General features: G+C 46.0%; 2 protein-coding genes and 1 pseudogene across 7 annotated transcripts; 1 reads left to right on the top strand and 2 right to left on the bottom strand.

Moving 5' to 3' along the window:
* The window catches only part of LOC142766359 (CCR4-NOT transcription complex subunit 7 pseudogene), a 1,214-nt pseudogene extending 931 nt beyond the window's left edge, over positions 1–283 (bottom strand).
* A 41,672-nt stretch (positions 284–41,955) lies between these two features.
* Atg4a (Autophagy-related 4a) lies at positions 41,956–99,321 on the top strand. 6 transcript variants are annotated; one of them, XM_037430054.2, is made up of 13 exons: positions 41,956–42,105; positions 43,208–43,306; positions 46,440–46,511; positions 52,697–52,795; positions 58,021–58,119; positions 61,592–61,664; positions 61,942–62,021; positions 66,574–66,740; positions 69,578–69,656; positions 82,585–82,724; positions 84,570–84,626; positions 85,014–85,128; positions 99,091–99,321. In XM_037430054.2, exons 1-13 carry the CDS (start codon positions 42,087–42,089, stop codon positions 99,153–99,155), a joined length of 1,164 nt encoding a protein of 387 aa, XP_037285951.2. In that variant the 5' UTR covers positions 41,956–42,086; the 3' UTR covers positions 99,156–99,321. The 6 variants fall into 6 exon arrangements, with proteins under 6 accessions (XP_037285951.2, XP_075744943.1, XP_075744935.1 ...); XM_075888828.1 differs by lacking the exon at positions 41,956–42,105 and adding an exon at positions 42,109–42,221; XM_075888820.1 differs by lacking the exon at positions 41,956–42,105 and adding an exon at positions 42,164–42,227.
* A 23,943-nt stretch (positions 99,322–123,264) lies between these two features.
* LOC119178532 (FMRFamide-activated amiloride-sensitive sodium channel) lies at positions 123,265–133,015 on the bottom strand. Its single transcript, XM_075867989.1, has 7 exons — positions 132,440–133,015; positions 131,221–131,375; positions 128,424–128,533; positions 127,821–127,981; positions 127,077–127,184; positions 124,578–124,695; positions 123,265–123,341 (listed from the first exon to the last, which is right to left on the bottom strand). Exons 1-7 carry the CDS (start codon positions 133,013–133,015, stop codon positions 123,265–123,267), a joined length of 1,305 nt encoding a protein of 434 aa, XP_075724104.1.
* Positions 133,016–144,179: the final 11,164 nt, after the last annotated feature.

The following is a 144,179-nucleotide window of genomic DNA, read 5'->3' as shown; positions in this document are numbered from 1 at the left end:
CCACATTGCAACGCATCATTTGGTATTGATAGTCGGTGAGGCTTCGGAATGTTCCAACGGGCTGCGTTACGACGCCAGGGAACTCGGTATCCATTGCGATGTACTTGTATTTTTGTACCAGGCGCCTGATGGTGTAGAACTCTTCCACGAGGTTGGAGGCCCAAACATCGCGGATTTCGCAGACCCTGTCGCCTATGGACAAGGCGCTTGGGCTGGAATCATCGGAGCTGCTGCTGCTGCTGCTGAAGCTCAACTTACTTAACGCTTCACTGACACCAGACATGGTTCATGCGCACGGGGACTTCCAACCTTTGCTGCAACGAGCAAGATGCTAATGGCGATTCTTTTTCCGTTAACCTTCGCGAACGTGACATTTTAGAAACTAAACGCAGGGTAATTCGCGCGTTAACTAAATAAGACTTCGTTTTTTTATTTTATCTGTCAAATTTTCTGCACTTTCGCTGGATGTCCTTGCTGACTGTTGTAGTAAAATGAAAAACAAAATACTTTAACATCACTTTCGTTTTGAACTGCGTGGTTAGTATTAGTGGCGCTACTGAACGGGTGGTTTCGTTTTTTCAGTTAGTTAAACAATGACTCTATTGGAACCTATTGAAAGCAGTTGGAGAACGTGTTTATTTTTCAATTTCTTATTTTGAATGCTGCAATGACTTCTCTGTGTTTTGGGAAAATAAACTCATAGAAGTAAGCACAAATGGGCTGCATTATGCAGAATCCTGTGTCGCATCAGTGGTCCGCTTGTTTGTTTTGTGGCGCAAAACTGCAAATATATTTAAATCAAATTTCGTGTGTTCTGTCATACTTTCGCGGTTATCTTATCTTAAAAAGGGCCCCTCACCGGGTTTGATGATTTTGAGCTGACGAGCACAACGCATACATGGGGCGTGCACGATCACGTCTGCCAAAGTTTGCAACGCTACGGGCCTTGGAAGCGATAAATTTTAAGATGAACGCTGCTTATCCTTCCTTTCGCGGGAGCGCCTCCAGAAAAATGAGGGCCGTAGATGTAGACGTAGGCATAGACGTATGGCGTAGACATAGCGTAGACGTAGTGCTGTGACGTCAGTCCTCCAGGTAGACGACTGCGCTCTGACTTCACCAACATGGGCACGTCACATGCCTAAAATTATATCACATGGCATTCATATATTGTGCAAATGGTTGCTTGAATAGATAGCAAACGCTGGTTAAATAATGAGACGCAAAAAGGAAATGTGTGCGTCTTTTGGATGCGGAGCATCTCTGGCTCGGGCTTATGTCACGCGTCCGTAGTTCGCACCACGGTGTATGATACAAACACCACGTGGTTCACACTCACACTAACCATGCACAACTCTACTTTTTTTCTAGCTGTGTTCCAGTTCTTAGACAGCACGTAGACAGTCTACGCAGACTGCTTACAAGACAGCACCAAGCCCATGCTGTCCGAGGATTGGAACACTTCTGGACGGCTTTTACGTGACGATGCGCCATCTCATGACGAGAAGAAAAAAAGCTAATATAAACAAACTTAACAGTTTTATTTTCTGGCTTATTTAGTATTGAATTCTAAAAAAATTAAACTTTACTTACATTTAGTTGCTGGAGAAGCGTATGCTTGTGTGCAGACAACCATTCCGGCGAGATCTGATCTATCTGAGCGATTCGCTGAGCCGCCATCTTGTTTAGACAGCAAAGTAGCCTGCATCGCAGTAATCTACGATGCGGTCTTCTCGAAGCTGTCTATTATTTAGCCGTCTACAGTGAGTATTGAAATCCATCCTCTCTCTCTAACAGCTGCGCGTTAATCATTCCACTTGTCTCCTACACCTACTTGCGCTCGCTTCCCCATTGCACATGGCGCACCCTTCCCTCTCCCTCCTCTCCTTCGCCTTCCTCTGCTGCCTCAATGATTGATATGTGGGGTTTAACGTCCCAAAACCACCATATGATTATGAGAGACGCCGTAGTGGAGGGCTCCGAAAATTTCGACCACCTGGGGTCTTTAACGTGCACCCTCTCGCAACGCCTACACAAGGAGTGTCTGCTAACCTACGCTCTCTCTAGCCTCTCCTCAAGGCACTCCTCCCCACGGCGTTTCTCAAAGCCGACTCAGGCAACGTCAGCGAGTTTCTCAATTGAAAAAGAAAAAAAGGCAGATCCCATGTACAGTGGCAGTCGATGATATGCGAAGCGCAAATGAGGAAGGTTGATATGTCACCTTAAAATCACTACAACGTTACGAGGTAGAGGTAAATTATTCCGTACACGACTTCCGTGTCATGATTATCATGTTGGGATTTGTCGTTTACTTTCATCATCTATTCACGTCATGTTATGCTAAAATTAGTATATGTGGAGCTAGCGAAACGGCCGCGAGCACGCTATGAACGCTATGAATGATGTCATGTTTCTACATGACACGCGTGCCATGATTATCATGTTTGCACCAGTCATATACCTTAGTCATCCACTGACGTTACGTAATACCAAATTTGGTATATGTGAAGCTAGCGAAATGGCCGCGAGCGCATCGTGAAAGGCCGATTATACTCCAACGTAACGCTGACACGCACGCACACTGGGCACAGTGGCGCTACATTAGCAAAACGCGAGCACTCTATAATCTGACGCCAGGTGCTACCAGCATCCGTGGGCGCAGCCCGACGGCAACCGGCGGGAAATTCGACATGCTACATTTCGTGAACATACGTTACCCAAACAACACTGCGTCTGTATCTTTTCGTAACGGAAGGACGCCGCATGTGCTGAAACGCGCATGCGTCAAAACAACGCAGCACGGCGCGCGCCTGCGAGTATATGGTGGCACCGGCGCCTGGCGTGGCAACGACGGCGGGACGCGACGAAAGGAACGCCGGTGCGCACGCGCACCAGGCCACGTCGAAATGTATTGGCGCCTTGAGTGTGACATGTAGTCATGTTCTCATATGACACGCGTCTCATGATTATAATGTTTGCACCAGTCACATACTTTCGCAATCATTGACGTCACGTAATACCAAATTTGACATATGGCCGCGAGCGCGTCATGAGTGTGGCATGTAGTCATGTTGTTACATGACACGTATGTCACGATTATCATGTTTGGATGTGTTATTTACCTAGGTCATCTGTTCGCGTCACGTAATACCGAATCTGGCGCATGTGAAGCTAGCGAAAACGGCCGCGAGCGCATCATGGACGCAGCATGTAGTCATGTTACATGACACGCATACCGGGATTATTATGTGTGCACCAGTCACATACCTTCGTCATCTATGCGCGTACCGTAATATCAAGCTCGGTATATGTGACGCTAGCGAAATGGCCATGAGCGCATCATGAGCATGGCATGTAGTCATGTTGTTGCATGACACGCATGTCATGATTTTCTCGTTAGGGTCCATCGCTTGTTTTTGCCATGCAATCATGTCTTACCATACCAGTTTTGCAACATGTCATGTGAATGAAACCACGGCAAGAGCAGCAAGACCATGAAATGTAAATCATGACATTCATGAAATACATGTCATGATTCTCATGTTATGACTAGTCAGATATGCTTTTCATACAGTAATGTTATGCCATACCAAGTTGGGTATCGATACCATTACCCAAACGGCCAGAAGAGCTGAAAGTTGTAGGTGGCTGGATAGATAGATAGATAGATAGATAGATAGATAGATAGATAGATAGATAGATAGATAGATAGATAGATAGATAGATAGATAGATAGATAGATAGATAGATAGATAGATAGATAGATAGATAGATAGATAGATAGATAGATAGATAGATAGATAGATAGATACGCTCAATGTCGCCGAAGTTCGGTAAAAAATGATTCGCATTTAAGAACCGACTGCTCGCGCTGCCCAGCCGCGACGTTCCGCATTACGGCATTGTCCCCTTCGGAAGATGGTGTAACTTTTATGTTTCCCCGTGAATTGCAACGACATGCGGGGCTAATGCGCCTGCGTTTTGCATGCGTGCGTGTCCTGGCGATTAGCTCATCGAGCAGACGTCAGCCCTGGAAACGAAATTATTGGTCCCCTGCGTTTGAGCACTCAATATGCTGATATATTCTACCGTGCCTATAAGCCAGCGTTTCCAAACAAGCGCGCACCTAGGCATCCATCCCGAACCACGGCCAGACTGATGAGGCTCGCGCGCTTTCCTCCACACAAACAAGCACTATATGGACCACAAAGTAATGGTGGTGAACAAAACGACACTGTTCGCGTGCTCTGATGTTGGACTTGCTCAGGCACGTGATGCGCATGTGACCATTTGTTCGGATGCCGAAGAGGATTGGGAAGAGATTTGGCTTGCGAAGGTTACGCGGAGTCAGCCGTATTGTTTTCGAGCTCGCCTCCTGTCGTCATGACTTTGCGCCGCTTCCAAATACAGGTTTTTTGAGATCATCATCAACCAATTGAAAAAATCACCGCACACCCACGAGGTGAATGATGACGAGTGGGGCGGAGCTCTCCGCGACCCACCTTCGTAGTAATACGAGTGCGTGCGCGTAAGACCAACGCGGAATCGGCAAACCGACGCCTGGAAGCTCAATCGAGGCCAGACCGTCCGAAATGGATGGACGGACGCATGGACGTACGCACGGACTGACTAACGCTTTGCCCCACACATTCTTATTCACTCCGTAGATATGCTGTGACACCGTTTTTATTCACATACAAAGCTATGCAACTGGCTACTATACGACGACTACGACGACGTAAGGAGCTTCGGCCCTGATGATTCTGGTAGCATATTGTTCTAATAACAGAGAACAACTGCCAGCGTGTGACTAGAATTTGCTATTGAACCTGGTGAAGGGCGTTTTAAAGGCCAGCGCCGGCAATTCTTCTACCATGTACAGGTAATAGTGTTTCTATGTTCCTGAGACACTGCAGTCTCGAGCCCGGGTGGTTGCAATACTCAGCCAATTAGAAAAAAATATTAATACGCCGCAAGGTACAGTACCGAAACCAAAGCCCCATTGAGCACGTAGTCTACGGACTTATTGTCAATTTTCTTCGTGAGTAGATTCTTCCTTGTACCCTGTTTAGTCTGCTGCGCAGTCACCATGGTTTACCGCGTGACTAGGTCCTCTGCCTAATACATGTGTGTGTTTGCTTATAATAAAATTTAGTTGCAAGTTCAGCACCTTGTCGTCTGTTCTTCCGTCTTTGCATTTTGTCACTGTTTTTACATCCAAATCTAGAGAAAGGTTTCTGTCTGCGCCATCCTTTGTCATTTTCTCTTTTGCGGCCAGATGGTGCTATTTGGCCATTATGTTCGGGTTTTTGTTCGAGTATTCATTGTTACCAAAATATGAAGTATCCACTCAATTGTAACACGAGTATTTTTCAATGACGCGCAGAAAAAAAATCAAATGCGGTATTCGACTGTAACGCGAGAGAAGATATTAGGTAGTGGAGATCTGGAAAGAAACTCGCGTTACTTATGAATAAGTACGGTAAATCACAAGAACACTCCCAGCGAAAATGTGGCGTTGGCGTCGTCATTGCCGTGGTGATTGATAAAAATTCAAGGGCTTTGGCATCCTGCCCCGGGCACGTAAGTCGCGTTGTATAATGAACGAATACGCGCGGGACGGGACGTCCTATCCGTCCGCGCGAGAGAGAACAAAGACACCAATCCCAATCCCAATCCTAAGCCCTTTAGCTTATCCTTTAGCTTATCCTTTAGCCCCATGGAGAACAATATCGTCCGTAGTCCCTAAATTATATTTACGTTCTTTTAATGCTAGTTGTATCACCCGCTTCACGATGGTAGAACTCGGAAAGGGCATGCAGGCACCATCAGCGTCTCTCAGTGCTAGCGCCTCCTAATAGAAGTTTGCGACGATTTTATTTGTGGCGAATGCAGGATGAAGCAGTCGCTACAACAAAAAAGGGATGGCATGCGTAGCCTTCTTGCGAATTTCGAGAATCTCATTGAGTCACTGTGTAATCGTGTGTTTGATAATCGAACAAATTAATAGCATAACAAAGATAAGAAATTCGAAAGTAGCGCGCAACCACTGCAATGCACGCACTACCTCTTCTGTGCGGCATCAGTGCAGTTTCTGAAGGCTGTCCAAAGAAGCCAACTTCTTGATCGGCCGAAAAAGAAATGTTAATAAAAAAATTTAAACTCTACATGAAAATTAGGGGGTACTACAGCAGGGAAGAAGTTGACAAGCTATTTACAACGGTTGCAGCTGTGGCTGAAACAGGTGGCCTAACCATTACCTAGCCACTTCCTTATCCCAATCCACGCCCCTGGGCAGTGGATTGGGATAAGGTTAGGATAAGCTAAAGTGCCTTGATACGCTCGTTCATTGCTGCGTGCCTCGAGGCATTTTAATGTATGCTGGCCAAAACAGGGTGAGAGCGTGCGTTCTTCTTTTTTCTTTTTTTTTTTTTGATGCCTGGCATCATGACTTGTAGCAGTCATTCGAGGATGGATGTGAAGACGTCTTAGTATACGCTGTGCCGTCGTGTTGTAGTATTAGTACAAGTATTAGTCACGGAGATTACTTGCCCGAAGAGAAGAGATAAAATGCCACAGTGTCGGCCCAAGGTCGAAACAATGAATGCGATAGCAACACATCAGATTGTTATACGAAGTGGGGCTAGGAGATTTAGAAACCATGCGAATTGTAGTGAACACAGTCGAACACGCGCAGAGCTGCAGCGTTTCTGGCACGCGCAGCGGCCCGTTTTCCCGTGTCTGGGCACGTGTGCGAGCCCGCCTTGCTTCAGCGCGACTAGCATTCTGTTGGAGCCGTTCCGCTGGTGTTCGTACGACACGCAGTGGCATCGCAGAGGCTCAACTACGTACAGCGTTTTAACCGACGTTTGTCTCGCATTTCCTTCCTTGGCTTTAGTCGTCGTGGACGATACTGGTGACCCTAGCGAGAAGTACAATTAAAATACACTTCTCCGAAACGTCCACCTCAAATTGCCCCCGAGATTGCAGTGGGGACGTCGACGAAGGAAGGAAGGAAGGAAGGAAGGAAGGAAGGAAGGAAGGAAGGAAGGAAGGAAGGAAGGAAGGAAGGGAGGGAGGGAGGGAGGGAGGGAGGAAGGAAGGAAGGAAGGAATGAAGGAAGGAAGGAAGGGAGGGAGGGAGGGAGGGAGGAAGGAAGGAAGGAAGGAAGGGAGGGAGGAAGGAAGGAAGGAAGGAAGGAAGGAAGGAAGGGAGGGAGGGAGGGAGGAAGGAAGGAAGGAAGGAAGGAAGGGAGGGAGGGAGGGAGGAAGGAAGGAAGGAAGGAAGGAAGGAAGGAAGGAAGGAAGGAAGGAAGGAAGGAAGGAAGGAAGGAAGGAAGGAAGGAAGGAAGGAAGGAAGGAAGGAAGGAAGGAAGGAAGGAAGGAAGGAAGGAAGGAGCTAAGTGGTGGGAGAAGCTTGCTTGCTAGCTTGTTCCTTGGTATGTAGCTCCCACCCGCCATAGGCCATGAAATCAGTGGTTATTGTGAATATATTTCCTTAGTTTAGAAAAGGGATGAGGTGGAAGTAGCTGCGTCATTTTTCGTGTTGCATAACGAAAAGCTGGGCATTGACAGTTAGCCAGTGGTAGCTGGTAAATGGTGCATATGTATAACTAGCCGTTGGTGCGATGGATAGTATGAGTGGCGCGATCCTAGCTAGTTAACTTAGCGTGTGCTGGGGATTGCCGGTGGTGTGCTTTCAAATTTCTTTGTCCAATATATATATATATATATATATATATATATATATATATATATATATATATATATATATATATATATATATATATACATATATATATGTATATATATATATATATATATATATATATATATATATATATATATATATATGAAATAGATGATCAGAGTTTCTTCCGGCTACCGTAAAAAAAGTTATAAACTTCGAGAATAGTGCAGTATAGGAAACAAAACAATAAAATGTTTATTTAATCCTAACAGTTTCGGCTGGTAGACCAGCCTTCTTCGGAGGATGTAAGTGAAATGATACAAGTTCCCGTAGCAGAGGGTCACCCTCACAGTTTAGAGACCCTCAAAAAAAAAGACAAACGGGCGAACGAGGTAGGAACAGACAACAAGAAGCAGAAGAAGGAGAAGAACTAGAAAGGAGCGACGGAGAGCCGCCGGAAACGAGCGGGTAATTCTGGCATTGTTACTGGGTATAGGTAAGACGCGCCGCCAGCGGAGGCGACCAAGAAAAACGGAAAAATGTGGAACATGTTGCCGCTTACTCGCATCCCACACTTGGATCGAGTTTAAGTTCACGTGGTTCGGCGGCTGGCCCGTGGCATCGGGCCACACACACACACAAGAAGCATACGACCCGCTCCAGCTTTCGGAATATAATGGCCACGTTGGAAAGCTAATGTGCCCTCTCCCCCTCCCTCCACCTGCCCTCTCTTGCAGAAAAATGTACAACCAGTCATACTGAAAATAAATGAATGGGTATTCTTGTAAAGGATGAACAAAAAAACGTAAACAAAAAATATATAAAAATAAATAATGCTAAAAAAGTACTCGGAAATGAAAATAAAGTCTAATAATACTAACACACGCCGTTTGGTTCACGTAGCATCGAATTCGTTTAGTTTCACGCGCTATACTGACCAACTTGCGTGTGCGACTTCCCGTATGTATAAATAAATTAAATGAGTAATTCAATTTCTGTGTTTCACGAAACCTCGCGGAGGCACGTCAGTCGCCCGGGGCTCTCGTTGATTCCGTGGGTAAGTGATCTGAATTTCTTTGTAAAGTATGACTCCCGCTGTTCGCGCTCCCGTGTGTTCTGGAAGCCGGATTGTAGGAGTATGACACTTACGCATTCGAAAGAGTGACCAGGAAGATCGATATGTTTGGAGAACGGCAAATTGGGGAGGCCCTTTACGTGTGCCCTGTGGTTGTTGAAACGCAAACGGAACGCGGTTTCCGTGTGTGCAATATATTCCTGTTTGCACACCTCACAGCGAATTTTGTATACCACATTGGCTGAGTCACAGTTAAGGTCGTCTTTAATTTTGTACACATAGTCTGAACAGGAGGCTTCGGCCGTATCTATGGTCACCATGTGTGTGCACACCCTGCAGCGAGGTTTCCCGCACAGTCTACAGCCCTGATGGTGGTCGGATTTGTGTGTTTTCGCCCTGACCAGTAAGTCTCTCAGGTTTTTATTTCTTCGGTAAACCACCTTGGGCGGAGTCTGAAAAATGGCAGAGAGGCGACAACTCTGTTTAAGTGTGTTGAAGTGGCGGTTTAGTATAGAATTCACCCGAGGGGCGGCGGCGCAGTATGTGAAGATTAAATTTGCCCCTGAAGTTATATCATCTTTATTCCCACCTTTTTCTCCCATTGTTGATTCTCGGTCCAAAGAGCGAGCGCGCTCAATTGCATTGTCAATTATTTTTTCGGGGTACTTTTGACGCAAGAAGGCTGTTCTCAATTCCTGTGCGTGGGTGTCAAATTGCGTGATTTCAGAGCAAATTCTTCTGTATCTGTGGGCTTGAGAGTAAGGAACACCTGTTTTGCAGTGATGGGGGTGACTGCTATGGAAATGCAGATACTGTTGGCGGTCTGTTGGTTTTTTATACAGGGAAGTAGATATGGTGGTGCCACTGAGTGATACAGTGACATCCAGAAAGTGAACGCTCTTCTGCTTATACGTGTGCGTGAATGTTATCGAAGGATGCACGGAGTTGAAACCGGAAATGAATTTGGAAAGATTATGTTCACTATCGGCCCACATGAAGAATATATCATCGAGGAAGCGTCGGTAAAATATTGGTTTGAATGGAGAAATTCGAGGAAAGGAATCTCCAAAGAGGCCATGAAAATATTTGCGTAATTCGGGGCCATGTTAGTTCCCATGGCAGTTCCGTTTACTTGCAGATAATGTTTTTGGTCGAATTCAAAGTTATTATGTTTAAGTACCAGATTTAGGAGCACCTCTAAAGCGCTTTCGTCGAATTCACTCGTCGATTTACTTTTTCCATAGGCGGCGACTGTGGCGGCGATTCCTTCGGTGTGGGGACTGTTTGTGTACAATGATGAGACATCCATGGTGACCAAATAGCAATCTAGAGGTACCACAAGTTTTGAGACTTCTCGAAGGAAGTGGCTGGTATCTTTGATGTATGATGGGAATGATTGTGGGATGTGCCTAATCAGAGAGTCAATGAAACTAGAAATTTTTTCAGTAGCAGTACCGTTGCTGGAAACTATGGGTCGGCCGGGATTGTTAATCTTGTGAATTTTGGGTAGTAAATAGAAACGCCCGGGAGACGATTTGCCAGGGGACATCATTTTAAGCATAGGGTAGGTTATCTTCCCACTTTTACGTAATGATATTAGTGAGGCCTTAATATTACTTTCATACTCCTCTGTCGGATCACAAGGGAGTTGTTTATAGAAATTTTCATCTGCCAGTTGGCGAAGCCCTTCTTTGATGTAGTCAGTCCTGTCGAGTACAACCACAGCACCACCTTTATCAGCTGGTTTAATAACGATGCTCTGGCTGTCACTTAAACTGCGCAAAGCCTCCCGCTCCTCTTTGGACAGATTGTTGCGAATGGGTCGGTGCTTTTCATATTCCCTGATTATATCACCCTGGACGGCTGAAATGTACATGTCTAGATATTTATCTCGTTGTTCACCTGGAGTCCCAGATTTATCTGAAAATTGATTTTGTTGCGTGCTGCGTCGATCATGAAAATATTCTTTTAGACGCATGGTTCCGGCAAAGTTGTCCAAATCTTGGTAAAGTTTAAACTCATCAATTTTGCCAGAGGCGGGGCAGAAGGTTAGACCTTTTGATAGCAGCTTTGTTTGCGCAGGTGTCAAAGATTTGCTGGAAAGGTTAACCACATTGGTGACATCGGTGCTCTTTTGTGGAGATTGATGAGAGGTAACAGGTTGATCTGTATACGTTGTGGGAGGATTGCTGGCGGAGTATTTCAAAGTCGGCCACGCACCGTCTCACCTCAATTTCTTGTCCTTCTTGCCCTGAATGGTCAATCTCTTTTTTCCTTCGTATTTGGCCAGCTCTTCTGTTTCTGACTGCGTCAAACTTGACTGTATTAGTCGCGCCTTTTCTTCCTCTTTAAGTTCCGCGGCCTTACGTGTACTGTGTTGTATTACGACCTGTGTAAGCCTAATAGATGCATCTTTTAAGATATTGCTCCACTGCGCTGCTTATTTTTGTTGAAGTTATTCATTGCGGGTTGCAGTTGAACAGTGAGACCCTTTGGTGCGAATCCCGATGAAATATATGTTTTAAGGTTTGAAGCATGCATTTCAAACCTCACGCGCTTATCAACATTCTTTCTTAAGGCCATGAAATCACGAGACCAATATGTGCTGGAGCAGGCCGTACCTGACGGGATGTTGAGTCAGTCCCTGCGTGGGGGAGAAGCACTGTCACCGGAAGCCTCTGGGTGGCCCCGAGTCGTGTTGTAGGGGCTCTTGCTTCTTGATCTATGAGGAGCACCCCTCAGCGCTCGTGGTGATGATCGTCGGCATGGGATCCCGCTTGCTTCGCGGATGCTGGGGTTCTCACTCCGGGAATGACAATGTTCTCTCGGTGGGCCCGGCAGACCTAATGGTGCATGGTCCGCCAGCAATCCTCCCACAACGTATACAGATCAACCTGTTACCTCTCATCAATCTCCACACAAGAGCACCGATGTCACCAATGTGGTTAACCTTTCCAGCAAATCTTTGACACCTGCGCAAACAAAGCTGCTATCAAAAGGTCTAACCTTCTGCCCCGCCTCTGGCAAAATTCATGAGTTTGAACTTTACCAAGATTTGGACAACTTTGCCAGAACCATGCGTCTAAAAGAATATTTTCATGATCGACGCAGCACGCAACAAAATCAATTTTCAGATAAATCTTGGACTCCAGGTGAACAACGAGACAAATATCTAGACATGTACATTTCAGCCGTCCAGGGTGATATAATCAGGGAATATGAAAAGCACCGACCCATTCGCAACAATCTGTCCAAAGAGGAGCGGGAGGCTTCGCGCAGTTTAAGTGACAGCCAGAGCATCGTTATTAAACCAGCTGATAAGGGTGGTGCTGTGGTTGTACTCGACAGGACTGACTACATCAAAGAAGGGCTTCGCCAACTGGCAGATGAAAATTTCTATAAACAACTCCCTTGTGATCCGACAGAGGAGTATGAAAGTACTATTAAGGCCTCACTAATATCATTACGTAAAAGTGGAAAGATAACCTACCCTATGCTTAAAATGATGTCCCCTGGCAAATCATCTCCCGGGCGTTTCTATTTACTACCCAAAATTCACAAGATTAACAATCCCGGCCGACCCATAGTTTCCAGAAACGGTACTGCTACTGAAAAAATTTCTAGTTTCATTGACTCTCTGATTAGGCACACCCCACAATCATTCCCATCATACATCAAAGATACCAGCCACTTCCTTCGAGAAGTCTGAAAACTTGTGGTACCTCTATATTGCTATTTGGTCAACATGGATGTCTCATCACTGTACACAAACATTCCCCACACCGAAGGAATCGCCGCCACAGTCGCCGCCTATGGAAAAAGTAAATCGACGAGTGAATTCGACGAAAGCGCTTTAGAGGTGCTCCTAAATCTGGTACTTAAACATAATAACTTTGAATTCGACCAAAAACATTATCTGCAAGTAAACAGAACTGCCATGGGAACTAAAATGGCCCCAAATTACGCAAATATTTTCATGGCCTTTTTGGAGATTCCTTTCCTCGAAAATTCTCCATTCAAACCAATATTTTACCGACGCTTCCTCGATGATATATTCTTCATGTGGGCCGATAGTGAACATAATCTTTCCAAATTCATTTTCGGTTTCAACTCCGTGCATCCTTCGATAACATTCACGCACACGTATTCGCAGAGGAGTGTTCACTTTCTGGATGTCACTGTATCACTCAGTGGCACTACCATATCTACTTCCCTGTATAAAAAACCAACAGACCGCCAACAGTATCTGCATTTCCATAGCAGTCACCCCCATCACTGCAAAACAGGTGTTCTTTACTCTCAAGCCCACAGATACAGAAGAATTTGCTCTGAAATCACGCAATTTGACACCCACGCACAGGAATTGAGAACAGCCTTCTTGCGTCAAAAGTACCCCGAAAAAGTAATTGACAATGCAATTGAGCGCGCTCGCTTTTTGGACCGAGAATCAACAATGGGAGAAAAAGGTGGGAATAAAGATGATATAACTTCAGGGGCAAATTTAATCCTCACATACTGCGCCGCCGCCCCTCGGGTGAATTCTATACTAAACCGCCACTTCACCATACTTAAACAGAGTAGTCGCCTCTCTGCCATTTTTCAGACTCCGCCCAAGGTGGTTTACCGAAGAAATAAAAACCTGAGAGACTTACTGGTCAGGGCGAAAACACACAAATCCGACCACCATCAGGGCTGTAGACTGTGCGGGAAACCTCGCTGCAGGGTGTGCACACACATGGTGACCACAGATACGGCCGAAGCCTCCTGTTCAGACTATGTGTACGAAATTAAAGACAACCTTAACTGTGACTCAGCCAATGTGGTATACAAAATTCTCTGTGAGGTGTGCAAACAGGAATATATTGCACACACGGAAACCGCGTTCCGTTTGCGTTTCAACAACCACAGGGCACACGTAAAGGGCCTCCCCAATTTGCCGTTCTCCAAACATATCAATATTCCTGGTCACTCTTTCGAATGCGTAAGTGTCATACTCCTACAATCCGGCTTCCAGAACACACGGGAGCGCGAACAGCGGGAGTCATACTTTATAAAGAAATTCAGATCACTTACCCACGGAATCAACGAGAGCCCTGGGCGACTGAAGTGCCTCCGCGACGTTTCGTGAAACACAGAAATCGAATTACTCAATTAATTTATTTATACATACGGGAAGTCGCACACGCAAGTTGGTCAATATAGCGCGTGAAACTAAACGAATTCGATGCTACGTGAACCAAACGGCGTGTGTTAGTATTATAAACCTTTATTTTCATTTCTGAGTACTTTTTAGTATTACTTATTTTTTTATATATTTTCATCCTTTACAAGAATACCCATTTATTTATTTTCAGTATGACTGGTTGTACATTTTTCTGCAAGAGAGGGCAGGTGGAGGGAGGGGGAGAGGGCACATTAGCTTTCCAACGTGGCCATTATATTCCGAAAGCTGGAGCGGGTCGTATGCTTCTTGTGTGTGTGTGTGGCCCGATGCCACGGGCCAGCCGCCGAACCACGTGAACTTAAACTCGATCCATGTGTGGGATGCGAGTAAGCGGCAACATGTTCCACATTTTTCCGTTTTTCTTGGTCGCCTCCGCTGGCGGCGCGTCTTATCTATACCCAGTAACAATGCCAGAATTACCCGCTCGTTTCCGGCGGCTCTCCGTCGCTCCTTTCTAGTTCCTCTCCTTCTTCTGCTTCTTGTTGTCTGTTGCTACCTCGTTCGCCCGTTTGTCTTTTTTTTTTAGGGTCTCTAAACTGTGAGGGTGACCTTCTGCTACGGGAACTTGTATCATTTCACTTACATCCTCCGAAGAAGGCTGGTCCACCAGCCGAAACTGTTAGGAATAAATAAATATTTTATTGTTTTGTTTCCTATACTGCACTATTCTCGAAGTTTATATATATATATATATATATATATATATATATATATATATATATATATATATATATATATAAATATATATATATATATATATATAAGGGAAAGAAGTGTATACCTAAGGGCTCGTTTTTCCGTGTTTTTAACACAATAATAATGAGATATAACAGACAGTAATGCCAAGGAATGTACAGGGGAAGTTATTAACATTAATGGAATGTAAATAAGAAGAAAGAAAAGTGGATGAAAAAATTACCAACTGTAAGCAGGAAACGAACCTACGACCACTTTTCTTTCTTCTTACATTCCATTAATGTTAATAACTTCCCCTGTACATTCCTTGGCATTACTGTCTGTTATATCTCATTATTATATATATATATATATATATATATATATATATATATATATATATATATATATATATATATATTATTAGCTGTCATGCCAGGGTTATATATATATATATATATATCCTTGGCATGATGGTGACAGCAAAAGTTAAAGTTAGCTTTGAGTTTCCTTATAATTTCAATCGCAATAATAACACAAAATTATGATGAAGCTGGATGCTCGAAGTGATGACGTCAAATATTTACCCCATCTCCCATTAAAGAGAACACTGTGTAGATTCAGAGATACGAGCGCTAACGCTTACACTGGCTGCGACGTTGACGCTGGCGCAGGCGATAGCGCTTCTCCAGAAACCTGGAGAGGCGCAAAGCACGCAGTCATGAACCGGTGTTTCCTCCTGGAACACGCCAATCACTGCTAATGTGCAATGAGAAACATAAGACTCCGATTGGAGACAGAGACCCACAGTCCGCTATTTGTTGACGCGCACGCTGCAAATTTTTATTGTTCAGCAACGCACAAGAGAAATCTTCAACCGGCACTACTTCGGAGGCCAAGATCTAGTGTCTATGTATGTGTTGTAGCCAGTGAACGGTTGTGCATCGCGAGCAGTCGGTTTTTTCAACCAAGAAATTCGCTAGCTGACTCTGCCTACGTCAGCATTGCGAGGCAAGAGAGGGGAAAGAGAAGCGCATGCACAATGTCTCTTATAAAAAATAATAGCAGTCCTAGCGTAAACAGCCAAAACCACCTTGAAAGACCAACGACAGCAGAGCGTAGCAGAGCGAGAGGAGTGACGAACAATACGTAGTCCTCAACGGGTCCTTGTCGGAGCATTGCACGCGCCGGATATGTTACTTTACATCGACAACAGTTTCTTGACCTCTGCAACGTCAAGCGGGCGCCGCTGTCTTCGTCAAACAACGTAAACTGTTGATTCAACCTAAATACTTCAATTCTCTAAAACCAACATCAATATGGTATAAGCAATGGTCGTCTATAATAATAAGTCATAAATACTTCCGCATGCAGTACTCTCAAACAACTTGATTGGCAGCAGGATTCTACACTCAAGTAAGATGCCCAAATTACCTGAAGGCGATGTTAGGGTAATCATAACACCGGGAGACGCAGTTCTCGGTCTTATGGTGCAGTTCAGCGCCGAGCGAGAAGTTTAGGCAGCGAAGTCTAAAGAACAAGACAGCGTAATCTATATTGCAGCGAAACTTCGCGGTTGTTTAAGCTAGACACATCTGATGACCATCCAGACGAAGAAGTGTGGGAGCAATTCCGCACAGGCAAGCGATGACAAGTCGACACGATGATTTCGGGGAGCACTCATTGGGGGTTTATTTATCTAATACAACTTAACTTTGCAGAATGCACTAAGTCACAAAGACAAAACATGAAAAATGATGGCATACCCCTCGGCTTGCATGGCTGGTCTCCGGTGGTGAGATGTGTTGTTGACCCCGAGTACGCTCACCCCCAAAAGGGCCACCCGAGTCGCTGCTTAAATAGGGTTCTCCAGCATCCACGGGTGCGCGAACCGCGCGGAAGATTGTTCTGCGCCAATTGGAAAACGGCTTTACGGACCAATCAGGCAAGCCGAGGATAACCAATCCCAACACGAGTTTTTATGATAGCGTGAATCCTACCTCACAACAAACCTGTAGCAGCTTTTTGAAGCAGGCACATTCTTTAAAATGGTCTTGACGTGCAAACAAGTGCTCAAATTCTGGTCCCCGATTGCTCCGGAGGACCCAAGCGGTGGCTCGCTCGTTTGGGGTGGTGGTGGTAGGGATTAAAAGAAGAGAAAGGCACCTAATTTCTGCAGCCCGGTCGGGAGCATGGTGAAGTGCCTGGTTTGGGGCGCGGGGCACACAGTGACCGACCGGATGCAGCTTTTCTTGTCAGACTCTCATTCTTCCTCGAGGCTCCCTCCTCGAAAAAAGTCGTTAAATAGCGCCTGTAAGAAGAGCATGTGGCAAAGAAAGAACTCCAGCTGTAGCTGAAAAAGAAAAAAAAACCTCCCGCGAGACATAGCCTTCGCGACAATGATGTAAAGAAACCTAGGTTCAGCAAAGAAAACAGACATCTTAGAGGAAAGTATCGACAAGTTGTAAAAAAATTTATAAAATGTTTGAACGTGTGGCAACACGAGTGAATGGAATTGAAAGGACAGTACAGGCGCAAAAATATCGAATCTATCCATGAAGCGCTACTGATGCGACTTGATAAAATAGAAAAGTGGATACAAACACAGATTTATGGCCAAGTGTTACTAGCCTCACAAGCTACTGCATCCAAAGTGGCCTGCATACCATGGTAGCCCACAACCTCAGGTTAGGCCCACAGGTGAAGGACGAAACGTTCGTTGCCCAGCTGCGTATACACATGATGGCTAAAAAAGAACGTCTGCATATATGGCAGTGGAACTGCTCCGGCTTTGAAGAGAAACGATCGATATTGATGCAATATATCGAAGATAATATAAAGAAAAAGCCATACATTATCATTCTTCAAGAGACCCTCTGCGACGCCGAACTGGCAGGCTACAAAACTCAACAGCAACAAACTGAAGGCAAAGGTTAGAATATTCTCGCGAACACGCTGGTCTGAAAGGGCCTAATTGCCATCCAATATGACTCGAAGGTGACGGACATAAGCCACGTTCTTATTGTAATCATTACGTGCAACAAAAAACAGTAGCTTCGTCCTAAACATTTACAGCAAACCCTCAAAAGAGGGAATAAAACATATGTTCGATGATCTCATAAGCGGGACAGTTCTCGTTGAGGGCAATACTAAGCTTGTCATAGCGGGCGACATCAACGCACCTCACCGGCAATAGGGCTACTCCTACAACACGACGAAGGGGAGAGACCTCATTCAAGTTATAGAGCAGGCGAATCTAACGACGGTCAACGAATTCTCCCTCATCCCGTACTAGGATTTGCGTAGGCTTCAATAGAGACACCACACCAGACCTCCCCTCTGCAAGAACGCGGAGCAGGTTACGGGGGCGAATACCTACGAGGACCTAGGCAGTGACCACAGGATCATGAGCATCATCATAGAAAACGCGGTTCTGCAACCAAAACTTGCACAGACTAAGCTCGTATAGTGCAAAGAAGTTCCGGAAAAACAAGGGCGAGAAAGAACAGAAACCCATTAAGACGATTGAGCAATGAAATGAATAACTACTAGAGGACGTCCGAAAGGCAACTGTTTGCGTAAAATAGAAGGATAGGGCAGAGGACAAGCAGCCAAGGGTGGACAGCAGACTGGCGACGCCAAGAAGCCATCCAAGAAATCGTTCCAGTGGCGGCTCCAAGCACAAAAACACAACCGAAATCTGAGAAGAAGAATAACACAACAAAACAGAGCACTGCACAAAGCTTTGCAAAGAGGAATGAGACGAGGTGTGTGATGACTATGGACTAGAACATTAACAACAGCAAGACATGGAGGATTATCAGACACTCGATCCAGCGAAGACCAAGGCGGCATCGAGAGCCAAGATGACTAAGATGAAGCACCAATACATGGGCAATGGGATAAGGTATTTTCCAAACGTACCATTTCGAGACCGGAAATCAATCACAAGGAGTACGACGGCTCTTCTAAAAAAGATCTAGATAGGAACTACTCAGAACAAGAAATCAGAGCTGTCCAGCAGAACTTCAAGACCAAATCAGCCCCCGGGTCTTTAAGGGTATTTAACTAAATCATCCGGAACCTGGATGATCAGGCGATAAAACGCCTCACAGATAACACGAACATGTGTTGGCGTCACAACTTGTGATTATCAAGGCTTCATGGCTCAATACCGGTCACCAACTACAAAAGGCACACATGTTGCTGCGCCTAAGGGGAACAAGCGCCAGATAGGTGGCGCGCCGGAAAAAAGTAACTGGCTTAGAGTCACTACAACACTCAACTGCTCACGGCGAGACGACCGGCCGCAGTGTACCACTGAAAAAGCACGCGCGCGCGCCGCTGCCGCGCTTCATTTTAGAACGAACAGCTCGAAAAGCCATTGCGCCAGTAATAGTGCACTGTGGTTTAGAAAAATAACTTGTTGGCTACTCTCACATAAAAAGCACTAAACTACGGAAAGAAGCCCTGCAAAGCGGATGGCGTCTATACATATGGTATCGAAGGAACAGTTCTGTGCCGTTCCTTCGATACCATATGATGATGACAACTCCCTCGTCCTCATTTTCTGGTTACGTGTTGGTTTTGCGCTAATGCTTGTGCTGGCTGGCATGCCCCCATTGATAGGTCCGTGCTACGACGATACCACACTGCCAACATCTGCAGTAAAACAAAACGAAAAACAAAAGTAGAGTAAGTGGTAGCTGCGTCCGTTTTTTTTTCTGGCATCGTTTGTACACACTGTCCGTGGTATCTATGCAGGGGGACGTTGATCTGGCAAACCACTGTGGCAGCATAGCACATGTGGTGTCACATTGCTATTCTTGAGGGCGCGGGATAGATTAGCGACCACGGCGGCCACACATTGATGGGGGGAAGTATAGAAAAAACACCCGTGAACCAAGATATATGATTGGAGAACCTCAAGCGGTCACAATCTTGAAACGCACACTACAGCGTACCTCCAAATGATATATTCTTTGGCGCATGAAAGCCTAGCAATTATCCATGTTGAGGAGACACTTTCATTTTAGGCCGACACAGGCAAGCGGGAAAACGGATAAAAATGTGTTAATTGTTAGGCGAACTAAACAACGGGAAAAAAATCGAAGACATTTGATACTTCTCGAGCAAGACATAAATTCCGGTGTTACTTAGCCATGGAAGCCAATGAGAAAAACGCTTACCGCATCGGCTGACTCCAGAAAGCTGAGCTTCGAGTAGTCCGCTGTTTTGTTCGTAACAAGAATCTTGTCTTTTGCACAAATTAGGTTAAACAGAGGCACCGAGTGTTCACCACGAGATTATTTTTTTTTTCTTTACAAAAAATTACTACCTGCCTAATGTATCCTTCCCTTTACGTGGGGGCATTAGATGGAGCTTGGTGGTTGTGGTCAGATGAATGGACGCATGGAAACTTTGTTAGTCCTGGAGTGCACGACTCAACACTCAGCGGCCATATAAAAAAAAGCTTAAATATGCCGCGTATTGCGCAATACGCTCGCTCTATTTCCGGCAAAACGCCATTTAAACTCGACTGTTTGGTCCTGCTTTTCACTGGCGGCCGTCTTCACTACCCAATAAATATAGCAGACACGTGCCCTTCGGTTTAGAAACTATAGCCCGACAGCGCTAGACAGTAGAGCGAGAGCAGAATTTTGCTCGTTTTACCGCTTGGATGCAACGCCGCCTCCTCTTTCTACGTCCCCCCTTTATCTATATATATATTGTTGCACTTGAATACGCAGCAGTACCGCCAGCGCCCTTTGGTTTTGTTACGGAGATGCGCACCCGCACCACCTCTACCAGCTGCCACTCTCGTCTGTGGAAGCAGCTGAGAAGTGCGCGCTTTGACCGCTAGGGTAGTCGTGGAAACTCCAGCACCTCGATGCGCTCGTTCGTCGCTGCATGCATCGAGTCACTCCAATGTATGCGGGGCGAAACGGGGTGAGAGCATGCGTTTTTCTGCTGCCTGGCATCAGGAATTGTAGCAGTGATTCGATGATGTAGTTTTACAGCGAAGACGTCTTAGTCTACGCTGTGCCGGCGCGTTGTAGTATTAGTACAAGTATTAGTCATGGAGATTACGTGCCGGAAGAGAAGAGATAAAATGTCGCAGTGTCGGCCCAAGGTCGAAACAATGAATGCGATAGCAACACATCAGACTGTTATACGAAGTGGTGTTAGGAGATTTGGAAACCATACAAAATGTAGTGAACACGGTCGAACACGCGCAGGGCTGCAGCGTTTTTCGCACGCGCAGCGGCCAGTTTTCCCGTGTCTGGGCATGTTGCGCGCCCGCCTTGCTTCAGCGCGACTAGCATTTGGTTGGAGCTGTTTCGCAACTGTCCTTACGACACGCAGTGGCATCGCAGAGGCTCAACTACGTATAGCGTTTTCGCCGACCTTCGTCCCGCGTTTTCTTCCTTGGCGTCAGTCGACGTTGAAGATACCCGTGACGCTAGTGAGAAGTACAGTTAAATAAGCACTTTATCAAAACGTCATGCCAATCACTACTAATAAGAAATGAGATACATAAGACTCCGAATGGAGACAGAGACATGCAGTCCACTTTTTTTTTGACGGGCACGCTGCAAAATTTCTATTGTTCAACAACATTGTGCCCATCTTCGGCTACCAGCCAGTTAAAATGCTGCGGGAATTCTCGCTCAACTGCGAGGAGCAAGAAACAGTGGCATCTGATTAGTGCTGGTGCACTTTCCGATACTTTGGAGAGAGCCGTTTCGGCAGCCGAAGGGGAAGGTAGTGTTTACGCGCGCTCCTCAGCTGTTGTTTTCGTGACTCGCGCTTCGCGCCGGGCGTGCGTAGTCCACCGAGGAGTGCGGTCGCTTCACCGGTGCCTCACGCGAGTACGCTGTCCGTACTCGCGCGCGCCGCAAGCACCGCCGTGCCCGTTGTTCAACGCGTGTGCCCTGCGCCTGTTCCCTAGATAACCGGCACAGAAGTTCGGCCACTGCCTTCTAGCCTGCATCGACTGGTTGGTGAGTGATTCTTTATTACTGTTGCGCTTTCTTGTGCTCGACTAGTGAGTGTAGCGACTAGCGCGGCTCATCGCACCGCGTGTGACGACAGCGGTCTCGAACACGTGCGGTCTTACTTTCTTTTCAGGCTTCGTTTTTTTTTTGCAGAAACGCGAGTGTTTGTTTTTTAGGAACGCCAGCGTTCTTTAGGAACGAGCTTGACTTTTCTTTTCAGGCTCTTTGACAGTCACTAGCCGCTAGTTACATTTAACACGCGTGCCCTGTTCTTGTGTTTATAGTGCCGTAGCGTGCGCTCTGCTAAGGTTTGTTTACTTTCAGCGCGTGTTCTCAAGCTACTGAGAGCGCAAGTGACCCGCGTTTTTGATCTCGTATCGTGAGTGTGCTTTGTGCCTAGCGTTATCTTTTTCTTCAGGTGGGCGTGTGCGCTTTCTTTTAAGGAACCCGTGCGATCCTTCCTTTCAGCCTACCCTTCTCCGTTTTTTTTTTTACTGTTTGGTAGCTGCTCACTTGTTGATTAACACGCGAGTTTGTTTTTCGCGCTTACCTGTAGTGTCCTAGAGAGCTCACTACAGGGCGCTTTTTACTTATAGGAAGTGTGTTCTTGTGCCTCTCGGCTACTTTTAGTGTGAGTACCGTTGGTGTTTGACTACTCCTAGCAAGTGTGCCTTGTGCCAGCGTTTACTTGACTCGTTTTTATCCCTTGTGTGCGTGCTTGTTTGCGTTCTTGCCTTCCGCTGAAGTGCGTGTCTTCCGCCTCTGTGCAGCGTGTATAGTAGCGTGCTCGGTTTTTTTTTAGTGCACTACACCACGTGTAGCGAGTTCAGTGACAAACCAGTGCTTTCCCCCTCATGATATCCACCGGCTCTGCCGAGAAGTGTTTCCTTCCAGAACTCTGCCAACTAGTGGTGTAAGTGAAAGTGTGTGTGTGCACGTGAGTGAGTGCGGGTGAGTGCGTGCACAACCGACAGACCTCAGCCAGCTCTCTTGCACGATCATGGACGACCAGGATAGGTACAGACCTTCCGAGTACGCGAAGGCACTAGCGCAAGCTATGATGCCGCCGCCAGGAGCACTGCCCGCCCGACCTGTGCGAAACCCCAAGCACAAACGTGGCGCAAGTTTTGGTGGCATTCCATTCGTCCAGCTGGAAAGCCTGCAATCTTGGACTCTACAGGAGTTCAGAGACAACATGGTCATGGCGTGGAAGACTGCTGCTGCAGATGCTGTGCGACGCTTGTCGCAGGCCTCGCGCCGAGACGCCATGTGTACCAGTGCCCCTGCTGCTGCTGAAGAAGAGATGGACATGTCCGCGTCACGGAAGCGTCCCCGCCCTCAGGACAGCAGCGACGACGAAGCGGACACACGGCGCAGGCTGGCCCAAGGCAACCCTCAAGGAGAGAGTGACAGCAGTGCCGACAGCTCGGATTCCCGGCTGTCCTATGATTCCCAACACACCGAGAACTCTACCAACAGTTCTGCAAGCAGCACTGCGACTGGGGTGGCCTCGGTGATCCAAGTAGACCCCTCTACTGTGACCACGGGCCCTCCAGGTGTACCTGCCATTGATGCTCCTGAAGGAATGGACGAAGCACTTCACCACGAGACCGTGTCCCCTCACCCTGCCGCGGCTTTCCTGAAGGATGCCACAAGTGCCGACACCACTGGGAAACCTCGGAGGAAGAGGAACAGGAATAGGCGTAGGAGGAGGACTGTACCAGCCTTGCAGAGTGCAGCGGTTTCCCCACCCTCTTCTGGGAGCCAGTGCAAGCAGACTACAACCACGAGGCCATCCCCCACGCCTCCATACTGTCCTCAGATATGCAGCTGCCCCTACCACTGAGACAGTTGACCATGAGGGATTCCAGACAGTCCGCTCTAAGGCTGCCCTTCGTCGTACCAGGAACCTGACTTCAGCAGCCCTTTCTGTAGACCCTGCGGTGAAGGGGACAGTGCTCTACCGGCCTGCTTCTGCTGGAGGCTCGTCCGGAGCTGCCCCAGACTGACCATAGCCCAAGCACTCTCGCTGCACCCGGGAGTCGCTGCGATCCGAGTGAACCAACACCGCAACGTGGTAGCAGTGGATGTGACTTCCCAGGAATGCCTTGTTAAGCGCTTGGCCCTCACAGAGCTCAAGGGCATACCAGTGACCGCCAGGCAGCCTGCAGACCGCCGAACCAGTATGGGATTCATCCACGGTGCGGACGGCGACGCTGCTGACGAGAACTTGCTGTCCGGACTCCAGTCGGCTGTACGGGTCCTTTCGGCATCTAGAGAAGGCCGAACCGTCACGCTGTGCTTCGAGGGCCCAGTTCCCCCAGACCACGTGACACTGTTCCGAGTACGCTTCCCAGTCCGACCAGCCAGACCACGACCACTCCAGTGTAGGCAGTGTGGCCGGTACGGCCACGTGAGGGAGACCTGCAACTGGCCAGACAGCTGCATCCGTTGCGGCCGGTCTCACCCAGGAGAGTCGGACTGTCAGCATCTCCATTGTGTGAACTGCGGGGGCCCTCATCGTGCTGACACACCAGACTGTGCTCGCTGGCAGGACCAGAGACGAGTGGCTACCATCATGGCCTCTTCGACCACAGCCTTCTCCAGACGAGCAGTCGCAGCAGTTGTGAGGGAAGAGACGAGGGAGGTTCGGTCCTATGCCTGTGCAGTTAAGGGGCACGCGGCACCAGCCAGACCAACCCCAGCACCACGCACCCTCCGCCGGCCAACCCCCGCAGCTGCAACCAACACTTCAGCTGAGCCTGCAGCCCCGGCTGCTCCTGTTGTCCGACCTCCTGCTCAGGTCTGCGCGCCTGCAGCCGCCACTCCCAGGGCCCAGCCTGCTGAGACCTCTGCCCCGACGCTTCTAGTAGAACAGCTTCTGGGCCCCCTTCTGCTCTCCTTGCAGGCAGTCGCTGCCTTGCTTCCACAAGAGCACCCACTCCGTGCCATCTGCCTGCAGGCAGGGGCTTGGCAACAGAACAACCAGCATGGCTAGTCCTCCCACCAGGCAACGTCAGCCCCGACGCCCGAGCGTCCTCCAGTGGAACGTCCACTGGCTGGGACCACAAAGAGACGACCTCGCACAACACCTGCTCCACAACGACTACGACGTCCTTGCACTCCAGGAGGTCTACACCCAAGCAGAGCAGCTCCGACTCCCAGGCTACGTCGGCTACAGCAGCCGGACCAGCTGCACCCTGACCGACTGCAGTGCGGCCCCTTGCCTGGACGACAACCACCCACAAGGACCTTCCCGTTGTGCCATCTACGTCAAGCGGGACCTGCTGCAGGCGGAGGTATTCGTGGCCGACCTGGCCGGAGGGCCCTTCGAGTGCTGCGCCGTCCGGGTCCGCCTCGACGGTGTTGACACTGCGGTGGCCAGCGTCTACATCAGACCCAAGGAACCATGGGACCCCGGGTGTCTCCGGCAGCTTGCGCACCAACTGGGGAAGGACTTCCTGCTGTGTGGAGACGTCAACGCTCACCATCCAGCTTGGGGCGGCCGCAGGACCGATGTACGAGGGCGAGAGGTGCGAGACGTCCTCTTGCAGCTGGGCCTGGTGATCCTGAACACAAGGGCCGTCACCTACCTGCGTCGCGGAGCCAACAGCACCACCACAGCCATAGACATCAGCGTGGCTACGGAGGGTTGCCGGTACGCCTGGACACCGTTCCCGGACACCTGGGGTTCGGACCACCTGCCCATCCTTCTCACCCCTTACCGAGGCAAGGCCCCCAGGTATCGAGAGTACCGTGTGGTAGACTGGCGGGTATACCGGTAGCTGCTCAGGCAGGACACCGGTGACAAGGACCTCATGCAGCTGGTGGCTGACAGTACCCGGGCTGCAACCATCGCTGTTAAGGCGCAGCAAGGGCAGCCTGTTCCAGACATCCGGCACCTAGCCTTGGAAGCAGCACGGAGGCGGGCAGAACGCCAGGCTCTGAAGAAGGGACAACCAGAGCTCTGGACAGCGTTCTGGAAGGTCGACGCCGCCTGCAGACGCCACGCCCGAGTGCGCAGGAAGCAGGGCTGGGTGGGCGTCTGCGCCTCCATCGACCGATCACGGGATGGCACCAAGGCCTGGCGCCTGCTGAAGTGCCTGCTGATGGTGCCACGGCCGTTCAACCAAGTGATGTCCCTGGCCGTCCACCTTTCCATCCAGGCAGCGGACCTGGCAGAACAGCTGGCCGACCAGTTTTCTGCGAGGGACATTGCCCAGCTGCCTGCTGCACCTCCCCTTGCTGCGCTGCAGTATCCTGACACTTGCCACCATCCTGGGTGGACAGCTGCAGAAGTACAAGAGCTGTGCTGTGAACTCATCAGGAAACACGAGTTGGAGGCTGCCCTTGCAGGATCGAAAAGACAAAGTGCCCCGGGAGCTGATGGTGTCACCTTCCAGATGCTCCGTAACCTGGACGGAGCTGGCCGCCAGCACCTGCTCGAGTACTGCAACGACGTCTGGAGCAGTGGGGTCCTACCGGAGTCATGGCGCACTGCGGTCGTCGCCCCGATCCTGAAGCCCCGGAAGAAAGCCATGGCCCTCTCCTCGTACAGGCCAGTCTCTCTCACCTCGGCACCCTGCAAGGTGCTGGAGAAGGTGGCCTTGGAGCGACTTGAGTGGATTGCTGGCCAACTCGAGTTCTTCCCGGAACAACTGACTGGCTTCAGGCGCCACCGGTGCACAGCTGATTTCATTTCCGACGTCGTCGCCACCCTTGAGGATGCCAAGAGCTGTGGTGACGTGGCCATGCTGCTCCTGCTGGACGTTGAGAGTGCCTTTGACAGTCTCCCACACGAGGTCGTCGAGACGTCTCCGGACCGACTTGGCGTTCACGGGTGCCTCCGCAGCTACGTGACTGCCTTCCTGACCGGCAGGACCTTCCGGGTTCGAGTTGGCAAGGAAACCAGCAAACCCAGAGACATCACCGCAGGTGTACCACAGGGCTCCATGCTGAGCCCCTTCCTGTTCGACCTGGCGATGGCAGGACTCCCCGCTTCTCTTCCGACAGGCACCAGGTTCGCGGCCCGCTGCTCTGTCTACGCCAACGACGTGGCACTCTGGGCCCGGGGACTGAGGCGGTCCATTCCAGCCATCAGGACGTCACTGCCGGCGGCCCTGGATGCGATGTCCGCCTACCTGAGTGGCATCGAACTCAAGGTCTCCGCAACCAAGACCGAGGCCCTGCTGATCCACCCGCTGGCCGCAGCACGACGCTACGTGAAGCAGCTGAGAGTGGGCTACCGCAACCTGCCTTGGAAGCTGACAGTGAAGTACCTGGGGCTCACCATCGACCACCGTCTCACCTGGGTCCCAGCTGTCAAGGTCACCTGCACACAAGTACGGGGAGTCCAGGGAGCCATCAGCAAGCTGCAGTAGCGTGGACACGGCTGCTCAACGAAGCTGGCGCTTCGACTCAACCAGGCTTTAGCGTCCTCAGTCCTGCTGTACGCCTTTCCACTGGTGGACCTGACGCCTGCCAGGAGACTGGACCTGGAGGGACATCACAGGAAAGCAGTGAGGGCCATCCTGGGGCTCCCCAGGTACTCCCCCGTGGGAGCGACCCTGGCTGAGGCTGGAGAGTGGCCCCTGTCTCTGCACATGCTCCAGCGTGCTCTGGGGCACGTAGACCGCCTACACCGTGCTGCCGACGGCAGAACCCTCCTGTAGCGACTTCGCAGCCAGCCGAAGTCACGGATGGGTGGTCTCTGTGCAGTCTACCACCAGATGGTCCCGGACCCGCCAGTCCCGGTGGCCCCTCCACCACCCCACCACCTGCCGCCTGAGGTCCACCTGCACCTGGACGGGGTAACCAAGCGCCGAACACCTGCTGCAGCACTGCAACAGGCCGCCGTCTCCAAGCTCCACCAGCAACTGGCAGGGCGGCTCCAGGTCTTCACTGACGGATCCGTCATGCCAGACGGTTCAGCGGGGCAGCCGCTTGCGTCATCCCATCCCGGGCCATCAGCAGGCAGTGCCGACTGCCCTTCCCGGCGAGCTCGACGGCTGCGGAGCTGGCAGGGCTACACCTGGTGGCGGACCTGCTGGCCAAGGACGTTCCCGCTCAACCAGTCGCAGTCCTGTGTGACAGCAAGGCAGCCCTGCAGACACTGGCCAACCATCGCCGTGCCGGGCTCACGGGGAGTCTCCTGGCAACCAAGTACCGGGCCCTAGCAGCAGCCGGGATGTCCGTCTCCTTCCACTGGCTGCCCTCTCCCGTGGGCATAGCTGGCAACGAGGAGGCGGACACGCTGGCCAAGGCAGCACATCAGCTGGGAACCTCCATCACCCAAGCCGTGGCGGTGAGAGACTACGCGCAGGCCCGTATCAAGAAGCTCCTCGCCTCAGTCCACCCAGACCAGAGGGTGGCCAATGGGTGGGGACCCAGGCGTCTTCCTGAGGCAGGCCTAACCAGGAGAGAACGAGCCAACCTGCTGCGGCTGCGGACCGGATGCGTGTGGATTGCGGCCCGCCGCTACCTCAAGGGATGCAGCGCCTCCCCAGCCTGCAGCCGCTGTGGCGACCCCGAGACCCTTGAGCACCTCCTCTGTGCCTGCCCTGCCTTGGCCCAGGAACGCTCGAGGGTCACCGCAGCCTACCGGAGACATGGCCTTCCTGCCACCACCCTAGAGCACCTACTGTTCCCATCTCGTCCCCATCTACCAGCACTCCGGAGCCTGGTGGGGTTCCTGGACGAGACGGGAATCGTGGCCTACCGCTGAGGATGGGGCCCTTGCCAACCCTACCCTTGCTTCTGGACTGCTGCTTCTGTTGATGACGACCGTTCCAGTGCTCAATTATTCTTTCCTCTTCTTTCCACTTTTCTCCCCTTTCCCTTCCCCGCAGGCACTGCGCTGTGCTCCCGACCGGGTTGCAGAAATTAGGTGCCTTTTCTCATCTTCTAACCACTACCACCACCACTACCGATACATTGTGTTCCCCCTTGGCGCGGCTGCCAAACAGAAAATAGCGGGTGGAGCACAAAAGAATGCGAGGGGTGAATGACGTCTCTGTCCTTCCCTGCAATGACACCCTATACTGAGATAGAAAGTCATGGTGACTGCCATCTTTAGGTACCCAGTGCAGAGAACCTGTCTGTGACATCACGTGAAAGTAATAGTTCCTGGCACTCAAAATTTTCTGGATTTTATTTTTACCCCTCTGAATCTTTACGAGATCCACAATTTCTTCGTGCACTCTAATGTTGTGTTTCAGTTGAATGGAAAATTCTGCTCACGCGTCGAAGCTTTAGTACACGGTATCAGAACTTCACGTTTGCAAGTCTCTGAAATACTGGATGCCATACCATGGAATTCCTTGCATTAAAGACGTCGATAGTTTTACGTTTTACAACACATATCAAAGTGGCCATTTTCACGCTCAGAATTTTTCCTAATTTCAACAAGAAGGGTGAATAGCCGAGCAGCAGGAAACAAAACTTTTACTTCGTCATGCTGGTGTATTTGTACTATTGCCACATTGAATATGCAGCACCAAGAGAACAACAAAGAACACGCCCAGCGAGAGAAGACGAGGTTCTCTTCTGATCAGTTTGCCAGTGTTCTGGTACAATTAAAGTGAGTTTCCTGTATTCGAATGCTGCTGTTTCTGCATTGTGACACTAGTGGAGGTGCTGGGCACATGTTTGGGACGCCTGAAAACAGCCCCGCATATAGTCCAGAAAGGCTTCCGCGCATCGACACCCCCGTTCACCGCAACAGCCGGCGCCTGTTAGGCCTCAGCCCGGAGTTTGGTCCATTGCTGGAAAGCGTGACTGTGCCAGAAAGCATGACGGCGCCTGAAAGCACTGGCCCCAACATGTCCAGCCCAAGCACGACACGGGTGATTGTTTTGAACCCTCGACTTCCGGTTGACTTCCACAGAAACACATATGAGGATGCACATGACTGGCTCGAGGAATTCGAGCACACAACGAATGTTAACGGGTGGAACACCACACAGAAATTGGGCTACGTTTATTTTCCGCTTCAAGACGGAGCCCGAACGTGGTTCACGAATCGCGTGTGGTTGTCCAGGGACGAGTTCCGGCAGAAGTTCCTCGACACGCTCGCGAGCACTGAAAGATGAGAAATCGCACAGCGTCTCCTCGAGTCACGGATTCAGAAACCAAATGAATCCGTTACGATGTTTGTTGAGGACATGGCGCGGCTATTTCGTCGAGCAGATCCTAATATGCCCGAAGCCAAAAAGGTTAGCCACCTCATGCGGGGTGCGTTAAGGAGCAGCTCTTCGCTGGTCTCGTACGAAACCCGCCTACAAGTGTGGAGGAATTCTCCAAGAAGGCGACATCTATCGAACGCGCACTGCATCTACGTTATCGCCAGTATGACCGCCCAACCCACAGTGCACCGATCAGCGTGGCAGCCACGACCACAGCAACAACACCCGACGAAGGTTCTTTGCGCCAACTAATACGAGAAATCGTACAAGAAGAGGTCAAGAAGCTCGTCGCCAAACCGAATGACTGCGCGATCGCCCCAGTAACGGAAGTTGTACGCCAGGAGACCAGGCAAGCGCTCTCGCTTCCTGAGCCGAACACGAGCAATCCCAGGGCAAGCTATGCAGACGTAGTCCACCGATAGCCAGCGAACGTGCCGACACCACATCAGTACCACCAGCAACATCCGCTGACAGCGCCTTGGTACTACAGAGAAACTTCGACGCCGAGGCGGCCACCACTTCGCAAAACTGACATCTGGCGTACCCCTGATCATAGGCCCCTGTGCTTTCACTGTGGGGAAGCAGGCCACATCATTCGGTATTGCCCGTATCGCGCCACAGGGTACCAAGGGTTTCTTTCCACTGTTCCTCGGCGCCATTTCAACGGAACACCTGACGTCGACACGAGTGTCATGACCCCGCGGGATGTTCCTCCTGTGTTTCGGTCACGCTCACCCTCTCCTGGGCGTTATTCTCCATCCTCTAGATGGAGCACCACTGACATGCCAAGAGGGAGATCTCCTAGTTCACGCCGGGGAAACTAAAAGCAGCGACCTCAGGGGGGAAGGTTGCGAATCGTCGAAGTGCTGAAAATCCCCCAATACTGCCGAGCGAAGAGAGACACATCCTCAATGAATTGACGAAAGATGGGGTTGTTACTGCCGAAGTTGCAGTTACGATTGACGGACATGACGTCATGGCATTGGTTGACACTGGCGCAGACTTCTCAATAATGAGTGAGAATCTGGCAGACACGCTCAGGAAGGTTAGAATGGAATGGACAGGACCACAGATTAGAGGAGCTGGAGGGCAGCTACTCACACCTACCGGAAAGTGCACCGCAAGAATGAAGATAGGGGATGCATCCTTCGTCGCCACTTTTGTTATTCTTTCTGAGTGTTGCAAACAGGCAATCTTGGGGATGGATTTCTTGCGTGAATATGGTGCCATCATCAATATTCCGGACGGTGTACTGACCTTTTCAGCGGATCAAAGCGCAGTGCTACACCGAATATCCCTGCGAGTCATTGACGATGTGACCGTACCTCCGTTATCGTGCCGCCTTGTTTCAGTCACGTGCAGCGAGCAGAATACTGGAGAAGGAATCGCTGAACAAGTATTGACGCTTCTACTCTCTCGCGGTGTTGCATTTGCCAGAAGTATCGTCAATGTTGTGTGCGGTGAAGCAGAGGTTCTGTTGACGAATTTTACCAACGAGCGACGACACATTACCGAAGGCACTACAGTTGCCTACTTCGACGAGATCACCGAAATCCGCGAGTGCTGTGTAGTACAACAGGACGAGCCGCAAGCCATGTCAGCCCCACCACCTATTGACGTAAGCACGGATTTGTCACCAGCGCAGAGACAGCATCTAGTAGATCTTCTTCACCAGTTCAAAAACTGTTTTTCATCGACCTCGAGGGTCAGTCAAACGCCACTGACGAAGCATCGGATAATAACGGAGAAGACGGCAAGGCCAATACGACAGAACCCATACCGCGTAGCCCCGAAAGAGCGTGAAGCGATCCAGGAACAAGTGAAGAAACTGCTCGATGATGATGTAATCCAGCCGTCAAGAAGTCCTTAGGCATTGCCGGTAGTGCTGGTTAAAAAGAAAGACGGATACTTGCGATTTTGTGTCGACTACCGCAAGCTGAACCGTGTGACAAAGAAAGACGTATACCCATTACCGCGCATCGATAATTCACTCGACAGGCTGAGATATGCACGCTACTTTTTGTCAATGAACCTCAAAAGTGGGTATTGGCAAATTGAGGTCAACGAGCGAGATAGAGCAAAAAACGGCTTTTGTAACGCCTGACGGGCTTTATGAATTTAAAGTCTTGCCATTCGGATTGTGCTAAGCCCCCGCAACATTTCAGAGACTGATGGATACCGTTCTGTCAGGCCTTAAGTGGCAGACATGTCTGGTCTATCTGGACGACGTCATTGTTTTTTCAAAAACATTTGAGGAACACCTGAGCAGGCTGTTATCGGTATTCAGGGCAACAAGGTCTGCCGGCCTGACACTGAAACACGAGAAGTGTCATTTCGGTTTCAAGGAGCTCCAATTCTTAGGCCATGTGGTGAGCCATGAAGGTGTTCAACCTGATCCCGATAAGATTGCGGCCGTCAGAAAATTTCCGGTGCCAAAAGACAAGAAAGCAGTCAGGCGTTTCCTTGGCCTATGCGCATACTACCGAAGGTTTATTGCCAATTTCTCCCACATAGCCTCGCCGTTAACACGACTCACAAGACAAGACATTTCGTTCACATGGGGTGACGATCAACAGGTGGCATTTGACGATCTCCGACAACGCTTGCAGGCTCCGCCTATGCTTGCTCACTTTGATGAGGATGCTCCTACCATGGTCCACACAGATGCCAGCAACGTGGGTTTAGGCACTGTACTCGTCCAGTGGCAAGACTCAGCCGAGCGTGTGATCGAATATGCTAGTAGGACGCTTCCCCGCGCCAAGTCCAACTACTCCACAACAGAAAAAGAGTGTCTAGCTGTCGTATAAGCGGTTATGAAGTTTCGTCCGTACCTCTATGGTCGTTCCTTCCACGTAGTCAGCGACCATCATTCCCTCTGCTGGCTGACCAACTTGAAAGACCCGTCTGGTCGGCTCGCACGGTGGAGCTTACGCCTTCAAGAGTTTGATATGACGGTCGTGCATAAGTCCGGACGGCAGCACGCCGACGCCTTATCAAGGTCACCGACAAAGCGCGATGATGACACAGAAGATAACAGCATGACGTTTGTAGGAGTCGTCGACACCACCACGATTTCGTGCAAGCAGAAAGAAGACAACGAGTTGCTTCCCCTTATTGAATTTTTGAATGGCCGGACAACAACCGTCCCTAGAAGATTTGCAAGGAGCCTGGCGTCATTCTGCTTACGTAGTGGTGTTCACTATAAGAAGAACTTTTCTCCCAGAGGAAGCACCCACCTACTTGTCGTTCCGACGTCACTCCGTGAGGACATACTTTGTGCTTGCCACGATGAGCCAACGTCTAGTCATCTCGAATACATACGCACATTGGCCAGAATCCAACAGAAATACTACTGGCCAAGACTTCCAGCTATTGTGAAGCATTACGTGCGCACGTGCCTCGATTGCCAACGACGAAAATCGCCACCGTTAAAACCAGCTGGACTATTACAACCAATTCAAGTACCCACGGTACATTTTGCCCAAATTGGAATGAATCTTCTTGGACCATATCCGACTTCCCATGCTGGCAACAAGTGGGTAATAGTCGCCACTGATTATCTTACGCACTACGCGGAAACAAAGGCTTTGTCAAATGGCACCGCCGTTGAAACGGCACGATTCTTCGTGGAAAATATCGTCCTGAGGCACGGTGCTCCGACAATCATAATAACGGATCGAGGTGCCACTTTCACGGCCGCGCTCCTGAAGACAGTGCTTGAGCTCAGTGGAACAGCCCATCGGAAAACCACTCCCTATCATCCACAAACCAACGACTTAACAGAAAGCCTCAACAAGACTATTGCCGACATGTTGAGTATGTACGTTGACGTGGATCGCAAGAACTGGGACGACATTCTACCGTACATCACGTTCGCCTATAATACAGCGCAGCAAGAAACTACACGAAGAACGCCGTTCAGTCTCCTTCATGGCCGTGGAGTGACGAAGATGCTTGACGCCATGTCACTGCACGACTGCAATAACGTTGATTTGGACGCTGCATCTTTTACCCAACGAGCAGAAGAAGCGAGGCAGCTTGCGCGCGTCCGAATCACCCAGCAGCAAAATTACGACGCCCAACGTTATAATCTGCGACACCGACATGTCGTCTATCGGGCCGGCGACAAAGTCTGAATATGGAGTCCTATCCGCCGCCGGGGACTGTCTGAAAAATTGCTGGAGAAGTATTTTAGCCCCTACACAGTTTTACAACTCCTGAGCAACGTTAATTACGTGGTCGTTCTTGACAGCCCCTCGACAACTCGCCAGCAAAAACCAGAAATCGTGCACGTTGTGCGAATGAAGCCCTACTTTTCGGACTGATTTACACCATACATCTACTACACCGTCTTTTGTAGAAGAGCATCGGGACGCTGCTCTCTGAAGGGGGGCAAATGCCACATTGAATATGCAGCACCAAGAGAACAACGAAGAACACGCGCAGCGAGAGAAGAAGACGAGGTTCTCTTCCGATCAGTTTGCCAGTGTTCTGGTACAATTAAAGTAAGTTTCCTGTATTCGACTGCTGCTGTTTCTGCATTGTGACACTATCGCGTTCAATATAGCTCGAACACGTCTGTACTCAAAATAGCGCCAACACTGCAAATGGCAGGAAACTAGCCACCTACATAGAAAAAAATCTAACAAATAATGCTAGCATAGTTAATACCGAACGATTTTGCATCAGTTCGAAACGCCCGCCTAAATACCATGGCAAACAAGCCCCCTACAACGGGGCAGTGCCTACGACTACTTGTGCTCAAGCTTCGGTGTCACTGAATAAGCCATTTTTTAATAGGGGGACCCAGGTTTGTGAAGAATGAAATTATGTAGGTGCTTTAATTAGGCGTGTCTCTTAGAAATAAGAAAAGCATTCCTAGCATAAATAGCTAGAACCACCTCAAGAGAACCACAACACCAGAACGAGAGGAGTGACGAACAATGTATAGTCCTTGCTGGGTGCCAGTCGAAGCACTGAGCGCACTCCGCATATGTTCTCTGACATCGAAAATACTTGCTTGGCCTCTGCAACGTCATGCGGGGGCGCTGTGTAGGTCAAACCACATAAAATGTCGACTGAACCTGGATATTTGGTTTCTGTAAAACTAAATTAAATATCTTATAAGCAATGATCGTCTCTAATAATCGGTCAGGAGTACTTCCGCATGCAGGACTCTCAAAAGATATGAGCCTCTTGAGCTTTCGAATTTCATGTCAGGAGTCCTTTTATGTTTGTTTGTAAGTGTCATTTTTTAAGTGTGCGGTCACTTTATCAACAGCCAACGTGCTGCAAGTCCTATCCAGTAAGACTGTACATAGGCAGACCAGTCTTGAGCATACGTGGTCCCTGTATTCTTGATGACGTCGCATCTGGTCACATCTTACTTTCCTTGGGGGAAAAAAACAACACAAAAATATCACAAGAATGCCCAGTGAAAAAGAATCACATTTGCACAGCACCTGCTGAACAGTCTTTGTGGAGCACTCTGGGAGAGGTTAGCCTTGTGGCTCTCTACGCTGTTACTTGCTTTTACCAGTGCCTCCGGCAATGCTTCTACGGAGCGCTTCTTTGGATGCTTGTTGCTCAGAGGCGTCCTGTTGGGATCTAGATTGACTAGTCACTATTGCACTTTCCACCTGCTGCAAAGAAACTTCTCCTTCAGATGATCTGAGGTGTTCTTTCATGTGTCGCAGATGCTGACCACTGTTAGTCATTGGTCTTTTTAATTCGGTGTGACAATGCATTTACATACGGTATCACCGCTACTCAGCCCCTTTCAGCGGTCTGAACGGGGCATAATAGTGCACATACCGCATGTATGTGCACTATCACATCGAATTAAAAAGACCACCCATCAATATGGGCTGAATATTCTTTTTATGGCCAAGAATAAACCGGCTAAGCTGCGCACCATGGTTGGGAAATAGCTGGATGCTGTAGGACAAGTAGACACATGAACCTGCAAAGTTAGGCACGAGGTTAGTTTATGTGCATCTAACCTTGTTTTCTGTATTCCTCTTGCATGTAGAAGAGCGTATGTGGGGCAGACTGGTGTCCGCATCAACATGTGCCTAAGGAGAGCACCACTAGTCTTTGAAGGGCAGGCCGTTAATGCGTTTGGCAATACATTGTGCCCAGTGTGGGCGGGGTACGCTTTTTGAATACAGTCATTTTGTTTAGGCATCATGATCACAACGCACGAGACATTGCCAAAGCATTTCACATGCACATCGGGCAGCCATCTTGGATCAGCCACCCGTCGGTGCCTATTTCTGAAGAAGTAGTGTCACTGCTAAAGGGAATAATGAACACAGCAGATATGGCGCGATAGCCCCGGACTTTGCACTTATGACGGTGTGCGTGGGCTGCGGATGATAGCATAGGTGTATATGTTTGCTTTTTTCTGAATGAAGCAGCGCTGGTGTCATTCACTCTCGCTTTGTCAGTCTGCGCTAAGAAAAGTTATTACGATGAATGATCCAGTGTAATTGGCCACGTGATTATTATTGCAGTATGCAGTCGTCTATTTTTTTGGTAGTATTGAAGTTGGGCTGATTTCTGTATATTAAAAGATATAACTCCATAAAAATGTACCTATAGGCACGTGTTAGTAGTATGCATTAAAGAGGCACGGGCTTTGCGTGATGGAATGATTCCATGCACATCAGAACGTCTCTTGTCGTGCTTAAAAAAATATCCATTGTATCTGCAGCTGTAATTACAGCAATGTTATTTTTCAGTTTCTATTTATTATACCAGTTTCCTGCTTCCTCTTTTTTTTTTTGATGTGCCATTGTATAAATCAAATAAATAGAAGTTCAAGTGGACACACAAAGTGAACGTACATTAATTTCACCATTGAGGTATATTCATGCACTACACTTCGACTGCGAGTTTCTTTCTTACATTGAGTATGGTCTCGATGCAGCACCTAGTAACTGCTTGCGCACAACTGGTTTTCACAATCTCAGCAAAACATCCACTTTTAGTTTACTAATTTAGACATCTCTTTGAATAGCATTATATCAGCAGTGTTCCTGCGTAGAAGAAAACGCTCTCAAATTTGAAGTTCGAATGTAAAATGGCCAAGTCCCACTGCTTTTTAACTGTTGACCTCTTCTGATCCATTTTCTAGGCTCAATGTCACAATGGAGACCAGAGTAGGCATGAGTAGGCAGTAGAACGATTATTACAGTATTCAGATTTGCTGCGATTAAAATTTAAAATATTAAAAATGTTGAACTATTCAAAATGAAGGACTAGATGTACATTAATCCACTTGCAATCTTTTGTAAATATTATTTCGCTGCAGTGAAGAAGTACTGAACTGTGAAAACAACTTGCCATGAAAAATCTGCACTGCCATGAAGCCCCACTTCAAGGTTAAATAAACATAATAACCTCAAATCGATTCATATTTTTTTTATTTTAAAACTTGCTATACTCGGTCATATGCCTTAAGTATACTAAATTTTAAAAGTAACATATTTTGCAAGTTATCATTTGCATTCGACCAAAAGTCAAATCCTGCTACTATTCAGGTTTCCTTTCACTTCCTTTGAACCAAAAAAAACTGGCATTTGATTTGCAGAGGCCTTGCTTCAATTTTTAAAAAGTATTGCACAAGTCAGCTAGGTCATGACAAATCTTCCAATTTTGTTTTATTATCTGGCATATACTATTTGAATTCCATTCAAAATTATTTAACCATGATCACTACTTGCTTCAAACCTAAAATTAACTATTTGCACAAGTCTAGACATGAGCTAACAGCTCATTGTCATGCTGATGAATGTCTCAAATGTAATTCAGAAGCAACTGCCTCTTTAGGACAATTAGTTCCTTCTTGCCATGCCTATAGGTGGTGCTGCCAAATAGATGTGGCTGGCAATCACTTTAGGGGGGCCTTGATGACACACTCTTTTACTGCAGCTTGCAGCATCATGGTAGCTCCTTAAGTGCATACTATTTAGGGCAGGCGATCTGACCATTATTTTTTCTTGAATCATTGGAACTGACCATTCATAAATTATATTTTTAAAAATTCATTAATGTACCTTTCGCCATACGCCACGCATATCGTACTCATGGTAGGTCTTGCCTTGCTTACTGCGGGAAACATTTCACTTGAGCATGATGGTCTATGACAAGAGTCGCAAATTGAACATTGTGTTCCAAGAAATCCAGGCCCCACTGCAGCCCAGCAAGCTCTATGGCCCAGCTGCTGCCAACCTCGTTGGACTGCAAATTGAGTATGTCTTTTTGTGATAAACACTTCAGATTGTAATGATTGATTGATTTGTGGGGTTTAACGTCCCAAAACCACCATAAGATTATGAGAGACGCCGTAGTGGAGGGCTCCGGAAATTTTGACCACCTGGGGTTCTTTAACGCGCACCCAGATCTGAGTACACGGGCCTACAACAACTTCAGATTGTAAACAATGCAAGCTTGTTAATATGTCATAGTAATGTCACAATAAGCCTGCACGCGACGTCAAAGAATAGTATCTCACTTTTCTCCACATCTAACAAGAAATATGTACCATTGTTGGCGCTATATTCAGGTGACTCCACTCGCCATTGCCCAGTGCGCTTTTTTTTCTATTCTGAGCACGTGGCAGTGAGAGCTCTTCTTCTCCTTGAGAGACCTAAAAATTATTAGTGCAATGAGCACCTCGTCTAAAAGCAAACACAAAAATAATCCTCGTCCACTTCGCTTACTTGGCCAGTGGAAGGCCACAGGTGTACGTGCTATGTGGTAAAAAATGTCTGCTCACTCACAAATTGTACCTCCATTATCACAAGCATCCTCAGTGAAACAGCAGGACTGCTGTCTGAAAATGGCGCAGCTGCGCAAAGTTAGAAGTCAAGCATTAGCTGATGTAACTCAACATCTTGGCTGCACTAGCGCGATGTATAGCCCGACTGGCACAGGCTGTTAACCGTCATGTTCCCTCGCACGTGAAGGTCACTGTGCAAGGTAAGAGGCAGAGGCGGCATACAATCAGAAGGTCATCTGGATACTTTTCTTGAGTAAAGGAAATTTGCCTTTCTTGCGCACGTTTGTGTCTGTATTTTGTGGGGTTCTTGTTGTTTCAAAGAAAAACTGAACACACTGTGATTATTTTGGCATAGAGCCACATATGTCATGGAATATCCATGTGTATTTCTTAATGTAATTCTAGTATGCAACTCTCCGTAGCCCGGCAAGACAGTTAATCAAAGTCATTCAAGCCATCTTCGTTACAATCCTGAATGATGTTTTAACGCTCCTGTTCCTGTATGCTCATATTAACATGTGTACTTGCATGTGTCAACACTTCTCTGACAACGTACCTGTATATGTAATAATCAATTCGCCTAACCCGCCAGGTGGCACCAGTGATTGCCTACATCCAGCCAACATAGACATGGTCATTCGGTGATTCTGCATAGGACAGTGTGATGTCTCATGAAAACACCGGAAAAATATCAAAACAACATGTCTGTGGTCATATGAGGACGACCACTCATGCACATCCACAGCTATAGAAGCAGACGTACTGTCACCCCTAGAGGATGGCATGATACCCCGTATATAAGAGAAATTCAACAAACAAAATATGCAGTCTCACTGATTCACCACTGTAACTGACACGATATGTTAAACACAGAGCAAACTGTAGAGCCACAGTCATGCGTAGACTTCAAAATATTCTGGACCCACTACTTTTGCGTGCAAAATGCAGAATGTCACAAGCGTGGCCACTTCAATTCACAGGAACGTACCTATTGAAATAGTTTGAAGTTTGTTTGAGTGAAGTGTTTCACTGTACGTTTCTTTACATCTGCCTGCACGCCCCTGCTGCGCGTTGCCGGCAGCTCAATCACTTGCAGGCGCTGATCAAAAGTCTGTAGAAGGAGAGCGCTCACGCCTTGCGTTTTCTGTGGAGGATCATCCGAGCAATCAGGTGCAGAGTCTACAGAACCACTAAAAAAAATATATGATCTTGAAACAGATATGCCGAACAATTCAGCCTGCATAATTTTGCATGATACGGGTGGCTGGTGTGTACCTGCTGGATTATCAACGGATGAAGTCTGATTTGAAGTGGTGCCCGGTATTCCTATTTCATCATTTTGACTGCCCAGCAATACTGCAAGAATCTGCAAGAACACAATACATGTTCATGTTGCAGCTCAGTGCACCAAAAATAGATTTGAGAAAGCTTTTATGTAAGAACATGTTGTATACAAAACATATGGCATCACTGCACATTCTTGAAATTATTGTGATATTATTTTGGGGTACCATATTTATTTTTTTTCTATGCAGTATGATATGTCATCACCTTCATTTCAATGTATGAATGCGTAGCGTGAATGCACAAATCAGCTCAGCACTATTGCGGTGACAAGCCCCATCCAGCACAGTGTACATTGCGAGTATCTGAAAAATGTCGTACGAGCTTGGCTCCTGAACAACAAACCTCGGGGTATGAATGCTTAGGTCCCAGGTGTGTGCTCACTGACATTTGCACGTTCTGAAGTATCTACTGCTATTAAACCTGTCATACAAGCAATGATAGGCATCGAGGAAACATTTATTGACATTGAGCGCTGCTATGCGAACACTTTACACTACGATTTTACTTGACCTGGTGGCACTCGATAGCAATCGAAGATCATGACGGCAATTCTATGTTGTCGTCTGCATCATCGTACGAGTGGTTGTCGTAACATCAGCAGCGATGATTCTCCATTTGTTACAAAAACATGACCATAGTCAGGTTCAAACGAAACCACCAGAGCCAGGCTTCATTATCAACGAAAATGACTGTGTCACAGGTAATTTCGTTTGAACCTGGTAGGTGTTCTGTGGCGGCCCCTGCAGCCCGCACACCCTCCTCCATGATAGTCCGTGCCTCCCCAGGAACACTACCACTTTCCTCCCTCCCACGTTCCTGGCAATGACGTCAACTATCCGCATTTCCCTCTCTGCCGTCCTCCTTACCTGCGCTGCAAGAGCAGGAGAAGCTTGCTCGCTCATTCGCAGGCATAATCTAAGAGTTCGCGATAAATTTCGAATTTTAAATAAATCGCAAATTGAAAACCGCTTTAGTGTCCCTGCCTCCAGGTCAACCAACAACCGATATTCCTCGACCCAGTTTTCACTGCACGGCAGAAAGCTTGCCTTTCGTAGGGTTTATTTGCAGTATATATAGTTAATTCCAAAAGCTCGTAATTATTTTATAATTGGTATTTTTTTATCAGAAAGGCTCTAAACAGTCGTTACTAAGCTTTTCTGCCCTTTTGTCATCCCATGATGCCGTAATTCCATCGCAATTGCTAAACTGAAAGAAAATAGAAAGCTCTGAAAATGTGCAATAATGAAATGTATCTAAATCTCATACTTGACGGGCACTACGAATTTTTGCGACGGTTGATACATGAGTAATGACGTCCTGTGACGATTACGTGGAAGAATCAGGACCCTTTGAAGCAAAGTAAACTTAACTGCTCATTCTATTTGGGGTGACTGGGTAGACGGGTGTATTCTGAGCACGCGAGTTGCAAAAATAATGGATATAGGAAACAGTAACATAGAAGCATCAGACACTTTTTATTGAGCGGCCGCGCGTGCTTGCGCTGACATGAAGAGATCTGTACGGTGAATAACTATTTATTTATATATTTTTTTTCGTGAAGCAGTAGGGCAACAGTATGGAGTTATCATATAAGGGCCCCAGAAGTTTGGGGTGCCAAAGCCCTTTGCGTATGCACGTTTTGGATCAAGCAGGAGCGAAGAGTTTTCGAACGCTTTGGATACTCAGCCAATTCTTGTACACGCCACTTAGTGGGTGCCATCGCGTTTATCTGACGCAAAGCTTTTGGGGCAGACTTTCGGGCTCCCGCTAAATTTGAGAAATAGTGTTCTTAACGCAAAACCCAAACAAAGCTTAGGTTTTGCGCATGCGTAGTAGCCTTGACGCTATTTCTTTGGGGCCCCAAACTTTTTGGGTCCTCTAGGCCCTACTCAAAAATCCCCTAACACGGACAGAAACGTACAATTTTGTGTGTGCGTCTGTGTTATTGTTTCTTGCGCATTTTAAAATTTTAGCAAAACAACAGCGATGTGCCTTTCTTTTGTTTTCTCCTTGGTTTTTTTAAGTCCCAGACTAAATTCTCAGTTTCGGTTTCTTTTTCGTTTCCGTGTCAGTCCCATCGCGGTAAACATGAAGCCAATGCCTTCCAAGAATGGCTGATGTTTTCAATGGTATGTCGCTCTCACCTGATCCTGCATTTTCCTTTCCCTTGTTCCCAACTTTCCATCACTTATATGCAACATTATGTATTTAATCAGTGCGTACTACAATGGTTCGGGGTCTAAAGGTGAAGGTATATTGCTGATGAGCTGGCTTAGCACTGACTCAAAAACTGAGTCACCATAGATGTAATAATCAGCTGTCACCTCGGGACTTGTCGTATCACCAGACCGTTCTTTGTCCCTGTGCACGTATTCATCGCAAACGGACATTGTAACGTTTAATAATTCTCGCCGGACGTGTTTATATTGTTCAAAATAAAGTGTTTCTCCCGTTCTCGGACCAGCGTTTGTCCACTTCCACGGAATGACGTGTTTGTTTACATTCGCCGTGTCACTGACTTTTGAAGGCTGTCGTGGCAGTTCGTAGCGATAACATTAAGTATCGTTAATTACGTTTGACCACTCTGCACTGGCACGAAATGTCCTGACGGCATCGTCATGCAAGCATGTCATTCGTTGTTCTGCATGGTTTTGATCCGGCAAGGCAACGGTGCATAGTTGATAATCAAGCGTGAAATGTAAGTTTGACAGGATATGCGACCGGGACTTCCCACCAGTTATATTTTATTGCGTAGCGCAGGTCATGGAGCAGTTAATGCATTATGAAGTATATTACATAGATATTTCGCGAATGTCATTGCTTGTATTGTGCATGCCGAGTGTTAGCTTGCAGCACCTCTCTTTACTGCTAGCCCTATCCACTGAAGCTGCAGAACATTGTAACAAAACTTTGTTTGCCCCTCTTTTGCAGCGTGACCCTGAAGATGAAGTTCATTCGTAAGGCAATGTCTATGCGTGTTTTTGTGCCCAAGTTGTTGGGTGATGGTCGGCTTTGTCAGAGGTGATATGTTGCAAAAACAGCTTGCGCGTTTCCGAAGCACGTGGGAGCTTTATTTACGACGTGAGTGGTGCAAGGAAAGCTAGCGTATGTTTTTTTGCCATTACGTTCGTACTGCATAACAAAGGGTACGTTTCGAATGAGCAGTATGTAAAGTGCTTTGAGAATATGTACCTGTTCTTTATTATTATTCTTTTTTTCGTTAAATTTCAGCGTCCCTAACTTATGAAGTTGGGGCTGTAGAGTATGACGACTTCAAGCCATCTGAAGAACCTGTATATATACTGGGAACAAAGTACAGCACATTTCATGGTTGGTTATTCATGTTTTCATTATTCATGGTTATTCATTATTTATCATGGGTAGCATATTATTATGCTATAACTTATCTCACTTTATTGACGTCACCGTCTTAGGTCTCAGCTGGTTGAAATGCTGTGTCAACTTTTACTTGAGCACGCGGAGCAAGAAACAGTGATGTCAGACTAGTGATGGTGCCCATTATGTTCCTTTCTGTTCACCTTTGACATGGCTCGCAAACAAAAGAAAGTGCGGAAATCACAAAAGACTATGGGGGCAAACTGTGTTTTTTTTTGTGCTCTCCCACTCACTAATAAGATAGAGTCACGATTGCAGTCATCTTAAAGCACCGAGAACTTATGTGTGACTTCAAGTGAAAACTGTGTATATTATGGTGAAAACGAAAACTTTTCATTGGAGGCACTTGAAATTGGATTGCCTAAAGCATACCAGTTAAACTACCACAGTTCCTGTTAGTTTTCAGCTAACTTGCCGTAATGAAGTTAGTGCGGCATGGTGGCATAGAGCGTCCATTAAAGGGAATCTCCATTTAAGCATGGCTTTATTAGTTATGGCTCACAAAAGTTTGTGAACTTGTGCCAATAGTCATCATTGACTATCAGCTGTGTTAACTGCCACGGTTGTGTGGTGGTTACGATGTTCGCCTGCTGTCCAGGAGGTCACTGCTTCAAATCTGTCAGCAGCGGTCAAATTTTGATGGAGGTGAAATACTAGAAGCCTGCAGTGATGGGAGTGCTGCTACAATTGCTCCAAACTACTCCAAACGAGAATTGCTGCTTCAAGCAGTAATTTTTGTTTGTAATTGCTGGAAACCTGCTCCAAAATCACACCGAGAGAATGAGAATGATCAACTCTTACTGTTTGACCAATTCATAAGTCCTAAAGAAACTGAAAAGAAGCTGTGTTCTATCATCCATGTGTGCTAAAAGTGTGCAGCATTATTGGCTCTGATCAAACTTGTGCAACAAGAATTGGCATCTCAAGCATATAGCTCATTTGGCTGTTGTTGTTTTTTGTTTTGCTCTACTAGACATGCAGGCTAATGTGGTGAAATGTCTCAATGAGCAGCATTGCTTTTATCTCATACTGATTATCCACTGCTTATTAAGCAATAGTTGCGCGGGAATGTGGTTACTTCTAAAATGTGGCACTCAGATTTTCTGGTTTGATTTTATATTATTTATTTATTTAATAATACTGTCAACCCTCGCTTGAGGGTCATAACAGGGAGGGAGTACAATATGAGTACAAACAGAACACCTAAAGAAACCACTAAGCAATGAACACAGGAAAACAGAATGGGCAGTACTTCAACCATTACCGAAATAAGCATCAATTTCTCTGTCAAAAGTTTGCACATCGGTACTATTAATAACATGTTGGTACTATTAATAACATATCTGCCACAAAAACTAGTATTTTCAAGCATAACTCATTTCACAGATTATTTCTGACAACCTGCTATTGTTTGCTATGTGAAATGTACATTGATAGTTGTCTGTTGAATATATTTCATAAAGAAGCAGGTCACAGGATCTAATCCCGTCTGCGGCGGCTGCATTTTCGATGGAGGCAAAATGCTGTGGGTCCTGTGTTCAGATTTGGGTGCATGGTAAAGAATCACAGGTGTAGAAATTTCCGGAGCCCTCCACTACGGCATCTCTCATAATCATATGGTGGTTTTTGTATGTTAAACTCCACATATAATCAAGTCAATTATGTTTCATAAAGAATATCAATATTTACAAGACGCTTCAACAATGCTCCCAACTCCAATTAATGTATGGCAAACTTAATATCTGTTCCTAAAACACCAATAGCTGCTATGAACTAGTATTTTTTTTCTGCTCCAAAAACACTTATGGCTGCTCCAAAGCAGTACTTTTCTTGCTCCAAAGTATTCTCCGAAAAGTAAAAAGGCTTCCATCACTGAGCCTGTGTATTGTGTATAGTAGTGGCTTGTTACAGAAATCCTGATTTATGCAGCCCTAAGCTACGACATGACTTAGCCATATCCTGATTTTAACTAGCGATTCGGCAGCTAATATTATCAAGACCTATCCTATATGCATTGGCTGAAATGGACTATCGAATTACTGGAATACTACTCCTGTATTACTACAATTTGTAAAAGTTATAAACAGGCATGACTTCAGTTTAGTATATAATAAACATTTCATGTCTCATGAAGATGGACGAAAGACAAGTGTCAACTTGATGGTGAATTTTACTCAAAATAAAATGTATTCGGATATAACTCAAGTCTGGAGAGGCCCCACCTATAGATGACCGAAGCGCAGCAGTGGATCGACTGCGGCGATTAAAGAAATAGTCCCTCTCATGCCCCCTGTAATGCCGCCTGAAGTTGACACACCGGTTGTCCAGTTTATGACACCAGTCAGGATTGCATGTCAAATAGTGCAGGCTTGTGCGCATCTGCCTTAGCGGTGAACATTCCCAACTTCTAAAATTCTATCCAACAATCGGTACATATCTAGGCAAAAGGCCCCTGCACATACTGCACTGCAGATGAAAGCCATATCTTGTGTCACCTCGAATACGTGTCATGAAAATTAGTGGCAATTGGCAAGTGGTAAGAATTTTTTTTCTTTGCTCTCTAATGAGACAGTTGTGCCACTCATGCATACCTTCTTATTTCTTTTTTAATTTGCTGTACCAGTTTTATTTTTTTATCGTTAGACAGCCCAGCTACGCATTTTTTAATGTTGAAGTTTATTGTAACATCATTAAAACACAAGCGACTTGATTCATAAGTATTACAGAGGGAAGCCCCGAAGTAAGCTCTGTCAGGGGGACCTCCTAGCAATATTGTGTTGATTAAATATAGGGCAGGCAAATGGCGAGCAACAGAAAGATCTACATGCTTGAATGCACCCTTGTCATCGTTGAAAGTGTTTTAACTCGAATGGCCTGTGCAGCTCTCAAACCACTGCGAAGCTCATGAAAGCTGCAGATTTGTTCCAGCTGTGCTTCAACTATTTTACGTAGTGAAAATTTATGCCAAATTTTTTATTACTGCATCACACACATTCCACTGTATGCTTTTAGTCTGTCATGGCATTTGCAAGTGTGTAATTACAAATTGTGCCTCTGTTTGTTCCAGAACTTGATGACCTGAGGAGTAATATAACATCAAAGATCTGGCTGACCTATCGAAAGAACTTCCCATCAATTAGTGAGAAAAATTTGCTTGCTTTTTTTTCTTTTCAAATTGCATTTTGTATAGTTTCATGCTTGAGAGTTCTCTCATAAGGAGGGTGTGCTTTTTTTGACTCGTTGTACTTATCACTCAAGACTAGCCAAACATCAGGTAGTGATAAACGTCTTTGTTATCAGAGTTGTAAGTAACGCTCTATCGCTTGTTCTTAACTCTCCTCTTGTCAACTGCAAAATTCCAATTCTTGTGTATACTTTTTTTAGCGAGTAATGATTTCTAATTGAGTGCAGAGAAGCTTAAGATTTAAAAATTGTTGCTATGGAAGCAATATACCATTGATACTTGGTTTAACTAATTGATGGCCGTGCTTGTATTACCTCGTTTGATAGAGAAGCTTGTTAAATAAAAAAAAGGAACTTTTCAGACTATTTAACTTATGAAATTCTAATGTAGCGGCCCTCTAAAGCTGCTGTGACATTTTCTTTGTTACCAACACATGCCTGCATGTACATTTAGAAAGTCTGAGATGGTGGCCTGTATATGGGAGGCTCTATGTCTAGCTGATTCAGGCCATGTGAACAGGCACGTGAAACAATTGAAAGTTGCTGGTACGCAAAGAACAGGTGCACTGATTGTGTAAGCAGGTCATGCAGGAAAGTCGCAAGGAGACAATCAGTGCCATGGGTGTCATAAACCCTGAGATAACAAAAGAAACACCCCTGCCCCTAGCACCACCTCCTGCATAATTAGTGCTATAATGCAGCCTCATCAAAATAGTGCTGGGTGTGTGTCTAAGGCTTGTAGCTCTTCTAGAGTGATAGTTTTGGAGCACATGCATGAAACTAAACCCGACTATATCAAATTGGGAAGGAATGACAGCTTTTTAACTCTTATAGGGAAAAACTGCATAAATTTAGATTTGGTGGCCGAGTTAGTTTCTTTACTTTAGGTTGATGACATCACTGAATACTATCGGAACCTGCCAGCAAATAGTAATTTTCTCAATGCATTGGGAACTCTTTAAAATTGGGTCTCTTCAGATTCGGTCTTAACTGTAGTCAAGATAACTTGTAGCTCAACAGTCCTCTATAAAAAAAAATTTGATATGGTTCTGCGTAAGCTAGAAGGGACTAAACATTTTTGAACAAAGGTTGTTGCTTAGCCCACGTTACGACTAGTTGCCTTGCCTCGATTAGAAGCTAGGTTATGCTTACGGATCTGGCTCCCTGAACATTTTGTTGCACATAGGAACCGAAGAGAAAGGGCAGCATTTGTAATCCCCGCCATCGGATTAAAGAGGTCGAGCATCGTACACAAAATTACCCGAAAATTGAGGTGCGGTTGCGAGTAAAAGTTAATACCACATATGGCATAAATGTTATTCTCATCCTAGCCTAGGCATGCTGACAGTTGTGAGAAGGCATGGTGTGCATGTATCTGACAACTCTACGTAACTTACAGAGAGAGCTCCACAGTTTTAGGCTGTGCTAGGAGAATTTCTCGTTTTTGCTTATGCTCCAGTCTGTAGAGTTGCATTCTCATTTGCACATTTTTTTTTCGTGTGTGCCCTAACCTATGTACATACTTAAAAGTAAAAAAGCGACAATGACATGCTGGAATCAGTGACTTGCTTATCAGGAAATATAGGGAAAAACGGAGTATAGGTCGAATTTAAAAAAGATGCGATGAAAAGTCGACCCTAGTCTTATATACCGGTCTGTGAAATGTTAAAGAAACAAGTGTAAAATCAACAATGGGCAGCTGAAGTCAAAAGCCTCCATTGCCATCGTGAGCATCAGTACCGGCACCATTGGGCAAGGCTAGGCAAGGCCTACAGTGTTCTAGCAACGCCATTTCGCTTCATTTATTTTGCTCAGTCTGCTGTTTTTTTTTTTCTATATACTTCAGAAATAAGTTTTAGTCGACGGCAGTTTACGATAGGCTTTAAGAAAAAAAAGTTATCAAGTATGCTGAAGTGCACAGCAATCTGGCTGCACAACGGGAATTCAGTGCATTGGAGAAAAGCGTCTGATACTAGAGGAGTCAGAAGCAGCGCATCACGTCCTGCTGCAAAAAAAAAAAAAAAACAAACAAACCTTCATTTCGTGGACGGGCTGCAGGGCACCCCGAACTGAAAACGCTACTCGCCGAATTCGTCTGAGAGATTCATGCAAGGTTGCTATCCGTGACAGCAGAGTGCATCCGCATTAAAAGCTACTGAAGTAGCGTGCGACTTTGGCCTCACGAGGGCGCGATTCAAAGGCACGCCATTGTGGGTGCACCTATTTATGAAGCCAAAGGGCTTTGCGCTTAGGTGGCGTGCTTCCGTCTGCCAAAAACTGCCTGAATATTTCGATAACAGCCTGGTCGAGTACCAGTGCTTCGTCATCAGGCTTTGTCAACAGCGTTGCTACATGATGGAACACATTGGTAACGCTGGTGAAACTCCGATCTGATTCGATACGTCTTCATAGCAGACTATGACCACTAAAGGATCTAAAAAAAGGGGAGCTTTTGACAACGAGCGATGAGCATTCGCGATTTACTGTGATGCTTGCGTGCGCAGCCATTAGAAAGAAGCTGCCCCCGTTTCAGGAAAAAAGAGCTATTAAAAGAAGACTTTCCGCAGGATGTTATCGTGAGAGCCGAAGAAAAAGGGTTTTTCATGCTTGAGTGGATCAGGCTTTTGTGAAATTGGCAACCCGGTGTGCTTTTTCAGCGACCGAGCATGTTGGTACTTGACACATTTCGAAACTGCCTCACAGCCGATGTGAAGGAGCTCTGTCTGATGGCACGATGGACCTTGTCGTGATCCCTGGGGGACTAACTTAAATCTTCCAGCTACTGGTTGTAGTGCTCATTAAACCCTTCAAATATAGCGTTCACGAGCTCTGCAATGAATGCATGCTGGGTGACAATACCAAGACCTCCGCTAGCCGCTTACGATGTCCACCACTCACGACCGTTATTGCTGGGTGTCATCAGCTAAGAAATCCATCCCGGAAGAGGTGCTGCGCAAGTATTTCCGCAAGTGCTGCATGAGCAGTGCATTGGATGGAATGGAGGACGGTGCACTCCGGGACGTAACTAGTAACAAACAGAAATGCCGGACTCAAGTTCGGATGAATCTGAATGACAGCACTTTGTGGCCTTCTGGCGTTTAACTGCATAACATTAGTGTCGAAATTAAAAGAAGCAGCACCACTGTGCAGCTGGTTGCGTTGCATATTTATCAAAATAATGGTGCACCGTGATACTATGCAATTTTTAAAGATTTTTTTTTTCGGAGATTCAAAGGTAGGGGGTCTACCTATATTCTGGTCTGACCTATATTCCGGTTTTTACAGTAGCCTGTCCTAACATCATGATAATGAGGAGGAAGCTATTGTTATAAACAATCTCTGACTAGGCAGTTGCATCAGGTGTTCTCAATTCCATCTGCTAGTTACCGTGATTGCAAGATACCACCGTCCTCACTTCACTTGTCAACGTGTGCAGTGGCATGTCATTCGCTACAGTGAGTTTCTCTAGAGCAAATGTGCCAAGTGGCACTCTACTAGTGCCAGTATTTAATAAAATTGAGGGTCTCTGTTTAGACAGCTTGTACGTAACATTGTTTATTGTATCAAATTAAGGAGAGGAGCTTCGAACTTTTTTAACTGTTGCTGAAAATACACCCGAATCGAGGGCACATAATAAACCAATTGTATATGGAAGGTAGCTGTGTCAATCACCTCTAGATTTGTATGCCTGACCGCCATGGCCACAAGTACAAATTGTAAATTTCAGTAGGATTGAGGCTTATGGCTTAGAGCTATGACTGGGTAAACATCACCGTGTAATCCTAAACACCACTAGACACATTGCAGTCTTCTGGCAAGTAGTGTAAAGTTACGTAGTAGAAATAATATTGGTGTGTGCGGGTTCTTCTATTCTACAACTGTCCACTGTTGATGGTGTGATGATGTGAAGTGGGAGCTCTCGACATTGCTGGCACTTGCTCATTTGTCACATTCTGCAACATCAGGTGTTCAACAAAAATCCACAACAAAAAATCCCACGTTGCAGCCCTTCCAGCGATGCACCAAAGTCCTGCCCGGCTTGAACATTACACGAAGACTCCGCGGCTAGGACAACTTTACTCTTATAAGCGGCACTATAATGACAGCGCCTGTTTGGCACCATTGAGCTACGCCACACACAAACCACTCGAACCGCGACTCAAAATGACAAACAGCCCGCCTCAACACTCGTCACAAAGATCAAAATAGCGGCCTCATGTGTGAACTTGAGCCAGGTGATGGCTTGGCTGCTAATGGCTACAATACAGTAAGCTCGACTTGCTACACAAGCTGTAGGAAAACTCTAATGGAGACAGGAAAGAGAGCAGTTTCCTGTCTCCATTCTCGCTTTCTTTCAGCTTGCGCAGCAAGCCGATTTTTCAAGTATGGCCCCACCACAGTGGAACTTGAGCCAGGTGATGGCTTGGCTGCTAATGGCTACAATACAGTAAGCTCGACTTGCTACACAAGCTGTAGGAAAACTCTAATGGAGACAGGAAAGAGAGCAGTTTCCTGTCTCCATTCTCGCTTTCTTTCAGCTTGCGCAGCAAGCCGATTTTTCAAGTATGGCCCCACCACAGTGGTCTAGTGGCTAAGGTACTCGGCTGCTGACCCACAGGTCTTGGGACGAATTCCCAGCTGTGGTGACTGCATTTTCGATGGAGGCAAAAATGCTGTAAAACTGCTCAGATTTCGGTGCAAGTTAAAGAACCCCAGTTGGTCAAAATTTCTAGATTCCTCCACTATGGCATCTCTCATAATCGTATCGTGGTTTTGGGACATTAAACCCCACGTATCAATCAATTGAGTTTTTAAGCATGAACCAACTTGTCTGCAAAGAGGTATTACAATACAGTCTAGGTGGCGCTAAATGTGCACCACTTCTTTTATTGAAAAATGGCGTTCTTTTCAAAAAGCCAATGGCGTGCTTTTAAAGAAGCTTGAATCTAAGCCAACCGTGGAGTTTGATACAAGGAAATTTGAAAAAAAAAAAAAAAAAACTATCAGCCTAGGTACGAATGAATGCAGTATGACAAGCAAGTTAGTGTGTTGGTTTTAACAGAGTCGCAGTGGCTTGATCCTCATGCAAAAAATGCCTGCAATAAATTTTCAGACTCTCAGAACAGTTTTTCAACAAAATTTCAGTTCATGACCTTACGCACTCAAAATATTCATATAACTAGGAATTTTATACTATTTCATCCTTTCTTTTTTGTGGTGTGATGTCACATATAGTGACAAAAGTAGTGATAAGTGTTACATAATAAACAGTCAGATGAAAGAAAGTGGTTTGTAAATGTAGATTCTCATATTGAGCGGGCATCAAGCAAGGTGTTATGACTAGATATTACCTGTGTAGTCAAGGGTATCCACTTTGGATGTTCTACGTGCATGTTTTGTCTCCTTTTTAGAGGCTCTCCTCTAACCGCTTGTTGTTAAGCTTTCTTATGGAACATATTGTTAATGTTATGGAACAAGAAGCACTAGCTTATACGAACTGTTCTTAAGATTTGCCATTGCTATGCTGCAAACTAGATTCCAGTTGCTATAAAAAGTTTACTTTGTAGTTTTCTTTGCTTTTTTTCTGCCAGCTCCTTAGCTGGCATTTTCGGAAACAGCATTTCCTCCATGATTGTTGAGTCTTGTGCTTTAATCATAGGAGAAGGAATGTGTTTATGATTCCATTCTTTGCTTCTACTTGCGAGACCAGCAGCATGAGCTCTATGTAGCTTAGTTCAAACCTTACGCAACATGTATTTCAATGTCCTAAATATTTTTGTCATCGTAATTAAAAATATATGCATCTCAATGTTCGTACTGCTGCTAGTGTCCATCTACGTTGCATTTTAATCTCTCGCTTTGCAGCCCTCAGTGCTTCCTCATTGTGGCATTGTTCTTAGCTTTAGCTTCAAATTTGGTTTCGTAGCTAGTTCAATTTATATTACGGTGTAGCATGAGCTTTATTTGCTGCCACATACTGTTCAATTACTGCAATTTTGTTGCAAAATTGTGTGATTAGGAGGTGGGCAATAAATTGTTGTGTTTTTCTCATAGGTACGATGTGGCAGTGTTCTTTGTTCTTTATTGCGGACCAAGAGTGCTGTCGTAACATACGGTGTGTCGCTATTTACATATCCACAGGTGGCACAGACTACACTTCCGACACAGGCTGGGGATGTATGCTTCGGTGTGGCCAGATGGTAGTTGCCGAGGCTGTCATGCGACGGCACCTTGGAAAAGGTACTCTTTTTCACAGTTTCTATCCATTATTTTCTAAGCATAGTGTGTCTCCTCAAAAAGGGGCCGGTCATTACATTTACCCTCTGCATCTCTCAATGCGACATAACTGGGAGCATGTCGGCAACTTAGCATTTGATGTTCTCTGATCAAGCCACTTCAGTGCATTACACTCTGTGCAGTATAGCTTCATGTTTTGCACCATTCATGTCTTGCATAAACACCCGTTTTGTTTGTTTTGCTTTCACCATGTGGCAAGTGGCATGCTCGAGGAGCAATTTCGACAGTAATGCTACACTGTGCACCTTGATCGAATGGCTTTGATTGCACCAAGCTCGATGCGTGCCCACCTGTCGTGCAAGCCATCTCAGTTGTTCAGAAAATGGGATGTTGCTGACAGAGCTAGTATCTTTCAGACGACCTTGAAGGGGGTAAATAAGGGACATTGCTGCTTGTTAGGTATTGCCTGGACAATCTCTGGGATCCTGAAGTTTAAAGCAGCTGACCTGGACTTGCTGAAAAAAAAAATTAAGAAATTTCCCGGAAAAGCAATCGCAGGCAACTGATGCTTTTATGGCAAATACAAAATATGTTTTTTTCTCAGGGCATGGCACTGCTGCAACGTGTTTTGGACTTAAGTGTTTGATCAACTTTTATGAGCTGCTTGCAGTTATCCATTGCACTGCTACCTGCTCCATAAAGTTGCTTAGGTGTTTTGTGATAATGATGGCCTATGCAAGACTTTCTGCTGATTGAATGCATAGTGGTCATGGGAATATGTGCCACTGTACCATGTCTTGCACGATTGTTCAGGCATAATGCGTGCATTGCAATGTCATATAACGATGAACATTACCATATGGAACAAATGTTGTTGATTTCAGGTTGTTGTCTTGTATTGTTGGGGTTACAAACTGAAGCTTTTTTGTTCTTGTCGTGGGAAGTATGCAGGGGTAGAAGTGCTGCGCCGATTTCACCATTCTGCCCCAATCAGACCTGCTGCGCATAAACGGCAATATCCACAATAATGGTCGAGTGAAAGCGCAAAAACTCCGGAATCTAGCCAATTATTTTTCGTCGACCGAGCAACACTAAGAGTTGGCTACACAAAGGACACGGCTGCATCCATGTCCAGTGTAGTTCGATCACATGTTCAGTCATGATCATTTTGTAGCTTGGTTTATTCACGGAGCTTGCTAGTGCTCGTCTCATTGCTTTTTTCGTCGTGGTTTTCCCGCAAAAGTGGTGATACCAACATGAGTAACAGCCGATTGTCTGGTAATGCGGTGAAACCTCGATAATTTGTGCCAGCTGGCAGCGGGGCATGATGGTGCGCTCAACAGCAGCGCACATTTACAAGTACAAGGGTGCATCTCCTGACCTGCACCATCGCCAGCAGTAAACAAACACTGTACCACAGCAGATGTTGCCCAGAGTACCCACCAGAAAGTTTTTTTTGCCGAAGTGCTGAAGATACACAGGGCTGGCACTCTCGCACGATCGTGCGACAGCTTGCAGTGCAATGCCAAGGAGCATTTCGAAACTATCACAAGGTCCGGGATACGCAGCGGCTGAAATAGCGACAGAACAGACACTATTGGCTTTCCATGATACATATGTGCACATCTCAACGGCGATGTGATACTAAGCAACACCTGACAGTTCCATTGAAACTAGGAGCGGTTGCGAGGACTTGATCATCTTTTTCCCAGTTGCGTGCAGGGCAGCACAGGGGCGTAGCCAGGGGGTGGCAAACCGGGCACGTGCCCCCACCCCCTGAAATATTTTTTGCTGTGGCATGGAGAGCGAAAAAAGATTATTTTAAGAGTGCGGCCCTTTCGAAATAAAGGTGGCGCCCCCCTTCCTAGAGAAAAAATTGCTTGCTATGCGCCTGTCGCACCACCTATGCTGCTCACACTGTCGTTGCCGGACAGCTAGTTGTACCGTGCATGCGAATCTGCCCTGCGAATTGTTCGCCCCACTTTACTACACACCGAGCACAGATGAGCAGAGTAGGTTGTTTAATTAATTTGGGAATAACAATCTACAGTGACTCCAGGCCGGCCATCAAAGCCTTCGAACGGGGAGTTATCTCCGACCAGGCGTTACGTATCCTGCGCAATGCGGACCCGAGTGCCCTGAAGCACCACACTGCCATCTGGTTCCCCGCCCATCTCGGCCAGGTGACGGGTGCCCTATCCAACCTCAACGAGATCGCCCATGACGCAGCGCGCGCACTTACCGACCGCACCGCCACAGGGCAACCCCATCTTGCTGAGTTAGATACCAATCGGGATGCACCCATTACGTACAATGACATAACAAGGCACTTCTACATGGAACGCCGCATTTTTCCACCCCCACATCCGAAACTTAACAGACCGCAGGCATTAACCCTACGCCTATTACAGACACACACGTACCCAAACCTTGCCACGCTTCACGTTTATTATCCTCATGCATACCCTAGCGACACATGCCCATCATGTGGACACACAGCGACACTCGCACACATGCTCTGGGAGTGTAGAATAACTCCTCCCGACTCTACCTCAAGCAAGTGGGAGAGGTCCCTTAGGAGCTCACTTCTCGCCGACCAGCAAGCCCACGAAGCGGCCGCCAGGTACTCCCTGTCGGTCCCTACGTGGGAGACGCCCGCTACGCGCTAAGCGCGTCCTGCAGGACTGAAATAAAGTTTTTTCATTCCTTTCATAACAAACTTCCACCAAGTGAAGTGCACCGCAATTATTTAGCGATCATGAAAACAAAAGATGAGCATCGCTTATTCTTTGTTTCCTCCGAGTTATTTTTCTTCCAGAAGTCATGTTTAACGATGGAAATACGGACACACACACATTTGTAGGTAGTAAGTCTGGTCAGCTAATTAGTACTGAATGTTTGAAGGAAATCATTGCAATTTTTTTCCCAGAAATTATTTAGGTCAGCAATGATGCTTGACCCTAGGAAGTTGCTCCAAAACTAACTTGCATTACCCTAAAACAAATCTTTTGACGCTTCGAACCTGCTCCAATACTCCCATTTTACTATGCCGAAGCTGCTACTACTAAATAGAATTACCGTAATTACTCGAATTTAACGCGCACCTTTTTTCTGGTTAAGCGAGTTCTCAGATCGCATGCGCGTTAGAATCGAGTGCGAAAAAAAAAATACGGTCATTCTATTGCCATCGGCATTTCCAAAATGGCCGCCCCCTACGTGCGTCGGCATGGCGCGTCGGCCATTTCTGCCTATGTGTGTCCCATGTGCAGCACTTCGTACGTGTGCTGAGGAGTTTGTCATATTGTAGTGCATTAGCACCGACGGCATAGAAGGGCCGACTCCTAAAACTCGAGTGCACCACGATGCCGCTTTTTAAAAAAAAAGTCATCGTGTGTGCAGAAACAGACAGAAATTGGGCTGCATCGTGGTCGTTCGGAGTTCCCGAAACGTGCGTGCAGGACTGGCGGAAACAAAAGCAGAAGATTGTCAACAGCAAAGCTTCACGCAAAGGCTTCAGTGGACCACAGCGGGGTCGGTTTCCGCAAATTGAAGAACTGCTCGGCGAGTATGTGCTTGAGCAGCGAGCGGCCCGTGACGACAGAACTGCTCCAAGTGCGGGCTATGTGATTAGCCTTAGAAAAAGGTCTAACGTGGAGCCAGTTCAAAGCGAGCAGGTGCTGGCTAAATAACTTTACGAAGAGGAAAGGCTTTTCCCTCCGAAGGTGAACGGGCATATGCGAAAAGTTTTGCGGAGGAGTACGATGAAAAGCTTCACAGTTTTCAGAGGTTCGTCCTGAACTTGCGGCACAACAACGGCTCCCTGCTTGGGCAAATCGGGAATGCGGATCAGACGCCTCTTTACTTTGACATGCCTGGCACCACAACCGTCTAGAAGAAGGGGGCAAAGGAAGTTCGCGTGCTGACATCGGTCCACGGTAAAACTACAGTGACGGCAATGCTCTGTTACACGTCAGATGGGCACAAGCTTCCCCCGTACCTCATATTTAAATGGAAGACACTCTCGAAAGGAGTTGTTTTTTCGAGTGGTGTGATCACGCGGGCCCGGGAGAAAAATGGGTGCGCGTTGCAATTGATGCCTTACTTTTTTTTTTTTCGTCGTGGAAATCGGGTGCGCGTTACAATCGAGGGCGCGGTAGAATCGAGTAAATACGGTATTCCTGCTTTCTGAGCTGCTTCAGTACACTGAAGTACACCTTCACCCCTGAGTGTGTTTCCATGCGGCACTTACATCGAGCTGAGTGAGGAGCAAGTTGCTTGTTTCAGGGAATATAACATACGGAGTTTTACCGCTTTCGAAAACTACCGAGCTTTTGTCAATTTGTGTCGGCAGAATAATTGCGATAACTATGATTCTAATGTTAATGCATCGGGCCTTGCATTTTTTGGCAGTGTAAAGAGGCAATTGCCAAATGTGCCCCCTTGTTTAAAAAGAAAATTTTAATGCAGCTGTGCCTGGATCGAAAAAGTTCACCTCCACCACCACATAAAAAAAAAAGTTCAGCATATTAAAGGCAGAGTAAAGAGAAAAACTTTTTTTTCCGTATCAGTAAAGTGCAATTTTGCAATCCCAAATACACCATTGTTCCAAGAGATAATGCTTGGTAAGTGAGAAAACGTGCAAAAAGAAAGTGTGAATGGAGACGCCACATCGAAATTCCCCCACCAAACACCGCGACGTCATGCATTTTGACCGTGTTTACTAGGTCCTAACAAACAGTTTATAAGTGGTGAAATGGAAGCACCTTGCCATCTGTGGATGCTATAGACCTAGCATACGACGTTTCAAAAAATTTATTCGAGCTAATGCCACGAAAATACGAAAAAATACATATTGAAATTAGTGATGCAGTATGCAGAGATTTCGTCGAAAAATTTAAAAATGGAATTTCAATGTTGATTGTCTCCACTGATAATGAACTTACGATAGTGAAACATGTGGAAATAAAGTTTTCAGAGTGCAGTTTATCAAACTGAACCAAGTCATCGTTGCTCTTTCGTGCCACTTTAATTCACTGGCTCACGTATGCATTTCATTTTCAACTGGACTGCGATATTTTTGCCATTGTGCAGTAGTCACTAAAATTGCAGGTGTTCTAGTGAGTGTTTGTGTGATGTTAAGCATATCATCCTTTCTGTTTTGTCTGGCATAAGTTTGTTTTCGGGTATTAATGTATAATGTTCTAATGACCAGTGCATCTGTATTGCAGACTGGCAGTGGTCGCAAAGAACAAAAGACGAGAAATACCTGCGCATCCTTCGCATGTTTCAGGACAAGAAGAACTGCACCTACTCAATACACCAGATTGGTGAGTGCAGTGGTTGGTGTGAAGACATCAGTAGTGCTGTACTTCTGAGACTGATACATGGGTCTATTTTGCTAGACTTTTCCTCCTCCAGTCATGGAATACATTCGTAGACACTCTACACTTGTACATGCAGCTTTTGTTTCAGTTGTCAGTTAACATTAGAGTACATATCTTTTCATTCTGTTGGACCCCTTTACTCTGTAACTGAAGAAAACATGGTAATGATGAAGCCACGGTTTATGCCAGAGGCTAACGACTGCATCTTCAAAGGCAATCCTTTGGTGGCTAAACTTGCTACATAATACAGAGGACTCCTGCACATGTGCAGGGATGCTACCACATTAGTTTTCAGCCTTCACTTAAGCATACCGTTCTTACTCGCGTAGTGAACCCACTCGCATAATGAACCCACCCCCCACCTTGGTCATTAGAAAAAAAATTTACTTTTTAATGTATCTGTTCATTTTATTTTAGTGAGAGAGCCAGTGCTATTGTCGGTCGAAAGAACGTTAAATCACGCCGTTGTACATTCGACTCTCGTTAATACGAATTTCACAGGAACCACAAAAGAACTTTGAAATAAATTAACTTACAGTTAAGCAAAATGAACAATGAACAGCACTTTCATTGCTTCAAACCTGACAGTTCTTTAAGAAAATAGTCTGTCATTTTCTCTTGCCGAACCTGGCTGCGGCTAGCAAGTTTTCTAAGCACTACACATGTCGAAGCGTTTCTTCAGCATTGCATTCAACAAGATATAAAAACTGCAGTGCAAGAGCGAGATGAGCAGCAACATCAGTAGTCCTCGGTGGGGGTTTGTTTCTATGTCATCGTTCACTAGCCGAACCATCTGCACAATTTTGCTGTTCGAAAGTGGATCGAGTGTATCTATATTGCTGTCCAGGGCAATGAATTTTTCAAAACGGGCGTCACTAACAACTGCCCAAACCTACCATCGTCGAGTTTACCTGTATACACTAGATGAAATTCGAGGGCAAGTTAGGCTTAACGTCGTACTTTCGTGTGATGTCTTGCTTGGCAGTGCATCCCTGGTCAACTTCTTTCGAGATTTTTGACTTTTGCCTCCAGGTCAAGCGTTTGGTAGGGTCACAAGATGCCATTATCGAATGTTGCCATTACAACATTCAATATCAGCTGTGGCAACACGTGTAGAATCAACCAACAGCATGTTGGCGGGCTAGGTGGTGCATCACGCTCTGTTTGAACAGTGCAACTGCACGCATACAAAGCTGAACACGCAAACACACAAACAGCGCTGTGTGTGTGTTTGAGCGTTCTTCTCCCCGGGGGTCCAGTTGTGCTGTTCTAACTTCAACCAGACTTCAAGCCAGCCCGCCACAGAAGCACTCGACACATCATAGCGAAAGACCTAGTTAGCCGATGCGACCAATGCGATGCCCCAGCGTTGACCAAACAAGATAGCCACTTAATGAACCGTGGCGATAGCAACAACTGCACCCTTAGCGCAGTCCCACAGCCGTCTCGGCGTTCTTGGCACATGAAAAAATCCCCATAATATTGAAAAATTACGGCGGCCTCGAGGCCCTCGACTGAAATGTAACATCTAATTAACCAACATTACGGGCTTTTACCTTCAGACCGTCGAGAATTTTTTTTATAGGCATGCATGCAAAATTGATGGGACCACTTGTTGACTTCTAATTTACCGAAAATGCCAATTAAGTGACTTTGATGACTTTGAAAAAACGGGAGTTGATTATATCACAAAGTTACGACACAATAAAAGTCAAAACATGCGAGCAGCTTGAGTGTGGACGACGATAAAAATTAAAAAGTCATACGCTTTGTGGCAAAGTGCTATCTGTTGAACACAGAAGAAACCTATTTGCTTTCAACGCCACGCAAGCACAGCGACACGAAAGCAAAGCGCAACTGCACCCACCGCACCCACGTTGCGACGTGCTGCCGCGACGAGCATGCGCTGCCATTCGATGCTGTGCTTTGTTGACGGATTTGTCATAGTGAAAGCTGACACCTGCTGCACAGGGCACGATTGGCCAGTAGGCTAGCTACACTTCTGCGTTAATACGTGCGCATTCGTTACGGGAGAAAAGAAAAGCTTCAGGCCACAAAAAAAGTTTGTTGCACATTTCACAGGCTGAAACAAGGACAGCTTCTCCTCGTAGAGAGCGAAGTTCTCGAATAGAGGCTCCATAGCCCTGCCACTAAATTGAAGGCCAGCAGCGATTGAGCAGCAAGTTTATGGATACAGTCATGCGAAATTTTTCTTGTTATGACTTCAGTGACTTTTTTCTCTTGTGTAATGAACGCTCCCCACCAAATGGTGTCAACTTTTCTTAAAAAAAAAAAAGGTGGATTCATTATGCTTGTAAATACAGTATGTAGAAGTTCATACACCACAGTTAGCTAGACACAAACACTTACATAGTTCTTGGCATTGTCTATTCTCATTAATGTTGTGTCTAACAAATGCAACAAGCCCTTAAGATGTGTACACTTCGCTCCTCTAGTTAAAGTAAAAGATTTATGAATATGAAGATAGATGCAAGAGTGTTGTTACAAAAACTAATGTGTGGCTCGTTTCTAGGACTGTCTAATGTGGTGTGTGTCTCTGGACGAGTAACTCATGTGTGATGTTTTTAATAGCATGGAAGTCATGAGAAGTAATTTTAGACTGTTACAATAATAAATCACAGACACCTAAGCTATGCCTAGTCAATGAAATTGCTTTAACAGAGGCATGATAATTGAGACAGCTTGAACGATTTGAATTTTTATTAACGTCATAATGTCAGTTGCTGATACATTGATTACAGGGAATTTTCGGTAAATGGAAATCTCTAAAACAAAACTGCTGCCTAAATGAAACCAATGCTTCTAATATGAGGGGTTTTATGCTCAGTCTGCACCCTTATTCATCTCAGTAAACTGAACTCTTGTAAATGGAACATTTTTTTCTGGTTCCTTCAGGTTCTTTTTCAACTCTAGTGTATCTGTATTAACAAGGCTGGGGTGGGCAAGGGAGATTTAGCCTGGGCAAAATGCCAATTCACCTGCCCAAGAAATAATGATGATGATGAGATGAGGTCGCGGGTTCGAATCCCGGCTGTGGCGGCTGCATTTCCGATGGAGGCGGAAATGAAGGAGGCCCGTGTGCTCAGATTTGGGTGCACGTTAAAGAACCCCAGGTGGTCTAAATTTCCGGAGCCCTCCACTACGGCGTCTCTCATAATCATATGGTGGTTTTGGGACGTTAAACCCCACAAATCAATCAATAAAATTTTTGTGGCATTGAATTCGTGAGGCAATAAGCTCTTCCAGTGAATTAATTTCATGGTTACTTGAAAAAGTGTTTCAGGGCTCCTTTAAATCATTGTTCAACGTGGGAGCAAATGCTACACAATTTTTTTTTGTGTCATTCAGTGACTAATTGGAAATTTTTTTTCTGTTCTTTGCATACACATTCCAGCGCAGATGGGTGTTTCAGAAGGAAAAGAAGTAGGCCAATGGTTCGGCCCCAACACCATTGCTCACGTACTCAGGTAAGCTTTGCAGTCTATCTTGCTTAGTAGTATGCTCAAACCTTGATATATCAAATCCGAATGTAATGAAATATCGATTATAACGAAGTAAATGAAGAATAGTCTTGCAATAGACAGAGTTTTAGTAAAGTGCATTAACGAATTTTTGGTTATAACAAACTTATTTTCGTGTGTTCAACTTCGTTGTAGTAAGGTTTAAGTGTAGTTTGCAGACTAAACTGTGTTATGCATGGCAGATGGATGGCAATTTCTGAAGTGTCTTTCTGTTTCTTTAAAGGAAGCTGTCTACATTCGACAAGTGGAGCTCCCTTGCCATGCATGTCGCCATGGACAACGTTGTAGTCATGGATGATATAAGTGAGACAAATATTTTGTGGATTTTCAGGCCCTGCATTGGCAGTTAGGGCTCATACATTTGAACTTCATTATAACATCTATTTAGCAAAATCTGCAATATAAAAAGCTTCATTCTTGTACTGATCTTGGGGGCACTGAACACCTTCTGCAGCCAACTGTTATTCATTCGCAAGTAGATATTTTGGCCTAGAACACATTTTAACTTGTTCTCAGGGCAGTGAAATTATAATGGCCTTGGTACAGTCGAACCCACTTATAACGCTCCCAGATATAACGATATATACCCAATAGATACAAAACAACTACTGTATGAAATGAACATCCGGCCTATAATCGAGTATGCTTGCTCAGCTTGGGAGCCGTTGTTAAAACAAGACATCAAGGCTCTAGAAAAGGTACAAAATTTAGCTGTTAGGTTTGTTCTCAATAATTATAAATGGCAATTTAACATATCCCTTGCAGAAGAGAGTTTAAGGTGGGAAACTGGAAATGTGGAGGAAAAAGTGAAAATTAAAATGTTGTATGGCATATTTCATTCCAAAACAGGTATAGATAGAGATAAGTACATATTTCGACCGCATAACATCTCACCGCAACTTGACCATTCTAACAAAGTTAGAGAATACAAGTGCAGAACTCAGTCGTTTAGGAACACGTTTTTTTCTGCACAATATTACAATGTATTGTGTAACCCCCTTTGTTATGCTTTTTGATGCTGAGGGTACACTGATAAATAAAAATATCGATTATAACGACCATATTTTGGTGCTCTCAATATTTTCCTACGCAGTCCTTCGAAACTGAGTCCACATACAGCGAACATTTTCAAAACCTTTTACTTTTACAACAAACACTTCGGACACAGTCGTGGTAAAAATATGGCGCACAGGAAGTGGGAAAAAGAATGTTTAAAAAGGCATTCTAAAGCATGTGATTGGTGCTTGCTTGCACATACCCCGCTGCAGTATACTTGCAACAAAGATATCGTAGACAGCGGTGAGCACCACACGTAGATTTCAGACATTCTGAGCGATTAGTGATAACGACTTCCGCACGGTTGAAGTGGATAGGCGTCAAAAAAGAGCGATGGCGAGGTGACCGGTTACAATGAACGTGCACTGTTGACACATAGCCAGTAACCTTATCACAGTCATTTGCGGATATCTGCGCCGCGGAGTGACGAGTGTACGCCGCGTCACATTGTGCGAGGCCTCTTGCACATTTTGCTTGCAAAATTAGTCTTCATTGTGTTAAATGAACAGGCTACTCGCCGCACCCTAGCGCGATACTGCGTGAAGCATGCACGAAGAACGCACAAACGCCTATATTGGATTGCAAACAACCCAGCATTCGACGGCGAAAGCCAAGTAGCGATGCGCTGCATGCAACTAGCCAGGGATCATTGCTTCGACGTGGCGGTACTGCGCATCAGTGGTATGGCGTGAGCTCTATGTGAATGTAGTTCAGTTCATTTGGGAACATACAACAGGCGTTGTTTAGCACGTGTAAAGGCCTAAATGTAGTGGATAGTTTGTGAGCACTTAATGAGAATACACGGGAAAAAAACGCTTTAGCCACTAAGTGGACGTTTTTATGGGCGAGTCCATATGGAGCAAACTATCGATAGAACGGTCACTTATCTCGACATGTTCGAGTTCATTATAAACGGGTTTGTCTGTGCTATAGAATCTTGTGACACAAATCTTCATATAAGTCTAACCAGCGCCTTACAAAGAGAAAAACTTTAATATAAAGAAATGAAAAATGATGTACGCCTCAGTTGAGCATTCGAAAAAGTAATTAAGAAAAATGTGGCTGATCCCTTTTTCTAGGAATTGGTGTAACACGAAAGTGAAATGTGTCTTCACCAATGCACCTGAATGTTTATTGTGCATTGTTTTGCCACAAGGATGAAAGAATTAATGCAACAGCAACTAATTGCGAAGTAACGCAAAGAACATCAAGTAGCTCGAAACATGAAGCGCGCACGTCAAGCAGAAAACACGGATGAAATGAGTATACATAGGACGTGCGTGGACTGTCACAGCTTGATGCTCAAAACACGCTGTTCAAACAGAAAGGCACAAGAAATGAACATACAAGTATACACAGGACAAGAGCCAACAACAGTACTTCTTCGTGTATGCGCAGCAAAGAAATGTAATTTTCATGAGAAGACATAGTAACATCATTGTTTTCAGAACCTTTCTCTATTCAAGATGCAATAAATTCATTGCCCATTTACCAAAGCTTGCAGAAAATCTGAGTAAAACCTTACAGCGTTGAAGTTGGCAAATAATAATCACTGGTTTGTCTCAAGGTTAGTGCACTCCCACGGTGGAAGCAAAAGACTATACACATGTGTGTGAGTCTTGACTATACACATGTGTGTGAGTCTTGTCAGTGCTGTTGTGTGATCGCTTATATTGGATCAACAGATAAAGCTTTGGGGTTTCAAAGTCCTCCTTTCTTTAGTGGTACTTAAAGGTGGCAATGTGCTAAGAAGGTTGAACACTTTCTAGCCATTATGTTAAGCTCACCATCTGTGACTAAACTTGTTCCAGCTGTGCTATGGGGTGCACTAGCTTACATGACCCCTAATATGGAAGAGTTGAACACATGTCCTACTTGGTTTTTTCATGTGTGTCTACTCCTGCACTCGGGGCATGTCATGGGATTACTAGACGACACATTTTGAGGCATTACAAAAGCACATTTAAGCTGTCAAAAAGAAGCAGGCAAAATATCTTTTAGGTTTACAATGCTGTGAATGACGGTGCAATAAATTTTTCATTAAATGCAAATAATTAAAAAAAAAAAAAGATGAGCACACTTGTATCTACACCAGGTAGGCAAAAGAAATTTTTTTTTATGATGGCACAAAAGTGCCGACAGTCAAGAATAACTTGGACGCTGGAGCTTAGTGTTCTCAATCACTTCGCAGTGGACAAACAAGCAATGCCTCATGCAAAGGAACATCTGTAAGCCTATAAATTTGTCCTTTCAAACTATCCTATAACGCATACCACAAGTGGAGTTGTGAAGTGCCCATTATAACATTGGCGATGTATCCAGTGTGTGTCCCTAAGGCAATGCGTGTACGTGTCCAGCTGCCAAAGTTGGTGATGCTGCAGGAGGTAATGATTATCAATCATGACTGTGGACTTTGTGTTTGGTGGGCTTTTAAACAAGCCACCTGTTGTGTAACTCGCTTGTTTCCACTCTGCAGCATTTTCCGAGATGATACACACTTCTGCCACACACTTTTACATGTAGTAATTATGCACCTCTCACTACATAACACTTATAGGGTGTTCTTTTTGACCTAATTCTTAGCACTGGTGCAGCTTGCCATTCAGAAATCCTGCATTCGAATAATAGTGGAATCAAGCATCGTTATTTTGTTTTGTTTGCATCTATCTCGAATTTTAATGCGCTCGCAGACAATACTGCTTTTTCCCTCATAACCGACAATGCCGACACTGACTTCAGAATTATGGCAAAAGGAGCACTTTAACACTGTAAAATTAACATAGCCATGCAGTTGTTTTTTTTCCTCGCAGTTTCTCGAGTACAGTCTCTCCATTTATTCTGTAGCATGGTGAGAAAAACGTACTGTCGAAACAACACACTCTTTGGTCTCTTTTCGGTGTGGCTGAGAATGGCAGCACAGGAGCAGATAGCCAGAATTGAAATGCAAATTGGGAGGGATGCCTCAAATTGTTCAGGTCTAATTGCGTAGAATCAATATCTCTCTCCTGTCGGCTAATACCTTGACAAATAAATTACGATCCAAGCGAAAACTGCGTGCACGGCACACAATTATTTATTTTGCTCTTCACTATCCTTTCTCTTGATAGCCCTCCACTATTTGACATCTGCCAACTGCTCGCGCCATGTCAGTGCTGCGACGTATGGTGGCCGGCATGTTCCCTTTCACTGCCGCTAGCGGTTGTTTTTTGGATGTCCTTGAACTGGAATACTTACTAGATTGAACTCAATTGAGTTCAGAATAGTCACTGTTGCACAGTGACGTAAAAAACGGTGTCAAACTGCACTCGAAAGCGAAATTTCAGGGAAAATAGTGTTTATAAAGGTGCTGATTTTGAAAATGGGCATTTATAGGCACTCACGTGCATTTAGGTTTAAATGTCAAAAGTAGACATTTAAAGGCACTCTAAAGACACTCTTAATTAGACCTTAAATCTTGTTGATATGTCAAAATCGGGCGGTAGGAATACAAGGATCAAAATAGACATTTGTCTAAAACCTGGTTTCTAATGAATACCACCATAAAGTACGTAGGCTGTTCATTCTCTTCAGGCTTGAGCTTTGTTCAGTACAGTGTCCCAGTGCTGACGAAGGGAATATGGCTGAAATGGTTTTACGATTGCTGTCTCAATAAGAATGAATTAATTATATTTTCATATAAATACAGATTAGAGGAGTGTTTCGTGTGTTCAGTGCACTTTGCATGGCTGAAATTGTGTGTGCATGTTTATAGCTTATGTCGTTAGCCATCTGTAGTTGTTTGCTCACTTTTTCTTTCCAGGGAAAATATGCCGAGTAGAGGCAACAAACACAGAGGATGGTATTAGAAATCGGATGCAGCCACATGGTGGACTTGCAGCAGCACGTTCTTGGAAGCCTCTTGTGCTCTTCATCCCTCTGAGGCTTGGCCTAAGTGAAATCAACCCAGTTTATTATTGCGGCCTCAAGGTGAGAGTGAATGTGCTAATTGCACTCGGGAGGCTCGTGTCGTATTGTTTGCTGACGTCATGGCACAGGAGCATCCATTACAACACGCTCCTACGGTACCTGGTTTTCATGAATTGGATTATGCCCTTGCCCATTGGTTGAAGCACTGATGTATTCGGCAGCCAAAAAGCAACTTCAATGCTGTTCAGTCTGGTGACACTATTGTGTACACTGCAGTTGTCCAGCACTATTAACACTTTGGGGTTCTTCACACAAAACTGTCAATGCAACTTTTGAATCTAGGTTGCAAAAATTTCACCTGTCATCCACACTTTTCAGTTGGCACGGTAACGGGGAGATTGTTGATGTTCTTAATGCAGCGTAGCTTTCGAGCGTTCCCGATAACGAGAAGTGCAAGCACTCTGTCTCAGTCATGTTGGCGGCTAAAAGTACAATCACTCGTTCCGCACTTCTTTTTCTGCCGATACAAGGATCCCCTCTTAATGTCACTGTTTTGTCTGGTAATGCTTTGAAAAACAGTGCTGTTTCATCAGCGTTGAATATTTTATTGGGATCAGAGGCGGAAAGGTGGTCCAGTAGCTGAGCACTCTTTCAGTTGTTGACGGTGTCTTCACTCACGGCTCCTCTTTCGCGGCAAATGGTCTTGAAAACAAGGCAGTGTTTTTACCTAAACCGTGCATGCCATCCTTCCCACGCTCTGAATGAATTTGTGTCCATCATCGCTGCAAACTTTTCAGCTTGCGCCATAATCAGGGGTCCACTCAGCGGCAGGTTTGCATTGTGCGAGCTGACCACCGATCGAAGAAGGGCTTCTTCCAACTGTGAATGAGCTGCTGCTTGCAGCCGCTTTCACGATGTGCTGAACATCTCACCTTTAAAAGCCTGTGGAATCTGCTCTTCATTTTTAACATATGTACTGAGAGTACTTATTTTCCCATTAAGCTTCTTCTTCACTTCTTGTCAGGAGAGCCCATTTTTCAGGGCACGTGAAATTTCTACTGCAGTGTTTAAGTCCTTGGCCTTGTACTTGGGCCGCTTCGCCAGCATTGTCATCGGCTAAGAGTGTGATCACATGGGAATGCGGCACAAAAGCACCTATGACGTCCTAGCTAATGGAGCCGTATTGAATTGTTCCTGAACAAAACGGGGTTCAACTATGCAGCATGCCAATAGGAAAAAAAGCAACAAAAACAGCACCGCTAAACCTACACGCGAAGGCGTTCAATCAGTTTCAAATCAAGTCGACTATTCATGTTCATGGCGGTGCTGCGTTTGATCTTCACTTTTATTTCAATATGTTCTTTCTTCCTCTTCGAGCCTCGCCAGCAGCCCAAAAGTCGCCAAATTATCCGATTTGCTGTTGAATCTGTCCGAAATTATGAGTGCCCTGTGGCATAGAGTGATCCATATATTCGCAGGGATCAGCTAGCGTGTCCGGATTATCCAGATTTCCAAATTATCGACAGTCAAAGTAACGAGCTTTTACTGTATAACAAAGTTGCATCTTTCCCAAATATAAGTTTGTTACATCTGAAAATTTTTTGCAAAAGTATATTCTTAACCCTATCTCTATTGCAAGACTATTTTTAATTTTTTTCATTATAACCGATATGTGGTTTTATCAGAATTTTTATATCGAAGCCTATGTGTATTAGTAGATGGTGAAATTCAGTTCATGGATAAAAAAGGCTCATTTCAAATGAACACGCAGAAAGAAAAATTATTACTGCAGTGCCAACTAGCAGTTGGCAAACATGAAGTGCTTGATTGGCAAAAGGTTCTAGTTGTACTCAGATGCTTTCATTGTAGAGAGGGAGTGCCTCCTCGGTCTGGGCCAAAGAAGTACAGAAGTTCCCGTGGCTGCCCTGCAATGCTTTTTTCGAGGCGCACCTTTATTAGCAGTTTAAAGGGCAATATCGCACTGCCCAGTGAGCTCTTGTTAGAATGTGATGGTAAAAACAGCGTGAGCGTGTAAAGCATGGGATGAGAAAGGAACACGCATGAAGACACAAACGCTCATTATCAAGCCTTCATTTTCTGCGTTTGCCACATATTTATGCGTCATGAAACGCGGAAAATAAAAAGTTGATAGCGCTCGTGTCATATGTGTTCTTTTCTCATGTCCTTCACTCTTGTTAGAAGTCATTTTCAGGTGTGACAGTGAAGAAAAGAAAAAAAAAAGCCCCAATGTATAAGATGCAATATTCTTACATTTGCTATGATTCAGTGGCTCTGTCTGCTCTACTTTTTAGATATTTTGTTGGTCACCCCATGATGCGTAGATTCCGAGTCAGTGGCCATGCTAGTGTTTTATGAAAGATAGCCAACTGGCAGAAAAGGTGAAGAAACGGCAATGTACTTGAATTTAGTAGTCACAGGCTCTTTAATTGAATGACTAATTAGAAATGTCTATGGAGTGTTGGGAGCTTGCATTTCAGACGGTGAGTAGCTCTCAGGCCAGATGGTACTGTCACTCTCGCAGCCGATTCTTCATTAACTGTTATTAACAGTGAAATGCTTTCGAAAATAATTTCATGTATCTTTGAAGTATGAGTTAATGTAGGTTAGCAGTAGATTTATTTGGGGATTTTGTAGGAAAATGATTTAACATTGCAGTTGACCAGAGGTTATTATTATTCTATAATTGCCATTGGACGATCATGTTGATATCATTCAGTGTGTATCAGTGCAGTATTATGTGTCATGTTCTTATTTCACAAAGTTTGAAACCTTATCTGAGGTATGTGTGCCGTGTTATTTTCCTGGCGATTGAATCCACTGGTGGCATCTGAGCTTGTGCTTATTTGTGGCTTTCAATGTTTTCATTCGTTTTCCAGAGAACGTTTGCGTTGAAGCAGTCCCTTGGCATCATCGGTGGCAAGCCGAACCATGCACTTTACATCATTGGTGTTGTAGGTGAGCATGGTAGTCGCAGTTCTGTGTTTTGCTTAAGGCTTTATGACAGGCTTAGGCATTGTGGGAGAACGTGTAGTATGTATATCGCTTGGCAATGATTATGTCTGAAAAAGTTTAAAACATCTGCGTGTTGAAAAAGCAGTATAAAATCTTGGAGAATTCTGTGCCTTGACAGAATAGTGAAGGTCGCATGCCACGATTAGGTCACTGACCACAGTCCAATTCATTGAGGAATACGCAGTGCTGTCACTGGTGATGCTGCATGAAGCGGAATAGAAAGAAGAAATAGGAGAGGCTTGCGACATCTTGAAATGTGACACAGTCTCTCTCAGTAGTAGCGTATGAAAGAGTGCAAGCAAGGTAAACAATTCGCCCGTTCTAATTGAAGCAAAGGAGGAGAGTGTCTCTTGCTTCCTAGCAGCATGATCATAGGCTAGTTCAGGGGCTCTCGAAATTCCTGCCTCAGGGAATCTTTATGGCTTTTCCTGAGTGCCGCATGACCTATAACTAGGCTTGTGCGAATAGTGACTTTTAGGTTTCGAAGCGAATAGTGATTTTAGTTGAATAATCTTGAATTGAATTTCGATGGTGTATATATATATACATATATATATATATATATATATATATATATATATATATATATATATATATATATATATATATATATATATAGCACATTATAAAGGAAAAGGGGCATATTTTTCGTGACCAAACTATCCTGCACGATATTTTTTTAAAATTGAAAGAAGGCCTGTGCAAAAGTCATTTTTTTTTTTATCAAAGGAAGTGGCAACGACTTTGAATAGTAACAGAATTTGACTTTCGGAAGAACGCAAGTGATAGCCAGTAAAATATACTGCGTTTTAAAATTTGCTATACTTAGATCATACAAGTTGGTGTAATGAGATTTTAAACTGAATATAAAATGAACAAAAAGACAATCGACGTGAGTGTAATTCTTCATTAAAACTTTGAATTGGGGCTTTGCTGCAGTGCAGATTTCTCATGACTACGTGTTTTGACTGCTTAGCATGACTTTACTGCAGTGAAACCACTTTTACATGCGAACTAATACGCTTGGATAAGTGCTTTTGTGGCTTAGCTTCCTTTCACTGCAGTGAAACCATCTATACAGAGTGTTTTATGCAGACTAATATTCACCTACTCGTTTGTTGCAAATTATTTGAAATTATCGACACTTTAAATTCAATTCAAAGAAAATTTGAATACTGCATTGTTCATTCAAATATTCAAAGAATTCAAATATTCGCACAACTTTACCTGTAACCTATTCTTTAGCACAACAATCGGAAGCGGTGGAGGGAGAAGTTGGGAAGGTAGGTTATGACACTTCTCAATCAGCACAACCACAGCGTAAACACTAACAGATTGACCTATTACATTTAATATCAAAGGCCTAGGAATGCAACAGCTACGCCAATTGCGCGATTTCGATACTATTCTTCATTTTTCTGCCTAGCTGTGCCAAAATCATGAAGTCTGCCAAAATTGTGCCATGCTGAGCCTAAATGCCCGTACGCTAATTTCAGCATGAAATGAAGGCCACTTTGGCCACCTGTAGTTTGCGTCCTCAATCGATCCAGGGATATAGACGTGCCGACCCTTACCCTTTAAACCTTGACAGCACATTCGTGAAACGCGATCGACCTGATACAGTAACAACGCCGCGTGGCCGTCGGTCCGCTGATTGCAGCGGATAAAGAACTAAAGCTGGAAGCATATACCGCTGTTAGTGCACGTGAGCACCACGTGCTGCGAACATTGGCGTTGCCGGCTGCCACTTTTAGTTCCATAGCAACGGCGCATATCATAAATAAACAGAGATGTCGCCGGGCCAATGAGCACGTGCTTGTGCTACTTTATTTAGTCAAACGTGCCTTGCAAGCGTGTTTGACTAAATAACATTTGAAAAAAAGGGGGGGTGAGTGGGTGTTGTAGCGGCTCGAAAATTTTTCGGCCTTAACCCAAAAATTTCTCAAACTGTGCAGAACGCCACTTAAGCCACCTTTGCCGCAGCACACGGGTGACCTGCGGGTAAGCGTTTTAAGATTTGAAACGAGTTGTTAGCATTTGCCACAGACACTGTACAGTTTGTTCAATTACTCATGCGTGTATACGCAGCATAATTCTGAACACTAGTATGATCGCTGATGTCTAAAAAAGTTACTAGCAATTGTTAAAAGCACTGAACAACATTTGCGCAGCCCTAAAAAAAATCAAACCAAACTGTGCGCCAGTTTTTTTCCCACCCCTAACACATTTGAATACTCAGAGTCTGTCAAAGATTTTGACCGGAATTTTAAGTGCTAATGTGGACTTTATCATTGTTTGCCGAGTTGGGTGTTTCAAAATAGTTTTATTGAAATAGCAGTGCTTATATTCACTCTGCACGATTTATAGGATGTTAAATGGTTTGTACATATCTTTTTTCTAAACTTAAGCCTTTTGTTTGATACAATTAAGCCTCGTTATAATGAGATGGGCTATAACGAAATAATGGATATAACGAGCAAATTCTAATTCCCCTTGAAAGTCCCCATACAAACCAATGTATTCAAAACCTTGTTTTAACGAGGCAAAATTTGCCTGTTATGGGATATAACGAACAAATTTTGTTAGGAAGTAAAATTTTTAGCCGATGTCACTACAGTGCACAACGCGAATTCGAGACGGCGCTCAACGCGAGAATTCAGCAGTTCAAAACTCCCGCCACGCGCCCTCCAGCAACGCGCGCAAAGCAGACGGCACGCGCTGTTTCCGGAAGAGAGGTCGCTACACGTGTGCCGCATGGCTACCACGGACAGCGGAGCGCTCCGCAGCTCCGCGAACGTCTCGCCCTTTTCTTTTCTTTTGTGTCTTCTTTACATTCTCCCTCTCCCCTTTCTCATGGCGCTGAGGCGCGCTTCCCAATCTTACGTACCCCCTTCCCCTTCAGTAACCGGTTCCTAGAGGGCAGCGCAAAAGAGCGCCCCTTCTGCCCCTTCCTCTTCACAGTCACTTTCTCTGCAAGTGTTGTCGCCCGCCGACGTGAGCCGCGTTGCTTTTGCGTGCTTGTTTCTTCTCTTTTTTGACTGCTTCCGCCTTATCTTTTATCGTGCTGCGCTCGTGATTCCAGCAACATGAATGCGCCAGGCGGGAAGCGAAAGCGCATAACGCTAGATCAGAAGGCGGCTATAATAAGAGCCGTCGAATCGGGGACCAAGAAAGGCAACGTGGCTAGATACTTTGGCGTATCGACGAGCACACTGTCAACCATCTTGAGCAAGCAGGAGTCCATCATCGACGCTGTTGCACGTGGCGTGAAAGGAAGCGCTAAGAGGATGAGGGCACCTGCCTTTGAAGCGGTCGAAAGGGCCGTTTTTAAATGGTTCTTGGACACGCAAGCCGTGAATCTGCCGGTGAGCGGCGCCTTGCTGCAAAGAAAAGCGAGAGACTTTCCCTGCATCATGGGCTATGACAACTTCGTAGCAAGTTCGGGTTGGCTTCAACGCTTCAAGGAGCGCCACGACATTGTCGAGAGAGCGGTCTGTGGCGAATCGAAATCTGTCGACGAAGCAGAGGCTACCAAGTGGGCGAAAGAAAACATCGGGCGGCTGCTAGAAAAATACAGCGCGGAGGATATTTTTAACGCGGACGAAACCGCTCTCTTTTTCAAGATGTTGCCGCACAAGACGTTAGCCCTCAAAGGCGAGCCGTGCCATGGCGGCAAACAAAGTAAGCTGCGGATCACTGCGCTACTTTGTGCAAACATGACTGGCTCTGAGAAGCTGCCAATTTTCGTAATTGGCAAAAGTGCATCCTCTCGCTGCTTTCCCCTGGGGAAGAGGCAGCTCCCAGTCAAGTACGTAGGCAATCGCAAAGCCTGGATGACCAGGGAGATTTTTTCAAAATGGCTTTGCGGATGGGACGAGAAGCTAGCAAAGGCGAACCACAAGGTGTGCCTTGTTTTAGATAACTGCACCGCCCACCATACTGCTGCCGTGCTTCAAAACATCGAGCTGCTATTCCTTCCTGTCAACTGCACAGCAAAAATACAGCCGCTTGACCAAGGCGTGATTATGTCGCTGAAGGCAGGTTACCGCAAGCGTGTGATAGACAAGCTCCTGCTCAACATGAGGATGAAGCGAGACACCGATGTTGACTTGTACGCTGCGCTCGAAATGCTTCAGGCGGCGTGGATGAGTGTGACGGCGACCGCGATCGCAAACTGATTTCGACACGCCTAATTTGCCGCCTTACCAGACGCCAGCGATGAGCCATCAGACGAGCCTACTGTGCCGGACGGTTTTGCCACATCAGACGAAGTCGCTGCATCATAGACGGCACTTCGTGACGCCGGTGTCGTGCCTGACAGCGAGTCGTTTTGCGACTATGTGAGTGCGGACTCTGAAGTGGTGGCAACGGAGCAGCTCCTGGATGACGATACTGTGCGCGCTGTCAGTGATCGTAACGAAACTAGTGACGATGACTCTGTCGACGAACAGGAGACAAACGTGCCGACGGCGTGGGAGGCGTTAGACGCGGTGGACGTACTGCGCCGCTACTTCGGCGCTCACGAGGACGGCGGAGATGGCTTGAACGTTGCGGCCCCAGCTGAGGGAGCCATCGTTCGCATCAGGAAGTTGCATCAACGTCCAATTACGGACTTCTTTGCAGCTAAGTCTGCCTGAAATGCAAACTGTGTATTTTGAAGTGCATTAGAACAGGTGCATGTCTTTTTCCTTTTTATTTGGGAATGTGGTTATTTTGTTGTATACCACCGTGCGGCAGGATGCTATTTCGCCCGCTATTTTTTTGGGGGGTAAGTACAGTGCATAATATTTGCGGTAAATGCCCGCTACGGCTATAACGAAATATTGGTTATAACGAGCAAATAGCGGCGGCCCTCCAATTTCGTTATAACGAGGTTTAACTGTACTGCTCCAAAGTTGGTTCTTTGTGATGAAAAATTCAATTTTTTCTCCTATAACTTGCTCCGAATTCGGATTTCAGCGCTCCAAAAGTCACAGTCTGCAGGGCCAAAAATTGCTCCAAATTCTATTTTGGCTGTCGCACCCCTGAAGGCCATCGCTGTTGATGTGGAACTTTATAGGACATGTATAAAATACATTTATGCCACTCAGTGAGTCGCATCAAGTGCCCATCAACCATGCACTGCTTGCTTCAGTCACTGCAGGCCGCAAATACGGTTGAACCCAACTATATAGAATCCGTTTACATGATCATTGAATTATTCTGTTAATCGAACAAGTTCTGAACACGGTATAGTTTCAGTAAGCATATTATAGCAAAAATTATGGTTACATCAAACAAGAATAGCAGCAACTCCCAATATATCGAATGTCAAGTGGAGGCAAAAGTGCCCTCAGAAGTTGGCTTTTCCTCGTAGCATTGGGGAAACATAGCGCTTTTTTTCACCGCTCACTGCAAAAGTGGCTTTACCAGGCGGCCCATAACTTGCTTTCCCTACCGTGGCTGCACCGCATTAGTCGAGCTGTCCGTCACCCTTTTGCACAAAATTATCCTAATCCACCTGCAGCGCTTGCTGAGACAGTAAATCAAGGCCTCTTGTACTCTCATCGTGCGAGCGAGCGAGTAGTGTGAGTTATCTCCCTGCATTTCTTGTTCGTTGAGCTTAGCACTGTGGACCTGTGCTGCGATGACTAGCTTGAAGCGACGATTTGCCTTAAGTCGTGAAGCTCTAAATTATAAATCGACTCGAACCTGGTGAGAAAAAGCCTGACGTCATGGCAGCATGCAATACTCTGAGGAGCACTCTCAGCATCATCTTGAAGATTAAGGTGGAAATTAGGAACAAAGCAGACAATACACCCGGGGCCTGTGGCGCTTGAGGTGTATGCACGGCTGTGTAGGAAAACGTTGAGGCAGCCTTGTACAAGTGGTTCGTCGACATTCGGTCATGTAAACTCTCCATGGCCGGTCCCATTATCTAACAAAATAGCAAATAACATTGCTTTTTTCCTTGGCAAGGAAGGTTTTCAAGGTGGCTTTGGTTGGCTACAGTGGTTTAAAAAAAAAAGGCACGAGATTGTTGGCGGAGCGGTTATTGTCAAAAGCCAAGCTGTGGACATTGACAGCATGAACAAATGAATGTAAAAAAACTGGCCCAACATTACAGCAAGATATGAACTCAGGGATATCATTGACGCCGACGAAACCACTCTGTTTTGGCAAATGCTTCCAAATAGGACACTTGCGTGTCGGGGTGACAAAACTCGCGGCAGCAAAGTGAACAGGGCCCATGTATTCGTGTTGTTGGCAACGACTTTGGGCGGATCAAAAAAGCTGCGGCCCCTAGTTATAGGCAAAAGCAAGTTGCCGCAGTGGCTTTGGAATGATCTTTCCCTTGCAGTGACTTACTGGTCAAACACAAAGGCATAGATCACTGGGTAGCTTTTCAGCAAGTGGCTGTCATCATGGAACTATGATTTGATGAGTGAGAGCCACAAAGTGTGCTTGCTTGTGGGCAATTGTTCATCGCACCGCTGCAGTGCGAGTCTCAGCAGCATTGAGCTGTGTTTTTTGCCTCCAAGTACCACGTCAGTTCTGGAACTCCTAGATTAAAGCATAATACACTTGCTGAAAGCCAGCTTTTGGAAGTGCCTGGTAGAAAGACTGCTGCTAAACTTTTTTGTCAGCAGGGAGCTCGAGATTGACTGGCTCAATGCTGACTGGCCCTTTCTATGCTGAGTGGATGCTGGGCAGACATTACGAACGAAACCATTTGAAAGTGCTTCAGAAGTGCCAGCTTCTATGTGCCCGATAGACAGACTACTGCTAAACCTTCGTGTTATCAGGGACTCTGTGAAAATTTTGATGAGTGCAACGAATCCATTGCCGGTGTTGCTGAAGTTTGGAGCGAGCTGTCGAGCTGTTAAGGTTTCCAGAATCTGTTGACGGATCAACAGTCAATGAGTTTGTGTTGACAGATGATGTCACGAGCATGGGTGAGCTTGAAAATGAAGACTACATTGCAGACATCATATCGAGCGCAAGGAAAAGCAGGCACAATGACCAAAACAACGGCGATTCTTTGCTCACATCCTCAGGGGTGATTGGTGCTCTCACACTACTCCGGTGATTTTGCATGAATGTGAAAGTTTGCGGCCTTGCCTGCTCCGACTCTTTAGACCATTTTAAGAAATTCGTGCTGTCTCAGGTAGCAAAGTTGGTTGATTGGTGCTCTCACACTACTCCGGCGCTTTTGCGTGAATGTGAAGGTTGCGGCCTTGCCTGCTCCGACTCTTTAGACCATTTTAAGAAATTCGTGCTGTCTCAGGTAGCAAAGTTGCTTGAACAGAAAAAAATGGAAGATTATTTCAAGCACAACTAACTATCTTCCTTCAACTAGCTTCGTCAAAAAGTGCTTTTATGAATGGTATGTGAACTTATGATGTCCAGTTTTTTAGCAGGCTTATGTTGAACTGACAGGTGTTTTTTTAAGAGTTCAATATATCCGGGTTAAACTGTATTGCTATAAACTCTGAGGCAGAGGCTGGAAATCCTGGCTTTAGTTGCAATTGCTTCGAAACTACCCTTCTGCAGTTTAGTAGGATAATCATAAGATGAACAGGTGAACTGCCTCAGACTGGCTGGCCGACGTTTCGATAGGAGGGCCTATCGTTTCGGGAACAGGTGTACACTGCTATTGTCGGAAACCCTTTCTGGTAGCCAGATGCGCTGATCGTCTGCCGACTCCGAAGCTTTCGGCTCTTTCACATGTTCGTGTCTGAAGCGGCCACGTCGTTTGCAGCACACCACTCCAACTTAGCGCTTTACTTTTTTTTTTTCTTTTTTTCCCTACTGTCTGAGAACATTTTTGAATCACTATCACCTGACTTGAAGTGAAGTGAGGACGGCACTCTTCTCTTTATTATATTTTGCTTTTCAGACAGCGATCATCAACAGGGACACACGCCACCACCATGATATGACGCCACTACTAACCCCTTTAAAACTAACACGCCAAGGATGACACGGCACCTTTGAAAAAAATAGGCCTTCTTATCGAAACGTCGGCCAGCCAGTCTGAGGCACTTCACCTGTTCATCTTACGATTATCCCACTATGTTCTTTTCATCTGTCGGCTCCCATCAAGATTTTGGACTTCTGCAGTTTGTGAGACCACAGCACAAAGCTACTTTCGGGTTGATAAGATAAACACATTGGTGCACTAGCGTGGAAGTCATTAGATGTGACACCGTAGACTCCTTTGGTGCACATGCTTGCGCGAGAAAGAAAAAAAAATGTCCATATACAGAGGGTTGTGCCACAGGCAAAGCTATATCAGATGCAATAAACCGTCTGCACAATAAAGCTCTTCCTAAAGCGGCTTTTAAATTAATATGCCTCATCCACATGTTTTTGGGAAAGAACCAACCCACCCCTTCATTAATACTTGTTTCAACATACTCGGTGTTTTTATTATGACTTTTCAAGACGTTCGATGTCACTGGGGTGAACAACTGGCCCACAATCACGTGCCTCCATTGTACACTTTGGGGTGTCCGAGGGATGTGAGGTGAAAGATCGTAATGCGTTCAACGCAGCGCACGGCGACAGGATGCGACAAGAATCTAGGAACTTGTGGGGGTGCTGACACCCCCCCTGTAAAGTTGTCTGCGCCGTGTGGCGCACGTGTCTCGCCCCAGGGCGTTATTTCGGTGGTGACCACCACCGGGCGATAGATGGCGTTGTGTTCGCTTTGAGTACCACTGTTGGTAGAGTGGTAGCGCCGGTGGTGGCCCCTGGCGGAAGGCGGGCTTTGGTGGTGGGCGAGCGTTGAGCGAGCCTCTTCTGCGCGTGGCGGCTGCCGCGAACGGTTGTCTGTTGCGCGGGTCCCCGGTGCTCGGCACCGCGGGCTTCGCGCCGGGGTCCCGCGTGTAAGGTCAGGCGTTGGCGACGCCGCCTTGGGTATGTGCTAGTGTGTTGGGTGTGTTAGTGTGGGTTTATCATGTTATTGTGTGTTTAGTGTGTCCCTGCGTTATGTTGTTTGTATAGTAGCGTGATAATGGAAATTGATGTAACATTCGGCGGACGATATCGTCGTCTAAATTAGTTAATAAATGTATGTATGTTGCGTGCTTTGTACCGACCGTGTCTACTGTGTCCGTTCACTCCAAGAGCGTGGCGGTGCGCGCGTTCGCCTCGCCGAGACCCCACACTGGCTGCCCAACGTGGAGCTCTTGGAGTGTCGGACGACAGTTCTTGCGGTTCGGTACAGGGATTTTGTTAGAGCCGGAGTAGAGTAGGCCTAGGGGGGACTTCTTTGCTAGCGTCGGTGGTGTGCTTTGTGAGAAGCGAGGAGATTGGTTTTGTAACGTGTTTCAATTTGTCGGCAAGTTGACTTTCTATTTATTTTTTTTGCTCGCAAGTGTTGTTATTTTTTGTTGTTAGTTTTCAAAAACGTTGTTGAATTAGGACGAGAGCCATGCGGTCCGCATCCTGGGGTGAGCAAGGCCTAGAGCACGTGGTTTGTAGGCCAGGCCCGAAGCGAGTGAGTACGGAAGCCTCGTGGGTGGTCCGATTTTCTGTGAATAGCTTCTTCTATCTCTTTGGGCTCAGGGAGCCGGGCGTCGTTGCTGACTTGTATTGCGGCTCGACGCCGAGGCGTCGTGACACCGCCCGGGGCGGTGGACGCCGATCGCTCGGTAAGCTGCTGTGTGCGGCGAGCGATAGGGCCACCTCACAGAGTGGACGTCTCCTCGCGGCTGCCTCTTCTGCGCCTAGGCTGGGTGCTGGGTGGATGCCGGTTGTTGCCGAGCGACTCATTAGGCCTAAGGCTCTGCGCAGCCGCCTGTCGCACGTGGCACAACTAGGTGGATCGTAGCGTTGAGGTGTTGCGCTCTGCTTCCCTCACTTTTTTTTTTCTTGTGAGCACGAGTTAGGAAAAGTGATTTTTGTTTTTATTTTGATGGGCGTCTCGGCCGCCACCGATGTATTAGCTAGCAGTACTGACCACCGTACCACGTGGCTGAAAAGCCTGAAGCTCCCTCCCTAGGCCGCGCTCCATTGTTTCTTTCGAGTTTTGTTTTTTGTTGATGTATTCAGCGGGAGGGATGTCATCCACGGCCGGCTGTCCTGCATATCGTCAGCGTCACTGGCCAGGAATGCGGTCGTGAGGTCGGGCGATGGAGATGCCTGGGATCTGCGCAACTGCCTGCAGTCCGGCGCCCTCGCGAGTGCTGGTCGCAACTGGAAGACGTGTCGGTGCTAGCGACGGATCGTCGCGCCGACGGCAAGGTTGCTGTTGCGGGGCCGGTACTGAGGTGAAGCCTAGCCGGACAGTGCAGCAGTGTCGACCAGCGGCGGTGTCGTGGTGCAAGGACATTGTGGTCGTGCGATATTATTTTTTTGTTAAAGCTTGTGTAGCTATTTTTTGATTTCGGGGTATGGTTTGATTTAAGGTTGGGGGAATGTGGGGGTGCTGACACCCCCCCTGTAAAGTTGTCTGCGCCGCGTGGCGCACGTGTCTCGCCCCAGGGCGTTATTTCGGTGGTGACCACCACCGGGCGATAGATGGCGTTGTGTTCGCTTTGAGTACCACTGTTGGTAGAGTGGTAGCGCCGGTGGTGGCCCCTGGCGGAAGGCGGGCTTTGGTGGTGGGCGAGCGTTGAGCGAGCCTCTTCTGCGCGTGGCGGCTGCCGCGAACGGTTGTCTGTTGCGCGGGTCCCCGGTGCTCGGCACCGCGGGCTTCGCGCCGGGGTCCCGCGTGTAAGGTCAGGCGTTGGCGACGCCGCCTTGGGTATGTGCTAGTGTGTTGGGTGTGTTAGTGTGGGTTTATCATGTTATTGTGTGTTTAGTGTGTCCCTGCGTTATGTTGTTTGTATAGTAGCGTGATAATGGAAATTGATGTAACATTCGGCGGACGATATCGTCGTCTAAATTAGTTAATAAATGTATGTATGTTGCGTGCTTTGTACCGACCGTGTCTACTGTGTCCGTTCACTCCAAGAGCGTGGCGGTGCGCGCGTTCGCCTCGCCGAGACCCCACAAACTGCACGTGATGGAGAAGATAGTAACTGCTTTCCCAGATCAAGGGGCTTCAAGTTAAATTTTCTTGTACTCCTGCTCTAATAAACTGCTGTAAATGAAGTAAGAATGGGGGATGCTTCAAGCTTTGTCAAAATGTAAGTGTAGTTGTACCTTCTATTAGTTTTCTGTTGAACTTTCTACTGATGTTTACCTTCAATTCCGCGTTCTCGGAATGTCTGCATTGCATTAGAGCTGCATGTTGCTCTATTTCTGTTGTCATTAAAGAAAAAAATCCCAGAGACGCTTAGAACACCTCAAGAATCTGAAGGGGAAAGCCTAGTTCGACATTCTGCTTCTCTTAATTTGCTGTTGAACTTTTAGTTGATCTGCTTTTGCAGCAGTGACCTCCAGCAATTCTATGTTCCCAGAACATCTGCCATTTTAGGACATGTTGTTATTGTTGGAACGCTGCCGCAGCTTCATCTACAGCCACTTTTTTCTCGGAAACAGTTATGACAAGTGGTGTTTTTAGTGGCTCTAACTTCTGACATTCCATGCGTTCTTGGTATTCCCCGTTAAGTATGACTAGGACAAGGATGACTTGGATGTACGGCTTGCAAGCTCACAAAATGATTTCTGTGCCTCATGATGCCCTAATTTTTTTAAGGTTACAGATATTTTAAATTGTTTTCATGAAGTGCACTCTCGCTAACACTTCACAATCTTCAGCTGTACAACAAGTCTTGCTCGAGATGCCAAGGAATTGGATACAGACATGTATAACTTCTCATTTTATTCTCTGAGAAGTGAGAAACCCTGGATGCAGTGTTGGCAAGCCTTAGAGTGCACTGCCTAATTTACACAAACCAATATGTTTCTCCTCCCAGTTTTGCATCACACAGCGATGCAAATAGTGTTGAAGTGGGAGCAGTGTGCTTTGGTTTTACAGGTGTACTCCATTATTGTAGTTCTCTATGGAGCACTGACTGATGGTTGTTATATTGGAAGGCTCTAAATTGGAAATGTTCACGGCAGTTTTTGTAAACGACAGCAGTGTTGTGCCATTGACTGTTATGTTGCTTTAAGGAATGGTCGTGGGTCTTAAAAAAGGTATCTTTATTTATTATCCTACTGTCATGAAAATTGCCATGCATGCGTACAACTGAATGTAGATTTCAAATCTTCAAACAGATTTAAAATATCTCATTTAAAAAAAAAGTAGTGACAAATTTTCACACTATATTTAAGTCATTTCCTACGCGTCGTTATGGTAACCCTCAATAAAAAAAAGTTAGTTTTCAAAACTACATGTTTCCTCTGAATGGTTCATGCCACAGGCTAAAGCAAACTAGATGCCAAAACGGCAATTTCTTTGATCGGAAATAGTTTTTTAACTTGAAAGGTAAAAATGAACTTCCAGTAATTTGCTGGTATTTATCATAAAATTACAAATCTATCAAGGTCGAGCAAAAAAAAAAAAGCTTTGGCCCATAGTTTTAGTGCTGCGGAAAATAGTGGTACCAAGTTTGTTTTGGTATCTTCATAGAAACTTGCTCAAAACTTTAGTAAAACAGATTCACTTCATAAAAATAACAATGGCAAAAAATTTTGTTTTCAGTTTTTAAAACATTTGTAATTTTATATATTAAGCTTTTAACAATGAAAAATGGTATTTTGCCATAATATAAAATTTTTCCAAAACATGCCTTCAATTATATATACCTCAAATCGAAATTTTTTAAAGTCAGCATTTTTCACAATTTTGTGCTATTTTAAGACCCTCATCCCCCCTTAATGTGACCCTTTTCCCATTTGTGTTCGAGATTTAGTACAACATAACCAGTGCTCCAGTTCAGATGAATTCAAGCCATCTGAAATGTTTCGTGATGTGCTCGATCTTTCTGGCTAGGTGATGACCTAGTGTTCTTGGACCCGCACACCACGCAGCTTGCAGTTGACCTAGATGTAGAGTGCCCTGAGGACGAGAGCTACCACTGTGCCCATGCCAGCAGGATGGACATTGGCCAGCTCGACCCATCCATTGCTCTAGTGAGAATCGAGACGACAAGACAACGCTAGCATGTCTTCATTCTCTGGAACTAGCCATGTAGAATACTTCATTAGTGTGATATATCAAGTGCAATCAATGCATATTTAAAGGGCTTTTGTGGTACAGATTGTAGGCTTACTTCTTGTTAAATATATATTGGGTATTCCAAGCCAGCAAAGTTTGACATTAGGTGTTTAGATTACATGATATCAAGGCTGCATTGTACACACACGAAAAAATGTCAGTGCAACATGATTTTGAAGGGCTTCCATAACTTGTGTTTATTCAAAGTAGTATGCGAGTGACATGGGCCTGATCTGGTGGCAATGAGGCCAATTAGGATTGATGTTCTTAACTGTAGTTGGCTTCCTTGCATGCGATGGAGAAGTGAGCACACTGCAGTCAAGGAATCGTTTAGTTTTTATCTCGGGGGGGGGGGGGGGGGATAGTGATGAAAAGTGCCTTGTGTTGTTTCACTGTAATGTTTGTAAAATGACACTTTTGTATAGCCCAAGTTAAGAAGTATAGAAATAACTGATTGCAACACAGATGTGATGGTTGAGTGTCCGGTATATCAGCACACACATAGGCATGTGGTATAAGGTACTTTTTAGCTGCAAATGACAGTTATACATGCATTCACTTATACTGTAAATGTTGATTTGTGGCTGTTTTAGCATACTAACTGTTCTAACATAGTTGCACAAGATCTTTTTCTTAGTCATTATGGAGCCTAATGTATTTGCTAACTGCTTTTCAGTCAGAGTGCCTTTTTTATATGCCTATAGGTCATTACTCAGTACAATCATGTTTTATCACATAAAGGCTAATAAACCCTTAAACTTGCTGTGGCCAACACCACATTCTATGAAAAAAGATCTTCACTTTTTCTGTAAGCATAAAGGCCCATCAATTAGTGATTCTGTCTTGGGAGTGAGTTCAGAAATGTCTTAGCAGAAAGCATTGGAAATACAGACCAAATGAGTTGCTTCTAGCTTATGCCACCATGGCAGCTATTGTGCGTTTGTTCCATGTAGTTGTTTTAAAATGCTCCTTGATATCACTACTGCTTGCTGTTGCACAGTCATAGCAGAGAGCTGACGTTTTCTCACTGTGACAAAAAAGAGAGAAAACTGCTGGTAACTCATACTTTGTGCCAGAGAATCACATTTATTTCTTGTCGGCAATAGCGCAGGTCAAGGGACGAAAATTTAGGTGGGGAGTTCAGCATGTATTACTGACATTTAGTGCTTTTTATTCCATGTTCCCGAAAGCTGGTACCAGTAACAGCAGTAATTATTTATAACTGATTACAGAAATTTTGTGATATTTCTCAGTTATGCTTTTTGATTTCAGTCTGGGTAGTGTCCACCTCTCTTGAGTAATTACTGAAGCTCATTAAGTAAAGTATTGCAACACGCCATGACAATATTTAAAAATTGTTTTTACATTATAAATGTCACACTTTTGCTCCAAGGGCAAAGCACTGATTGGATTGCAGCAAATTGTAATATTATAAGCAGCTAACCCCTTTAGCATCTGATCTGGCCCATCTGCACAAAACACTGGCATAAGGGAACGAGGTTGCTGCAGCAAGCAAAGTGTTATATGGCACTAAAGAGCATGCTTTGTGTGATGTAACTTCCTCTGACATTGTAGTCTGTACTGGATCATGGCTACTGGTTGAGTAAGTGCTGATCACAACGCAAAGCATGGAAAATGTAGAAATATTTATGAATGCCTGCTGTTTGGACTTATCTGGCATTTCTCAAACACCACTCAATACATTTGTCTATGCTTCAGTGATGCCTTGAAGCCCATTCCTTGCTTCCTTTCTTTATCAGTGCTTCTACATGGCCACAGAAGCAGAGTTTGACAGCTGGTGCAACTTGGCACATAAGGTGAGCTCCTTTTTCATTTCCTTTATATTTTTAAAAGGCTGGCCAAAGTTTTTCACTTTTTCAGTTTATTGGAACTGAAATAAATGTTGGGATATTCATGTTACAGGCACCCACACTTCAGCACACATTTGTGACACTTTGAGATCTGAGTAGGCTTGCGAATGACAGATATTGTATAGGTGGATATGGTGAATGTTACTTTTAATTTTACATTGTTAACGCTTGTTGTGTTAAATGGCTTACGTGCTCACGTGAAAGTCTGTGCACATTGTGCTTAGCAAGATGATGGAGTTAAGATTCAGAGGGGGCCTGTATCTTAGTTTTCCTAGAATATATTCAGTTCATCAGATCTTCGTTCTAAATTCCTTAATTGACTCTGGCTTTCAGCACTTGATTAGCCACATGAAGCAGCCATTGTTCGAGATCACAGAGCACAGACCTCTCGGGTGGCCAGACCTTGCAGAGGATCAGCAGCGGCTTGATGAAGAGCCTCAAAGCACTGGTTCGTGGTTCTTCTTTTGGTTTACTTCTCAACTTGAATATAAATTAAAATCTCGTTAATTTGAAGTCACTGGGGTTGCAAAAAATCTTCAAATCAACAGAACATGGAAAAAGTTGGATGCAAGCTACTTGCAAATATTGAAAGAAATCAGGACTGATCGTTTGCTGCGTGCTGGATAATTTGCAGCTCCAATGGTTATGTTTTTCCACAATACCTGGTCTTAGCCACAAACACAAAAGAACAGCAGGCCTCGCTGCCGCTGCCGAAAAAAGTAAAAAAGAAAAATAACACCATCTCTCTCTAAAGGGAGCCACATGTAGATGTAAAAGAGCGGGTGCTAATGCTTACACTGGCGGCGGCATTGACGTTGGTGCTCATCGCAGCGTTGCGCAGGAGAGAAACCTATGGAAACACAAAGAATGCATTGATAGACTGATCTTTCCTACTGGGACATGCTAATTGCTGCTAATGGGCAATGAGAGACATAAGACTCCAATTCGAGACAGGGACCTGCAGTCCGCTTTTCGTTAACATGTACGCTACGAATTTTCAATGTTTAACAATGCACAGGAGAAATATCTCACCGGTACTACCTTTGAGGTCAAGATCCAGTGCCTATACTATATACGGGGTAGCCAGCGAACGGTTGTGCAGTGCAAGCAGTCGTTTTTTTTTTTAATCAAGAAACTCGCTAGCAGACGCTTTCTGCGTCGTCGTTGTGAGGTGATAGAGTGGCGAAGCATAGGAGAAAAGGGGGACGGAGCGCATATGCGCAACCGCTTTATATTCACACTTGAAGGAGAGGAGACTAGAAGAAAGCAGCGTATGCACCACCAGAGCAGAAGCAGGAACGCAGGAGAAGCACAAGCATGTGGTAGGAAAGAAGTGAGGAGAAGAGAGTTGCTCACGCGTAGTGTGAGTGGGACATGTTGCCTGCTCCTTGCTGCACCAGCACATCATGATGCGACCATTCTTTCTGGTAAAATAAAGAAGTTATTAATGGCCAGTGTGACAGAATTCACCATATGTTTTGGCTGGTAAATGTGATCTCTGAAGCTTTCCAGCTTAGTCTTCGAAGTAGGCGTTGCAGGCAATAACTCCGCCAGCAGTGCAAGTGGGCAAATTTTTGGAGCAACCGGCAATTGGAAATTCACATACATTGCGAAATCTGCTAAAACTGCTCTTTATTAAATTTATTTACAGTCCTAAAAAGAATGGGTAAATCATGAGGCGCTGAGGTAGCTAGAATCATGCCATATGCTGCCCGCGCGTCACGACTATGTCGCAGTGAAACTCATTTTGTTAGCCACCGCCGCACGTTTTGGTTGCCCACGAGACTGCTTTTTTTTTTTACACGCAAGTTAAATCCCAACAAATGCAAGCTAATGACAGTCTCCCGCCAGCTCAATAGCTCCTCAACATACAAACTGGGTGATGTTTCTCTTGGCCAAGTATTGTCATACCGGTACTTAACCCTTACTATTTCTTTCAATCTAATATAGAATGCTCATATTAATGTCATCACGAACAATGCTAACCGTACATTGGGATACATGCGTCGTAATTTTAGCAAATCTTCAACTTTCTCTCGAGATGCTTCTTTATAAAACCCTTGAACACACGAAATTTGAGTACGGTGCTGCAATATGAAACCCTCACCATGAAGACCTATACAGGTGTCTCGAGCAGATTCAAAATAACGCTGCACGTTTTATTTTATCGGATTATCACTTTAAATCAAGCGTAACAGCAATGAAACATCATTTGTCACTGCCACCTTTATCACTACTTCGGAAGTACTTCTGCCTTTGCCTTTTCCATAAGAGCTACCATCATCCAGTACTACATAGTGAGCTCATTATGCCTCCCACATACCATTCCTCTCACATTGACCACAAACGTAAGGTTAGAGGTACTTTCTGCTACACGAACACATTTTCTTGCTCCTTCATACCAGTCACATCAAACGATTGGAATCATCTACTAGGTGACATTGTTTCCATCTCTGATCACTTCCTCCTTCGCAATTCTTTGTCAGCTCACATACTTCTCGATAGTTCTCTCTAGTCATCCCATCTAGTTCCCCTCCTCATCACTTTCTATGTACACTGTCAAGATGCCGCCGTTTTCTAGCAGGTTCATGATTTTTTTTATTTGTGTCACGTTTAATTTTACATTTTTTCGCTAGTATAGTATAACTTTACCACATTTGCTATTTTGTCTTTGTGATTCCCTTATTTCTATTTCCTTTTTTTTTACGTTTCACTTTTGTTCCGTTTGTCTGAATAGAGAGGTTATATTGTCACGGGGTTGTGACGTCGACGAAGAAGCAGAGAGTACATTGAAGATTAAACTGTTTATTTTAGGTCAGCAGTAAATGCCGTTCTTCTGTCGGTGATGAGGACTTCCGGGTAGCCGTGACGTAGGACGATATTTTGGACTAAGAACTTAGCTACCTCGGATGCACTGCCTTTGGGCAGGGCTTTTGTCTCGGGGTAGCGGATGAGGTAGTCGGTAGCTATCACGATCCACTTGTTTCCAAAAGCCGACGTCGGGAACGGCCCCAATAGGTCCATACCAATCTGCTGAAAAGGTCGGCGAGGTGGCTCAATTGGCTGCAGAAGTCCCGCTGGCCTTGTCGGCGGTGTCTTGCATCGCTGACAGTCCCGGCATGTCCTCACGTAATGAGTCACGTCGGTGGTAAGACGTGGCCAGTAGTACCTTTCTTGTATCCTCACGAGCGTGCGAGAAACACCGAGGTGCCCTGCCGTCTGATCATCGTGCAGGGCCTGCAGGAGTTCTGGTCGCAGAGATGAAGGCACCACAAGGAGGTACTTGGCTGGAAGCGGTGAAAAGTTTTTCTTTTGGAGAAGACCGTTTTGTAGGAAGAACGACGCAAGTGCACGCTTGAATACCTTCGGGACTTCGGCGGTCCTGCCTTCGAGGTATTCTATTAGGGCTTTAAGTTCTTGGTCGGCTCGCTGTCGTTCAGCGAAGTCGTTGGCAGTTATCGTTCCCAAGAAGTAGTCGTCATCCGGGTCATCGGGCAGTGGTTGGTCGACAGGCACACGAGGGAGATGGTCAGCGTCGGAGTGTTTCTTGCCGGACTTGTAAACGACGGTAATGTCATATTCTTGAAGTCTCGGGCTCCATCCTGCGAGGCGACCTGAAGGGTCTTTCAAGGTAGCTAGTCAACACAAGGCGTGGTGGTCGCTCACAAGTTTGAAGGGCCTGCCGGAGAAGGAGGGGCGAAATTTCGACATAGCCGAGATGATCGCGAGGCACTCCTTTTCTGTTGTGGAATAATTGGTTTCCGCTTTGGATAGCGATCGGCTGGCGTAACTAATAACCCTTTCAAATCCGTAAGCTTTCGTGAACTTACTTACAGGGCAACACCAGAAAAAATACAGGACAGGGAAGGAGTAAAAAAAAAAAAAAAGACAGCGCCGTCTTTTTTTTTCTTTCTCTTTTACTCCTTCCCTGTCCTGTATTTTTTCTGGTGTTGCGCTGTGAGTAAGCTCACGATGGATCCTAACCAACTGGCCCAACTTATCGTCTTACTCCGTAAGCCCTTTGCACAAGAACGGCACCGAGACCAACGCTGCTTTCGTCAGTGTGTATTTCTGTCTTGGCGAATTTGTCGAAATGGGCAAGTAACGGAGGCGCCTGGAGGCGATGTTTAAGCTCCTGAAAAGCGTGTTCCTGCGGCATTTCCCCCTTGAATTCCACATCGGCCTTGGTAAGGTTAGTGAGTGGATCGGCGATGCGGGCGAAGTTTTTCATGAACCGCCTATAATAGGCGCACAGGCCCAGAAATCGGCGCACCACCTTCTTGTTAGTGGGCAGCGGGAAGTCGGCGATGGCGGCTGTTTTTCGTTGATCGGGACGTACTCCAGACTTGCTAATCACGTGCCCCAGGAACAACAGCTCCTCGTACGCAAATCTGCACTTTTCTGGCTTCAGTGTGAGTCCGGACGTCTTGATGGCTTGAAGTACAGCTTCAAGGCGCCGAAGATGCTCATCGAAACTTGAGGAAAATACCACGACGTCATCCTAGTACACAACGCAAGTCTGCCACTTCAATCCTGCCAGTACTGTATTCATAAGGCGTTGAAAAGTTGCAGGCGCTGAGCAAAGACCGAAGGGCATCACCTTAAACTCGAAGAGGCTGTCCAGTGTTATAAACGCCGTCTTCTCTCGATCTCTTTCGTCGACTTCGATTTGCCAATAGCCAGTCTTGAGGTCCATTGACGAAAAGTACTTGGTGTTATGGAGCCGATCTAGTGCGTCGTCTATTCGTGGGAGAGGATACACGTCCTTTTTTGGATTTTGTTCAGGCGGTGATAATCGACGCAGAAACGTAGGGTTCCATCCTTTTTCTTCACTAACACCACAGGGAACGCCCATAGACTCTTGGACGGCTGGATTATGTCGTTCCGTAGCATTTCATCAACTTGTGTCTTCACGGCCTCGTGTTCCCGCGCTGAAACCCTATACAGACCCTGACGGAATGGTCTGGCTTTTTCCTCGGTTATGATGCGATGTTTCGTGATTGGCATCTGCCGAATTTTTGACGACGACGAAAAGCAATCTTCGTATTGCCGGAGCAGGGTATTGAGCTGTTCCTGTTTATGGTTCGGAAGGCTGGGATTGACGTCGAAAGCTGAGGGAGGGGCTTGGTTTCTCTGAGCATGTTCCGCAGAATCGGCAAGGGTGAAAGCACTGGTGGCTTCCACGATTTCTTCGTTGTATGCGACCGTCGTTCCTTTGTTCACGTGTTTGTATTCATTGCTAAAACTCGTGAGCATAACCGTTGCTTTGCCTCCCCTCAGCTCTGCGATTCCTCTTGCGACGCAAATATTTCGGGTGACCAACAGATGCTGACTGCCTTCAATGACGCCTTCCAAGTCAGGTGATTTAGGAGCACCGACTGAAATAATGACGCCGGAGCGAGACAAAATGGTGACTTATTCTTCGAGCACATTCAAAACATGGTTTCCTGACGGCGTGCGCGGCGGTAGTGCTTCTTCTGTGGATAACGTTATCGACCTTCTTCTTAGGCTGATGACAGCACCATGGAGGCATAAGAAGTCCATGCCAAACCCTATAGATGCCAAGGATGACATCTCTCGAGCAACACTGTAGGACCAGGAAGTCTGAAGGATAAATACGACCGTTAATGGTGACTCTCGCTGTGCAGATTCTTGGAGGCGTTACGAGATGACCTCCGGCTGTGCGGATTTCGGGCCCTTCCCAAGCTGTCCTAACTTTCTTCAACTTCACGGCGAAGGGCCCACTGATGACGGAATAGTCGGCTCCAGTATCGACGAGAGCGGTCACACTGTGGCCGTCGATAAGAACGTCGAGGTGGCTAGTTCGGCGTCTCGCGTTACAGTTAGGGCGTGGAGTCAGGTCAAGGCTGCGTCAGCTTGTTGCGCTTCTTCCATGTTGCGTCGACAGGTCACCTTCGGTAAATGAGGTTTCGCCGTCAGGACTTTGCCTGGTTGGCATCGTGTTCGGAAAGCTCCATCGCGCCATCTTCGAAGGAAGAGGTTCTTCGGTAGTTCGTCGCACAGCAACCACACCTCCATCGGTTGCTGCCCTTAGTTTCCTGGATACGGGCTAGGAGACCGACCCCGCGTTGGCCTAGAGTACTGCCGGTGGTGCGGTGACATGCAGCGGCTGCGCGACGGCAAACGCGAAGGACTTCGTGGTGTCCACTGAGTTCCTGTCATGTAGTCGGCGATGTCACGTGGCCGTTCCCCTGGCTGCGGATGTGGTGCATTGACGGCGAAGCCACGCAGTCCCATCTGTCAGTACTGGCAACGGCGGAAAGTGTGCCCGGCCTCGCCACAGTGGTAGCACAATTGGCGGTGGTCAGGGGTGTGTCAGACGTCAGTCTTTCTTGAAGCGTAGCGTTGGCCGGCCTGCGGGCGATATGGCGTTCGTGGTGGTGGCGGCGGTGCCTGGCGGAAGAACTGCGGCGCGGCTGTGTCCTGACGAGGGCGTGGAGGGGCATTGCGGCACACTGCAGTGACGTAGCTCATTGCTTTTGGTTCAGGCTGCGGTGCTTCTGCGATTCCTAACGACTGCCGAACTTCTTCGCGGACAATGTCAGCGATCGAATTAGCTTGAGGCTGCGTTGAAGGCAACAACTTCCGCAGCTCCTTCCGTACGATCGCTCGAATCGTCTCGCGCAGGTCGTCGGTACTGAAGGCATCAGCGCAGTTCAATGAGGCGCGGCGTTGTGCGAATCTCAAGCGCCTTTTCTTTAGTTGTGGCCTCGGCAAGAAATTCGGTGACAGTCTTGTGGAAAGTTCCTGACAAGTCCCGCAAACAGCTCCTGCTTGACTCCGTGCATGAGGAACCGGAGCTTCTTTTCCTCAGCCAGGTTGGAGTCAGCGTGTCGAAAGAGCCGGGTCATCTCTTCGACGAAGAGGGTTATGCTTTCATTAGGAAGTTGCACCCTTGTCTCCAGCAATGTGGCAGCCCTTTCCTTACGGACGACGCTCGTGAACGTGCACAGGAACGTCGTCTGAAAGAGTTCCCAGGTTCGTAGTGTGGATTCGTGGTTTTCATAGCACGTCTTGGCGGCGTCTTCTAAGTAGAAATAGACGCGCCGTAATTTTTCCTCGTGGTCCCAGCTGTTCAAGGCGGCGACTCGGTTGTATATTTCGATCCAGCTTTCCGGGTCCTCGCTGACGATCCATGGAATGTTGGGGGTTCCTTGGGCTGCCGTAGAATGACTGGGGCCGGCTGCACGGGGGCGGTCATGGTTGCTGTAGTTGATATAGGGATGCGGGTCTGCCTGGCAGCTTCAGGAAGGGGCCCGTACTCTGGTTGTAGTCCCCTCTGCCTGCGGCTTGTTCGCTGTTCAGTGTTGGTGTCCGTGTCTTCTTTGCAGCTTGGGCTGGGCTCGCGGCTTGAAGGGGGCGTCCGGAACATCAAAAAAGCAGCGCCTCCACCAGATGTCACGGGGTTGTGACATCGATAAAGAAGCAAAGAGTACGTTGAAGATTAAACTGTTTATTTGGGCGAACCTGTGTCCGGCAAACGGAAAGTCGTATCGCAGTAGCAGGCTTGCACTGATAGCGGCAAACGAAGCGTCGGCCGTCAATAAACTACTGACAAGCGGCGAAGTGTGTCGGCATTTATACTCTTGCCATTGAATGTTCTAGCATTATCGCTGGCGGTGACCTAGGTTCCAGAATAATCTGTACAGTTCGCGGAGTGGGCGTGATCTTATCGAAATGAACTACTACAGTCCTGAAGCTTCTCGAAAACTGCAGGCGCGGTTTGCGCTGGGAATTGTGTAACGTATTGGGGCGATAACAAAACTTGAGAAATGGAACGTGGCATTATGCTTTAGTCTTGTACATATATAGCACGTTTTGTTTTGCTGTTTTGCATTTTTCATGTTGTAACCCGCTCCCCTCTGTAATGCTTCGGCGATTGAGGGTAACAAAAATAAAAGATAAAGACCTGTGTACACGTGGGCATTCATTTAGTGCGTCTTCCTTTCTGTTTGGGTAGTGGGATTTAAGGGTGTAGATGTGACAGTTGATTGTCTACACTCGTCCTTTGTATGCTCATTTTGTGTGTGCTTACTGCTTGAAGTGTGCGCTGCATATTTCGAGCTGCTTGCCATTCTTTGTGGGACATTGCGATTTGTTACTGCAGCATTCATTCTTTCGGCTTTGTGGCAAAACAATGTACAATGCTTGCTTAACTACCTTTGTGAAGGCACGTTTCACTTTCGTGTAATACCAATTCCTAAAATAAGGATCCACCATGTTTCATATTTTCCTTTGGAAGTAGAGTGGCTGGGGTGCTTCAGCTGGCACTCATTATTGTACAGTCAACAGCTGATTTTTTGGACCCTCTAGGGAGCGAAAAACCACCCGAAAATTCGGGCAGTCCGAAAAAATGAATGCAAGCAAAAAAAAATGCATTATTTTACTGATAATTTTCAATGCAATAAAAAAAAACGCACCATTTTGCTAATATTTCTCAATGCAAGCAAAAAACGCACCATTTCACTGATATTTCTCGGATCAAGAGGGTCAAGGTCGAAGTACCAGACTTCCGGAACTCTGACAAAGCATCAATGGGGTGGCTCTAAAAAGAGCCGTTAAAAAAATGCATGCAGCCGACAGCGGGGGCCGTAAGGGCAACCGGTGTGAGAGCTGCAGTGGCTTGAAAAACTTGTTGATCCTTGTTTGAACGGCGTTCCGCTTGCATGTGATTACATTTGCCTCGATCTGAGCAAGGGTCATGTCATCACTGTACACCGATGACAGTGTCATCAATGCTCGCATCAATTCGGCGGTCGTAGGTGGCGCAGGCGTTGGTTCCTCTTTTTCGACATCGGAGTCGTCTGTATCCGCCATAACCTGACTGACTATATCGTCGTCGGTTAGTTCTGCGCAGAAGTCGAGCTCGTTGTCAGCGTCGACGAATTGCTCAAAAGTTATTTCTTTGGGCATGGAAGCACCAGCAGAGCGGAGGTCGTTCATAATATCGTCCATGAGAGGGCACAAGTCAGTCACGCTATCGCTTTCTTCAGGCAAGTCTACTGCCTCTGTGTCGAGTACGAAGCCCGCGTGGCGAAAACAGTTGCGAAGCGTGTCTTGCGTTACTGCCTTCCATGTGTCCGCAAGCATTCCGACAGCAGACCGAAGGTCAACGCTGTGGGCTTTCCCATTTTCCGAGCACAGTACCATGCGGTTGAGTATGCGTGAACGATACAAAAGTTTTAGATTATGGATAACGCCTTGGTCCAGCGGTTGGAGGATCGCAGTCATGTTGGGCTGCGTGAATTCCAGCTGGATAGCCTTCAAGTTATTGATGTGACCATGAGCAGCACAGTTGTCAACGAAGAGCAGAACACGTCTGTTCTGTTGTTCAAACTTCCTGTCCAACCTGCGGACGTAACTCTCGAACAACTGCTGGGTTACCCATGCCTTTTTGTTGGCTTCGTATAACACTGGCAGCATTTCCCCTTTAAAACACCTCGGGCTCTTGGACTTCCCGATTACTAATAAAGGAAGTTTCTCGCTGCCAGACATGTTGCTGCCGACAAGAACAGTCAGCTGTTTCTTGCTATGCTTGCCACCATGGCACGCGTCACCAGCAAAAGCGAGTGTTTTTTCCGGCAGCAGCTTGTAAAACAAGCCAGTTTCGTCGCAGTTGAAAATGTTGTCAGCAGAGAACTGCTGCAACAAAGACTGGAGTTTTCCACTGCGATACTGTGCAATAACTGCACTGTCGACGGCGCCGCTTTCGCCACACATCTTTTTGAACTTGAGGTCATTCCGATGCTTAAAGTTTCTCAGCTATCCATCACTGAACTTAAAATCTGTGATGTCCATTCGAAGCGCGAGAGTTTCCGCTTTTTGTTTCAAGATGCAGCCCAAGACTGGCAACCGCTTTGCAATCATTGAATTAAGCCACACGACGAGAGGGTCCTCAAGCTTTGGATGAACAACTTGGCTTGCATTCATCTTTTGGGCACCAGACTGTTTTTCGGCCGCTTCCAAGATCTTGTTTTTGTTCCTCAGGAAATCGGGAACTGTTTGCTTGAAAATGCCAAACTCCTTGCTCACGTCAGCCTGCGATCGGCCACTCTTCACTAACTTAATAATGGTGGCTTTCGTCTCCATCGATAATCGACGGTACTGTTTTTCGCGCTTCGATGTCATCGGCGGGGACGACGAAGGCGGAGTTGGGGCCATCGCAGGCAAGCGAAATCCTCACGATGTGAACAAAGGAGTTTGCTTACGAGCGTCGAAACATTTAGGCTTAGCGTTGCAGAGCACACTTCACACGATCGCACAACCACACACTAGGCTAGCCAAACACCATGTGGGCTGCGTAAACAAAACGGCGCGACGGCAGGCGACGGTGCCTCGGGTACTCCGGAGGTGGCGCTGGTAAACATTCAAGATAGCCAGCATGGCCAGACCAAATGGGTGTGTGACGGTTAGTTCTAGTTCGAAGTGGTGAAGCGCTTCGCGAAAGCGCTGCGTGGAAAGCTAGAGTGGCACGCACGAGCACAAGTGCTAAAGCGAAAGGAACTTTATTGGCGCTAAAAAATTTCCGGGTGGATAGTTTTGATTGTCAGCGAAGTACCCTTGCACGATAAACACGACCAGTGTTAGGAATCTCGGAGGCTGTGTGTGTTTCTCCGCTAACGATCAACGAGTCCAAGCAACAGATGCCGCCACAGTAGACCGGTGCACTCATTTATGCGATCGTAATCGCGTGTGACGCAGTCGTGGTGGTTTCCACTGGAGGTCAGTGGTGGTTTCCGACCTTCAGTCGCATCGAAAAGTCCGGAAAATTGGACTCCGGGGGGTTCGAGCGTCCGAAATTTCAGACTTCCTTATACATTGATTCTTTGGGGCTCGTGGCAGTGCCGTGAAGAAGTCAGAATTACCGGGCATGTCCGAAAATTCGGGTGTCCGAAAAATCGTCAGTTGACTCTATCGCTAAGTTATAAGGGCCGTCGTTTCTGTGGATGTGCGGCAAAATCTGGATCGGGAATGGGCGCTTGGCACCAAAAATTTTCGAATTAACTGGACTGGTGCCGACCGCAGCTTCAAATTATTTGTTCAGACTTGCATTAAAAAACATGCGACAGTGGAAGTATTTTGAATTAAGTGAGGATTTGAAATAACCGAGTGAAATTGATGACATTTTGCAGTGCTGTCTACAGTAAAATTCAAAACAATTCTGTAATTATTGCAAAGCAATTTCAGGAGCGTGAAGAAATAAAGATTTCACTTAAATGTATTCTTATGCTTATAGAGCCAGGATGCATAGTACATTTCTACTTTTCATGCATGGACGTCCAAGTGCTGAACAAGATGAAACTAGAGCAAATGACTATGTTCCTGATACACATCTTTGAAAAAGTTTAGCAGATTTATTGGTTGAAATACTACTTTCTGCCACAGCGTTTCATGTTAAATTCCAATGGTGGAGTAGGAGCAGCCGACAGACTCTGCGAGTGAGCACTCGACTGTGGCATTGAACAACGCCTCTGTGATTGGATCACAATCCACACTGCTAGAGCAAGTATGGAGAGCAAGATAGAAGCGGAAATCCTTGAGTTGCCCAGGATACCTTACATGTATTCCATCTCGCTATGCCACTGCCGAATTCTTCGAACATGGTTGTTTGCTGTCACTCTGCAATGAATTGATTTTCCTAGTGGACTATGTCGTCCTCCATTACTGCCAAAACACGCGACAGTGGTGGCACCCCCAATGAGGGGTCACTCACACAGCGGTCAAACACTCCATCCCATTATTGTCACACGAGTATGGCACACTGAGTTTCGGTCCGCTCCGCCGATTTCGGTGGAGCAACTTTTTTAGATGCGGAAGCATCTTATACTCGCGCCTTGTAGTGCGCCGTCCGCACCGCTTCTCAAACATTCGACAGCTGACGCGCGCGCATGCGCCGTCGCGCCGTCGCCCACTCTTCCACCATCTGTGCATCCCTTCCTCCTCTACACACCGCACGCGCTTCACTCCTCCACCATCTGTGCACCCTTCCTCCTCTACACACCGCGTTCGACATCTACAATTCTCCTGATTCTCCAGTGGACGCGCATGTGGCGTCGCGCTTCGAGAACATTCAACAGCTGACAGTGCATGCGCCGTCGAGCTGTATATATACTCAAGGTCGGCGCTCGCTCGCTCAGTTGCCGCTCGTCGGTTGGTTTGTACGGCGCGTCGACGTCCAAGGTCGCGGTGAAATGAATTCCAACGAATCCACAAACACAATGATCGACGTCCCTTCGACCAGCGCCGCCCTTTCGCATACGTGTGTACGTGTTCACTCATGTAACACCCCCTCCTACAACCACGTTAACCAATTTAGCCATCGACCCAAGTAAGTCGCAATTTAACACCCCATTTCACAACCACGTTAACCAATTTAGCCATCGACCCAAGTAAGTCGCACTTTAACACCCCGTTAACCAATTATATGCTCCGCATCCTCCTCAGTGTTCCCCCGAGGGAAGCTGTTTCTTCTTTTTGCTCCATGGAGTCAATCCCGCTCTGAATTCTCTCCAACTCTTTCATTGGAACACTTGACTGCCACCCTCACTCTGTCATTGGAACACACTTGCCCCAAAAGGAGCAGAAAAACTTGCTTTGACTCTGCCATTGGAATTCAACATCAGTTTCTGTGAAATCACATTAGAGGAGAGAGTGATATTTTATGCTTGTATTTCTCTAAAGTTGCTCTACCTTAGAGGAAAGAGATCTCTTGTGTTGTGCAGCTCAATTTTATTCAGTTGACCTAATTTCAAATTGACCATGAACAGCTGTAATCTTTGGTTACATTTCATTTGTAAATTGTGAAGAGAAGCAATGAAGCAAAGCATGAAATGTGAGCCTACAACAAATTAAAAACATAAATCACTTTGAGGAATACACATGGGAGTTGATATTGTCCAAACCATCCCACTGGGAATTTTGTTTGATTACAGTGTGAGGTCACTTGTCACAATGTGAAGGATCACGATGTGGTATGCAGCATTCAGAAGAAAACTATTTCAGTGGCAGAATGCCAACATATCTATAGTCAGATGGTCAGATACAACTTAACAAGTCTTAAAGAACGCAGCCCAGCTGGCAGAAGCAGTGCAGCTGACTGCCTTCATGGCTAATATTCCAGTCATCCACTCGACAATGGTATTTGAGGGATGAGGTCACTGGCCGTCTGGCTCATGACATCAGTCTGGAGTGCACGCCTATTGGTGTTGGCTTGTGTCCATCTGCCTTCGAGGAGAAGATGATGCGGACGTTTGAAGTAGTCTCCGACTGTAGAGTTTGATATCATTTATGCAACAGCTGCGCTCACGTGAAGACACTGCCGGTGACCTTAGAGTGTATTTAAATGAAAACTGTCAAGATGGTTGCGATGTTTTAGGAAGATAATGCATGAGCTCATCTTTTAGCTTTCTTCTATGTGAGACTTGTGTGTAAATAAATGGTCAAATCGTTTTTGTTTCACTGGGAGAATGCCTCCTGATGCTTGACTGTTTTATGCACATTATCTTTTTCTCGATTTTCAGTAGTTTGAAGTTGGGGCGAGAGGGGGGGGGGGAAGAGGTTGGTCTAACCTATATTCTGGTTTTTATTGTAATATGCAAGTGAAGAGTGCAGCACAAAACCGCACTCTGCTGCCTTGCTTGACCGGTGTATCTTTCTAAATATTGTCTGTCCAAACCTTTATACCGTAACTAAAATAATTATTGGTATTACGGAGCTTTTGATATAGCATTTTAGTGTAACAAAGAACTTAGCATATCTTAATCATTGGGAACAGAGAAAAACTGAAGGTTCACAGTAAAACTTATGGGAGCAGCTACCCAGAGCTTGCCGATCATAGAAGAGGAGAACAAGGATTACATGTGTGCTCGTGACATGTGGTCAAGAGCTGGTGGCAGTGAGCAGTTGCGGCCGAGGCTTACACAAGTAAACATGGTTCTCGGTCTGTCTCTGCCTATTCTCCAAGATGTTTCGGGCTAGCCGCAGCCTTAAACCACGAAAAGCTGGTGTCGGGACACCTAGCTGGCTGGCATACTTGTTTTAAGACGATACTTCTAAATATTCCTGTAATTTAATGAATGGGAGCTTTCTGATCTCCAAGGTTTTTATGGGTAAGAGACACAAAAAAGTTGTTTTTGAAGGTAACTTTGTAAGATAAATGATTCCTTAAGTCAAAAATGGAAGCATGTAATTTCATTTCCTCTAAGTTTCTAGCTGCAACTCGTAATTAGCTAGCTGTATGTTTTTGTGCTATCTCTTGACTGTAACCTTTATTACGTGTGATTAAAGAGCATGTTTCATTATCTCAATGAGCCTAATTTCTGGTGGAAATAGTATATCCAATAATACTTGTGGTGTACTTTGGGTAACAAAAAGGTTTCTTCTTTTACAGAATTCACTGTTGTGGAGCAAGAGCGCAAGTTTGACACTTCAGATGATGAGTTTGAGATTCTTTAGGCTGTACCTATATTTAAGAAAAGATGCTGAAGACTCTGCCTGTTTATTGACCGTTAGCTTTTATTTGAAGAGATGCAACAGCCTCCAAGCCTACTGTATCTATATGATATCAAGTGTTCTTGTTTTTATATGCAGGAGGAATTTTAATAAACACATGCCGCTAGTATTTGTGCAAAAATACTTTTTTCAATATGTTAATTACTGTGGTCAGCGTCGTCGAATATAATCTGAAACATCTGTAGAGTTTTAATTCTAAAAATCTCTGTGGATATGAATTTAAATGACTATTATGTGGCAACATTATGACACATTAGTCAGTTACTTTCTGCACCCGCATTACATTGATTGAAAAGTGCCTACTTGGTTAACTTTTGTGTGGAGAAAGGCTTTAGAAGTGTTTCAGGTTAGGGAGTGTGTTTCTGTCTTTTTTTCATATTAGGGGGCAAATGCTCCATGTTGGTATTTTATCCATTAAAACTAAGTTCACTGTCTTCCATAAGAAATAGGACAACTGAGACGAGACCTTTGAATATATTAGGGGTCTGTAAATGGGTAAATAATTGAAGCCATTGAATACCAACATAAGTTAGAGTTCATTTTACTTTTGAGTCAAATATAGCCATTATTGCAAAAACCAAACTTTTTTTGAATAGTTATGAAATACTTTGATTACTCTTCAAACAATATGACATGAAACTTCAGGAAGCATTCAATAACGTCCCATTTTAAGTGGACTTCGTGCCTGGGGTATGCCTAGCTGATTAGCCAGTCGTACTGTGGCGGCACAATTGTAAATTTCAATTTTTAACGCAACAGTGCTAACAATGTCTTTTTGGGGGAATGCTGTTGGCTTCGTCGATTGTGTGTGCTGCATTTCCGATGAAGGCGAAAATGCTGTAGGCCTGTGTGCTCAGATTTCGGTGCACATTAAAGAACCCCAGGTGGTCGAAATTTTCGGAGCCCTCCTCTACGGCGTCTCTCATGATCATATAGTGGTTTTGAGATGTTAAAGCTCACATATCAAACATATCAATCGATTCGTCGATTGTGAGCAAAAAATGAGTTGCTTGTGGGAGAAAACTCGATCGAGATTGATACAAATTGATAAATGATAAATGTTTGAGTTACAATGAATTGCAGGCTGTCTGCAGGGCATGCAGTGGTTCTGCCACACCAGTGCTTGGAACTGCTTCAGAAAAGAACCCAGTACAAATGTAGTGCAATGCCAGGAGTCTTCTTAATGTGTGTGATGTTGCGTAACAGAAGTGTACAATCGCGTCTGGCATAAAGACATGTGAATTGCACTATGAGTGAGGGGTCAAGGGCCCGCCAATCTCAAAGCACTCAGACATTTAATTATCATCATCAAGAGCATAGGCAGGATGAGCAACTGGGAAAGATTTGCTTGTTGCCTTACAGTCTCATAGTGAGTATTTCGCTTCGCTAAAGGAAAAATTTTGGCGCAGTAGCTGCTTCGAAACTGCACTTGCAGTTAGCATTCTAGAGCAGCTTTAAACGGCCAGTGTTGCTTGCACAGATGTTCTGTTCGTTCCGGCACAGTTGACGTGTGAACCGAAGCGAGGGAGCCAATTAAGAAGGCGATGCAAATGGGGCCCGGTTCCACCATCATTTTCTACTCTTGAAGCAAAGCTTAAGCGTTCTCCATCTTTTAACAGCAAAACTGTTCTTCCTCGAGTTTTAGTTGTCTTAATCTTAGCCGTCCTTTGGTGTAGCCCTGATCGCATGGTATCTTTGTGTAGCGAAAGGGAGGCTCCGTGGGAAGGGAAGGGTTGTGCTGTGCAGAGAATGGCTACTGCTTTGTAACGTCAGACCAGAATATCATGTGACGAAATGAAAAAAAAAAAAGAAGAAGAAGAAAAGGCGCATCACTGTGGAATCGAATCCGGGGACTCCGCCGCTGACCTAAAAGTCGTGAGTTTGATCCTGGTCGCTTCGGTCGCATTTTGATGGAGGCGAAACGCTGGAAGCCTGAGTACTGTGCGATCCAAGTGCATAACACCAGTTGGTTAGAATTTACGAAACCCTCTACTACAGGTTTCCTGATATTCTATCAGACTTTTGGGATGTTAAACTCTAGTTAATATTATATTATTAGTATTATTATTATTGTACCGGTGCACATCAGCTGTGCACGGCGACGAACCTCATACTTTCATTTGCCATCGTTACCCTTGTGAATGGTGCCGGTGTGGTCTACGCGTGCAATCCCTTTCCTTGCTCGGCAACTCTGTTACGCGGCGAATGTGTTGGTCATTTAGACAGTTTTGACGCCATCTTCCCTTTGGATGCAACGTGCGATAAGGCACCGCTGACGATAAATGCCGTCACTTCCGCCGCGGCTACCATCTCTTGTCCAAGACATTTTCTTGCGCAGCATCTATAACGCCCTTACGCCAGTCCAGCGCTCAAAGGTTGTTCAACTGCTTGAGCGCTTTCGTGCCTGTTTCGACGTTGGCCAGCCATTATTGGGGCACACGTCTGCAGTGGTTCATCGTATTGACACCGATCATCATGCTCCCCTGCGACAGCGTCCCTTCCGAGTATCGCAGGCCGAACGCTGCATTATTAGCGACAACGTCAATCACATGCTGAAACGTGGTGTGATCCAAGAATCGAACAGTTCCTGGGCCTCTCCTGTCGTGCTGGTGCGGAAAAAAGACGGTTCGATAAGATTTTGGTTTGACTACCACCGCCTAAACAAGATTACGCGAAAGGATGTTTATCCCCTACCCTGCATCGACGATGCCCTGGACTGCCTTCAAAGAGCTGAATATTTCTCACCACTGGATCTTCGCTCAGGCTACTGGCAAGTGCCCGTGGCTGAAGCCAACCATCCGAAAACAGCGTTCGTCACCTCTGACGGTTTATACGAATTTAACGTAATGCCTTTCGGCCTTTGCAATGTGCCTGCTACCTTTGAAAGGATGATAGACACCATTCTCAGAGGCCTCAAATGGCAGACCTGTTTATGCTACTTAGATGACATAGTGGTTTTTTCTGCAGATTTCCCATCTCATATCAATCGCTTGCAACAAGTTCTCCAGTGCCTAACGCCGGCTTGCAGTTAAACCTAAAGAAATGTCATTTTGGCACCTGTCAGCCTACTATCCTACCACGTCGTCTTCAAAGAAGGAATTTCGCCAGATCCTGCCAAACTTCGAGTGGTTGCCGAATATCCCAAGCTAAGCACTCTAAAGGAACTTCGAAACTTTACAGGGCTGTGTTCATATTTTCGGCACTTCATCCGCAATTTCGCCTTCATTATATCCCCCTTGACACAGATTCTCGCCGGCAGCAACGACCTCTCAGCTTGGAACGCCGGTAGCGATGAGTCATTTATGACGCTTTGCCTACTCCTCATGTCTCCTCCAATTCTGTGCCATGATCCCAACGCGCCTGCAGAAATACACACGGATGCTAGCGGTGTCGGCCTTGGAGCGGTACTCGCTCAGCGAAAACCAAACTTTGGCGAGTACATTAAAGCGTATGCCAGTTGTACTCTCACAAAGACGGAGTCTAATTACTCCGTCACAGAAAAAGAGTGTTTGGTAATAGTTTGGGGAATCGGTAAATTTCGCCCCTACCTCTATGGGCGGCAGTTTGATGCTGTTACCGACCACCATGCGCTATGCTAGCTGTCGTCCTTGAAAGACCCGCCTGGACGCCTGGCTAGCTGGGCTTTATGATTACAGGAGGTATGATATATGCGTGATTTATTGCTCTGGACAAAAACACTCGGACGCTGACGCCCTATCTCGTTCGCCACTGCCTTCCGACTCTGCCGCTCACCAGCTTCCACTTGTTATTCATCATCTCTGACCATCACCGACATGCCGGAAGAACAGCGCAAAGATCCCTGGATCGCTTCCCTGCTTGACATTTTGTCTCAACGGGCCCCAAACTCCTCCTCATGTGCACCCCACGTCGTCAAGTCCAACACTTCGCACTTCGTGAAGGCTTGCTGTATCTCCACAATTACCTGACCGACGGCCGCAGGTGGCTTCTCGTAATCCCCCGTCATTTGCGCGCGCACATTTGCAGTGTTTTTCATGACGACCTCCAGTGCGGTCACGCTGGCTCGTTCAAGACGTACTCGCGGCTTCGCCTGAGGTACTACTAGCGAGGCATGTATCGATACGTTCGCCGGTATGTTCAGTCGTGCCCTGTGTGCCGACGTCGCAAGGTTCCTACTCACAGGACCGCTGGTCCTCTACAGCGATTGCCCTGCCCGACCATTCGACCGTGTCGGAGTCGATCTCTTTGGTCCACTCCCGACCACTATTGACGGCAACCGCTGGATTACAGTCGCCATCGACCACCTCGCGAGGTACGCAGAAACATCTGCGCTACCAGCCCCCACTGTGAAAGACGTCGCGTGGTTCCTTCTTCGTCATCTCATTCTGCGCCATGGGGCCCCACGGGAATTACTTAGTGACCGTAGCCGCGTCTTCCTCTCAAATGCCATCAATGTTCTGCTAAAAGAATGCCTCATTGTACACCGCACCGCTTTCGCATACCATCCTCAGACTAATGGCATGACGGAACGCTTCAATCATACCCTTGCCGACATGCTGGCGATGTACATGTCGGAAGACCACAAAAACTGGGACCGCGTACTCCTTTTCGTCACCTACGCTTGCAACTCTGCGTCTCAAATTACCACTGGCTTCTCTCCCTTCTTTCTCCTGTATGGACGTGAACCTTCTTGTTCTATGGACACCATTCTGACGTACTAACCGGACAAGTCTGAGGGCAAACCCATCTCTCAAGCTGCTGCTTACGCCGAAGAATGCCGTAAACTGGCTCGCTCGTACACCACGCAAGATCAGTCGCGCCAAAATTGCGACATGCCACCTCTGCGTCTGACGCCCATTACTCCTCGGGAAAGCTGGTTTGGCTTTAGGTCCCGTCCACAACTCCCGGACTTTACACCAAGCTTTTGTCCCGATACCACGGTCGCTACCGCATACTGGAGCAGACATCTCCCGCAAACTACATCGTCGAGCCGGTCAACCCAACGCCCGATCATCACTGCCGAGGCCGCGAAACAGTTCACGTCACGTGACTTAAACCCTGCTACGACCCACCTATAGCGTCTTTTCCTTAAGTCACCGTCGCCAGGATGGCTCTTCTTTGTGTGGGGAGGAAATTGTATCGATGCACATCGGCGCGTGCTCTGTGCCAGAGAAAAAGATGACGTTCGTTTTGTCGTGCTCTCGGCCTCCTGTTTTCTGTGCTGCAGCTGTCTTACTTGCCCTGGCGAGTTTCTTGCTGAGACTCCTCCAAAGAACACGCTTGTTACATTAATATTAGTATTATTATTATTATTACTATAGGTAACTAGAATGTAAATCTCTGTCTTCGTATGTTTCCTCACTGCCTTTTCTATTGCCATGTTTTATTGCTGTTTTTTGTTTATGTATTCTGCATGCGCAAACATACCCCCAATAGGTTGATCCCGACCACGTAGGTTGCATTTCAATGGAGGTCGAATAGTAGAGGCCCGTGTACTGTCCGGTGTCAGTGCTCATTAAGGAACACCAGGTGGTCAAAACTTCCGGAGCCCTCCACTACCGCGTCTCTCATAGTCATATCTTGGTTTTTGGGACGTTAAAGGTCAAATATATTTTTTATTATAGTACCCTGTTATGAATTTTGCTCTGTCGCGATGGTAGCGGTGGAGAAGAGCGGCAAGCCGTCGAGCGGACTTCGCTGAAGCCTTAGCCCGAAGGCGAAACAGGGAGGCAATCCGTTTTGAAAACAGCAACAAAAGTAGCGTTTACTGTAGCAGGTTGTCGTTTGTACAGAGCCGGCCAGCACGACAACGTCGGCTGGGGCAAAATCTCCTAACATGGGGCCGGCACGGCCTTAAATAGCGTTTTGGGACTCTTCTGCGAGACCAGTTCCCCGGAACGGCACAGTGGCTCGGCTGAGAAGACACAGCCGTACCCGGAACTGCAAAGTGGTTCGGCGGAGGAAGCGACGTTATCCCCGGAACTGCACGGTTCTTCTGCACGGAAGGCGGCGCTGAGAGGGGGGGAGACAGTTCATCGGAACAGGGCTCGATCTCGTGAGACGTGCTCCCGAACGAGGAACATGTCTGTGGCACAACAGCACCCCCGCCGCCAGACAATGCATCCGGAGTTTTGAGCCGTCAGCGCGGCTCGGAAGGAGGGATGCTGGTTGACCGTCGATACTGTAGCCACTCCGTGGTGATCTCCAGAGCCCTGCAGGGAATCACTGGAACGACGGAGTTGAACGCAAAGCCAAACCACTTTCGTGGAAGCAAGCACCCTCTGAAGGTCTCTCATAGCGCCAGACCAAGACAGCAAAGAGATCTATTGAGTCTCTACTATTGTACGTTTTAAAAAGCACGAGAAACGTATCCCTTAGAGACTTCAAAACACTGGCCCTCACGAATGCTGTGATTACACTGCGCAGTCCCGATGCCAAGAAAGGCCACGCGAAACCATCCCTAATGCCATACGAGTGGGTCGGAACCCGCTGAAGCAGCCCAAAACCAATTCTGTGCATTTTTTTTTTGAACAATTTTACCAGAATGGTAGAGGCTGGCCTTCCTGGTAGCCTATCAGAGTACACTTCAAACAAAATTACATCTGTTAGTGCAATGCGACATTGTTGATACAGTTTAAATCAAAACAAAAGAATAGACGCCAAAATTATGCAAAACACATCAAACTAGAAGAATGTGCCTCAACTTGTATGAGGGAGCTGAGCTGCACTTCAATAAGCTCTGCTGAGACTATCTGCATTTGTGTGCAGCTTCCCTTTCTTATCGCACACACTAAGGTTATGGTGCTGAAGCGTCAAGCTCCACCTAAGTAAACGACCGCTTTTAGACGACATGTTGTGCAACCAAGTCAAGGGGCAGTGATCTGTTTCTACTATGAAGCTCGACCCTGAGACGTAACATGCTAGCTTACCAATTGCCCAAACAAGGCAGGTGCACTCTTTTTCTGAAGTGCTGTAAGCTTCCTCTCTGACACTGAGCTTTTTGCTGAGATACAAAACTGGCCGCTCGTGCCCTTCGGGGTCCTTTTGGCACAAAACTGCTCCTAGGCCGCGGTCACTGGCATCACACTGAATAATAAAACTCTGAGAAAAGTCCGGTGCCGCTAGCACGGGTCGTTTTGCGAGAGCGCTCTTGAGGCTCTTGAAAGCATTCTCTTTTCTTGTGTCCCACGAAATGACGGTGGGCTCGGTTTTGCGGAGAGAGTCCGTCAGCGGACTAGCGAGGTTTGAGTAACTTTTGACGTAGTGCTGATAATACCCCGCCAGTCCCAAAAACGCCCTCAATTCCGACTTTGTGGTGGGACGACGATACTCTAAAACGGCCGCAACTTTCAGCTCGGACGGGCTACGCTGGCCACGACCCATGATGTGGCCGAGATAACTTACGCTTGCGCACCCTAAGTGGCATTTCTGCGCTCTCACGGTGAGGTCTGCATCACGTAGTCGAGCCAAAACGGTCCTCAAGTGAGTCACATGCTCGACCCACGTCTCAGAGAATATCGCCACATTATCGAGATACGGCAGGGCGAAATCTCCTAAACCCCGCAACACCCGATCCATGAAGTTTGAGAAGCAGTAAGGAGCATTCTTTAAGCCGAAAGCAAGCATTAAAAGGCGAAATGTTCCCAATGGGGAAATGAATGCGGCATAACGAGAGGCTCGCTCCGTCAACGGGACTTGCCAGTATCCCCGTACCAGATCTAAGAGGGAGATATATGTGGATTTTGCCACGGTTTCTACTCTCTCCTCGATATTAGGTATCGGATACGTCTGATCTAAAGAGATCTTATTTAGCCGGCGGTAGCCCACGCATGGCCTAGGGTCCTTTCCCGGAACCTCTACTAGTATGAGTGGGGAGGTGTAATCGCTTTCACCTGGAATGATGACCCCCAAGTCACACATGCGGCGGATCTCGGCTTCCATGATCTCCCTTTGCCTCGGCGATACGCGGTAAGCCTTGCTAGAGATCGGTTCTTCTCTTGATAACTGAATATCATGCTCTACCAAAGAGGTTTTCCCTGGTTTGTCGCAAAACACATCTGCGTAGTCTCTAACTACTTTCGTGAGATCATCACTCTGACTCTCCGTGAGACTTTGCTCTTCGGCAATAAGCTGTACGAGCCTGTTAGCTGGCGCGTCGCTTTCACGTGGAAAACCTAAGAGGTCGGTCTCCACTTCGTTCGCCGCATTCAGTGTCATGTTGACCACGGCATGGCGCTGGATGTAAGGCTTCATTAAATTACTGTGGTAAACCTTACCTTTCTTTCGGCCCAGTTTTACCTCGTAGTTTGTATCTGAAAGCTTGGACATTACTTTAGCTGGCCCTTCCCACTGCATGTCCATTTTGTTCTTTTTACTTTGTCGTGCAGCATTACCTGGTCGCCGATGTTGAACGTGCGCTTCCGGGACAACTTATCGTAGTAAGTCTTCGCTAAACTCTGAGCCGCCTTCATGTTTTCCTCAACTAGCTCTCTGGTTTTAGATAGTCTTTCCAACAGATCTAGAACGTAGCTGACTGTGCGTGGGTCTTCTTCATATCCTTCCCACGAGTCTCTCAATAGCCGAAATGGAGATCTTAAGTTTATTTCATAGACAAGCTCGGCGGGACTGAATCCCGTTGTCTCGTGGGGAGCGGACCGTATGGCGAACAGTGCCGCGGGTATGCATGCCTCCCAATCTTTGTTATGTTCAAAGCAAAGAGCTCTCAGAACTCGCTTGAGTACAACATGCATCTTCTCTACGGGGTTAGACTGTGGATGTCCTATAGAGCTGTGGATTATTTTTATTCCACAGCGTTCAAAAAACGCTGTTGTGAGACAACTGGTAAATATGCTCCCATTGTCACTCTAAATCTCGGCTGGAAAGCCAACGCGAGCAAAAATGGACAAAAGTGCGTCCACAATGCAGGGAGAGGTGAGCTCTTTTAGCGGAACCGCTTCGGGAAATTTCGTTCCCACGCACAAAACAGTTAAAATGTACGGCAACCGGAACGGGACTCTGGAAGGGGGCCAACAATATCAATTACGAGCCTCCGGAACGGCTCTGTGATAACAGGCACTAATCTCATTGGGGACTTCCGTTTGTCAGTAGATTTTCCTACTCTCTGACACGTGTCGCACGAAGTTTTCTACATCTTTCCAGCATCCAGGCCAATAGAAATCCTGTGCGAGCCTCCCCTTTGTTTTCTTGATGCCAAGGTGGCCCGCCCAGGCATTTCCGTGCGCCAGTTCTAAAAACTGTCGTCGGTACTTCTCTGGCACTAGAAGCTGGTCGAACTTTCTACCCTCAGCGTCCCGATACTTTCGGTACATGAGCCCTGCCTTCGTGTAGAATGAGATGTTCTTTCGGGCTACTCCATCTTTCCCGTTGCGCTGCAGATTCTTAATGGTATAATCACTTGCCTGTGCAGTGACGAGTGTGTTTCTGTCTACTTTACTGAGCTCTTCCCATCAAGTGGATGTTGGACCAAGCAGGGACGACTGAACGTTCTCCTGAAGCGCCCTGCTTTCATCCACCTCCGCAGGCTCGTCGCGTTCGGCAGCCAATACCGTATCTGGAGCCCTACTGTCTTCGATGTCCTGTGATACACTAGTCGCCTCTTGGCCCGAGTCTCCCTGGGGAGTTGTCTCACGGTCGACCGCCTCCTCGTTCGAAACCGAGACCTCAAGTATCCCCGCGAGAGCGTGGGACCACGATCGCGTGAGTGCCATGCACGCGAGGGGAGATGAAAATGACTGGCCCTTTTCTTTAAGGAGCTGCTCTGATTTGTTGGAAAAAAGGTACGGAAAATCTTGGGGCAAATTAGGGCTCACGGCCGCATCAGTGGGTAATTTTCCAAAACTTCCCTTTAGAACAACCACAGCAATTGGCAAACAGGCACTTTGCTCTTCTGCAACCTGTCTGATCCAGGCGCATTCGCCAGTATAGTCGCCAGGGGAGATGCAAGATGAGTGTGCTATGTCCATCGTCGCAGCTGAATCACGGAGTGCCCGGCATCTCTTTCCGTTGACCACAATTTCGCGTATGTAAGGCTCGAGTAACTTCAAGTTCTCGTCCGACTCGCGAATGCCAGCGAAAACAAACTTTTGCTTACAGCTAGATGAGATATGACCCTCTTTTTTACAATTGTAGCATAAAATTGGTCGTTTTGATTCAATAGCTCGAGCGGTGTCGACGCGTTCCCTCGCACTTGCTGTCGACTCAGGTGCCTCTCCTAGCTTTCTCCTTTCCCTCTCATTGTTAGTCGCTCCCTGACTGAATTCGTCACGCGGCGGAGCCATCTTTTGTGCTGCATTTTGAGCAGCAAGCAGCCTTGAGGAGTCCTTCTTCTCTTTTGTATCCTCGCGATCCAACTGAAAATTCCTTCGCGTATAATACTCATCAGCTAGCTCAGCAGCTTTGTCAATGTCTGTTCCCTTCATTCTGTCCTGAAGCCAGAGTCTGGCATCTTCAGGCAACACACGATAGAATTGCTCGAGGGCCACACAATCAATCACCCTGTCGTGGTTACCGTAAGCATCCGCACTTCTAAGCCATTCTTTCAAATTAGACTTGAGCTGGTACACGAACTCTGTGCATGATTCACTGCCCCTTTTTGCTTGCCGAAATCGCTGCCGAAATGCCTCGGCAGACAAGCGGTACTTACGAAGGAGGGCCGCTTTGACCTTAGCGTAGTCGTCAGAGTCTTCTTTAGACAACCGTGCGATTACTTCCGCGGCCTCTCCCGGAATGACTGACAGAAGCTTCTGGGACCAGACACCCTCATTTATCCCAATTTTCTCGCGCGTGCGCTCAAAGTTCACTAAAAAAAGCGCGATGTCTCCACCCGTCCTAAACGGCAGAATCAAATCTTGGATTTTCTGTCTTGGCATTTCGTCTGCCAGGGATAGCGAACTAGACTGCGCCGATGTTATGCGAAGTTGCTCAAGTTCCAGCTCTTTCATTCTAAGAGCATGTTGACGCTCTTCTTGTCTTTTACGCTCCTCAGCCTCCTCGCCTTCGCGTTTTCGACGCTCCTCAGCCTCCTCGCGTTCGCGTTTTTGACGCTCCTCAGCCTCCTCGCGTTCGCGTTTTTGACGCTCCTCAGCCTCCCGCTGTTTTTCTTTAATTGTCTCCATAGACTCTTCTACCTCCTCTTCAGTTATTCCTTCCGCTCTCATGACATCAAGAATATTTCCTTTACGGCTCGTCCTAGCAACAGAAACACCCAGCTGCTCACAAACATCGAGAAGGTCCCTCACTCTGAGCTTTTCCATTGTGTACCGCAACTGGTGCACGTTCCTTTCTGAAATAGCTTTGTCTCAGAAGCTATATTCTTCGACGTAATGCAAGTCAAGAACCAGCCAAGCACTAGCCACCTAAAGATCTAAAAGAACATACTTGGCTACTCTGTGCTAACAGGGTCTGACGACAAAAGACGAACGTCAGGCACTCACCCAACTAGAGCGGGTGACTTCGGCCATCTGGTCGTTGCCGTCAAGCGGTGTCGTGAGTGTACTCGGGCCTGCCAAGATCCGCTCTAACTTTCCAGCCGTAGAAGTCGGCGTAGCGGGTCCCAGGGCAGCAAAACGATATCACGGTGGTCGTCCTCTGGCTTCCAGGGATCCGATCCAACTTTTCAGCCGTTGAGATCGGGGTAGCGGGTCCCAGAGCAGGAAAACGTTGAGGACAGGGGTAGCGTATACCCGCGTATCCAAACGCTGATATCAGGTCGGTCGTGCTCGAGCTTCCAGGGGTCTGATCCGGCGTGCCAAACGTAGGATATCGTATCCCGTAGCTGCCAACCACTGTTATGAATTTTGCTCTGTCGCGATTGTAGCGGTGGCGAAGAGCGGCAAGCCGTCGAGCGGACTTCGCTGAAGCCTTAGCCCGAAGGCGAAACAGGGAGGCAATCCGTTTTGAAAACAGCAACAAAAGTAGCGTTTACTGTAGCAGGTTGTCGTTTGTACAGAGCCGGCCAGCACTATAACGTCGGCTTGGGCAAAATCTCCTAACATGGGGCCGGCACGGCCTTAAATAGCGTTTTGAAACTCTTCTGCGAGACCAGTTCCCCGGAACGGCACAGTGGTTCGGCTGAGGAGAGGCAGCCGTACCCGGAACTGCAAAGTGGTTCGGCGGAGGAAGCGACGTTATCCCCGGAACTGCACGGTTCTTCTGCACGGAAGGCGGCGCTGGGAGGGGGGAGACAGTTCATCGGAACAGGGCTCGATCTCGTGAGACGTGCTCCCGAACGAGGAACATGTCTGTGGCACAACAACCCATGATACTAGTAATTCGCCGTGTAGTTGCTACGAACCCATAAGTTCAAATATCGCAGGAGAAGTGGAAGGCAAAAAAAAAAGCTCGAGAACACTCGTTGCTTTTAATATTTTATTGCATGGCGTACATGTTCACATGCGTAGAGGTGGTATAGTGGTGTTGGGTCTAAGAAAGGGAGGTGTAATATAGGTCGGCTCGACTGACGAGTTAAGAGGTCATGCCGACGCCATGCGTGTTTACGTAGGATCATTGACTAGTTCATCTCAGACACTGGGTGGTCTGTTTTTATTATTCTCTTTCCCATAGGCTATAGCACATTCGCAAACGTGTGCAGCTTGCAATAAAGCTTAGCTAAGTGTGGCAGCGTTTTTCTCTTTTTCCTTTCCGTGCTAGTTCTGCCCACTGTTTCTCTTACGCTCTCCGAAGTTATTAAATTATGCACACCGCTTTAATAACCGATCAATAGACCTACTTGTGTAACAGTAATAAAAAAATGACAAGTAGCATAAGGAATTGCCCAATCAACAACAAAAAAAGGAAAACACAAAAGAATTGTTTTGACTAAGTCGTACAATGTGGCATTTGGTACAGGTACCATTTGGCATGCAGGAGAGCGAATGGGTACAATCGATCTTCTTTCTCTCGCTCTTGATGTGCTCCTGTTTCCTCCGCTGACTCGACGGGATGGATTCGCTATGGGTTTTAGATGGCTTTCACTGACGTCACTGAAACAGCCACGTTATAGCACAAACATGGCGGGACGTGAACTGTGTAATGTCATGTTAGTTATCATATATGCTTCCTTCATTTTTCATGCATAGATGCCCAATAACGTTCCAGCGACATTGTTATCACACCGAAACTGGGCAATCGTCGCTTGATTATACTGCCCTGACTGCCCTGACGTCACTTATAAGCCGCTATGTAGGGGCCACGTTGTGTGTCTATGGCGTCACGCGCAAGCTGTCGAGAGCTTTACGCCACGAGCACTTCTCGTCATCGCCACCGATTGTTGCCACTGCCTTGGTACAGCGACAGCGACGGCCTCTGGAAAATGGGTACACGGCGACTGGCGTAGAACGTCTCTGGAACTGTGATAGCGGCGGCTGGTGGTTTCTCGGCCTTCCACCATGTGCCACCACTGGCGGGAGCCTGCTGCCGGTTGCGCGATCGCCACACCCGCAGTGCCGACAGCACCGAGCGGGCGATCACTTCGAATATCTCGAAGATCACCAGGAACGAAAAGCTCACGTACATGCCCAGTATGCCGCCCATGTTGCTCACCAGGTTCGAAGGCTGCGAGGACAAGTACCATCGCACTAGTTCCGTAAAATGATAGCAAGCTGCCTTAAGATCCTATAGTATAGTCATAGAGTTTCTCAAAATTAACTAGAGGGCACTCTGGCGCTGCGATCGTTCAGCGACCATGCGAATGATGGGTAGTACCCCCATTTGCCTAGTCTTCGTACTTGCGGGCGACGAATCGTACTTGCGGCTTCGTTTATTGCTGGTTACGATTTTGTTTTGAAAGAAAGAACGAACCCCTTTGAACTCAGTGACTTGATTCAAAATGGTAAGCAAAAAAAAATTAAGGTTGTGAAGCGCAAACGGTGAACATTTGCTAATTTATGTTTTCGTGAAAAAACAGCTGCAAGCCACACGAACACACATGGAGCCAGAAGCAGGCCAGAAGTACGAAAATTAGACAAATTTGTGTACTATACCCATCATTCCCATGCTCGCTGAAGTGCCGTGCGATGCAGCTCCCATAGACACTAGCGCCAGAGTTCTCTCTAGTGTATATTAGGAAACTCTATGCCTATAGTAAGTCAATTTAGCCAACCATGTGTAAAGACAGAAACGACTCCTGACCGATTCTCTTTCCTTATTGCGCGGGGCCACTGCAAGTGGCACACCACAAAAGATTTACACTTGATAGTTCCGAATATGGTCGTGCGAAAGAAAAAAAAAGCGTGGTTTACTTACGCTGTATTGAGCCACCTGTCGAATATTCTGCGCCGTCAGACTCTGGAAGTATATGACCACTTTGGCAGGAACGCTAAAAAAAAAGAAAATGTATAAAATAAAAGTAGAGTGTCAGTTATCAAAGCTGTAGGATTCATTGTGTACGAAACTTCGCAAGTGTTACGTATACATGCCACACTCCAAATTACATGACAAAACAGAGCAAAGTGATTGTTTAGTATCACGAAATGAGGTTTTTCTCCAACGAACTGGTTTCGAAGAGGGGGTACTAGTCAGGAAAAGCGCCCTTTATTTATGCGCCATCCCTGCCATTTCCTTTGCAAGATATTGCGAACCAACCAGGCCAGTAATTTTCTATACGAAAGAGAGATTTATAAACGTTGATTTGTGACAGGCTAACCTCACTGCCAGCACATGCTTTACGAGCAGGCTTAGCGATCCTAGCTGCGTTAGCAATGCTTCAATATGAGCTACTTGGCTCATGATAACTGTAGTGACTTTGGATATGATATTGATGTTGCCCGGTAAAATAGAGTAGTATGAAGTTTTCGTGTTGGTTATCATATTCTAATCGAGTGAATTATTACAATTCTGGTTTCTGATTCGTTGTCATGCAGTTCGTTTATCGTTTATACCGAGAGGGGAGGTGATTGTGTCCAAATTAAAGTGTGAAAACTAACTGAGTCGTCACTGACAGCTGAAGGTGCATGATTCTTGGCGCTTTATTTTTATTTCTCGTTAGCGTATGTACTTTTATGGTAGCTGTAGTCCTTATCGGCCGACGGTCTTCACTGGAAAGCAAATAATGCTGCATGCTCTCCCCACGCGTGTTGCTTGTTGTCAAGTGAGCAAGACTGGCAGTAATAAAACATAACATTAGTGCCATTAGGCACGAAGTCACAGAGACGAAAGAAGGTCTGCCATATGAACATCACTTACGAACTTCGTGTTCTCGTCCGTTGTCTGTTTGCATGGGAAGTCCCACCCTGTAAATAATATTTCTAGTTAGAAAGATAACAATCTTTCATGAATTTCATGGAGATGCCAGCCTGGTTTATCGCCTGGCTTGCAACTCCAGGTGTCTGGTGTTGACCACAATGACCACATAATTATGCAGTCACAAACACTCATATAGGTATTCATATTCAAATCGTAACGAAGAAAAGCTGAATCGTCAAAAAGTGATGATCGATCAATCAATCAATCAAGACTATCACATAAGGGAATCGAGTGCTGCCTTTGTGGTGCTTTTTGGTGCAGATCATCTTTCCCGACGAGCAGGAATTAAGAGCAAATATTGGGATTACAGCATCTAAGTAAGTGATATAATGAAATTGTCAATATATTTATTTCGCGATTCCTGCTTACCCTTTTATTTTGATTAAAAGAATAAACTCACCACATCTTTGGCCCACGCCGCGATGGAAGTTGATTTCAAGAATAACGTTTCACTGAAAAGAAGAGCGATGAAAATTCGTTTTGCTTCCAACAGTACTCGTTATGAGTCACCAAGATATCGGCTTTCACCTTCAAACCTATGAGATTGCACTTACGCTTAACACATACATTTAAGTAACAGCACGAGAGGCGCGTCGCATGTACATACATAAAAAAGTTCGTTTCAAGCGCGAAGTCTGGTAAGGATGAGTTGAACGGTCCATGCATCAACCTTTGTAAGTCCGTATAGGGTGACCCGGACGATGATCGGTTGTTCGGGGGTGACGAAGGCGTGCTTGATGTAGGCTCCGGTCAGATCAAGTTCACTTCACATTTTTCTCCCTCGTTTTTTCTGCCCTATCTCGTGGTTTGGAAAAGGTTAGACGCATGCGTACGCCTCCTCTACGAAGTTAAAGCGACAGCTGCGTAAAATGTGCGGTAAAATGGCGGTAAAATGTGCGTTCGCACGCCATGTTCTTTCTTCTCTTATGTTCGTGTCTGTACGCCTATCTTCTTTTTGTCAGTGAAGCTGTTTAAGCTATCGGTAACATATGCGGCGTCGTGCGCAACATCGCAGGTGAGTATGTGCCACAGGAATTGGGAAAGCCCCACGACCAATTGCAGCAGGTGCGAGCGTTAAAACGAAAACTCTGCTCAGTGAAATGAAATGAAAGAGATAGATGGAAAAAGTGATAAACGGAGCAAATAAAAAAGAGAAAGAGAGAAAATGACAAGGAAAAAAAATAGAGCTAAACAAAAGTAATGAACACATAAAGAGATAGAAAGAGACACCAAAAAGAGATAGAAAGACAGAGAAAGACACAGAAAGTGGGAAAAAGAAATATAAAGTGACAGATGCCAGTAAGATAGAAAATAAGAAAAAAATAAAGATAAAGAAAGACAGAAATAAAATAAATATTTATAGAAGGAGTGAGCATGAAATAGAACGAAAAAAAACAAATTGAGAGACAGAAAAATAGAGAGAAGGAGAAAAAATGAAGCACACAAAAAACAACCCTGTCGGAAAAAAACGAATGGTGGGCATGGTGGAAACCACCACCCACCATTATAGTGGATTAATGTAGTGGGTGAATGGTGGGAAACGCCCACCATGGCGCATGGTGGGTATGGTGGGTGCTGCAGTGCCGGCAACACTTGAGCGCGAAATGACGTCAGAATCACCGTGACGAGCTGCCACAAAAAATAAAAAAGAATTCTATAAAAACGGTATAAAAAACACCCGTCCCGTAAAAAAAAAAAACAAGGCGCCACGAAGGATCGAACGTGCAACCTGCGGATTCCCATTCGAAGACGCTAACCACTGCGCCACACCTTTTTTTTTTCTTTATTGCAGCATGACGCTGATTGTGTGTTAAATGCTTAGTTGGCATACAAACTTAAGGTTCAACTTAAGTTATGTTTGTGGTGTACACAACATAGACAAGATCTACACCTGCTACTAAAAATTGCACATTTATTAAACACAAGCAACTGCGGCCTGTAACGATTGCCACTATGTTAATGGCACTAGTGCTTTTTTTTTACAATTCACAACTTCAAGAAAAAAAAAAACCAAATGGACTGGGGGCAGCAACAGTTTACCGGTGGGGTCTGCCAAGTTTAATATCCGTTTCGTGCTCGTTCTAAAGGGCGACACCTGCTCACGCTTTATGACGCTTCTAGGCTCATTCCATAGATACGCCCGCCTAATTTATTTGATTGAGTATTGGGATGCTTATCGCGCGATGTAGAGGGCGGTCGCGCCAGCGCAATGCTGTAGCTCTTTCGCTAAAGCAACAACTACAAAACGGCTTTGCCAAAACGAATGCAGTGTGCCGGAAACATTACGCTATCATATTGGTTCACCAAGCACACCACGAATTGCCACGTCTGAGTTCTCGTACAAGAGCTAGAGGAGTGCCGGCGAGTGCGACGTACCGGCGGCTGTCGGTGAGAAGACACTTAATTACGTTCTCTGGGAGTGCTTTAGTCGCGTCGCATCGATGTTTGTTGCTTCTTGAGCGGACACCATACACAATGAAAAATGCTTCATTTAGCTTAATTGATGTCATATGGCTGTGCTGTATTGTCATACTTAATCGTCGTAATCGTGTATTCTGAAACGCGGAGGCACGGATAACACAATTGTACGGGCTCGGTCAGTAGGCCTAACCTTCGGTGGAAATCATGGTGGTAGAACATGTAGTGTACAGATCCCAGCTTGGTACACTATATAAATTGCCCGCCATTATAAGCCCACCCATCATCTGCTTACTGCTTCCCAGCATTATCGCGATGGTGGGCAGAGCTTGATCAGCTTGGTACACCATGTGACGCACCATAACAAGCAGCACCCATCATCTGCTTAGTGCTTCTCAGCATTATCGCAATGGTGGGAAGAGTTTTTCAGCTTGGTACACCATGTAGCCCACCATGATAAGCACCACCTACCATATGCTTAGGGCTTCCCAGCATTATCGCAATAGTGGGCATAGTGTCCCATTATTGCCCACTATCTATCCTCTGCTTTCCACCATCATTTCCACTTTACCCATCATCTGTACACCATACCACCCAGTATGTCCCGGCATAACCACCATATTTTTCACTACGTCCCACCATAGCCATCATAATTTCCACCATGCCCACTATTATTTCCACTACGCCCACCATGTTTTCCAGTATCCACCATGGCAATTTTTCCGATAGGGAAGGAATGCTACCGAGCTGTACTCCGCCTTTAAAGCTTGACATCACAAGTGCGGAGTGGCCATTGGTTTTGTCAGGTATCTGTGCCATTTATTGAAGCTAGGACGACGTGCAAAGACGTATTTTATGAATGGTTCTCAATATGAAACTCACACACAAGCTTGCGGGCAGTTGCATTCCAGTTGCCCCAGCTCATAATGACGTCTCACACGGTCGACGCAGTACAAAGTCTCTGTAAAATGAAAGCAACCCATCTGTTAAGAACATACTGAACGTAGTTCCAAGTTGGCTTTCTGATTTGCTATAATCATTAGTGAAACAGCTGTAGCATAAACGTAACTCAGAGCCCTTTTATGGCGCACTGTTTGACGATTCGCTCTGCTCCTCGACTTCTGCTATGGCTCGCTTATCAGCGTGGCAAGGTAAATGTTAAAGAAGAGTATTCATAGGCAAAAAGTCACAGTTTCACCGCAAGGGCGAGTCAATGAACGCGATAGTCAGTAATTGAAACATCACACAAAGAACGGTAAGTGGCTCGATACCTGCAGCACGCCGCTGAAGCACAAGGAATGACGCTAAGAAAAACACGCACAGTATACACAGGACAAGCGCGTCTTGATAACTGTCAAAATTTACGCCTTTGTGTTAGAGCAACGTGCTCCAAATGCCGGCAATTTAGAACCACGCATTAATATTTCTTTTTCTTTTAAACTGTGGTGCATCAATTGACCCCTCTCCTTCTCTTGCTATGCGATGGTGTCTGACGCAAAGTGTGCGTAGTGTTTCATTATTTTTTGTTTGTTTCACATCACGAATGCGAACAGAAAGGGGCCATTTTTTGTGCGCATCTCAAGCGCAGTTTTCCGATTGCAAGAAAAAGTAGGAGCGGTACCCGTTAGTAATATGAACAAGTTACTACGAGATCTGCGTACCACCAGTGCTAAATGGTGTATCAAATAGCTCGATATTATTTCGGCAGTGCGCGCACGGCGCGTGTTTGAGTTGTCTAATGCAGCGCGTTGTGGAGTGAGGGGTCACTTGATCTTATCCCCGTTTTGTTTTCTTGGGGCCTTTTCTCTCTGTCTCTCTCTCTCTCTCTCTGTCTCTCTCTCTCTCTCTCTCTCACACACACACACACACACACACACACACACACACACACACACACACACACACACACACACACACACACACACACACACACACACACACACACACACACACACACACGCGCGCGCGCGCGCATGTACGCATGCACACGTATCCTGGACATGACGGTGATGGTGACGGAAGCAGCGTAGATCCACCATGTTCATGTATTTGCTATCGTAATATTTCGCCATAAAAACACACTTTTGAATATTTACCACGCGTATTTTGTGAACCGGTTTATTCAGCCAGGCTCGAGCTAAATCACACTGGTGATATTTAGAGATGATGAAGATGTACAGGTGATGATGATATCTAATGAGAATGAAGACTCATTCACTTGTCGCGCTCACATTAATTCCCCCGCGTGGTGAAAGCGGCTGCCTGGTCGCTTGACAGTATTATGAAATGCGTCGCGCATAAGGCTTTAAGCGAAATACGTGTACTATCTCGGTCCCTCGGCAACGATAGTTATAGCGCGAGAACAAAACGACGACACGGAGACAAGAAGGACACGGAGGACACGAGCGCTAACTGGAAGTTAGCGCTCGTGTCCTCCGTGTTTGGCTGGCTTCCACCGTGTCCAGCTGGACACGAGCGCTAACTTCCAGTTAGCGCTGGAAGTTAGCGCTCGTGTCTTCCGTGTCCTTCGTGTCTCTGTGTCGTCGTTTTGTTCTCGTGCTATAACTATCATCATGCCATACCAACCAGCCCAAGCTGCCACACCCCTCGGCAACGATGATCAGAATTAGTGCTAAGAGGAGAAACGTGGTAATGGACAGGAGATGTCTGTTCGACCACCGTGTACGGCCCAATGAAGCGATTGATGTGAATTTGTCGCATAAACCGGGGACGCGCAGTGGAGTCCATAGAAGAACTTCGTCACCGGGGGGAAAACTCACAACATGGCAAGACGAATCATAGCGAGATTTTCGAGTGTCTTGAGAGAGGCCGGTGTTAACGTGGGCCAGGTGACGGCAGTGTGCGAGACGAGATAAAAATTATTCAGAGAAAGGAGCCGTCGAGGGTGCAGGGGCTGAAAGGAAAGAGACATCCAGAGCGAAACTCGGCGAGCGACCGTGGACGAGAAAAAATGGAGAAAAGCCGGTAGTGCGTTGAGCAGCCGTCTTATGGGCGAATATGTCACGAAGGGTAGAATTGCATCCCAGTTCGTGTAATTGGTGTGGATGTACATGGCGATCATGTCCGATAGGGTCCGATGAAAGCGTTCAGTCAATCCGTTGGTCTGCGGGTGGTAGCTAGAAGTGGTCTTGTGAACAGTGTTCGAGGTACGCAAAACTTGCTCTACAATAGAAGAGAGAAAGACTTTGCCACGATCGCTCAGGAGAATGCGTGGAGCTCCATGGTGCAAAACGATGTGGCGAAGAAAGAAATCGGCGACCTCAGTGGCAGTCCCAGATGGTTTAGAAGCTGTTTCTGCGTAGCGGGTAAAGTGGTCGACGGCCGTGACAATCCAGCGATTCCCATTGGATGACATAGGAAGAGGGCCAATCAAGTCGATTCCAATGACTTCAAAAGTCGAGGCGGGACAAGGAAGAGGTTGCATTAAGCCAGCCGAAGCAGTTGTCGGTTGTTTTCGCCGTTGGCAATGGACACAGAAGGCGACGTACTTAGCGACGGCTGATGAGAGGCCAGGCCAAAAACAACGACTTCGTATTTTGTCATAATTCTTGTGATAGCCTAGATGAGCGGCGGTTGGATCATCATGAAATGCTTCCAGAACTTCACGTTGCAGAGAACGTGGGATGACGGGTACCCACTTGTTGCCATCGATGTGGTAAATGTAGCGGTATAAAGCACCAACGACAAGCTTAAATTGTTTAGGTTGTCGACGGAGTCTGGCGTTTGGAGGAGTAGTAGAGCCGGTCAAGCGGTCAACAATGGTGCGGCAGTATGGGTCGGCACGTTGTTGTGAAACAAGGACGGATAGGGTGCCAGGTGATAAACTTAGCGGTGCGACTGGAGAGGTGCGGTTGTTTTAGAGTATCGATAGTGAGTGGCCTCTGCTGGGCAAAGGACAGCGCGATAGAGCATCAGCATTTTGATGCTTCTTCCCAGATCTCTAGGCGACATCGAAATCATACTCCTGCAAACGAAGCGCCCAGTGGCCGAGGCGACCCGATAAGTTTTTCAGCGATGAAAGCCAGCATAGGGCGTTATGGTTGATTGCCTGACCGTTGCTTGCCTGTAGCTATGGACGATGAATCTTTCGTCGAAATGAGCTTCACACACAACGCAGTTCTTTTCCAGTGGTGTGTCAGCGCGAGGAATCGCACGCTCTCAAGCCTTGCGCCGTTCATCGTTGGCGGGAGCAGAGAAGAGAGACGCTTTCTTCCCTTCTTTGCGAGCCGAAAGATATCCCGCATAGCATCCAGGTGCAAAGCAGTGTGTTTGCTGCTTACCGATCACTGTCATGGTCACATTGGAATGTATTGATCCTGAACAAGTCCAAATAGGCAAAGCACAGACGTTGCGACTAGCAAGCGTACGAGAAAGCGGCTGGCGAGCGCATCCCCTCGCGGCCGGGATTCAATCATAACTCTCCTTCTAGCCACCATAATCAGGTGTTAAATCAGTGCTTATGGTTGCCGACACAGGTGCGGAAGAGGCATTGAATGGCAGTGATTGTGACTTTGGGACATCGTTGTGGTTCTTCGGAAGAGTAACATTCGCAACATGCTCACTGTCGACCGCGCAAGATACTGTTGAGCCACAGGGGAGTAGTACACACTAGGGCGGTGATTTATGGCGGTTAGGTACGTACACCCATCGAAGAAGCGAATGAGCCCCGGTGTGATCACAAAGCCCCTACGTAGGATATGGCCGTAAGGGAGAATTAGTACGTCACTATTCACAATGTCGGTGCAATTAACACTTATAATTTCTTCGATGTATGGCCGAAGTATACATAATCTGACGTGGTGACAAGGCGGACGCGTCCATCGTTTGCAAGCGGAGAACAGTCGGCGGCATTTAGATGCAGGAGGCGCTGATGACAAGATATGAAAGCGGACGCAGAAGACAAGAAATATCACCCCAGAATGATATCGTGGGTGCACTCACGAAATACCGCGAAAACGATGTGATGACGAATGCCTTCTATGCAGACCCGAACGGTACACTGTGCAAGTGGGTGGACGAATGAGAGCGTTGGTCGCTGCACGGAGAAATGGGCCGCCATAAGGCGTGGTGACTTTTCGAAGGCGGGAACAAAAATCAGCATGAATAATCGAAACGGCAGCGCCATCTGCAATGCCTTCTATGCAGACACGAACGGTACACTGTGCAAATGGGTGGACGAATGTGAGCGTTGGTCGCTGCACGGAGAGGTGGGCCGCCATCAGGCGTGGTGACTCAATGCGTACACCTTCTACAAACACTGCAATCAAATTCGATGGCCGCTCTGGAGAAAATGTTCGCTGTCCGGTGGATGCAGTTTCCCCTCCTAAAACTGCACCGGAGAGTTTCCCGCGTGGGCGTTCGTGGAATGGGAGGCAGGCCGCAGAGGCGACACTGAACGGCGACCTGGCGAAGGCGACCTGCGGCGAGACGTACGGGAATTCCCAGGCATGTCAGTATGGTAGGTAGGAGACAGTGAACGGTATTAGGACGAGCGGGAGGGTGGTCGTAGGTAGTTCATGGTCGGATGGAAGCTTCGACATTTTTCAGGAGCTTAGCCGCGTTGCTCGTCTTGTTGGTGCCTTCGACAAAACCAAGCGATATTTCCTCGATAGCCGCAGTATACAGATTGGCCGAAGTGGGCGCTGAGGTGCGCAGTAAGGCGGTGCACGCACTGGCGGTCACAACGAAGCCACAGGCGTATGGTCTGCTGGTGTAGGCACAGAAACGATGGGTGCGGCAGAAAGCGCGGCAACTTCGGCATACGTGGGCGTCTGGCGCACGCAGGGACCATTGGAACACGTCGGACGCGATGCGGACGTGATCTCTTGTTTAATCAGGTCTCGCAAGCTATGTTTTGCAGAAGGGAGAGTAACTTCCGCAGCACAGAAAGAGCAGCACCCGTGAAGCTCTTCACGAACGATGTCGCGAATAAGCGCACGCAAATCGAGGGGTGCAGTCGAACGAATGTCGGTGGCATCGTAGCAGAGGCGAAGAGACTGAAGCCCATCAAGTCGCGGACAGATGGTTATCACGTCCTGGGTGGTGGCAGGATTTTGCGTGGCGAGGGCGTTAAAGGCGACGGTGTTAATGCCTTTAACGATGTGGCGTATTTGGTCGTTCTGAGACATGATGGAGTTACCACGCTTGCACGGCACAAGGACATCCTCAATATAAGAGGTGTAAGATTCACCCGGCAGCTGCGTGCGTTCAGCGAGCTTTGCTGCCTCAGTGCGAACTGTGGGGGCACAAAAAATTTCACGAAGTTGCTGCTCGAAAGTGTCTCCGTCGTGAAGATCCGGTTGGTGGTTCCAAAACCAAGTTTGGCAACATCGGACAAGTAAAATGGGACGCTGCACAACTTATGTGGATTGTCTCACCTGTTCAAATCACTGACGAGGTCGTAGTTCTTGATCCAGTCTTCTACATCATCACTTTGGAGACCGGAAAACACTGGTGGATCACGCAGGCGAATGTTGTTGAGCGAAGCGGGTGTTGGTGGCTGCAGTAGGACGGCGACGTTGGATGGACCAGGGTTTTCTTGGGCCGCCATGGCAAGGATTGTATGTGACGACCCGAGCAGAGCTCCAGCGAGAACGGGCGAGAGGAATTGGTGGAAGGAAAAGCATCGTCCACCACTTGTGAGGAACCGGTTTATTCAGCCAGGCTTGAGCTAAATAACACTGGTGATGATTTCGTGTCTGTTGCTCACCTATTGATTGTGGAGCATACCCACTATGGGGGATTGGCCAAAAATGAAGTGGTTTTAAAAATTACTGTTCACATTTGGAATAATGGAGGTACAACAGAAAAATTACCGATAGCCTAGGAAAGTGCAGTGCATAATGTAATGCATACAAATATTTACATAAACAAGTTTATTCTTAGAATAGAGCAATAACCTGATTTTATGCGTATATAATTATGTGGACATGTTAGGATAATGGAACTGGTTAATTAGTCGACCTATTAGTTTCATCAATATAGACCCGGACGGCCACGTATACTGTTGCATTAGAGAAACCAGAAATGAAAGCTCCAAAAGACAAAACGACAGGCACAGATAAGTACATACCAATACCACGTAAAGGTATTTCTAAAAAGGTTTTTCGTAATGTGTGAAACCGCCTGCAGGTCAAAAAGAAATGATCTAATGTATTTACAGATGATGAAGATGTACGGGTGATGGTGATATCTAAAGAGAATGAAGAGTCGCTCGCTTGTCGCGTTCACCACATTTCTAACTGCAAGAACAAAATCGGTGGTAAATATTAAATTATTTGCGATGTTTTGTGAATCACATGTTGGCACGTATTCGCGGTTTGCACCACGGAAACGAGCGACATGTCAAGAATGCAGCGGGAACTGTTCGTGAAAGGCTACATATTACGCATGCGCCATAATGAAGCACTGTGAATTTTCTACTCTTTCCTTTTCCCCTTTTATTCGTTTGCACACGCTATGATGTTTCCGTGTGCAAAAGAGTGCGCCGGGATACAAAGTTCCGAATATAGTGGTGCCGCTGTCTAAATGGCGCGTAAAAGGTGTCTAGATTTGTTGGAGTTAGATAGCTTCATGCACGCTGGTTGTCTCGACCAGGGACTCTCAGATGCATGGAGCCCAGACACTGCCCTCATGAAACACCACTTTTATCTCTTTTTTATCGCGATCAAGTTATAATGTGCTCACCATTGTTGTTGAGTACGTCACAGACGTTGTAACTGTTGTAAGATGGAGCAGGCATGAAGCTCGACTCGCAGCTGCAGTTTTTCAGCACGGCTCCTTGCTGACACAGCTTGAGGCAGAGCTGGGAACACAGGTTTTGTACGTAACTAGAGCAGGGCTTGTCAGCATCGCGATACAAGAGTATCGCAATAGTATCTTAGAGTTACTTTTGAGTATATGTATATCTGTATCGAAATACAATTGTAAAATTATTTGTATCTCAGTATTGTGAAATATTTTTACGATCTGTCGATTATACCGTGATTCAGTGCAGGACGCACATATCTGCTTACAGTATTTTTTCTAGAATTAAGTTGACGTCATTCCAAGGGAAAGGAAGACATTTTGTCTTACTCCAAGCAAAGGTACTCAAGCGGTCAGGGTCATAGTGCATGGGGGTTCTCCAGTGGCCCATATGGTTAAACCGCGTGACGCCCCCGGCAGCATAATTTCGAAGCGAGTATTGCCACCATTTGGTTATGAAGGTAACTATCTCGCAAGGCAGATCCCGCACCCCTAATTTCTTTGATGTCAAGCCATTTCGCGAGTTTATGCGTCTTGCCTTGAGGCAGAATGGGCGCTGTTTGAGAAACAACTGTAGATTTAGTGCACTTAGCCATGTGTCTAATAGCCCTCGAGTAGAAAATAAATGTATGCCTTTTCGTAATGCACTGTCGCTTTCTAGTGATCAGGACAATATTATTGATTTGCACGTTTCGGCACGTTGGAACAATAATAGTAATATTACCAGACCTGCACCGAACAAATGCCTCAGCTATAGCATAAGGAACTTCAAAATAAACAATGTATTCCAATATTTGTATTCTGGTATTCGTATCCCTGCGATGGTGTTTTGGGATACTTTTTCGTCTTTTTGCAAATTTATCTCCGAAATATCCCGTTACATGAAAATCAAGTGTATTACAGCCTATGTATCTCACTGTCCCAGCCCAGGCATTCCGATATCTGTTCTCCGGAACACCTTTCTAAGTTTGTCTGCCCAGCCCTGGCTTAGAAGGAGTTATCTGAGCAGCGCGACAAATACGCGAATGTTTGTTTCACTCTTTGAAATTAATTACATAGAGCATCAGCGACAGCTACAAGGGTATTTATGAATATTCGGAGAGATACTGGACATGACACTTGACTTTCAGAGGACGACTATTGCGTGGTTATTGTGCGTACGCAACACATATTCCTGTTCCCACTTTCGTCTTTATCACTCTTTTTTCCCTTTCCCCTGTACATACCAGCAGGACAGTGCGCTGGAGCTCAGGCCTGCCTCTCTGCCTTCGACAAACTTCACGCTATCTCTCTCTCTCTCTTTCTTGACATTGATTCTGCAACTGCATGTAACTTTGTTTTATGTTGTTGACATGCCAGAATAAACATACTACGACAACTACTACTCCTCCTACAAAACTACTAATAAAAGTTATTATTATTATCATTATTAGTATTTATATTATTATTATTATTATTATTATTATTATTATTATTATTATTATTATTATTATTATTATTATTATTATTATTATTATTATTGATGTAAATACTTCTAATGGCGGTGTGGCACGTGCTAGAACATGTAAAATCCAGTCAGATTCATTTGAAACAAAACCTGTTCAGGCAATTAACTCTGATACTGAGGTATAGTTCGATGATTTACTCGGAAAAGTGCTTCATGTTCCCCTTCAAATTGATTTTCTCTCATCTATCACGTCATGAATACCACCTGTTTAGGAGGAAAGGCACAGGGTATAGCCGCCAAGCGGAGCTATCATGTTAATCGCCACGTCTTTCCTTTCGGCTTATCTTTGTTTCTCAAGAAAGGGTTGGCGACACATGAGGCCACCTCTCCGTATTCGAAGAAAACGGTTCCCGCTTAATTTTCATCTGTGTAGTCCACCGCAGTGGTGCTCGGCTGCCCACTCGAAAGTCGTGGGTCAGATACCGGCCGTGGTGGTCTGATTTTGATGGATGCGAAAGGCCAGAAGTCTGTCGACTGTGCGACGTCAGCGCACGTTAAAGAGTACCGGAATGTCGAAAGTTTCGGGGCGATCCACTGCGGCCTACGTCATAATCATATATATTGGTTTTTGAACGAAAACGACAGATAAATATTTTCATTTGCGCCCGAACTACTTTGTCACCACCTCACGCATGGTAGCACTTATTCAGGTAAATAATCAATCAAGTTAAATTACCAGCGAGGAGAAAAAAATGAAGTTATATATATATATATATATATATATATATATATATATATATATATATATATATATATATATATATATATATATATATATATATATATATATATATATATATATATATATATATATATATATATATATATATATATATATATATATATATATATATATATATAACACTGGTGCGCTGACAAGCCATGGCTCTAAAGAGGAGCATGTACTACTACATTCGTGAACGAGAACGTACCGCCCTGCTGTAGACTTTTCCAAGTGATGCATTGGGTTGGAGGCTGTTCGGAGGCCATGTCGGCACGCAGTTAGATGGGTAGGGAGCTTTGAGGCGGTATATGCTATTCTGGAAGTGAAAGTGACAAGAAACAATCCACTGATGACCGTACAAAGTTTTACTTGTCTTTGATTTTGCCTAAGACAGAAAAAAAAATCAAAAACGAAAAGATCAGTTTGAAATTGCAGCGAGGTGGGTAGTCTTGTGTCTTTATCGTGCTGACGCTGGTATTTCCAAGTTGGCAGGTTAACGAATATTTCTTCCTTTACGCAATGCTTAAGTGAGTGCAAATATTATATACACATGCCTAAACGTGACTTGTGCATGCTAGCAATGAATGGCGAGAAACTTCTAAGCCGCACACCTTTCCTAATCGTAAGAGTTAACTGGCGGCTGGGCGAACATCACACGCAGCAAGTACCGAAAACAACAACAACAACAACAACAACAACAACAACAACAACAACAACAACAACAACAACAACAACAACAACAACAACAACAACAACAACAACAACAACAACAACAACAACAACAACAACAACAACAACAACAACAACAACAACAACATCGACGACAACGACGACGACGAAGAAGAAGACAATGAAACAGCGAGAGCATCATAATGGCACCCGCTTTTCATCATTTTGTATGCCTTTCATGCCACGCCATGGAAGCCACTGGCGGATCTAATTGGAGACTTACCATGGTGACGCCCACGTAGGTGGTCTGTCCAGGGGCTACAAAGATGCCGTCGGTAGCCTCTTCGGGATCGTGTCCTTGCTTGTGTATCATGACCATGTATCCGGCTTCGGGTGTGATGGGAAGGTATTCGTACTGCTCCACTGCGATAATCAACTCCAGACCTACAACAGCGACAGATTGCAAACTCCTTTGCTTCGTTGTACAGAAAGCAGCCCTGCACCAGCAGCTGTCTGCAGTAAGGCAGTCGAAAGATGATCGTGCTAAAGGAAATCAGTAGGTCGCGCAAGAATTGGAATGATATGTGGCGTTTAACGTCCCAAAATCACCATATGAATATGAGAGACGCCCTAGTTGAGGGAATCGGAAATATTGACCACCTGGGGTTGTTTCACGTGCTCCCAAATCTTCGCACCCGGGCTTAGCATTTACACCTCAGTCACGCAAGAAATCAATTCAGTGCTTCGATTGTGTGAACTCTACACAAAGCGAACATGCACTACGATAGAGTTGTGTATCTTTCGCCCCAAAGCTTGGACTAAGTAACGTGTGATTTTTCTAGGTCATTATCTTTCGCTGAAAAACTCTGATCGTGTTTCATATCACCTTGTTCCGGCCTTCCAAGTCTCCTGTAGCGAAATACGGGCTCATTGTTGCTGTTGCAGTGAAAGCAAAAACAATTCCCGTATCTGGAACTGAAGACGATGGTAAACATTCTGCGCAAAAAGGAAAAAAAAACTCGGTTTAAACAGACCCATTTCGTAGAACTTATCACAAATATGCATAGGCAATTGTGAAGTTCACGTCGTGTTTTTATTTGTTTGTTTACATGTCAAGCTCTAGATTATTTTACGAATGCTTAGACGCTTTTCTTTTTTTCTGAACGCATTCCTCGCACAGTTTTAAGCTATGCGTCTTTTACAGCGGCGCACTTTTCTTTTGAATGCTTCAGTGTCTAACATATATATAGGACCAGAGATATGGCAAAAAAAAAAGGCATAGCACCTTTATCACTACCTCTTTTTTCAATATCCTTTACCTGGAATGTGTTCATTTTACTCCAAAGCACGTTATCGTGGAAAGAAATAACACTTGAGAAAAGAGGGCAATATCGACTTTGGTTGCCTTCTTTGAAACTGCAAATGTAGCACACTATTGGACGGAGTAAGAGTGTGCAATTCAGAAGCAAGGAAATAAGGTGGCAGTATTCGTGAAATAATTTCCACCATTTCATTATTTATATCTAGATATATCAATAGAAGACTGATCACTTGCCCCTTTTGTCATGTCTTGTGTTAGGAATATTCTTACCGGGAGCGTCACATGACGGCGACGGTGTTTTATACAAACAGAATATCACTCCAGGGTTGTGATTATTTTTTTTCGCAATCAAGAGTCGATGATTCAGAGCAGGTGTTTGCTGAATTCGAGTTCGGTCAGCACGGACTCATCGGCGTGGACTCCAAACAGGTGGCATAAAATACCGCGACCACCCTCGAGAGTAATTGAATCGTACATTCTTTCTAATGAATGCAGACCACATAGTCGAAAAAACAAACAAACCCTATTTGTCTATGCTTAGCTAGCAGTTCTGCGACAAGGACTGCTGCATACAACCATCTTCATTCGAGTGTGATAAAGCAGATATTCTATCAGATACTATGGGTGATACTCTTTGTGTTTAGTTAATTGCATTCTTAGAGTGAAAGATGCCTACGATGATTCTGTCGTCTAAAGGAAACCGACTTCCGCTGAGCTAACAAAAGCCTATTATTCGTCAACTCTATGAGCCAGAATGACGTCTGGGAACAGTAGATAATCTGCTTTTAGGTATATAACGCGTCAATATATCGTTTCGCCTAAGCCAAGAAAATAATGCAGATGTTCAGGAAAATATGAATGGTTGAAGTAATGAAACGTCGTTGAACAAAATACGTCACTGGAGTCAATGCTCCTGCAAGTCTTCATCGTGGAAGCCCCAATGTCGAAACTGTGGCTTGAACGACCACCCGAGTTTGGATATTTTTTTCATGACAAGTTCGGGCAGCGCCGCGCTGATGCGGTCAGACTAGAACACGCTCACACAAACACAGCGCTGACTTTCAATTGGGATTGTTTGTTTTCCTGTGCACGAGATGCATGTGTGTATGTACGTGAGCACGTGAAAACAAAGCAAGAGAGATATTGAACTTGTACTCAAACGCGCATGTTTTGCCTTAGTCATGGCCAGTTTGAACGAAACTAAGAAAACGGATAAAGAAATCTCATTTCCTTGTCGGACATTGACAAAGATGGCAAGCTGACACATTTATCATTCATTCTTCTGATATTTCACAGGTTTTAATAATCTTTTTCGTCAATCTGTCTTACGGTTAATTGAGAACTCTCGTTTTTTTAAAACATCAGGATATATTTTTGACAATAAATAGCAAAATACCTGGAAGCAAATTTTGTAACGTGGTACTCATGCTCTATCAATCGGGTACGAAGACGATGAATGTGATGAAATTAGAAAAAAAAAACAGGACTATCTCCCTGAAAGGAACAACGGCCAGCTTAGCAAATGTGCAATTCACAAATATTGTGTATCTTGCTGTCATTCATCTTGCTATTTCCTGCTAAAAATGTGGCTATATTGCGATGTTTCATAAAACCAGTATTCTCAACTGGAGAAACGATTGTTTGACTAGGAAAATGATTGAATCCTGTGAAACAGAAAAAAGAATGAATTATAAGTGAGTCAGCATGTCAACTTTGTCATGGTCCAACGAGGAAATGAGATTTCTAAATTCGACACCACAGTTTAGTTACAATGGGTTGAGATCGCGCCAAAAATGCGAATTTGAGTTTTTTAGTTTCTTTAAAGACAACGTGATGTGTGCGTGTGCGCGCGCGCGTGTGTGTGTTGGACTTGTTCCCGTTTAGTCAGGTTTCGAACGGCCTTATCAATCAGCTAGCCAGGCAACGCACTTTGACTTTCATCAAAATGAAAGAATGAATATTTTTTATTGGTCGCAAAGGGCGAGTCCAGGAACTTCGAGCCATCATATGAAGCTACTAAAACTACTCTGCCAGCCCATTTTATGAAATAAACACTCCTTTCTTTCTCTCACAAAGAAACAAGAAGACCATAGACCTGTTTGGTGTGTTTTTCTCGCATGACTGTAGCACTGACAATCGTCATGCACTACGGTGATTGTGGACGTGTGCTTTGATTCTATCTATATGTTCTTGTTATCTTTCTCTTCCACTCCATCCTCCATTGTAGTGTTGCAAAACGAATGTTCTTGTTGGCTTCCTTGCTTTTTCACCTCTTCTCTGCGTCCCTCACGATGTTAGATACATGATAGTTTTGCATCGGAGACGTTTCGTAGCGTGATTGCACAGAAATTGAATTGCCAACCTGTCCAAGTCGCATTTAATTCCTTGAATGCTGCATGTCCTGAGTAGATCGGGCAGTTGATGGCCCAACGTCCTTGCGAGTTCCGGCTCAGTCCGCTGCTTAGTGGCCAGCCACATGACGAACTGTTCTAGCTGGCCTTCGTCTTCACCTCGAGTCTATTGGAAATCATAAAAACCAAATCGGTTTGGGCGCACCAGGCATCAGTCACAAGTATCGTCAGATGAAAGCTACACCACATGCATGCGCTTTCTTAGGGAGCATATGCCGTAAATGTACGTTGACAAATGTAGCCTTGAGGAAGCGAGATTTTTTTTTATTGGTTGCCAGGTTGGGTGTAAAAATTTGTTCACCCCATGGTAGCAGCGATGAGTAAACGTGAAAGCATTAGGCAGTAAAAATGTGTACTTTATGTGTCATACACATAAAGATTCTCAAGAATTGCTGAGAGTAACCATTACCCTATTCGACATTTGCCGTTGATATCAGAGCAGTGGGACACTTCATGCTGCAAAATTGGGTTTTAAGTTCGGATAAAATAAACACTTTGCATTTTTTTACAGTGCACGAGAAACCTCTTTTCGTGTATTTGCTTTAGTTCTTCTTCAACAAGAACACATGGCAGAAATGAATTAAGTGAGTGCAATACCTAAAACGCGAATATCTGATATACAACTAATAAATAAAAAAGGACAGAATATTAGGCATAAAAAGCGTAACAGTGAACATGAAAAACGTTCTTACACGCGTAACGAGTTGTCTAACTCGTTCCATTTTTACCGAAAAAATTATTGCTATCGCTTATATAATTCTAGAATAGTACACATGTTAATTAACGGCAAAGTTTTGATCAACTTGATAGTAGCAGCAAGCTACACATTGTAAAAACTCTATGCTACTCTAGTTTTTCGAGCTCGACAGTAAGCTTGATCATGAAATTTGGCTACTGGACAAACTGTTCATTTCTTGCATTTCCATGCCTGTTAATAATTTCTTCAGAGCTGGTATTCCATGAAATGCAAGGATTCATAGCAAACTAATGTGTACCTATCGTTAAACCATCTACCGTGATAATTATTGCTCTGATTTTCGGCTTATACTTGAGCTATATCATTTACTACCCAGATACCTGCACCAGCTTCACTAGCTTATTTGAGCTTTAAAAATTTTTACTTAGCGTCCTGTTGCGGGCAGCTTTGCTACTCATTCCTGACGTGCTCACCACAGTCATCTCAGCCGTCTTGTTGCAGAGGAACTCCTGCAGGGTGTAGTCGAGGTCCGTCTCCTGTCCGCACAACAGGCTCTTTCGCACGGGGTTCAGGTTGCACAATGTCACTGCCGGAAACTCCACGTTGTAGACGTCCTCCAGTCGTATGTTCACAGTGAGCGGGTACTGGAAGTACTCGTGCATCAGTTCGTACAAGTTACTCAGCGCCACGGAGCCGAGCCCGACGAAGGCCACGAACCAAATGATGATGCGAAACGGGTTCCGAGCTTGCGCCATCTGAATGAACCCGGGAACCGTGGACTGCGAGTACAGGCCTCGAGCCGTCAAGCAGCAGTTGGCCGTGGCCTCCTGCACACCCGAACGTGCTGACGTGGCCTTGTCTCTGAAGAAGGACCCACGTCTCCTGCTCAGGAGCGGTTGCTGTAGCAGGCTTCGCGGTTGCTGCGCCTGCCGCAAGCGGCTCAAATCGATCACTGAAGGTGGTGTCGGTTTGAAGTTCCTCCGGCTGTTGCCGAAGAAGTTCGTAGCACCGCGTCGCCACTCGCCCAGTCGCCGCAGGTACGACTCCATCTGGGCGAGGCCTAGTCCACGTTCTCGAGACAGAGTGGTATTTGATGTGGACGCTCGAGGAACGAGGTATGTGGTGGTTGCCTTCCCCTTTGCAAGGCCAAATTAACGTAACCAAGCGGGTGCTAGAATAGTCCTGTTGTAAGAACTCGTGCGGTAAGATTTGATTGTATAGTAATTTACAGCGATGCTGACTTCGTAGAATACCGTTGAAGTGTTGAGGCGTTCAGTTACCCTTTCAGCGCAGCTTCGGAAAGATGTGTCTTGCGGATCCCAATGAAGCACAGCCATTGTGATTCATTGATGTTCAGTGGAAGTTCGTACTTATCCGCATAACCAGAGTTTATGCACCAGATCTTCAGCAGGCTTGTTCGTTGACTTGTTTTCGCTAAGCACATCTGCGATACCGTGTTACAATCTCAAAACCTCTAATGGTCGATCGCTCGAAGAATGAACGCTGCGCGATTATTAGGTACTGACTTGGGATAACTGAAGGAACAAGTCCATACATGCCGGAATCCCAAAAGGGAGTTGTTGACAGTCAGGCACGCGACCCATGCACTGCCAGCACTGTTGATCCGAGCTGCCCCGGTTGTTGGCGAGCACTCTTCTTGTACTGGGTGCCACGTGTAAACCCGTGACTCACATCGATGTACTTTGCGAAGGTCGGATGATCGGCTGAACACATCGATTCCAAAACCTCAGTAGGTCATCTGGGCACGGCTGTTCATATGCACTAAGGCAACAGGCTCGACGGGAAATGGATTCACAGAAAGCACTGCGTTTGCGATGTTGCCTAACGGGTCGCCTCCGGAGCCTCGCAGACCGGAAGGCGCTTGAAAGCATATCTACGCAGTCAGTGTTTCGTGATCTGTGTCATTAGCCATGAAAGGGTTCTGGATATGCAACTGAAATTTTCTGGATTTCGCTTGTTTCATTCTATTTTTGGGAGGAAATGTCAAAGAGCTCCCAACTATAAAGCTCGAGCATTTTTTCGGCGTTACAAAAGCTTTTATTTCATGCATTTTAGTTTCCTAATTCTCTCGTTCAACAAAAATAAACTGTTCTGTAACATATAAATGAAGATTATAATTATAAATGAAGACATATAATTCAAGAAGTATACAACCCTTGGTCAACCTAAATACATTTCTCGATCAAAAGTGGAAGGACGCTTGAGCATCGCCTTCAAGAGTAGATTGCGATAGCATAGTCGGGCCTATAGCGCGCATCGCCTTCTAAACTGCTAGTGTGCTTCAGTATCCAGTGCATACCTCAACCTAGCCGCAAGGAAACAAAGAAATGTGCGCGTAACACTAGTTGATTCAAAATATCATGGAATGCCTAATGCAAGCATAGTTGTTAAGGGCTGACTGTGCCATAGTTTTTCTTTTTGAGAATCAGTGATGGGCCCACTACGCCTCCGTAGGCAAATACGCGAATTTACACAACTGTTAATTTGATGATGATGATTACATATCTGTGAATGCTTTGTAATGCGCCGTCTTTTTGAACACCCGCGCGTTGCTAAATTCACATCCTTAGACGCCTGGTGTGATTTTACGCTTCTACCAGGCTTTAAATGATGCGTTAACCGGGAGACTCCTTCACTACACCACATTCATGTTTTTCTATAACAGTTTCAAGAAATAATTTGCCTGAATAGTAAAACACCTGCTTTCCACGCAGACAGCCCGGTCCGGGTTCGATTTTTGCTAGCCGTAAATTTTTGATGTTGTTGTATCAGCATCTTTCTAGACATTTGGGTCATAGACAAAATGATGATCTTTCGCTCACAACCAACGATGCTAATGCCGGCACCGACGCCGACACCAACGCCGGAATCTTTGTGATACAAGCTCCTTAACACTAACGCGTTATGAGGTACAAAGCCCTAATTTGGTTGAAAATGGTCGCCTTGGCAATGCTAAAGTGAACTAGAACAGATGAATGCTCGTGGTGGCCACAGCACCAACGCGCGGAAAGCGAAGCCAAATCAGGGTCAATAAGCTCGTGGTGCTGCGGTCGGTGGCCCGCAATGTGTCGTCCTTTTGAAAGATACGCGTGGCTTCGCCAGAATAATGCAGAGAAAGAATGTTCACTTCTCGCTCGAAAGAACCAGGTTCGAATTGCGACTGTGAATGCTGAGTCTTTAGTTTTCAGTTCAACTTCTTATATCTGTATTGTTTTTCTTTGTTCTTAATATTAGCTTCATTTGGTACGGGTTGCTATAGAACTGTCTTGAAATGTGAAGAGAGAGTTTGACGCCGATTGTAATTATTTGCAGCGCCACCATGTGTGATTTAACAAAAACGTAAAGTATAGTCTCTGAGAATTCTCTGAGATTTCTCGGAATGTGGCCTCCGTGTCTACAGGAGTTTTCTTCCTTGTTTAACGCTGCGGCCGCACGAACTGCTTTGGCCGTCGGAAGCGCTGTCAACATTAGAGAGCCGAAATCACGGAAAACTTTATTCAGCTGATAATTAGGGGCAAATGTGCTGTTGTGATAATGAGACCGTGAACGAAGAGTCAGCCTATATCTCAGATTACACATGAAGGGTGCCGAAAACCGCTCCGTTCATTTTTTTCTTCTTTTTTTGGTATACTACGCTGGGAACGCTTTTGAGAGGCAAAGTGGTTATTGCATCCGCGGGGATAAACAAATGTCGAGAATGCAAAAGAGGCTCATCATTGGCACTGCGCATGCTCAGATGTGGCTTATTCGCGACTGTAGATGTCGCTCCTGCAGTTCCAAGCTCGATAGACCATAGTTCTAGGCATGAGAGTTGACCAGTGTACAAGGAGTTAACTTTCTACGAGAGTTTTGTCATAATAGTTCGTGACGTTGGAATCAAATGCCTCGCTATAGGCAAATAACTGAGAACCTTGGAAGGGTAAATGTAGTACATGACAGGAAAATGACAACTTGAGAAAGGAGGAGGAGGAGGAAGAAAGTTTAAGCGGAAAGACAGGGAGGTTAGTCAGTTCTTAGACCGGCTGGCTACCCTGTGCTGGGGAAAGGGGTGAGGGGAACGAAAGATGTTAAAAAGAAATGTTGCGAAGAGAGAGAAAAATTACAAAAAAAAATGCGACAGAGGAAAGGCAACATCAAAGAGTATAAGACACTAAAGTCTGTCTCTGAGGCCAGTTGTCCGCAAAAAACGCAGCAAAGCTTTCAAAGCCTTCTGGGCTGAGGATGGGCTCGGCCAATGACCCAGAATCCTTTGTTCCGACAAAGGCCGATCGTCTAGTCTATCCAGAGTTGCAGTGAGTTCTTGTCTTTCGCGTCGAAATGGGTGCACTCACACAGAAGGTGCGCGATGGTTTCTTCGCAACTGCAGTAAGTGCATGTAGGAGAGCTGGCCATCCCAATGAGATAAGAATATGCGTTCGTGAAGGCCACTCCAAGCCACAGGCGGCTTGGAGGTCATTGCGGTATATATGGCAATGACCGCGCAGATGAGGCCGCTAGATCTGCACACGATGGTACCCAATACACAGCCATCCCGTTCTCAAGAACCGACGCAGCTACAAGACTTTTTTCGCTTGCACGTGACCTCTCACTGGTACAGTGGAACTCAACAGACTTCACAAACGCGCGCCTGCATAACTTGGATCCCGATCTGCAGCTTCGTCTTCCCCCAAGGATATCTCGAGCTGAGGAGACTCTTCTATGCCACAACTTGAGAAAGCTTACTGCGGAGCCCACGTGCCGGTAAAGTCGCGATATACGCCTTTTGTTTCAGTGTTCCAGACGCGGACGGACGTTAGAAAGAAAACGAAAGATGCTATGACGGTGCCGATCGACCACAACGTTACACGGAAGGATGAAACAATGGAGGCTCCCATAATAAAACTACATGGTTCCATATCATATAGAAAATTTGTAAAAGAGACTGCGTGGACTTTGTTATTAGAGAAATATTTTCTTTGGAGCCTAACCTCAGAAGAAAAGTAAGAGAAAGAAGCACGATAGAAAACGTATAAGTCAGTCATAGGCTTTCGAAACAAAACCAATTCAAAGAAAATCAACCTAAAATAAAGCAGATAGATAGATAGATAGATAGATAGATAGATAGATAGATAGATAGATAAATAGATAGATAGACAGACAGATAGATAGATAGATAGATAGATAGATAGATAGATAGATAGATAGATAGATATATTTTAGAGTATGATTATTGTGAGATGGTACGCAGATACCCAGTCTGATTGTTTCTCGCAAAAAGTTTCCGCAATATAATCATGGTGAAACAGGGTATGCTCAAAGTTAGAAAGGCTAGCTTAGTTATCTCACCCATATTCTTATTCATTTTATTATTTTTAAGTTTTACGTATTGCTCTATGCTTGGTTGTCATTTTCGTTTGCTCAAAAACAAAAAGAATATTTTTGTGTGTTTCGGTCGCTGACATAGTGTCCACAGCCGGTCGGCAATAACTGATCACTCGAAAGGCTTTTTTCCGCCCATCCGTACTTTATATTGCCTTGTGTGCTGCTGTTGAGGCTATGTTTTCTTTCATTTCATCATTGTGGAGCATTTCACATAGTCTTTGTAGCAGGCATTAAAGTACCTTCTTACCTTCTTGATCATTTTTTTTTCGAATTCTGGAGAATCAGCTCAAAGAGGCCGCCGAGCTCACAAGGAATGGCGACAAATTAATTACTTCCTCTCTCTTTGTTCCTGGCTGCACAAGAAGACTGCAAGTGTCGCACGTAACGGTGGTGTCCCCAATGTTTCTCGTTAACAAAGCAATCTTCATAACGAGGACGCGTATACTACTATGTCCACTGTAAAAAAGTCGGCGGGATATTCCTCGCTTTGTGTGGAACAAGATTTAGAGAAGCGCGAGCACACTTCGCAGGCCAGATTGTAATAACGCAATAGCGTTAAGGAGCTCCCTTCGCAGGCATTCCGGCGTCGGCGTCAGCGTCAGCGTCGTGGTATGTTAGGGGAAAATACTCATCTCGTCCATGACTGAAAAAGCGAGAAATATGCAAATCAAATAAATAATAAGAACTTTCGGGTTGGAGTGAATAATGAACCCAGACCGTCTGCGTGGCAAGCAGATGTTCTACCATACAGCTACGGGTCTGCTTGAAATGGCGGCGAAAAGAACTTCCTTTGCTTGTAAATGCAGTGAAAATAACTTTGATGCTTTACAAGCACACGAGTACTGTACGTGCACAGACTTTACAACGCAACGTGTAATATCGCAGTAATATTGCGCGGTGCAAGCATAAATGGCCATCAGGTGTCAGAACACGCTATTATCCTAACGACTTAGTGGTTAAAAGACAGCCACCCATTACATAAGACACACAAGTTACTGCGCATATTTCCTTAAAACCACGTAACGAATTCATAGACACTTCGAAAATATTTTACTCGCATAATAGCTCGTGGTTGAAAGCATGCTACCAATTACAAAGAAGGCAGCCAAATTCAAAGGCCTCACTGACTGTAGCCATTGTCAACACTATTGAATAAATTGTAGTTATACGCCATTTAAACTTTGAGAGCTAGATCATACAATAAAAGAAAACATGCACTAAGTGGTTGAAAGACGCTCTATAGAGACCGTTCAACTAATTGTCAAATTTTCTGTGCTTGAGTGTTTAGTTTCGACCAGTATTCACCTGGAGAATGTATACATTCAGGTACCTTTGCAATTTTGACTGGTACCGGTTTTACACAGCGAGCAAAACTTGTGGCTCATGTGCACACAGGCAGTCTTAGTGATTTCCAGAATTACAATCTACCTACTAAGCAATAAGTGTCATTTTTTATATGCGTGTACTGCTCTGCGCAGTTTTATACACTCTTGGAGTGTATTTTTAATGCACAAATTACCACTCACGGACAACAACAGATAACAATGTTATGCACTATTATCGCATCATTGTGTTTGCTGTGCATGTATATTGCATAGTGAATAAAAATATTGATAATTTCAATACTACTTGATGTTTTACGTCACAAAACCAATTGTTATTAGGAACGCAGTAGAGGAGGGCTCTGGAAATTTTCACCGAGTGGGTTCTTTAACAAAACACGTGAAACACTTGGGCTTCTAGCATTTGATCTCCATGCGACCGCCACAAAAGGGATTGAACACACGGTCTTAGGTTCAGCAGCTCATCGCCGTAACGACTGAACCACCCTGGGTATCACTGTCCACCGCATTATTCCATCTGACGAAGTTTCTTTGCAGTATCAGAATGAGAAAGAAGCTTGCTAAGGCTGAATAGCCGGGAGTGTAGGTAAAGCATGAAACATTACAATGAGATAACAACAACGAAAGACAATCAGTCTGCTACTGCGAGCTTACAAGAACTCGACGTCAACTTTCTTCGTTCCGGCAATATTTGAAATGAACACCAATTAATCTTTAAAATATGTGGGGCCAGACAGCTCGTTTGTCAGCGTTCACTGATTTAACGGCAGCTCCGATTGCTCATCGTATGTGAGGAAGTAAGGAATGTCAGTGGTAATGACGCCACGAACGATTCGCAGTTGTCTTGCTTCCGACACGGCCATTTGTCGTGCACGTGCAGTTTAAGTAAGTCGTTTCAATGCTTTCGCCTCGTTATTTCAGAAGCCAATGAACCGCTATCGATTGCCACGAAGGAGGAAATTCCTTCGGCGCGTTATCGCTGGCTTTCAATTCCGCTATGAATGTATTAAATCTTTGAGGAGAGAGCCAACCTATTTTAATGTTTTGATATTCAAAAAATAATTGACACGTTTACACAAGATATTTAAGGTTGAACAATATCTGCTTTTCCGAAGAAGTTATGCTGATATGGCTGGTATAGTAATACTGAAATTTGTAAACAGCAAATATAGTAAAAATTTAACCCAACAAAATTTTACTTCGCTGGCACATCTGCATATACTCACAGACACAACTGCGCAGAGGTGGTTGGAAAACCTATTTCACGTTTCATCTCTGACTCCTTGCGGTTCTTGCAAACGGGATGGTATAGCATTCCCTCCAGTTTGTTTTTCTTCGTGGACAACGGACCTAACAGGTTTGCTGTTGCTGGTGTGACGGGCTTGCAAACAGCTTTCCTGTTCTGCAACCAGTTCTTCTTTGAAAGGAATAAAATTCTGTACATTGCGAAAGGTTTGGACCTTTTTTTTTTGGGTGAATTATGTTCTCTTGAACTGATTTAAACTACAAAGAACTACAAAAACAAAACGCGTTAACTAGAATACTCGATGAATGGCCGGCACCAAGGCATGAAACTCTATGGCTTGACAGCTTTTTGCTTTCATTTCCAGTCACCGAAAGATTGAAGGACAGCTGAACTGAAACCCTTGAAAAACGCGATCTTCCACACAGCATCTACACTCTCCCCGGCCAGTGCTGGATGGTTTGGTCAGGTTTGGTAAGATTGCGCACTTTTGAGGCTTTTTCCTTTCGCTATGACCGAACCTAATTTCAAGAATGTCGAAATACACGCAGGCCGTGTGCAGAGGAAAAGTTTTTGCGAAGCGTCCGAGTCCACTTATACGGATGCATGCGCTCAATCCCGAATTGCGTAAGACGCCCACCGGAACGGGAGCCGGTATTTCTTGCGACGAAGGATTTCTTTGCCCTCAGGAGGGACTTGGTGAATCTCCAATCGAGACGGCCAGGAAACCGATTGCAAGCGATTGTCGACCGCCTGCAAATACGCCGCAGGGTAAGAGAAATTCTTGCGTAAAGCGCTGCTCTAGATGCCTTTACAACTCATATGGGGTCTTAGGACGGGTTTTGTGTTTTTTTGCGCTGTATTGTTCTTTGACCTGTACATTTTCTTGAGAACTAAACGTTTGTGGAAAAAGCTAACGAGCAGTTTACCCTTATGGCTGCTCAAATTGTCCCCTTTTGTTGAATTGACGTGATGAAGTATGACAGGTTTGAGACTTTAGATGGCAGTGACTACTTTTTGTCATTGCACACTTATAACGACGAAGAATAGAAAAAAAAACAGGGGAAAAATACCTTTACAGATAATATAGCACGCTTCTCTGTAACGCAGATGTATAACATGATGTAATCATTTATTAAAAGAACACAAACTCCTGTATATTAGTCCAGGAAAAATAACACGAATGCGTGTGTATAGAAACTATATGTTGAGTGCCCCGAAATGCACGGAAATAAAGCAGACAGGCACAGGGTCCAGTATGTAAATACGTAGAGCTAATGCACATGTTCATAACACGTAACTTCTTCATGACATAAATAGCATAGTTTTAAGCCAATTAAATAAGTTAATGTGTACAGTATTCTCGAATACACTTGTTTTACTTTTATTGTTTAAGTCTTTCATCTCACTTCACTTAGTCACGTCAGCAAATTTATAATGCACCCAACCAACTTGAGACAATTAATCTGCATTCTTGTGCAGCACCGCTTATACACCCTTCAATTTAGGTATTAATTTTATTAATTGCTTAAAACTTTACAATTGACATTTTGTCATTCAAAAGAATGCGTAAACACGGGGTGGAGAGTTCATTTGTTTTGTTGGGCTGGTAAAAATTTTCGTCATGAAACTCGACCACTTTAGAACACCACACGATAAAGTTATGTAGCTGCATATAAACTAGTTTTACGGCGTATGTGCACACAACAGCCTGTTTCGTTGGTGATGTTCGCCACCGATGATGCCACAGCCGGCGGTCGTACTAGCTAACGAGCGCACTGAAGCTTCAAGCTGAAATTGAATGCAGCCATCCATCAATGTAGCCGTGCATTCTACCACTGGCACACGCCGGTGCTTGACTTGTAACCGATGTGGAAAAACACCTATACAGTCGTCCTGTTGGTCAAGAAGTCACTTGGCGGCTTCATTATATTGCCGATATAAGGCTATAGTGTCAAAAACTACGTCATGGGAATAGTGTAACGTGTTGGCAGTCTGAACTTCTCACCAACTACGCAGGACGCAGCCACAATTCATCATCATTCTCAAACACAGCACCAGCAAACTGCGTGGCTACGTAGGCGCACACGCTGCCTGTCAGACGCGTTGTGGGAATTTTCGACTACTCCGCAAAATTATGATGAGTTATGAAGTGGTGGTGATTCCGCAATAGTATTGGGCTCCTTAAGAGCTCACAATGGGCTCCAGGTTACGCTGTGAATCTGCAGCGGAAGCGAAGATTCTATTTAGGAGCGAAGCCTTTTTTGGTCGAGGCTTTCTAAAGTTCGTCCTAGATCGCAGATCGCAGTGGGATTGCACCCACACAAAGGGGGTAAATGCCGCTACCGACATGTACCACTGCACCCCCCCCCCCTACTCACACTACTCCCATAATTTACTACTAGGTCCACTACTGTTCCCGCATATCCTTCCACTTCATTCAAACTACTTGATGCCAAGTAATTCGACCCCACTACGCGCCAGCTGCGTCGATCTTTCATACGTGTTCGCCAATAGAAACTGGCTCAAATTTTTTTGGCACTGTATTTGAATACTCCAGTAGTTTGAGAAGTTTGACCTTCGGTGAGTGTTGCATGAATGGCAGCAGGTAGAAGCCCGTTATTGTGTTTGCAAGGCCGATTAATATAAAGAACAATTAATTGAGAGGAAAAGTAGGGTACTCTATCGGACTCGAACAGTACAGAAACAAACAAACAAACAAACAAACAAACTAATGAACGAACGAATAGGAAGACAGACACACAAACAGACATCTAGTGGCCCTGCGGTCATCACTTGTCAATCATCGCTTCTCTATTGGCATCTGTGCCTGCGAATGTACGGAAATAGGCTCCATGATCGTCAGAGCATGTGGCCTCTCAACGCCGAGCATAACCGTTTTCCTTCCGGCATAGACGGCGGCTACGAAAAGAATGTACCAGCGACGGGACGCCTCGTTTCCGAGAAGCTAACTTCCGTTCTGCAATGGATCACGCGATGCCGCCAACGCGTCCGAGCCATTTGTCTTTCCGAGTGGCGAAACAAAGCCCTGTGTTGACTCCCGTTCACGCTCTGTTTGTTGCAGGCACTGAACGGAACCTACTTTTCCGTGCTGTCTATGAGGTTACTATTTCCATTTCTTTAACAACTGTTTCCATGTGGTCACTTCGCGGATGCCATTTCACGTCTCGTTGCTAGGAGAATGTCCGCACGGAAGAGCTTTGATGCACGTTTGTGTTGAGTATAAGAGCAAGATTCCATTTTACGAAGTGGTCCCGTGGTTAGAGCACTGACTAAATGTTGCTCTTACTTGACTTTCTAAGGCCAGTATTTTGTATGTGTCTATCGTATGTGAATCGTATGTGTGTCTATTGTATGTGTCTTGTATGTGAATGCCAGCGCGTATGGTTTTTCTGCCTTTACGACCATGGGCAACATATGCAGCCAGCAGTAAATTTGGCAATGAACAACACACATTGCTCTAAATCTCTCATCTTTTGTTCTAGATACACGAGCTATATATATCCTATTTTTTATAGCTGCATACAGCTAGCTATCCCATCGTAGGGTACTTAGCAGTCTGAATCATTCATATTTTCTGTGTGGAGCCTTTGAATTGACCGTCTTGTCGCACATCCATACGTCAGTGGCATGATTGCGTTCACAGTAAAGTGCTCACTGACGGCAATATCAAAGTTAGCAGTGCTCACACTCTGGGTAATATGAGCGAACAAGGTATAAAATAATATATTTAACAGAAGTAGACAGGAAGTAATACAAATAAGCTACAATCGCTTAAACGCTTCGTGGATATAGTGCTGACTTCAGCAGGGCGCGACAGAGGGCGTCACCGCCTCGCCGAACGGGATGATGATGATACATTTTTATTTATGAAAAAAAAGAAAAAGGGAGGGGAGAATGTCAAGGGTGATTTACCCATTCCAGGACACCAGTGACCGCTGCAGCTCGCCAAGCTTGATCCAGGAGACCCCTTTGTGTTTTCAGGTCAGGTCGGGCGAGGACGGCTTCCCAAGGCTCCCCCAGTAGCGTGAGGATCAGAGGCGACTGAATAAGCGGTAGAATGCCACTCTCCCTGCTCCCCCTCTGCGGTGGAACTGAGTCTCTACGTCACTACAACTGGCGGGGAGAACAACGTGACGGAACTTGCTGCAACCGACGCGTATATCAACTATCGTAACAAGCAGAAAGTTGATAAGAGAGAGAGAGAGATAAAGATACAAGGAA

The sequence above is a fragment of the Rhipicephalus microplus genome, chromosome 1 (assembly GCF_043290135.1).
Source record: "Rhipicephalus microplus isolate Deutch F79 chromosome 1, USDA_Rmic, whole genome shotgun sequence".
NCBI classification, from domain to species: domain Eukaryota; kingdom Metazoa; phylum Arthropoda; class Arachnida; order Ixodida; family Ixodidae; genus Rhipicephalus; species Rhipicephalus microplus.
The sequence above is the reverse complement of the archived record's forward strand: the minus strand, read 5'-3'. Positions and strand labels throughout refer to the sequence as shown.

Coding starts and splice junctions, on each gene's coding strand:
- Atg4a (XM_075888814.1), top strand. CDS start 42,979: ATGGTCGGCTTTGTCAGAGGTGATATGTTGCAAAAACAGCTTGCGCGT. Junction 62,022..66,573: donor TGTAGTCATGGATGATATAA/GTGAGACAAATA, acceptor TTTTCTTTCCAG/GGAAAATATGCCGAGTAGAG. Junction 82,725..84,569: donor TCGACCCATCCATTGCTCTA/GTGAGAATCGAG, acceptor TTTCTTTATCAG/TGCTTCTACATGGCCACAGA.
- LOC119178532 (XM_075867989.1), bottom strand. CDS start 133,015: ATGGAGTCGTACCTGCGGCGACTGGGCGAGTGGCGACGCGGTGCTACG. Junction 127,982..128,423: donor ACTTGGAAGGCCGGAACAAG/GTGATATGAAAC, acceptor TCGCTGTTGTAG/GTCTGGAGTTGATTATCGCA. Junction 123,342..124,577: donor TGACGTACTCAACAACAATG/GTGAGCACATTA, acceptor GTGATCCACCAG/TGTTTTCCGGTCTCCAAAGT.